At 38.6% G+C, this 144179-nt stretch overlaps 1 long non-coding RNA gene and 4 other non-coding genes across 5 annotated transcripts; 1 reads left to right on the top strand and 4 right to left on the bottom strand.

Annotated features, from left to right (window-relative positions):
- Nucleotides 1–49564: 49564 nt before the first annotated feature.
- Nucleotides 49565–49636, bottom strand: Trnam-cau (transfer RNA methionine (anticodon CAU)). Its single transcript has one exon. It is a non-coding gene; the product is annotated as a tRNA-Met (tRNA).
- Nucleotides 49637–50312: 676 nt separating this feature from the next.
- Trnaa-ugc (transfer RNA alanine (anticodon UGC)) lies at nt 50313–50384 on the bottom strand. Its single transcript has one exon. It is a non-coding gene; the product is annotated as a tRNA-Ala (tRNA).
- A 5042-nt stretch (nt 50385–55426) lies between these two features.
- On the top strand, nt 55427–55648 carry LOC131998230 (small nucleolar RNA U3). The gene has a single exon (XR_009398669.1). It is a non-coding gene; the product is annotated as a small nucleolar RNA U3 (small nucleolar RNA).
- Nucleotides 55649–64817: 9169 nt separating this feature from the next.
- On the bottom strand, nt 64818–64890 carry Trnak-uuu (transfer RNA lysine (anticodon UUU)). Its single transcript has one exon. It is a non-coding gene; the product is annotated as a tRNA-Lys (tRNA).
- A 5128-nt stretch (nt 64891–70018) lies between these two features.
- LOC131998110 (uncharacterized) lies at nt 70019–126162 on the bottom strand. The gene is made up of 2 exons (XR_009398566.1): nt 125871–126162; nt 70019–70250 (listed from the first exon to the last, which is right to left on the bottom strand). It is a non-coding gene; the product is annotated as an uncharacterized LOC131998110 (long non-coding RNA).
- Between the last annotated feature and the right edge of the window lie 18017 nt (nt 126163–144179).

Below are 144179 nucleotides of genomic sequence, written 5' to 3'. Positions count from 1 at the left end.
TCGCATAGCTTTTCGCTTAGTCCTCTAGCTTTGATTCATCTGGTTAGCATGATCGTCCAGATGGAAAATACCAGAGTTCCGTCAATATAAGACTGTGCCTCTGGCAAACAGTGCCTCGAACTCGACCTCAAGTGAGGTCTCAGGTATCCTCTTCCATTCCTTCCAAGTTTCTTATCGTTGCCCCGATTATACCGCGATGGTATGACCTGTTCCTATCAGCATTGAGACCCCATAGGTCTAGCCCAGTCGCATGTCATCTCCAAGATTCGGATCTTTATCCCTTAGATGTATAATAAAATAGTCTGCGTAGAAGACGGGTTCAAATCCCAATTCCTTCAGCATCCGTAATAGGTTATTTATGGCAATTCCTTTAGCATCCGTAATAGGTTATTTATGGCAGGTACCCAAAGAGTGGCGTTAAATGTCCCCCTGTGGCGTGCTCGGTGCCACTATATCTCTTATATTTATGGCATGGGACGCACAATGTATCTATATGTTCCTTAGCATATGGTTTATCCAGTCATAAAGGACCCGGTACAACCGGTACTGGCCTATGGCAAGTTTTTTCCTTCTCCTGTAAAGTAACAAACAAGTAAGTTCAGCCGGGCCGAATTTTGGGAACCCACCGCCATGGATTCTGCTAAAATTGGATAAAAATTGGGGCTTGTAAGGGCTCAAGAAGTCAAATCGGGAGATCGGTTTATATTGGAGCTATATCGAGACCGTTGTTGGAAGCCGTAAAAGAACACCGCATGCAAAATTTTAGCCAAATCGGATAATAATTGCGTCCTCTAGTGGTTCAAAAAGTCAAGATCAAGGTCGGTTTATATATCATGCTATAGACCGATTTGAACCGTAATTGGCACAGTTGTTGGAAGTCAAAAGAAAACACTATGTGCAAAAGTTATGCCAAAGCGGACAAGCATTTTGGTTCCAGGAGCTCAAAAAGTAAAATCGGGAGATAGGTTTATTTGGGAGCTATATCCAAATCTGAAACAGTGTGGCCCATTTGCAATCCCCAACGAAGTACATCAATAGTAAGTATCTGTGCAAAATTTCAAGCGGCTAGCTTTACGCGTTCGACCGTTATCACGATTTCGACAGACGGACGGATGGACATGGCTAGATCGACTCAGAATGTCCAGACGGACCAGAATATATATACTTTATGGGGTCTTAGATGAATATTTGAAGGAATTACAAACGGAATGTCTAGATTAGTACACCCCCATCCTATGGTGGTGGCTGTTTCTTGTTGAGATGTGCTCGGGGAAAATTTTAGTACGAACAGAGGCAAACTTCTCACATATCAATGAGTGCAGTCCGATTCAAGTTTAAGCTCAATGATAAGGTACCTCCTTTTTATAGCCGAGTTCGAACGGCGTGCCGCAGTGCGAAACCTCTTTGGAGAGAAGTTTTACATTGCATAGTACCTCACAAATGTTGCCAGCATTCAACTTCATAGGAGGAAATGCTAACCTCTGCGCTACGGTGGCCGTTATAAAGCTGGAGCTGTTACAAACAAAATATCGAAAAAAGTATACCTATGCCGGGGCATACAAAAAATGAGGACTGTAAAAGGGGAGTTGAAGTGGGTTTGTTTGCAAGTGTGTGTGTGCAGTATTTTGTGCGTAGATGCCACAGATAATGCTGAAGGAGTCCTTGTTCTTTTTTTCTCTGCCATGCTTAAGTTAGCCTTTGGAGCTTAGTACTCATTGCTATATTTGCATTGGATGTAAGAATTCTTATTTCTGCATTTTATTGTCATCCCTGTTCTACGAAGTATGATCTTTAAGTATTTTCTTTGGCGGACTGGACTATTCCCTACTTGAAATAGTTTGAGACATTAGTAGATTCTAATCTTATTTTGAAAGAAACCTAAGATAAAAATTTTATTTTCTACCCCCCGAAAAACTTTTCTTATTTTACCATCATTTAAGCACAAAGGCCTTGCCGGATGTCCTTTCGTTAGCAGTGAGAGTGAGACTAGCAAAACGAATTGGTCAAGGGTTTGTTTTCTTCCTTGTGGTAAAGTGGGTGTGTATTAAGGCGCCAGCTTGTCTGGTTAGCATGCAACTATTGCAGTGAAAACTCATTAGTGGCTGTTAAGCTGGCAGAATGCATTATATTTCAAGTGTTTGGTTTCTGGGTAGGACATGAGTGGTTTGAGAAAAGCCAAGTATTTGTTTTAAACATGACCATTTGGCCAGTTAGTATCTTTTTAAGTTATTCATGAGTATAATTTCTGTAATTATGCATAGTTCATCATAGGCTCACTCCATTTGAAAGGGCTCGAATGAATTCCAGAGCCTTCACAGTTTGGGAGAGCAAAGTATGAAAAACATTTTAAATTGTATAAAAATGTTAGAAAAATAAAATTTCCAAGGATAAGCAAAAAGATATATTGTCTAGTTAAAAAAATATAATTTATTTTTTTATAAGTTTTCAATGAATGATGAATGGCTTCCCCCAGCCCATACATAGCTCAACCTGGATAACTTGAATGTTTCAATGTGATTCCATCAACTAACACCGATTATAACATTAAAGCAACACTTGTCCATCAGAAATATTTATGAAAATAACGCACCCCTGTTATCAATAATCGCCACCATGGCATGACGTCAATAAACCCATGGCGAAGTAAATGACTGAGTGAATCGCTTAATGTGTGAAATGTGTATGGCTGAATGGTTCGATGGATGGCTGATATTGTAATAATTTGAGCAATATTGTCTATATGTCCACAATACAATATGGCATGAATTAAACAATGGCCACTCGGAGAGTAAGAGAGATTTTCGTGGCATCCATCGAATTCAATCTCATGAACAAAGGATTTCATCATTACACTGCATCCATCCACTCACTACCCCAGCACATATGTTGTACGTATGAAGGGCGCCTAGGCTTGTATCGCATGGATAAAATGATTCAACGAACGAACGAATGAGCGAATACAGGAATGGATGGATGGTTGGATGAACAGAATTCCGTTACTTTTGTAGGTGTATGAGATTATCACTGCAACTGTAATTTCCATATGAATGAATATGAATGGACGGCTAGTGGAAAAGACAAAGATGATATGCCACAGTGATGTTTCATAAAAATAATAGAAAACGAAAACTTTCGTAAGGTTGAATTTTGGCTGAGATAAATATTAGGCAATGGATACAGAAATCACTTCCAGCAAGGCCTATGTTTTTAAATGAGTGATTTTGATTCTTCCGTCGATGACTGGGTCGGTTTTATAAAACTTTAAATTTCACACCCCCAAATTATTTGTTGTATTGGGTTATAGAATATTTACTTGTGAAGGTTAAATGTTCCCATCATTGGACCAAAGTTTCCATTTCATATAATTGATCTGTTCACCCTTGTCTTCTATCGATGCATGGTCATATGTTTCGACGATCAGATCTTACTTACATAGTTGGCTATTTTAGAACATTTGTTCCTATAGCCGAACGTAGAGAAGATTTCCAAGCGCCTTGGTCTTCTGCGTTCTTTCTGCAATCTGGGACACCTACTTGGAGATGTTTTTCTCCATTTGGTCGCTCCATCGAAGTTTTGGTCGTTCCTTTTTGCGTATTCTATTATGGTTTCCTTTAAAAGATTTCTTAGCTAGATTCTTTATTCATTCTGACAACATGACCTAGCTAACGCAACCCTTGTATTTTGATACCTTTATCTAAGCTATGGTCGCATAGTGGGATAGAATCGAAAAACTAGTAAAAAGTATGCCATTTGAGAACAGATAGAGATACTTACTTTACTTTAATTGGCTATGACAGAACACTTGTTCCACTAGCCGAACGTAGAATACCATTCCAAGCGCCTTGATCTTCTGCGCTCATTCTAAAATCTTTGACACCAAGTTTCAAGATGTTTGTCACCACTTGATCTTTCCATCGGGCATTTGGTCGTCCCGGTATGTGTGTACCATCGTGTTTGCCTTCAAAAGACTTCTTTGCTGCAGCTGACCTAGCCAACGCAGCCATTGTATTTTGATACGCTTAATTATGCTATCGTCGTCATACAGCTCGTGGTTCATATGACGCCTACATTCTCTATTAACGCAAACTGGTCCACTGGTCCAAGATTACACTATACAAGACACTAATACTGCCTGTGTTGTCATATGATTCTGAGGCATGGATACTTGTGAAAGCAGATGAGACAGTGCTTGGAGTATTTGAGAGAAAGATTCTTTGTAAATTAGAAGAATCTTTCTCTCAAATACTCCAAGCACTGCACGAGTTATTCTCTTATAAGTCTCGACATTATTGGTGAATTTCATAGAAATCCGTTCGGATTTAGATATAGCTCCCATATATATATATTCCTCCGATTTGGACTAAAATTGCAATTATATCGTCATTTGTAACCCGATTCTCACGAAATTTTGCCCGAGTGGTTTCCTTATAAGATTCGACATTATTGGTGATTTAGATATAGCTCCCATCCATATGTTCCTCTGATTTGCTCTAAAATTCCAATTACATCGTCATTTGTAAACCGATTCTCGCGAAATTTTGCACTAAGGATTTTCTTATAAGTCTCGACATAATTGGTGCATTTCGAAGAAATCGGTTTAAATTTTTGATGCTAAAAGTAAGCATTTTCATAATTAGTCCAGAAACTTATATAGCAGACCTCGTATGTAATATGGAACAATATGTCTTGATTCTTCTCTTATGAAATTTAGACTTTGGGATCATAAAATTATACTTCCAAGTCAGAGTATCGACCTTAGAATAGAAAATTCAAGGTTTTACAATAACCTTAAACATAGACTAACCCCAAATCCATATTTCTTTTGCCTTTATTGAATAAAGTAATCGCCAAAGAGCTTTCAGACCTGCTTTGTGGGAGAGTATGCATTAAATCCTATTACGAGTACATCCTCTTAGCACAAGATCACTGTGTACTTTCAATTCACACCTTAGATTATTTTACTTTCACCCACTCACACACCCACACTCACATAGGAGTTTCCCCTCAAAGGATAATATGGTCTAACAGTATTAATGCTAACAGGGATGTGGGTAAATATGCCATAAGATGTGATAAAGTGTGTGCAGAAATTGCTCATTCCCAAAACGCCCCTCCAGTCTTAAATTGTGGCCTCAATCCCCAGCAGATTGTTTTGTGTGTGTGTGTGTGTGTGAGAGAGAGAGAGAGTGGGGAAAACGCTAATGCGAAAGGATGTTCATTCATTTGTTGCGGAGCGATACACATGAAATTCATTTGTGGCCATTTGTCAGTAAACGGCTCTAGCAGCACTGTGCGCTCTCTGCAAAATTTATGAATTAAACAGCGACCATGGTAGAAGAAGAGGAGGAATAAAAAGAAGCGTGTCCTTCCTCTGTGGCAAAAACATTGAAGTGAATTGAAATGAATTCATCATCAGACAACGTCAAACAGTTGTCACAAAATCAGCACCAAGCAATACCATCAGCAATGTCATTCTTTGTGAAGCGACTGCGGCAGCGGTAGCTTTGTCATCATCAGAAAAATTCGCTGACCATCCTCATGCCGAGTATTTTGTGGGTGGCCACATTGGCCAAACGGAAGCTGAGACAAGGCTGTTGCTTGGCTGGTGGTACAGACGAAAGAACGCGGATATGGTACAGGCAATTCATTGTTATCTTCCACTTCTTCTTCTTGTTCTCTTTCTCCTACTTATGATTGTTATACGTTGTTGCTTTCATGGCAGTAATGGTTATGGTCTATTAACATCAACAATGACAAAAAAAAAGAAATCACAAAATGATGCAGGAATACCAAAGGGAAAGTGAAGTTATATATTTTTCCACTTTGAGTTACTGGCCATGGTAGAACATTCGTCATATTTCTGCTTTACCGGGCAGCAAGTAATCATTATCCCCATGGCTCTTCCCTGTTCGTATTATTATTGTCATCTTTGCATTATGGCTAGTGCTGGTGCTACGTACTACTTCTGCTGCCAACAGAAAACCAATTTAAAATCGGCTAAATGTTGGCACTGAAGTACTTAAATACTGCCGTACTTCAGTCAGACAGAGCATAATGGAAATATTTCATTGTTGGACCTTTTTTTTGGGGAATGAGATAACGGACCGTATTACAGCTATACAATATGACCATTTAGACATACATACATGCATGGTACTAGGTGCGGCAAAATAAAAGTGAATGCGCTGGTGGTGCTACAAGTTGTGGTATGGTAATATCCACATGTCCTTAGGCTATTGATTAGGGAAAATGTGGCACGAGTGTTAGAATGCGTTTGGGGCAATGTCATGCAGTTGTATGCTGTCTCTTAGCATTTCAGTTTGCTTGGGCCTAATTGAAATTTTGCTTCAAATCTCTAATTTGGCCTTATGCAAGGAGTTAGGCAAACTCTTGAGGGATGTTCCACATCAGTGTACATCCATTCAAAACGAAACTTGAAGTATGAATACAGCACTTTCAAATGCTTCCATTGGTTGGTATTCCTCTTAAGGAGTTCTAGACGTGAGGGCATTATTAGCAATAGTAGGAGTTTTTTTTATAAGCAGATAAGGTTGAAGAAGAGGCAACAATATCTAACCCGACGCAAGTTCTTGAGAACAAATGCCGAAACCAGTGATACAAGACGAATTTTAAAATTCAGCGAAATCTGGCAATAAAGCCGTATTTTATGGGATTAAGATCATAAATAGGATGATCGGTCTATATAGCAACTATGTGCGACCTCGAAATCGAACTTACAGTTCCAAATTTTAGCGATCGGTTAAGAAATGAGGCTTCTATGGGCTCCAAAAATGGTCTAACTTAAACCGTATTTGGCAAAGAAGTCGAAAGACTTAGAACAACTCACTGTTTAAAATTTCTACGTGAACACGTTTTTATTTCCCAGTGAACTAGACCCTCAGAATTCGGTCAGAAGTCTGTAAGAAAGTTGGAACATTCATCCGAATTCGGATCTGAAATCTGTCCAAATTCTTAACTAAATATATATGGAGTGGTTGACACGACTTCGGAACAAAATGTCGAAAGGAAATCTGATGTTTCTGACAGAAAGCCTACGGAATTCTAAACCAAATTTATGGGAAATACGTAGAAGAATTAAATGTTGTCGTTAAGATTTCTGACCAAATTCTGATGTTGAATTTACATGAATACGGATATGTTACTCACTTGTCTTACCGATTTCTGACCGAATTTGGGAATAAAATATTTTAGGATTCGAATGTACATTCCGATTGTCTTATCGAAATTCAACCGATTTCTTATAGAACTCAAATGTGTTTTCCGACGATTCAAATGCCAATTTTGCTTTTAAACATTTCATTAAGGGTCAAATTCTTTCTATTAGACTGTCGGAAAAAAAATTGTCTCAGAAAGCCGAACAGAATTCGGAATGAACTCGGTAAGATCTTGTTAGAAGACTTAAGAATTTGTTCAGATTTGTCTGACATCAGACATTTGATTCTCTGGGTTGTTCTTTATTCCTTTATTCTCTTTCAGGCAATTTGGGATTGCAGATTTTTATTGTAACTGCAGAGACCTTTCATTGGAATCTCTCCCGTTCGGTCTGCATGACCTTTTAGTGGGTTTTTGGGGGGTAGGTTACGTTAGGTAAGAGTGGCAGTCCTTAATAGACTCACTTAGTCAATTTTAGGTCCATTGTGATACCGCAGTAGCGACAGACCAAGGTTTCTTGCGAGAATCGAATCCACGGCATTGGTTGTTGTTGTTGTTGTAGCAGTTTATTGTGTACTATCTTTCGTCTGCTTGATTCTGTTGAGTGTCAAGACCCAGGAACTCCGCGACTAAGATGGGGTGCGTCCACAGGGATCTGGGTCTGAGTCGAGTGGGTCTGGCCGGGCAGTTAAACAGGTGACGTGTATCGTGCGGTCCCTGGTTACAGTCGGGACATACATCTTGCACGTCGGCATCAATCCTAGCTCTGTGGGAATTGAGGCGGCTGCATCTGCCGGAACGTAATTGAGCCAGAATCACTCTGGTTTGCCGGGGGAGGTCGATTTCTTCGGGTGCAATGGGTGGCGGTCGTACTCCATGGACTACATTCACCCGGTAGCCAGTTAACGCGTCTGCTACCGTGTCTGCATGAATGTTGTTCAGACCCGCTTGATATGCCGCTTGATCTAGAGGTTCTCTCTTATAGCGCTGGACCTCACGCTCTAGATCATGTAGATCTACCTTAAGGCTTCTGGGCGGTGGGTATCTATCCACAAGATGATGATTTGGATGATTTCTGCGATAACAGCCCAAAAGGTATTGCTTAGACAGCATGTAGTTATGTCTTCGCACTGGTAGGATCTTTGTCTCCTGGTGGAGGTGGTCCACATGAGAACTAAGGAGGCAGCCCGTCGCAGTTCGGAGGGCGGCATTCTGACAGATCTGAATATTATTCCACTGCGTGTCACAAAGCTGACGTGACCACACTGGCGCTGCATAACTTACCACAGACCGGCCAATTGCTTTGTACGTGGTCAACAAGGTTTCTTTGTCTGCACCCCAAGTGCTGCCAGCGAGTGACTTGAGGACCTTGTTTCTACTTTTGACTTTATTGCAGATTGCTGTGGCATGTGGGGAGAAAGTGTAGGAGCTGTCAAATGTGACGCCAAGTATTTTGGGACACTTGATGGTCGGAATCAATTCTCCATCGACCATCACAGTCAGCTCAGAATTCACCTCACGCGTATTTGTAGTGAACAGTGTGGCTGAAGATTTGGTGGCGGATATCTTCAGATTTCTTGCAGCGAAATATGAGGCAAGCTCGTTGAGGTAGACGTTCAACCTATCGCAGATGTCATCAATGGGTGGGGGGCCTGATGCCAGGATCGTACAGTCGTCCGCATATGATACGATCTCTATGCCGTCTGGAGGAGGTGGGATGGAGGAAAGGTAGAGGTTAAACAGAGCCGGAGATATCACCCCGCCTTGGGGAACTCCCTGTTTCACTCTACGGTGTTTTGACTTCTTATCCCTAAATTCCACAAATGACTGGCGGCCACACAGATAATTCGCGACCCAACGTTTAAGGCCTGGCTGGAGGGACGTGTTGGCGATGTCCTCAAATAATTTGGCATGGCTGACCGTGTCGAATGCCTTCGATAGGTCCAATGCCACGAGGACCGTCCTATCACATGGCCTGGGTTGATTGAAGCCACGGCAAATGTGTGTGGTGATGGCATGCAAAGCTGTTGTTGTGCTGTGCAGTCTCCGAAATCCGTGTTGATGCTCGGCGAATGGAAATTCTCCTATGAGGCTCGGGAGGAGTAATGCCTCAAGCGTCTTAGCCACTGGTGAGAGAAGGGAGATCGGTCTGTACGACTCCCCCAAACTCGGGTCTTTACCAGGCTTCAGTAGCGGGATCACTCTGCCCATTTTCCAGACATCGGGAACTATAAGAGTGTTCAATGACAGGTTAAGGACAGTGGTAAGGTACTCAACTCCAGGTAAATCCAGATTCTTCAGCATCAATGTAGAGATTCCGTCGGGGCCCAACGCCTTGGAAGATTTGGCGCCACGGATGACATTCGTAACTTCGCCCACGGTAAATTGTGATGGCTGTTCATCGGCTCGGAGACCACGAATACGGCGAATGGCTCTCCTCCTTGCCCTGTCTCTCTCGGGATGCACGATAAATTGACGGTTGAACAACCTGGCGCATCTCTTCGGATCAGTCACGGTTAACTCGCCAAAAGTGACTGAGGTCCTGTCGTCCCGTCTACCGGGGTTCGAGAGAGACTTAACAGTGGCCCACAATTTGCCTGCACCGGTGCCTAAGTTACATTGCTCCAAGTGTTCCAGCCACAAATTCCGCTTATGTTCGTTGACTACCCTGTTTATTTCCAGATTCAGCTCGCTGATTCTGGGGTTAGCGGGGTCCATAGCACGAATCCCATCACGCTCGTCTGCGAGTACCACTGCTTGCGCCGGGAAATTGGGTCGCACTTGCGGTATTCGACCGGCTGGTATAAAGCGAGCGGCTGCTGCGTTGATGATGTCTCGGAATTTCCTCTCGGCCACAAGCACATCAGAGGGGGGTGGCAGTTCATTGAAGCGGCGATTGGTATACTCTCTGAAGCCAGTCCAATTGGCCTTCTTATAGTTGATGAACGTTCGGCGCTCAGAGGTTATGAAGTCGGGTGGTCGGTCGATGGTGAGGATTATGGGGAGGTGGTCTGACCCCAAAGAGATGACGGCTTGCCAGGATACGTCACTCAGGAGATCAGGGGATGCGATTGAGATGTCTGGCGAGCTGCTGCACCTCCTCGTAATCCGGCATTGGTAATCCTAGCACGCTACCAACTTGGCTACCGAGAATTTCGTCTTTGGGGGTTGTTGTTTCAAAAATGCTTGACCGAAATATTAATGCCAGATTCGCAGTCTACTTGATAGGTTAGGTTGAAAAGAGGGTACGGATATTAATCAGCCCCATGCCTCTATGGACATACACCTGAGCCAGTAATCGGCTTGTTGAGCACTCTAAATACTTAAATGTAACCTTGAAAAAGAAAATCTGAGTCAGGAATTAAGTGTTACAAAATTCCTAATTGTTTTCCATACCACGCTCCTAAGTTGGTTCATGTCTGGTATTGTGTCCCCACATAAGTGCCGGAGTCTCTTTGCCGCGAAAGCCGGGCAAATGACATTTAATGTTCCAAGATCTCATTATCTTCCACACATACCATACAGGTCCTATCGATCGTTTCGCGGTTCCACAGTGTTTCATGGGCATTCGTGTTTTTTGGCCGCAGTCCTCTGGTCTTCAATGCCAAATCGTCAGCTCTTTTATTCCCCCTTACTGCGCTCTGGCTCAGCAACCAAACGATGCGGATCATGCCATCCTCAGAGAAGGAAAATCTGGTCTATGATGGGTTTACCAGGTTTAAGGCCTGCATTGATAGGGTCCAATTATTTCAGTAACTCTAGGTTTTAATCTTGCACACAGTACGCTCGAGAGTATATTGTATGAGATGGGAAGGAGACTAATTCCTTAGTTGGCACATTCCGTTTTGTCTCCTTCCTGGTGTACGGGACATAGTATGCAGAGGTTCCAATCATCGGGTGTGCGTTCTTCTAGTCAGATCGCGCAGACAGACTGAAGCATACGTCTTATCAGCATGTTGCCGCCGGTCTTAAATAATTCAGCGACCCGTCAGCTCCTGCTGCCATGTTGTTCTTCAGTCGGGTTACAGCTACTTGAATCTCATTCTGACAACGAGGTAAACATACTATACCATCATCAGGGATTGGTTCAGCGGTCTCCTCTTCGCTGCATTCGTCTGACACTAGCAGCTGGGAAAAGTGTTATTTTCATATGCTTAGCACACTATCTGTATCACTGACCAGATTTCCTTCTTTGTGCCTGCAGGAGGAAGTGCCTGTATCAGAGCCATCGGTTTGGTGTTTGATTCTTTGATAGATTTTCCGTACCTCATTCTGACTCCTGTACATCTCAATTCACTAACACTCACGTATTTCCATTTCCTTCTTCTGTCTGCGGAATAGACGTATCTCTTCTCTCCTTTTCTCCCGATACTCCTCCTTCATCTGGCGCGTTGTTACTCATTGCAGTGCTGCTCTGTATGCTGCATTCGAGGCTTCAGTACCATCTCAAAACTCTTGGTCGTACCATGGATTCTTGGGGGAGGCTTCCAGTACCCATGTACGGATTTCGCGGCATTTTCCAAGGAGTCTTCAATGGTTTGCCGCTGCGCCGTTATATCATCGAGACAAGGAGTGCTTTCATCAAGCAGCCGGGCCAGTGCAGTGTCAGATCGTACTTTTCTCGCCATACTCAAACGGATGCGAACCTTTGCTGCAACAAGTTAATGATCCGAATTTATATTTGCTCCACGGATCGATCGTATATCGAACACACTGGATGAATGCTGCCATCTTTCACAACGTGATCAATTTGGTTTCTCGTATTTTGATTGGGTGACAGCCATGTGGCTCCGTGAATTTTTTTATGTTAAAATCTGGTGTTACTAACTACCATGTTTTTTGCCACTGCGAAATCTATTAGTCTCATCCCATTATCAGACGTTATATCGTAGAGGCCAAACTTTCCGACTGTTGGACCAAAGATGTTTTCCTTCGCTATCTTCGCATAAAAATCTCCCAGAACGATTTCAATATCCGCCCATGAATTGAATTCTCTCTCTAGGAGCTTGTAGAAGATATCCTTGGTATGCTCATCCTTAAGGCTGACGATGAAGAATTTGGCTTTAATGCGGATTGTGGGTAGTCTCCCATCCAACGGAGTAAAGCTGGACACAAGGTGTTTCAGTTTTCGAATAACCACAAATCAACAGCCAAAATTCATGAATTGTGTCACCGTTGGTGTTGTTGTACTGTATTTCTCAATTACATCCGTCCAGCACCTTCTCTATAAAGAGTGCCGACATTCCAGGTACAAATCCGCAAATCATGGTCCTTTTTTCGTTTGCTTGGTTTGTTAACATTAGGGAATGCCCAAATTTGGATTTTAAATTCGTATTCCACTCCCAAATACCGTTCATTTGAGACCCATATTGTCCTGATCGGTCTAAATGTATATTTTGGGATGGGGCGTTCCGCCCAGGTCACTTGAACTCCGATTTTGACAACGGATTTGTGTTGATGGGTTACTATTAATAAAAACTTGGCTTAATTCGCGTTTTAAGGAAATAGTGTAAGGAAATAGTTCGCCTACCCCTTCAGATATCGTACATAATCGGTGAAAATTTCAAAAAAACGGTTCAGTCGTTTTTGAGTCTTCAGAAAATATGAACAAACGCTATCTGCTTTTATATATAAATAGAAGATATAACCCGTTTTGAGTCCCTATATGCCCTATAATGTTCCTCGGATTTGCCACTCTTTCTAATTTTTTTCTTGCAATGACCTAATTCTTTTTCTCCTATAGTAGGGTATCGCACGCCAATTTTACTTTATTCCATTAAATAGTTGATCGTCCTGAGGCTGTTGCTTGGTGGCTATTACAGTTGGTAACGTTGTAGCTTTAATTCAATTAAATACCACAATAACAACAAACATTGAAAGAAAAAACTTGGTAGTGGCAGTCCTTTTGTGTCTGCTCATCCTTTAGGGTATATTAGATTGTAACGAGAAATATAGTTTCTGTGAAATACAAGTACTATGTAAATTTAAAAAATAGAAAAGCATATTAAGTTCGGCCGGGTCGAATCTTGGTTACCCACCACCATAGATTCTGCTAAAAATGTACCCTTGCTAACTCAGTTTGTATTTGAATTATTTTAAAACAATTAAATCGGGTATTGATTGAGGCTTCTATGTTTTGTTCGGTTTTAAAGGGGCCTGCATCTATTTATGAACCTACCGGGTTGGATTAGTTGCGAGTATTGGAGGAAAAAAAGGGTTATTCCTGTACCAATTTTTAGCCAAATAGAACAAAAACTGAGGATTCTGGGAGTCAAATCTGGATATCGCTTTATTTTACAATTTATGAACCTATCTGCTTTGGCGTGAATGTTGGAGGGCATAAGTGTACCATGATTTGTACCAAATTTCAGTCAAATCGGATGAAAACTAAGGCTTCCAGAAACCAAATCCGGGGATCAATTTATATGGAGCGGCTATATCAGTTTACATATCCATTCGGATAATGATTAGTTTAGGTTAGGTTAAAGTGGCAGTCTGCTAACAGACTCCGTTAGATGTTTTCGTCCATTTTGATACCACTGGAACAGGAGAAGGAAGATGTCTTCTAGTTCCTACCGCTGAACCATCCAGATCGCTTTAAACAACTTGCGAATGTTCACATCCGCTAAATCAGTCAAGTTCTCAAAGAATTTACAACCTTAAGAGAAACTCCTTCTGACTGCTAGTGCGGGACACACACACAGCAGATGTTCTATAGGCACTTCTTCCTCGACGTCATCACAGCTTCGGCAAAATTAGTTATTTGCAAACTTCAGTCTATCAGCATGTTTTCCCATTCAGACAGTGACCTGTCATGACGGACACAATGACTGAGACGTCTGTTCCAGCCAGTGACAGCAAATCTGTAATGCAAATTTTGCCCATGAACATTCCATTAAGGAACAGGGGCAAACTTCTCACATATCAATGAATGCAGTCCGATTGAAGTTTTAAGCTCAATGATAAGGGGCCTCCTTTTTATAGCCGAGTCCGAAGGGCGTGGCGTAGTGCGACTCCTCTTTGGAGAGAAGTTTTACATGGCATTGTAAAACTTCTCCCCTTTGTGACCATCTATCATTCGTTGCCCTTTGGACCTGTTACTGAAGACTTAGCTAGGGGCATACCCACAGATTCCAGTTCTCCTAAAATGTATAAGGTAGTTTCTAGTCTCGCAAGCTCGTCCGCTAAACAATTTTCTGGGATATCTTTATGAACCGGCACCCAGAACAAATGAATATTGAACTGTTTTCAGCCATCTCTTTAAGAGATCTTCGACAGTCGAGGTGGGTTTTTGAATTCCGAAATACGTTCTCCAGGGATTTAATAGCTGCACGGCTTTCTGAGAAACGATTTATACCAGTTGTCGTTATGTCGATGGAAAGGCTAAGATATAATGTTATCTTAGCCTTTCCATCACTTCTTTAATGGCAAGAATCTCCGCTTGATATACACTGCAGTGGTCGGGTAACCTTCTCAGTATGACCAGTTTTTGGGCTGTACACCCAAAACCCCTCCCGCCATCTAGTTTGGAACTATCCGCGTAGAAGACTATGTAACTTCATGTATCCATCGTATTGAGATATCGTAGATCCAATCGGTTCTATCATGAATAGTTGTACAGTACTTTTTATCAAAAAGGGGCTCAGACTAGGTGTAATTCACACTGCCTGGAACAGCGGACAATGTATCATGGATAATTCGTAGTCGCCACATGACCAAAGAAAAAGCTCCCTTAACCTCACAGCAGTGGTCGCAGCAATTTGTCTTTCCACAATGTCCAGAGGCATAAGTTGTAGCATTAAGTTCAGTGCATCAGATGGTGTCGTCCTTAGTGCGGCTGTGATGCACAAACAAGCCATCCTATGGATCCGGTTAAGAATTGAGCAGTAGGTGGAGTTTTGAAGCGCCGTCCACCAGATCACAACACCATATAGCTTTATAGGTCTGACAACTGCAGTATATACCTAGTGCATGACACGCGGTCTAAATCCCCCGATAGCTCTCTTGCAGGTGAATAGGGTAAGAGTTTCCTTTCCTGCACTTTCCAAATTATTGGATTTTAAGTTCAATTTTCTATCCAGCAAAACACCCAGGTATTTTGCGTTTCTAATAAATGGAATATTTTTTCCTCCCAAGGAGACAGGTGCCACTGTAGGTAACTGGTATCTCCTGCTGAAAAGAACAACATCTGTATTGAAACTTTCCCCTAACCGCATTTGGCACGTCATCAGCATATGGTCTTCCAGAGATCATAATATATTGTTAATGCCTATATTCCAAAGTAGAGGGGACAGTACACCTTCTAGAGGTGTTCCTCTGCTTACCAATCTTTTTGGATCTACAGATCCCAAGCCTACCATAATGCATCTTTTAGTAAGTAAGCTACTAATAAACTTTCTTACGGTGCTGTTGAGGCCTTGAAACTGCAGCTCCTTCATGATTGACGTCGGTTTTACATTATTGAAAGCTTCTTCAATGTCAAGAACTGCTACCATTGTGTACTCCTTGACAGCGAGGGAACCTCTATGTAGGCGACTAGGTCGTTAAGGGCTGTTTCAGTGGACTTGCCCTTACTATATGCATGCTGTTGCCGAGACAGGTGATCTCCAAGAACCTTTGCCCTGTAGTCAACAATAACTACAGTCGAACCCGCTTAATTGAAAACAGCAAAATACAAGAAATTTGCCCCAATTATCCAATACAACCGAAGTTTGTAGAATTAAGACTGTTTGCCATAAGAAGAACTTCAGCACGTTAAAGGCTCTGTAATTAAGAAATCTGGAATTATAAAAATTATGAGGAATAAATGCTGTTAAGATAGTAAGAAACTAGCAAAATAAGTTAAAGCTAAAGCTTTTTTAAAAATTCACTTTTGGATAAAGCTGAAACAGTTGTTGTTGTTATATTCGTTTCACTTCATGTCCTCTATGGCAAACCGTCGGTTCCTGCAGCTTTGTTATTCACTCAAATTTCATAAATATAAAATTTTTTGGCTTATATCTGTAGTTTTTATGTTCGTTACAGCCTACATTTAAATGGTTGGGATTGTACGATGTATAAGTAATATTGGTATGTATTTCTCGCGCCACCTCTATCGTCCGAGTGATGATGAGCCAATGATGGTGCTGTTTTTGATGTTTGACAATAATGACCAAATGATGTTCGTTCATTTCTTTTTTTTTTTTTTTGTGCCAGCTCTATAGTTGGTATTCTTGAAATGGAATCATTTCTCTATGCTCTTACCACTACTGCTGGTTTTTGCTGTTGGTAATTTCGCCAGATTGAAGGGAATCTCCTGCTACCACTCCACCAAGTGAGCAGTGTATAGGAGAGGAGAGTCAAAGCCCACGCTGTAATGGATATTTGTGATGTGATTATATGTGTTGTTGTTTATTTTTTTTTATTTTTATCGCATACAAAAGAGTGAATGAAGCGGCGATTTTTTTTCTCTCTATCAGCTTCGCTGACGATAAAGAATGTCCTTTTTACACAATTGTAGTATTGTTGTCCATTTTGTTGGATACGCTCGAATATTTGATATGCTCGAATATTGGCCAACATTTAATTTCCGCAATTTTGTGTATATTTTTTCAGAACTCAGTATCAAACAGAATGTGAATGTGCAAAAAAAAAAAAAATAAATGGCAACTTCAAAGAACAAATTTAAAATTGAAGAAAGAAAAAAAAAACTAAATCTTTGGCATTGAGTAAATGTTAATAATATTTTTTATGTGGAGGTTTAATTGATCCATTCCGATTAAAAAAACAGACTGCTACGGTTCTTCCTATGAAGACGGAAGAACTGCAGAAGCTTCTAAAATTAAGCGAAAAGAAGCACTTGATTTGGTTAGAAAGGAAGATATCTCTTCTCTATCTATGATACACTCAAGAATATCTTTTAATTACCGATTTGAAATTTGGATGAGTCTGACGGAAACCGGAGACATGTAGAATTTGTACTAACCTCCGGGTGCCCCAATAAGTCTAATAGAGTTATTGGTATACTGAACCCAGGAGACGACTTAATAGTTGTTGCTGGAGACTTGTCAGAGGAACTATCGTTAAAGTCTGTCGGATTGCTGAAAACGGGAAATCTCCTACATGGACCAAAATCGGAGGGAAGGCTCCGAAATAGGACTCGCCAAGTTCAGTGTGAAATGGTCATTCGGTTGGGTTAGACTCAAGGTGTGTGCTATCTGCAAAGGAGGAAATTCAGAAGCCAATTCCAAAGCAGCAGCCGGTGAAGCATTTAGGAAGGAATTGCTCATACCACAAATGTACTGCTGTACCCTGAGGAAGAGTGGTGTAATTGCTGCGCCTGGATGCGTAGGTTAGATTAGATTGGGTTTAAAAGCGGGTGTGGATATTAATCCGCCCCATACTACTATGGACATACACCTAAGCCAGTAATCGGCTTGTTGTGCGCTCTTAACACTGAAAAGCTAACTCGAAAAATAAATCTAAGTCAAGTCCTTCATTCTCTTCCATTCTTTGCCGCCAAACATCTGGCAAATTGGGATTGCTGATATGTATTGTGACCCCAGAGACCTATCATTTGAATCCTATTTTGTCACATTTGGTCCCAAAAACGTTTGTCCGAAATATTAATGCCAGATTCGCAGTCTACTTGCTAGGTCAGGATAGTAGTGTGCGGATATTAATGCGCCCCATGCTATATATGGACATTAGGGTGGTTTTTATCTCGAAGGCAAAAATTCAATGTCGATAACTTTTTTGAGGCAACCCCATAAAATGTGTCATTCCATTCCGATTAAAAAACAGACTGCTAGGATTCTTCCTATGAAGAGGGAAGAACTGCAGAAGCTTCTAAAATTAGGCGAAAAGGAGCACTTGATTTGGTCAGAAAGGAAGATATCTCTTCTCTACCTATAATACACTCAAGGATATCTTTTAATTACCGATTTGAAATTTGGTAGATTGGATGAGTCTGACGGAAACCGGAGACATGTAGAATTTGTACTAACCTCCGGGTGCCCCAATAAGTCTAATAGAGTTATTGGTATACTGAACCCAGGAGACGACTTAATAGTTGTTGCTGGAGACTTGTCAGAGTAACTATCGTTAAAGTCTGTCGGATTGCTGAAAACGGGAAATCTCCTACATGGACCAAAATCGGAGGGAAGGCTCCGAAATAGGACTCGCCAAGTTCAGTGTGAAATGGTCATTCGGTTGGGTTAGACTCAAGGTGTGTGCTATCTGCAAAGGAGGAAATTCAGAAGCCAATTCCAAAGCAGCAGCCGGTGAAGCATTTAGGAAGGAATTGCTCATACCACAAATGTACTGCTGTACCCTGAGGAAGAGTGGTGTAATTGCTGCGCCTGGATGCGTAGGTTAGATTAGATTGGGTTTAAAAGCGGGTGTGGATATTAATCCGCCCCATACTACTATGGACATACACCTAAGCCAGTAATCGGCTTGTTGTGCGCTCTTAACACTGAAAAGCTAACTCGAAAAATAAATCTAAGTCAAGTCCTTCATTCTCTTCCATTCTTTGCCGCCAAACATCTGGCAAATTGGGATTGCTGATATGTATTGTGACCCCAGAGACCTATCATTTGAATCCTATTTTGTCACATTTGGTCCCAAAAACGTTTGTCCGAAATATTAATGCCAGATTCGCAGTCTACTTGCTAGGTCAGGATAGTAGTGTGCGGATATTAATGCGCCCCATGCTATATATGGACATTAGGGTGGTTTTTATCTCGAAGGCAAAAATTCAATGTCGATAACTTTTTTGAGGCAACCCCATAAAATGTGTCATTTTATTAGATTTTAAAATTCTTAAAATTTGAGCACAATTTGAAGATGTAAACACGTCTTGCTGGGGCCTCAAAGTTTCTCAACTTTTTGGTTATTGGGCAACTTAAGGAACTTTGGCGACCCATATCTCTGAAACGGCTAAAGCTAATTGCCCGTGTCATACATCAAATTAAAATCAAATTCGAACGAAGGCAACGCGATTGATTGGACAAAAGCATGGATACATACATTTGTGTGATCAGTTCATCTTTTGAAAATGATAGCGGGATGCTTTCAAATGACTCAGTGTGTAGCGAGTTATATCTCTCATCTCACTTTAGCTGCGATGAATTCGAGATAAAAGTACCAACAAGCGCTGAATGGGGATTGTTTTTCAAAATTATCTACTTAGCAGAAACTTGTGCGTTTTACCCTGTCATCAGTGTTTCATCCTTCTGTGATTGGAAATACAACATCAAGAGTTTAGCAAAAACAGTCACTAATGAATCGTCTTGTGCAGGCCTTTGCAGGTGCAATTGCCTTTTTTATACCCTCCACCATAAGATGGGCGGTATACTAATTTCGTCATTCTGTTTGTAACTACTCGAAATATTTGTCTGAGACCCCTAAAGTATATATATTCTTGATCGTCGCGACATTTTATGTCGATCTAGCCATGTCCGTCTGTCTGTCCGTCCGCCTGTCTGTCGAAAGCACGCTAACTTCCGAAGGAGTTAAGCTAGCCGCTTGAAATTTTGCACAAATACTTTCTATTAGTGTAGGTCGGTTGGCATTGCAAATGGGCCATATCGGTCCATGTTTTGATATAGCTGCCATATAAACCGATCTTGGGTCTTGACTTCTTGAGCCTTTATAGGGCGCAATTCTCATCCGATTTGAATGAAATTTTGCTCGACGTGTTTTGTTATAAAATCCAACAACTGTGTCAAGTATGGTTCAAATCGGTCCATAACCTGATATAGCTGCCATATAAACCGATCTTGGGTCTTGACTTCTTGAGTCTCTAGAGGGCGCAATTCTCATCCGATTTGACTGAAATTTTGCACATAGTGTTTAAGTATTACTTCTAACTACTGTGTCAAATGTGGTTCAAATTGGTCCATAACCTGGTATAGCTGCCATATAAACCAATCTTGGGTCTTGACTTCTTGATCCTCTAGAGAGCGCAATTCTTACCCGATTGGAATGAAATTTTGCACGACGTGTTTTGTTATGGTATCCAACAACTATGCTAAGTATGATTCAATTCGGTTCATAACCTGATATAGCTGCCATATAAACCGATCTGGGATTTTGACTTCTTGAGCCTCTGGAGGTCGCAATTATTATCCGATTTGCATGAAATTACATGAACATTAATGAACTGCGACCTTGGGCCCTTAAACTTCTGCATAATCTAATGACATCTTTTAGCGATTAAACTGCGATACAATTTCAGGGTCATGGTCAGGCGGGTGGAAAGTTCCAAGTTAGGGTGATTGTCAACAGAGCAAACTCCGCAATTGGTTTAGAATTCTCTGTCCAGACATCTTTTAGGGGCCTTTTTTAACCTCGACTGAAGGTGAAGCGCCTCCGATTTAAAAAATCGGTCAAAGCCAACAATACAAATCGGATATTTAAAGTTAGGGCTAAACTCCCCACTTCAAAACCCCCCAAAACGGGTACATCGACTGATCGAAGGGTCTTCAATGAAAGTATTTAGGAGTTGAGTACGAATCAGACACACATAACAAAATCAAAAACTCCCGGAAACCTTTCATGTTAGTCCTATATTTTACTTATCGCCCTTTATTACCGTTTAAAGGAGTTTTGGGTGTGTGGTGGGTTCACCAAGGACTTTGTTCTGAGGACTTTATATTGAATTGCGGTTTAGTTTTTCAAAATTTTCCACCCCCAGGTTGGCTGTTGTACAGTGTTAGTCAATCGTTATAGTTTCGCTTCCCTGTGTATGTCGGCCAATCTCAGCTTGGAGTAAGAATGTTTCCAGAATGTGAGCTTGCTTTCGTCCTTTTTTACTGGTCTGATATCTCTGGGACTGAAAGAGAAGTAAATGTGCTGGTAATCACTTGAAGTGTATGTCTCCAGTATGGCTGCATCTAATCCAGCTGCCATCTACGATGTTCTTTTACCTTTCGAGTAGGTCCACCGCAATTCCCCACTCTACTGTAATAGCTAAAGGATCATGGCAAAGGTTTAATACATTATTGTTTATTCACTTGTCTGGTAAAATGTACCTCAACTGTTGTCGCTTTATTATTGCCCGAAAAACTATTCTCCTCCAGGATCTAAGGTATCTGATTTTCTACCGTAATGAAAATGGTATTGGTGGCGTCTGACTTTTGTAGACATTTCACATTTTAATATGTGCCGAGTGCACTTGCTAGTCCATATAATTACAATATTACCAAGGACTAACATATCCAAATGGCATCTTGGACAGCATCTCGCAGTAGTTGGAAGCAGTTACACAGAAGCTATGTGTACATTTTAATTAAATTTCATACAAATATGCATTTCGTTCATTACCTTCTTGGCCAAAGAGACTACCTTTACCATCATCACCACCACCACCACCATGATGCTATTGGTTCGCTTTTTTAGATTGCCAACAACGGGTATAGAGGAGAGAGAGAGAATTCAGATTGCTGGTTTAAGTTCTATTCATTTGAGTTCAACTGTCTACCCTAGATTTCACAGGGGCTTTGGGGTGGGCGAGAGGGTGAGTTTTAAAGGCATGGCATTTTATATGGCCAGCTCAGCTCTTTTTATTTAGCTCGCTTTTGCCTTATATTAATCGGCTAAAAGCTGTAATTTATTAGCATCTTTCTTGCCTGGTTTTTATCTATGTAAGCCTTTTTCTTATTTTCATCTTCATTTCGCCATAAGCAGCAGTAGCATGAAGAGCATCACTAGCAACAGCAGCAGCATCAGCATGCGAAAGCGGTAGAAACATCAGCACTAGCCGCATCATCAGCAAATAACAACAACAGTAACACCAATGCCAACAAAAAAAAAGCTAAGATGTGAAACGAAAACTTTCTTCTGCTCCATTTGGAATTTTTGCAATTTAGCCAAAAGGAAATCGGCATAGCAAGCGAAGGGTATTTTGGACTGTACATGCCGGTGGTGCTTGGCTGAGCTGAGCGGTAGTCGGTTGGAATGCACAAACATTTCACTTTGCAAACGCGGTAAAGTAGTTTCCTGCATTTGCTTCAAACGTGTTGTTGCTGCTGTTGGAAAGTGTTACCATTACCCGCTGTCTCTTACCTGTATCTAATTTGAAGCCAAAAACTTTTCTATTTCTTCTTTTCGTTATCATCATCATCATCATCATTGAGATGGAGAGGAAACAAGAAGCAAACGAAGTGAACAAATACTACCAACGAAAAACTTACCTAAAGGTTTTAGCCCTCTTGCTTCAAATGTGCAAGCAGCTACTGAATGTCTGCAATATTTTCTTAAATTTGCAACTGCCTGAAAGTATGCAATCAGCTATGACTATGCACACCTGTGTTTGCCATTTCGCTTTTTTGGTGAGTGTAGTGCTTATTGAAGACGGCATACCGAAATCGGGTTTTATGGAGTGTTTAGGAAAAAAACTTTTGAGGTTATAAAAATGATTAGGTTCGAATCCTAATCCTAGGGGGATAACCACGCTCAATAATTTTTTTTATACCCACCACCATAGTATGGGGGTATACTAATTTCGTCATTCCGTTTGCAAGACCTCAAAATACTCGTCTAAGACTCCATCAAGTATATATATATACTTGATCGTCATTATATTTTAAGTCGATCTAGTCATGTCCGTCCGTCTGTCCGTCTGTCTCTCGAAAGCACGCTAACTTTAGAAGGAGTAAAGCAGGGCTTTTGAAATTTTCCACAAATACTTCATATTACTGTAGGTCGGTTGAGATTATAAATGGGCCATATGAGTTCATGTTTTGATACAGCTGCCATATAAACCGATGCTGGATCTTGAATTCTTAAGCCTCGCATTTCTTATCCGATTTGGCTGAAATTTCGCATAAAGTGTTTTGTTTTAACTTCGAACATATGTGCTAAGTAAGACCTAAATCGGTTGATTACCTGAAATAGCTCCCATATAAACCGATCTCGGATCTTGATTTCTTGGCCCGCTAGAGGGCGCAATTATTACCCGATTTGGCTAAAATTTTGTATGAAGTGGTTTGTTTCGATTTCCAACAACAAGTATCGTCTAAATCGGTATATAACCCCTGATACAGCTCCCATAAAAACCGATCTCCCGATTATACTTAAGCCTCTAGAGGGCGCAATTCTTAACCGATTTCACTGAAACTTTGCACAAGGACTTCTTCTATGACCTGAAAAATGCAACTTGTCGGTCCACAATTTGATGTGGCTCCCATACAAACAGATCACCCGATTTTATTTCTTGAGCCACTATAGGGCGCAATTCTTATCCGATTGGGCTGACATTTTGTATAATGCCACTGGTCTCCAACAGCCAAATCAAGTATGTGCATAACTTAGTATAGCTCTAATAGCATAGCAATTCTTATCTATTATCCTTTGTTTGCCTATAAAAAGCTTTCGGACAAAAAACTTGAAAAATGCAATCCATGGTGGAGGGTATATCAGATTCGGCCCGAACTTGGCACGCTTTTATTTGTCTTTTACTAGTATAAATTTGGAGACCGTTGGGTGTTAGTACGACATTGGATATATATTTTACTGTTTGTATTTATTTCCAGTGCTGATGACAGTTCTCATTCATGGTGTGTTCGTTAGTGGTCTTAAGATTTTGTCTTTACTACCATCGGTGTGAACTCTCTGGTTCTCTAGAAAAAGACCGGCCTAAGTAGATATGAGGCAGTGTTCGCAATCGAAACTTAGTCGATATATTGTAGTTTCAAGTATTTGCCTAGTGATTCGTTCGCATTCGCACTTAGCTCGCAACCGCGATCCGCTCACACCCTTAAATAGCGTAGCCGGCCGTAGATGGATTGTTGTCCCATACCCCCTCCCCTAGCTAGAGATGTTTTCATCACGCATCTTCTATGTAAATTATGGGTATAGAGCGCAACTGCCTTTCCCTACCAGTCCCGATTCCTGAACCGAAGATGTCGATCCGGAGTTCAGTCAGGCCAGCGCTCAATTTACACAAGGAGCATCCGGCAACAAGGCACATGCTATTGATCCCAAACTCATTCACTGCCCGCCCCGACAATTAACGCCTTCCGCCAACCGAGCCCGCATTACCGCCCATAAACTCACCCACCCGCTAAAAAACGCTTCTACAGTCGAACCACAATGTTGCAAAATCGAAAAATTTTGAAAATAGTTCTGGAACTTATTAAAGGACAGAGAACTTAACATAGTCAAAGTTTTTAAATATCTTGTAGGCTGACCTCGAATTCTACGATTAGCAAAGAAATGCGTAAACCGACTATTAACCTCTATACAGATTCAGATTGCCTACAAGATTTACAACAATTTTGCTGTATCACGTTTTGAAATCCGATTCTTCAGCCAAAAGTAATGCAGTTTAGAAATAGCGACGATACCTTGACTAAAATCTTCAAAAAATTTTGTTGTATAACTCATAAACCGTTACAAATATACTAGATATTTCAGCATGTAGAGATTTGGGAGCTCTATCTTTTAAAAGAAGAACCAAGCCGATCGGCCTATAAATGACTGTTTGGCAAGCAATTCAAATTTTGACATGCTGGAGGTGACTTACTTTCAAGCCCCATGGAACAGCATCTGTACCTACTAGGGCCCCCAAATTTTGCATAGTTGTTGGAAAACACCCCAATATTGACTACTTTTAGTTTCGTGTCATATCTTCATGCGTTCTAAAGTTCCAGAATTAATTCCAAGATTTTTCGATTTGGCAATGCTGTGCGAACGCTCGTAAGACGGAAATCAACTCACCCCTCGCCACATTGCCATACTTATACATAACACATAGAATTATTGGGTTGCCCAAAAAGTAATTGCGGATTTTTTAAAAGAAAGTAAATGCATTTTTAATAAAACTTAGAATGAACTTTAATCAAATATACTTTTTTTACACTTTTTTTCTAAAGCAAACTAAAAGTAACAGCTGATAACTGACAGAAGAAAGAAAGCAATTACAGAGTCACAAGCTGTGAAAAAATTTGTTAACGCCGACTATATGAAAAATCCGCAATTACTTTTTGGGCAACCCAATATACCAATAATGTCACCTTATTCTCATCCCTCGATTATAATCAACTGGTGTTTTTACTTAAGGTTTGTGGGTTGACTCTGGAGGCGACTGAACTTACTTCGGCCTTAGGCCAAAACCACGTTGCCGGCGACATTTGTGAGTTATCCTGAATTAAACGTTAAACCGGTTACCAGTGAATTTTTATAAACTCTAACATTTTATACTTCCCTAAAAAGCTGAATGTGAGTACTGGGGTGTATTTGATGTCCTCTTTTTTTGGCTTTATCTTCCTCATCTGAATCTTGCATTCCTGCCTTTTTTGGTATTTTCTACCCCTACTTTTTTTTGGGGAAGGATGTTAGGGGGGGACTGGTGAATGCATATTTGTATGCATTTAATTTGTGTTTTATTTTCAAATTTTCAACTGGCATTCGTATTCCTATTTTCTACATAAATATGCATATATTTCCAATGCACCTCCTTGGCTTTTGCTTGCCGTTTGCCTTGTGTCTGGCCTTCTTAAGATGGACGTTTGGCTGGCGTTGAAAGAACGACCGAACGAACATCTTACTTAAGAACACATCTAAAATGATTAAAATGCTGCTTGAAAACTTTGCACTTTTTCATTACCAAAATGGCCACAACTTTTTTTTTTGGCCTTTTGCAAATTTGAATAAATATTTATACGAAATTGAATTTCTTTAAATGCATGAAAAATTGCATTCATTCATGAGTGACTATTGAAAAATTTGATTTGTTTGGAGGAAATCAAAAGAAAAAAAGTGGAGTATAAGGGCAAATGGATTGCTAACTGCAGTGTATATAGATGGCATAGTTTTTTTTTTTGAGACATTTGTTCTGCTGTAATGGTTTGGAAATGTTTTGATCGAAATAAGAGACTTTGAATAGGCTTTTTTCTTGAATATAGCAAAAATGGAGAAATAATGAATATTGACTGATTTTTTTAAAGAAATATTTTTGAAAGGGATTTTTTTTAAAGAAATTTCATTATTTATATGAGTTGGTAGAATTATGTCAAAATTTTATTTAAACTTTTTTTTATCGAACAAATTTCGATCTTTACAACAAAACTGCCGTTTTTGACAGCAAAAAGGTTCAACCAAATATCTACTAATGGGCGAATGCTATGGTGCGGGATTATCAACGATGGTATACTGCCGCCACGCACCACGCTATAAAGTGTTAATGCCTTTACTGCATCTATTCGTAAGACCAGTGTTGAAAGATAGTGCATTGGTACCATGCAAGTCTGTGAATAGGAAAACTTGTATCAGATAGTTAGAGAAGATCCAAAAAGTGGCGAGCCACACAGCAGCCCATGTAGTTTGGAAGCGTTAAATTAAAGGCCGAAAATAAAGGTTTTTGTCCGTAATTGTGCCCCCAGGGTTGCGCGTAGGCTGAAGAAACTGGGAATGCTGGGAAATGTATGGCCCATTCCGTTCTATTGGGTTGCCCAAAAAGTAATTGCGGATTTTATAAAAGAAAGTAAATGCAGTTTTAATACTTAGAAGATAAGAAGATCCTTGCGTTAGACCGATATGAGATAGAATACGCTTTCATGATACACTTTTCCAACAGGGTAGACAGCGGCGGATTCTGTGCTTGAGGATGCCCCAAGTCCCCAATTTTCTCCGATGATCTCGAAAAACGAACGGGATTTGGAATCTCCCTCTATGGATTTGATAACGGTATTTGTCTTAGAATGTCGGCAGAGACTTTCATTCAGATATCTGTGCTATTAAAACAGCCGGAATCAAAATCCTGGATCATTCACCCTCCAATCTCAGGGATTTACGTGGACAGTATAGTGTCGCTCAATTTCACGTATTCGAATTCGGTGAGATCGAAATGCGTGACGGGATGTTTATATAGAAAACGCACACTCATAGAAAAATGTCTGGTGATAATTGCACTCCGTTTGGACTCACCTTTAAATGGGAACCTCTTATCATTGAACTTAAACTTGAATCCGACAGCACTCATTGATATGTGAGAAGATTGCCCTGTTCTTTAATGGAATGATTGGCGATTGAGTCGTGATTCGCGTTCACGCATAAAGAATTTCAATTCAATGAGGCTCACGCACGATCACGTGATAAGATTTGAATCTCACTCACGAATCACGCGACTCACGCGTTCAGGTCAGAGGCGTCCCTAATATAACTTGAGATGAAAATTTACTTCGGGTGGCCGTTCATAGGCTCAAATTTCGTACGTGCGCTTGTTTATGTCACCATGCCACTACGGACATATACCTAAGGCAGTAATAGGATTGTTGTGCGCTTTAAATACTAAAAAGTAACTTCGAAAAAGAAAATCAAGTCAGGAAGAATGTGCTACTTGCAAAATTCCTAATTGTCTTCCATACCACGCCTCTAAGTTGGTTCATGTCTGGTATTGTGTCCCCAGCCTAGCCGGTGTTGATTAGTCGAAAAAGCTGTGCAATGACATGGGAAATGCTCCAAAGCCTCATCATCTTCCCCACATGCCCTAAACATGCTATCACTTGCCTCACATGGTGTTGTTGTTGTTTTTGTAGCCAAATTTTCATGTGGAGGTGGCGATCCTCTTCAAGCTCCTGTAGGTGAGCTAGCTCGTTCCGGTCCTAAGGACCGATCGCCGTTGGAACAGGATAGCCATTGGTTATTTAAAAACGCCAATAACTTGCCTTGTCATCTCGAGCATCATAGCCACTCAGTATTTGTGTAAGAGCCGATACCGCCCAGCCTCTCACTGAGACTCTCCGCTCAATACCGCTGATTTTCCGTGACTGCCATAGCAGCTACTCCGTATGGAGCATTCCACTATCCGCAACCTGTGGACGCGCCCGGTAGCCCGCAGCTAAGCTTCTTGTGACAGCAATAAACCCCACACAGATTGGATCTCATTGTTCCAGCCTGTGTGGTGCTCACAGCAATCCCATGCCGGGACTTGCCGAACGTGTTTTTCATAAGTGTCCTTAATGATATTCAAAGATATACTGATCACCTTCTTACTATCTTTCAGTAATAGCCCCGCTGTTCGCTGTTCCACAGTGCCAATCGCTGTTTGGACTGCGCCTACCCGAAAGGCTTCGGATGAACCAAGTTTACTGACGGCAGTCCTCAGGCCTTTACTGCCAAATAGTCTGCTTTCTTATTCCCCCTTACTCCGCTATGGCCCGGCAACCAAACAATGCGGTTCTTGCCATCCTCAAAGAAGGCGTACATTTCATTCTTACACTCCTAGACTGTTCGTGACTTTTCGTCCTGGTTGTTATTGCCCTGATGGCCAGTTAAGATATTCACAATCGACACCACATCAACTCACGCATTCCGTGATCGCCCGGATCTCCGCTTGCAAGACCGTATTATGGTAAGGCAGTCGAAACCAGATCTCAGTTCCTGAGTTCTCAAAGTAGAACCCAGGCCCACTCTCCCCTCTAGCTTTGATCCATCCGTGTAGCATGAACTTCTAGATGGCAATACCAGAGTTTCCCCAATCCTAGACTGTTCTGCTGCCAGCAGTGCCTCGTACTCGATCTCAAGTGTCGCCTCAGGTATCCGATCGGAAACCTCTTCCACTCCTTCCGGGTTTCCTATAGTCGCCTGGTTTATGTCGTTATGGCATGACCTGTTCCTATCCTCTATCCATTCTTCCATCATCTTAAGTTTCTTAGCCAAAGTGACTGCCTGATAATTAATCTGTATGTCCATGGGTCAGATATCTAGAATAGTAGGCAGTGTTCTAGTGGGCGTGGTCCTCATTGCTCCACCTATGCCAAGAAAACATGTTCTCTGAACCTGTTGTATTATCCTTACGTTGTAATTTTTCTTCATAGCAGTTATCACGCTCCTGTAGAGCAAGTACACTATTTTCGGATTCAGGCCCCATTTCGAACCTATGACCCATCTACCTAGTATCCAACTTATGCGACCCTTTCGGTTCGCTCCTGAATGTGACACTTTCTTTTCAGATATCGAAATTGTTTTGTGGTAGTGCATCAAATTGACCCACCTTTGTCGTTCTCGTGGCCAGGCAGATTTCAGTCTTCTCTGGGTTTACATTGAGACGCCCCAGTCGTACACGTAAAAGGATGTACAACTTCTCACCAAAGTGGTGTCGCAATGCGGCACGCCGTTCGGACTCGACTATAAAAAGGAGGCCCCTTATCTTTGAGCTTAAACTTGAATCGGACTGCCCTCATTGATATGTGCGAAGTTTATCCTGTTCCTTAGTGGAATGTTCATGGGCAAAAATTGCATTTTTCAGTTCTTTTACCACCACCAAGGCATCAGACGCACACATTATGTTCACTTTGAGGTGTTTGAGTTTCAACAATAGCCGGTTGTTATTTTCCGGCCAAATATAACGCAAGCGGACTATAACGCTTGAAATTCATCACGAATAAACGCTTTTTAAATAAAATCACAAACAATTGCTTTTGATGGCTTGTAAAGAATATAATGAGCTGTCCATAGAACAAATATCAAGTAGCTGTCATTTCTATTGGGTTGCCCAAAAAGTAATTGCGGATTTTTTATCAGAAAGTAAATGCATTTTTAATAAAGCTTAGAATGAACTTTAATCAAATATACTTTTTTACACTTTTTTTCTAAAGCAAGCTAAAAGTAACAGCTGATAACTGACAGAAGAGAGAATGCAATTACAGAGTCATAAGCTGTGAAAAAATTTGTCAACGCCGACTATATGAAAAATCCGCAATTACTTTTTGGGCAACCATAGATTGACGTCTGTCTATATTATGAATATGACAAAATTCTAATTCCATTTGAGTGCCTGACCACATTGAAAAAATTAAAATTAAGAGGGCAACAGCCTGGCAACAAAGGCAAATGAATTATCAAGAAAAAAAATAGGATGTGATTCCAGTTAAAGAAAATAGTAATGTGATTCCAGTTAAAGACTTGGAGGAAGAGCCCACATATCAAACTTTTTTCTTAGATTTCTATAATTTTTATATTTTTTTTATCCGTCTATGTAGCTAAATTGTTTGTTTTTCTACTACTTGTAATTTCTATTCTCCATCTAATATCTCTTATATACCCTTGCGATATTCATCCACCATGTTGTCCCATATATATCTTTTTCTAATGGCAATTTTTACTTAAAAATAAACTGCTTGCACTGCATTTCCATTACCAATTTACTGGAAAATGCAGACAAATGATGGGATAATGAAGAAAATATATATAATGGCAGCCATTGAATCGTTTGCGAAGCAGCAAACAAGAATTCATTGAAAGTTGCCAATATCTTGGTGGCTCTCCTTTGGGATTCGTATAATTTCTTTTGAAATCCTTAAGGATATTTTAACCCATTTAACGTTAACGCTATCTTTTTTTCTATTTACGTCAGGACTTTTGCTGCTACTGGTTTTAAAGTTTGTTTTTCTTCTTCCTTGCAATTCCAAGAAGATCCTAAGGGACATTTCCGCCATCTACACAATTATCCTTTAAAGCAGGGTGGTACACACAGCAGGAGCAACAGCAAATTCTTTGGAAGACACTGTTTTGGTTTCCCAGGCCATTTTGCTCCTTGCTGTCTCACATTTTGGTATGTTTTTTATATTTTATTTAAACGTCGGCGAAAACTTTATAATCTGTTAATTATTTGTCTTATGCCAAGTTAGCGAAATTTTATTGCTTTCCTTGGAGTCTTGGATGCTGCTATGCTGTTATGAGGCGGTACATCAATGAAATTGGTATATATAGTTGAAGTCAATTTTTAGAATCCTTGTAGGGGGGCTTTTGGAAAGTTAAATGTTGAACTAAATGTTGAATGGGAGGCCACCGTGGCGCAGAGGTTAGCTAGTCCGCCTATGAGGCCGAGCGCCTGGATTGAAATCCCGGCGTGAACCTCAGTAATATTTACAGCGCTACATTTGTGAGGTATCCAACTATGTTAAAATTTCTCTACCAAGTGGTGTCGCTATGCGGCTCGCCGTTCGGGCTCGGTTATAAAAAGAAGGAGGCCCCTTATCATTGAGCTTAAACTTTGATCGAACTGCACTCACTGATATAAGAGAAGTATCCCCTGTTCCTTAGTGCAATGTTCATGGGAAATTTAGTAGAAGTAAATGTTGAAATTCAGTTCAGGTTAGGATCTTCCAGCACTTGGCCGCGAACGTACAATGATGTTGTGCTGAGCAATTTCGTTCATTACAACGAATGTTAACTTCAGCTCTCTGAATTAATTATTTGAATTGATTTGCTAATTCGTTCAGTTAGTTCACTAGTTCTTTCTGTTAGTTCTCAAGTCGTGGAGCAGCAACGCAACTTTCAACTGAATGATCAGATGTGAACACTTGTCGCGGCAAAGTCGTTGTAAATTTGCCAAAAATCCAAATCATGCATAAAAATGAAAATCGATTCACAAATGCCTTCGTAAATTACAAAATACGAAGCAGATCTCTATCAAAACTGCACAAAAGAAATTAAAGTCGAATATCTCTAAAACCAGTTGAGATATTGCACACCTCAACCGGACTTTTTGTAGGGATTTTGGAGCACTATCCTGTAAAAAAAAATTTTTAATTAGACCGTAAACTTGGTAGCCCAAACAATTTTTCGAAATACCAAGGTGACCAACTTTAGGGTCCTGCCAAAAGGCACCCGGACAAGTAGAAATTGTGAAAGCCCTCAATTGTCAAACTCACAAAATTTTGTTCGCTCTCGCGCACTCTCCCGATCTCTTCTGCTGGCAAATAAAGAACGAGGACGACTTTCAGTTTCTGCAAATTCCCACAAATTTTTGAGAACACACATATTGTTAGGAGTGAATCTATAATCCCATCCCTGACACAAATTTTTGAGTAAGCGAACACATATTGTTATCGAGTGCATAGGAATAGATCCCTAATAGCATCCCTGACACCTTATTTGAGCCTTCAGTGAAGATTAAGGTCTCTTCACTTATAAATACAGCATGCCTTTGGGGAAAACGCATCCTGAAGATCCTATCCCGAATCGATTTCGGTGTCAAATGGTAAATAAAGTACGCGAACGACTTCCAGTAACAATTTGTGCAAATTTCCAATAAATTTTTGAGTTTGAGTTATCGAGTGAATAAGAGCAGGTCCCTAATTCCATCCCTGACCCCATCTTTGAGCCTTCATAAAAGTTTAGGTCTCTTCATATATAAACACAGCTTACATTTGGGGAAAACGTATCCTGAAGATTTCATCTTGAATCGGTTTCAGTGTCATATGGTAAATAAAGTACGCGCACGTCTTCCACAAATTATTTGTGCAAATCTCCACAAATTTTTGAGTACACATATTGTTATCGAGTGCATAGGAGTAGATCCCTATTCCCATCCGTGACACGATGTTTGAGTCTTCAGTGAGAGCCGAGGTCTCTTCATCTCTAAAAACAGCATGCCTTTTAGTAAAACGCATCTTGTGGATCTTATCTCGAATTGGTTTTGGTGCCAAATGGTCAGAGAACTTCCTGATCTGAAACTGTGGCTGCACTTGTACTTTTTCAGAATGTCGAGTTCTTTCACTTCGATGATGAGTTGCGAGGAAGTTTTAACAGTTTCTTGCAGAATTAAAAGGCGCACGAGTCTTTGAGCTTCTTTCCTCCGTATTCCTTATGCAGAACAATTCCTGGTCCAGATATTCCCATTAATTTTTCCCATATTTTTTCCGAAGAATTTTTATCTTGAATACTCCAAGTAGTACCTGATAATATTTAACACTAAAGTTTCGGTCCTTTACTTTAACCAACAATCCGGATCGTGATTCTCACGATCCTGTACTTTTGGGTAACTAACTACCCGGATCATGATTCCCATCACACCGACAATCTCAACTACATATTTTAGAAATAATTTTTTCTCGAACACTCCAGGTACTATTTCGTATGAGTTTCAGAAATTATCATCCGATTTCTATTCCTATTATTAGCTTGATTATCTTCTCCTATTTGTAATACTAGTGGTGTTTTCGCCGAAAATCTTAGTTATATACTTTACGAAGAATTTCTCTCTCTTAAACACTCCAAGTACTGTTTCATATATTTTTTTTAAATAATTATTATTAGATACTAATTGATCTTTGAGCAACAATTTACATCATTCTTACGCATCATACATAATGTAGTGAGTTCCTTATTTCTCCACTACTACGCACACAACAATGAAATGAGGAACTTTGAAAAGTTGCTCATATTGCCGTATGCCATTTGGTGTCTTCACACAGCCAGCCCATGGATGGATTATGGTGACGATGTTGTCGTAGGCGGTGCTATATAAACGCCAGTGTCCTTTTACATAAAAAAAACGAAGACTTTTAACTGCCAACAGTCTTAGTTTTCCGCCATATATCTTCTTTCATTGCTTTACGTTTTGTTTTTCTATGCTACTACCATCTTAGTCAACTTAGTGCCTGTGTATGGTGGTAACAAATGTGAAGTACAAAGAAGAAGATGGAGTTATGGATTTGTTGCAGCACAAAGATTTTTTTTTTTTTTTGGATATCGTACCTTTTGCACTAATATCCAAGAATTTTGGTAAAAAAGATAGTGCGTTAAAGGTATTTTGGTATTTAAGAATATCCTGCATAAGTTTACTGGTTGGGTGAGGGGTCCCTATAAGCATATAAATTCTGTCTGTGTTCAAGTTACCCAGTCTTAGCTGCTTCCTTAAGCACATAAAAGGCAATAAAATAAAATTGTCAAGGCTAGTATCTGTTGGCGCTAAAAGACATTACTTTTCATTTCACCACCAGCAGAGTGGGAAGAAAGTGGCGTAAATTTAATTGGACATTTTTATGTTCGTTGGTGATAATTTCAATTAACATTCATAAAAAGGTAGTTTTAAACCAGAAATATGGTTCGTTAGTTTTAATGTCTGTAAGGAATTTATTCATAGAGTTCTGAAGAGTTTCTTTTGCAGTTTTTCAACAAGCCATTTTGAAGGCTTTACAACATTGTTATTGTTGGTAATAAGGTTCTCTGTTTTTCAATATTTGTTTAAAATCAATTTGAAATCTTAAAAATCATATGGCAACTCTGTTTGAATATAATTCAAATCGATACCACTCCCACATACATATGTATATTACAAACGATCATACATTGTGCATTTAACACTTGTGATCGATCATTCATACGAAGCGACGTTTGTCGAATGCTGTTTGCCTAGTGCTTGTGTTGTGCAATGTATCGATTTAATTTTATTCATTGACAACGGACCCACAACCAAACGACCAACGAGTGAGTGTGTCAATTAGTCAACCATTGTTGTTGGTATCCAAGTAAAATAAAATAAAAACAAGTAAAGTCGGCCGGGCCGAATCTTATGTACCCTCCATCATGGATAGCATTTGTCAAGTTCTTTGAATGACTTTTTCAAATAGAAAAACACCAGTCATAGAAAAACACCACCTCCAAAATTTCAGTCAAATCGAATAATAATTGCTGGGAGATCGGTTTATATGGCAGCTATATCAGGTAATAAACCGATTTAGACCATACTTGAATCAGTCGGTGGAAGTCATACCAAAACGACATATGCAAAATTTCAACCATTTGAAGGATAAGAATTGCGCTCTCTAGAAGCCCAAGAAGTCTAATCGGCAGATTGGTTTATATGACGGCTATGGTCAGGATGTGGACTGATTTAGACCATACTTGACACAGTTGTTGAAATAAAACACTTCATGAAAAATTTCGGTCAAATCGGATGAGAATTGCGCCTTTTAGAAGCTCAAGAAGTCAAGACCCAAGATCGGTTTATATGGCAGCTATATCAGGTTATAGACCGATTTGAACCAATCTTAGTACAGCTGTTGGAAATCATATCAAAGTTTCATCCAAAACGGATAGGAGTTGCACCCTCTAAAAGCTCAAGAAGTCAAATCGGGAGATCGGTTTATATGGCGGCTATATCAGGTTATGGACTGATTTAGACCATACTTAGCAAATTTATTGGGAATCATACCATAACACTTCAAGCAAAATTCTAGCCAAATTGAATAAGAATTGCGCCATCTAGTAGCTTAAGAAATCAAGACCCAAGGTCGGTTTATATAGCAGCTATATCAGGATATCAACCGATTTAGACCATACTTAGCACAGTTGTTGGAAGTGATAACAAAACACCACGTGCCAAATCGGATAACAATTGCGCTTTCTAGAAGCTCAAGAAGTCAAGACCCAAGATCGGTTTATATGGCAGCTATATCTAAACATTGACCGATTTGGCCCATTTACAATCCCATCCGACCTACACGAATAAGAAGAAGCAAAATTTCATACGCCTGGCTTTACTCCTTCGAAAGTTAACGCGCTTTCGACAGACGGACCGATATGGCTAGATCGATTTAAAATGTCATGCCGATCAAAAATATATATACTTTATGGGGTCTTTGGCGCATATTTAGAGGTGTTACAAACGGTTCGTCGTTCAGTTTATACCCCCCATCCTATGGTTGAGGGTATAACAAGTAAAAAAAATGTTAAGTTCGGCAAGGCTGAATCTTGGATACCCAACACTAGGGAATATGCTAAAAATTTTGAGAACCGAATTTATAAAAATAAATTACGGAAATGATTGTGGCTTCTAGGGGCCCAATAAGTCATATCGAAGAGTAGGTTTATATGTAGGGATTTACCTATTTCTGATCTACCTGGGTGATATCTGGTGTGGCTGTTACAGGGAATCCTTCATTTACCATACTTGAACTACATCGGCTATACGTCGAGGCTTTTGGAGCTAAGGAAATAAAATCCGGGGATCTGTTTATGAGTACATCTTTGGCATTGAGTAAAAGTGTTTGGGGGCATAAGTATACTTTATCGTGCCAAACTTCAGCCAAATGGTTTTGAAATTGAATTGCGTAATTGGTTTACGTGGGGGCTACACCTATTTATTGACTTATAAAGGTGATATTAAGTATGGGTTTCAGAAAGCATAAGCGTACTTCACAAACCAAATTTCAGCCTTATTAAGGATACAAAATGAGGTTCCTAGGGCCTTAAAAAGTTAAGTTCAGTTGAGGGACCACTCTATATGGGTGCTACACATCCGAATTTGCACGGTATGGGCCATTTGCAATAGCCAACAATCTATATCAATAAGACATACTATGCATTTGATTTCTATGCAGGCAGACGGGCGCGGCTAGATCGACTCAAAATGTGATGGCGATCAAGAAAATAAAAAATCATTGTGGGGGGCCAATATTTCGAGGTGATACAAACAGAATAACGATATTAGAACACCCCCTCATATTGCGGAGGGTATCAAAAAATAATACGACATGAAAAATGGTTATAAAAAGATATTGGCGAAATCCGCTGCACAATAGAATGGACCGAACATTGAGAGGATAAACAAAAATATTTTTTTGAAATTTCATAGATTGTGTAGGTTAGTCTGAAAGGAAACATATGTTATATAATTTGTTGATATTGGAAGGGGGCGGACCCCCTTACCCCAAAAGTCCCACCCAAAAATAAAAGTGCACCGATCGGGACAATATGGGACTCAAATGAAAGGTATTCAGGAGTAGAATACGAATTTCATATTAAAAATGTAGTCCAAATAACTGGGAAGCCGCCCAACCCCAAAAATCCCTAAAATAGGTGGACGATCATGACAATATGGGACTCAATGAAATTTATTCGGGAGTAGATTGCAAACATGGGCAGGAGGGAGGAACAGGCTTTATAATTTTTTGATATCGAAAGGAGCGGACTATTCCCCGTTACCCCAAAAACACCACCCAAAATCAAAAGTGGAACGAAAATGACAATATGGGTATCAAATAAAAGGTATTGAAGAGTAGAATGCGAATATGGTATTAAAAATGGGTCCAAGTACCTCTAACATCAAAACTCCCCCAAGCAGACAAATTGAACGTTCATATCAATATGGGGCTTAAATAAAAGGTATTCTGGAGTAGATTACGAATTTGGCATGCAAAGCTAGATTAAAGTATAGGGGGTCATACCAACCCCCCGTAAAACCCCAAAAAACCCAAATGGGCACATGAACCAATTATAAGACTGGTTTTGTTTGTTTGTACCATAGAATCAAAAACGGCTGAACCGATTTTCTTAAAATTTTCACAGATTGTGTAGGTTGGTCTGGAAGGAAATATAGGCATAATAATTTTTTGATATCGGATGGGGGTGGACCCTCCCCCATACCCCCCCAAAAAAAACAACCAAAAGCAAAAGTGGGCCGATAGGGACAATATGGGTATCAAATGAAAGTTGTTAGAGACTAGAAAACGAATATCGTATTAAAATTTTGGATCCAAGTACGAAGCGGGCTGCCTTAACCCCAAAACTAAGATACAATATATTCAAAGTTCACGTCAATATGGGACTCAAATAAAATGTATTTGGCTGTAGATTACAAATATGTCATATCAAATTAGGTCTAAATAGAAGAAGATCGCCCCAGATACCAACAAAATTGGGCGCATTTGCAGACCATGGCTATATGGGACTCAAATGAAAGGTATTTTGGAGTTGATTACGAATATGACTTCAAAATTTAAGTTAATGTCTAGGTGGCATTTTTCTCCTGAAAATACGTAAAATAGGTTCACTAACCCATTACAGATATTTGAGAGTATAATACAAATCTTATATCCAATTTTGGAGCCAAGTGTTTTAGAGAACCCCCTAAACTGAACTTCATTCCCGACTATGGAGCTCAAATTAACGCTATTTAGGAATAAAGAACGAATTTGGTATCTATTTTCAGGGCGCCGGTGCCAGTGGGCGCCCCATCCCAAAATGCCCTCCAAACGGTTCACATTTACCGACCATGGCAATATGGTGCTCAAATTAAAGGGATTTGGGAGTTTAGCAAGAATTAAATATCGATATTTGAGCCGAAATGTCTGAGATGCCATCCCTCGCTTAAAAAGCATTTCGCATTTCCCTAATTTTCAAAAAAACCTGATCTCGATTTCTATTGTTGGGGTCGGATGACTCGGGGGCCTCCCAAAACCCGGCAAATGGTTATATAGACCAATCAGGACAATATAGAAGTCAAACGAAAGGTGTTTGAGAGAAAAAAACAAATTTCATATCCAATTGAATATAGCTTATAAAAAAGCTATTGGGGAATAGAGTTCGAAATTGATACCCATTTTTGGGACAAAGGCCGTGGGTTCCACTCCACCCTCAAACAGAACTTATTATTATTTACCAATCATGCCAATATCGGGCTCATATATAATGTATTTGAAAGTGGAGCACGAAACTTATATTTACTTTGAGGGCCAAGTGTCTGGGTGGCCATCCCAACCCCGAAATATCCCGTACACAGGAAATATTTACCAAAGTGACAATATATTGGGTTGCCCAAAAAGTAATTGCGGATTTTTTTAAAGAAAGTAAATGCATTTTTAAAAAACTTAGAATAAACTTTAATCAAATATACTTTTTTTACACTTTTCTTCTAAAGCAAGCTAAAAGTAACAGCTGATAACTGACAGAAAAAAGAATGCAATTACAGAGTCACAAGCTGTGAAAAAATTTGTCAACGCCGACTATATGAAAAATCCGCAATTACTTTTTGGGCAATCCAATAGGACTCAAAAGAAAGAGTAGAGTAAAATTTTGCCCATGAACCGAGAAGGGACAAACTTCTCACACATCAATGAGTGCTTTCAGATTCAAGTTCAACTTAATGGTAGCCCAGTCCGAACGCAAACGCAAATTTCGCCTGCATTATGAGAGGATAACCACCGCTTTAAATTGTTTCGATGTTCTCGCCAGAATTCGAACGCAGGCGTTCAGCGGACAAGGGCTACACTGGCAAGAAATCGATATCCACATTCAGGGCGAAGTGTACCCACTCTAGAAATACATTAGAGAGTAAAAGAAGGCTCAGCGGAGCGGGCCCGGTTTGGTTAGTATTTTTATAAAAAAAAACATGTAAAACCGTGTTAAGTTCGGCCGTACCGAACTATCACCAACCTCTTTTTTAACAACTCCACTACGGGCAACAAATCCGCTTTTTATGGCATTAAGACCCCAAATTGGAAGACCGCTCTATATGGCAGCCATATCTTAATATAGTCTGATTTGGACCACATTGAGGTGTGATGACGGAAGGCTTGAAAGAACTCACTGAAGACAGAAGGCTTAAACAGCTCACTCTTTCAAATTTTAGCAAAATTGGATAATAGTTGAGGCTTTTATAGGCTTAAGACCCTAAACCAATATACCGGTCGGCCGGGCCGATCTTTGGGTACACACAATGTCTTTTAACTTGTTTACCCCCATAGGATATACCCCCTATCCATTTAAGTATCGGGTATATATGTTAACCACCTTTCGTCATAATCCAGGGAAAATTACATTATTTATGAACCCAAAGCAGATATATCGAAATATGGTCCAAACTCGGTATGAACGTCGAGTGATCCTCTGGCCTTCAAGGAAAAATCATCTGTCCTTTCGTTCCTCCTTACTCTGTTATGGCTCGGCACACAAATGACGCGGGCTGTGCCATCTTTAGGCAATAATCTGCCTTTTACGCTCCAAAACTGTTCGTAATAGCCCAATGGCCAGTTTACTGTCTGAAAAGATGTTCATACCCGACGTCCTCGAGTTAACACCATACCACCTCACGCATTCCGTGGCAGCAGTGCATCGCATTCGACCCCAAGTTACGTCTCAGGTATCCGATCCGAAATTCTCTTACATTTCACTCAGATTTCTTAACGTGGCCTCGATTATACCGCCATGGTATGCCCTGGTTCTATCGTCTATATGTTTTCCTATCGACTTAAGTCATATAGCCTTATAATTAATCTGAATGCCTATGCGCCGCATTTTTAGCCCTAGGTGTGGACTTCACCGCCCCCCTACGGCAAGACCCGCCGAACCTGTTATATTGTCCTTATATTGGACTTTTTCCCTATCACAGTACACCAAACTACTGAGGCGTAGGTAAGCATTGGCTTAATCAGGCCCAATTTCACGTCTACGGCCAATTTGCAACTGTGAGTCTTCCCAGTACGTTCCTGAATGTAACACTTCAAGGTCCAGATTCCTACGTTTTTGAATTTGTCGGATATCGTTCTTTATGTGCCTTACTTTAAAGGGACCCAACATTTATCTACCTGTTCGTTAACATCTGGTTTATCCGGTCTCTAAACACCTCATTCATAAGGTACTGATTTGAGGATAGGATCAGTGAGTCGGTTCCCACAGATTTAGAAGCCCCTTGACGCCAATGCATTCTCCACGATATTTGACCCCAAATTTTTATATCAGATTCATATTTTTAGATTCCTGTTATGAGGCAATTGCGGCCATCGAAGCGCAGAGGCTAACTTGTCCGCATATGACGCTTAACGCCTGGGTTCGAATCCTGGCGAGAACTTCTGAAAATATTTTCAGCGGTGGTTATTTCCTCTAAATGCTGGCGACATTTGTGAGAAACTATGCCATTTGAAAAAAAATGGGATGGCAGTCGTGTAAAAAACTTCTCCACAAAGAGGTGTCGCACTGTGGCACCCCGTTAGGACTTGAGTTTAAACCTGAATAAGACAATACTCATTGATATGTGAGAAGTTTGCCCCTGTTCCTTAATGGAATGTTAATGGGCAAATTTGCATTTGCATTATGCGGCAACTGGAACATCGTTTCAGTCGCCCTCCCTACTGGGAGATCTGGCATCAATATAATTTATAGACAATTTTGATTATTTGAATATCATATGAAACAAAGTTTTAAGAAAAATTTCTATATTTTTCCTTCCACTCTAATATACTAAAATGTTACCATTTGCCTTCAGCAATATTTTTGCGATTTACTTAAAAATCGCTGATCTCCCGTTAGGCGAGTGTTTGAAATTATCGATTTAAATCGTCATGATTGTTGTTAGTTAATTTTTATTCACTTATTTCGTTTTTGCACACAATTTCACAACAAAATGCTTGTCCCTTACTGTGTTGTGTGTGCAATGGCAATGAATCACAAATTTTGCGCATTCGATATGACCAATTCCCAATGTCGTTTGTGATCTGTTAATGGCTGTCAATTTTTCTGCTCCCCTGATATTTGTGTTTTGCAATTTTTCAACAAAACTTTGTTTTATAGTGCTGGCTGGCTAACAACAAATCAGCCAAAAAACTTACTCAGTAAACAACAAACAACACGCGTTTTGGTTAAAAATGAAAACAAAAGTATATATGTAAGAGTACATCTGTACCCAACGTAGCGGAAGGTTTACTTCTATGAATTTTGTGTACATACAAAGAGTCAAGCGTGTATGAATATACACGGATAGATGATGGCACAATACCAGCAGAAACACTTGCTTACCCAATTGGCTAAAAATTCAAACATTTTTTTATTGGCACAAACAAAAAATTCCCTATTTCAATAAAGAAATCATTTAAGACAAAATTTCAGTAAAATTTTCTCCAAAGAAAAAATTGCAGTGTAGTTTTCTCTAAGACAACATTTCAATGAAATTTTTCTATAAAGAAAAAAATTTGATTAAAAATTTCTTTCACTTAAAAATGTCAGTCAAATATTTGCAAAGGAAAAAATTTCAGTAAAATTTCTTCTAAGGTAAAAATTTCAGTCAAATTTTTGCAAAGGAAAAAATTTCAGTAAAATTTCTTCTAAGGAAAAAATTTCTGTGAAATTTGCTGTAAAGAAACATTTTAAGTGAAATTTTCTCCAAAGAAAAAATTTGAGTGAAGTTTTCTCCAAAGAAAAAAAAAATTAAGTTAAAGTTTCTCTAAAGCAACAAATTCAGCGAAATTTTCTCTAAAAAAGATCTGCATAGAAATTTTCTTTCAAGTGGAATTTTCTCTTCAAAAAAACAGAAAATATTTGAGTGAAATTTTCTCTAAAGACAAAATTTTGGTAAAATAAAAGACAAAATTTTCTCTACAGAAAAATTTTTAAAGAAATTTTCTCTAAAGAGAAATTTTAGTAAAAATTTCTCTAAAGAATATTTTTCAGTGAAATTTTCTCCAAAGAATATTTTTCAGTGAAATTTTCTCTGAAGAAAAATTTTCTGAAATTTTGAAATTTTTTCTAAGGAATAAATTTCTGTGAATTTTTTTTTAAAGAATAAATTTCTGTGAATTTTTTTTTAAAGAATAAATTTCTGTGAATTTTTTTCTAAAAAAAAAATTTTAGAAAAATTTTCTCCGAAGGCAAAATTTAATGAAAATTTCACTAAAAGAGGAAATTTTAGTGAAATTTTCTATAAAGAAAAATTTAAGTGAATTTTTCTGTAAGGAAACATTTTCAGTGAAAATTTCTCTAACGAAAAAATGTTAGTGAAATTTTATCCAAATAAAACTTTTGAGTGCAATTTTCTCTAAAGGTTAAAAAAAAATATTTGAGTGATATTTTCTGTAAAGAAAATTAAATTTTTAAATTTTTTATGAAAAACAATATTTGTGAAATATTCTCTAAAGAAGAAATTTAATAAAATTTTCAGTGAAATTTTCTCTAACGAAAAAATTTTAGTGTAATTATCTCCAAAGAAAAAATGTTCACTTTTCTCTAAAGAAAGAATTTGACCAAATTTTCTCTACAGGGCAAATTTCAGAAAAATGATATCTAAATAAACAATTTCAGTAAAATTTTCTCTAAAGACAAAAATTTCAGTGAAATTTTGGTATGATTTTTTGTTTCGACGGTATGGCCAAGTGGGTTAGTATAATTTGTGCCTGCATGTATGGCTATGTGGAGTTTTATTATTATTATCACATACGGTGGGTAATGCCAGATTTTTCATATGTAAATTCTGTGTTTAGAGAAAATATCCTCGAAATTTTGTATTTGGAAAAAAATTTTGTGAAATTTTTGAAATTTTCTTCAGTGAAATAAATTTTTATTGAAATTTTGAGTTAAGAGAAAACGTTTTCAAAATATTGGATATGGAGAAAATTTTTTAAAGATTTTGTCTTTAGAGAAAATTTCATTAAAATTTTAGATTTAGAGAAAATTTCACTAAACTGCATAAATCCGGAGTTTGAAAATATTCGATTTATTGATCACCCTCAGAAACATAAGAAGCGAGATTTTAATTTTCAAAAATTTAATCCCAGTTTTTTTGCAAAAATTCTTTTTCCGGCAACTCCGACAGCTTGTTTGCCTTTTTGATTATTTGTTTTTGTTTGGATCTTTTTGCAGATTTCTGTTCTCTTATTAACTTTGTGTTGCAATATATCGATATTATTTTTCTGAGCACTGTTGTTGTATTATTTTCCTTTGTTAATTTGTCATCGGGCATGTTGTAGATGTTTTTGGGATTATTATCGATTAATATTGTCATCCAAATCTCAAACAAGAAAATGAAAATCTTCAAAAGGTTTTGTTACTGATATTTGGCTGGTTGAAAGAAATAAACATTTGGACAAAGAATTTGTAGGCAAAAATCTTCAATTAGTTTCTACAGTGGCTTAGGAAATAAATAGATAAAGGCCGAGGAAGTTGGGTTTATTAGAAAGTTGTATATAAACATGCACAGATTTGGAAGGCTTGTAAGGTTTGTAAATTTTAGTCAAATAAAATGCACCCAGATACCTTTAAGCGTTTCATGAACTAATATGAAACCAGTAAGGAATGGCAAAAGTCGGGCGGTGCCGACTGTATAATACCCTTCACCTACGCTTAAAGAACAAAATGGGAACTATATCTAATTCTGAACCAATTTGTATGGCCCTCGCCGGATGTTTTCAGATGGGTTATTAAACAACAGTTGAAAAATGACAACATTATTGCAAATAACCCAAAATGTGACGAACATCTGTACTATGGGAGCTATATTTAATTCTGAACCGATTTCTACAACTCCTTAGATATTGTGATAGTCGTCGAGGAAAGGACTGTACAAAATGTTGGTAAGATTGATCATTAAATGCGCTTGCAGCGGCACTAGAAGAGAAAATCGGTCGACAAACATACACACAGCCCATAAAGTCTGCGTTCACCTGACAAACTTTTATGGTTGGTTAAAGAACACAAAATAAAATTATAAATCAAATCAGCTCTTTTACATATATTTTTTCTTCATATTCCTAACATTAAAAAACAAAATTCTAAGTTTGGTTAAGCACTTTCACTCTAGAGCGATATAAATATGATGACAATTAAATATAAGCACCACAAAGTCTGCGTTCAGTAATTAAAAATTAACAAAAGTGTTATTTAAACACAAAAAAAAAAAAAAATATTAACACATTCCTAATATTTGGTAGGATAGCCACGTTGATTTAAGGCTGCACTTAGTCTATTTAGCATGGAGTCGACCAACTTCTCTGTTTCCCCAGATGTTATTTTCGCCCATTCTGCCTGCATGACACTTCGTAACATCTCCTTGCTGGTTATAACGTGCTGACGACGCCCAGGCCGAGGCTTTGAAGTTATAATGCTGGTTTCTTTGTAATTATTAATTACGCGCTGGATAGAAGAATACGTTCTTTCAACTGTTCCACCAATATTTCTAAAGCTTTGTCCTTCTTTCCACAATTTAATAATTATTTTTCTTTCATATATGCATATTTCCTTTCCTTTAGTTTCCAAATTTATTAATTTTTTAAAAAAACACGTGTAACTATCACTTGTTATGATAATTAACTGAAATTGATCAAAAATAAGAACAAGCATATAAAAAGTAACGGTACTTTCAAAGTAAACAAAGTGAACGCAGACTTTTTGGTTGTCATAATTTCTTCTTATGAGACAAAAATACCGTTAGAACAAAGAAGCAAAAGCAAACTTGCATTTTTTTTGTTTTTCTATATGAAGTTTTCAAATATGAAGACAATCGGACCTTCCTCCATGTCCTTACATTTGTTTTGTTTGGAATGTTTCTATTTTATTTGTTCACATCTAAATTTTTTTCTGCTTTGCACAATTTCAGCATAACACTTTTTAAAATATATTGTTGATGGTGGGTATCATAGAATGGGGGTATTCTAATCTAGTCATTCCGTTTGTAACACCTCGAAATATTGATCTATGTATATAGTATATGTATATATATTCTTGTTCGTCTCGAAATTCTGATTCGAGCTAGCCATGTCCGTCTGTCTGTCGGAATCAGGATAGCGGTCGAAATTTTGTACAAATACTTTATATTGATGAAGTTCGTTGGGGATCTCAAATGGGCCATACCGGTTCTGATTTGGACATAGCTCCCATATAAACCGACCTTCCAATTTGACTTCTTGAGCGTATACAAAGCGCAATTTTTGACCGATTCGGTTGAAATTTTGCATGTGGACTTCCAACAACTGTTTTAAGTACGGTCCGAATCGGTATGTAACCTAATATAGCTCCCATGTAAACCGATCTTCCGATTTACCTTCTTGAGCCCCTGGAAGCGGCAATTTTTGTTCGAAATTTAGCATATAGTGTTCTGTTATGACTTCCAACAACTGTGCCGAGCACGGTCCGAATCGCTCTATAACCTGATATATGTAGCTCTCATATAAACCAATCTCACGAATTGACTTCCTGAGCCCCTGGAAGCCGCAATTTTTGTCCCATTTGGCTGAAATTTTGCACATAGTTTTCTATTTTGACTTCTACTGTGCCAAGTACGGTTTAAATCTGTGTATAACCTGATATAGATCCCATATAAACCGATCTCCCGACTTGACTTCTTGGGCCCCTGGAAGCCGCAATTTTCATCCGATTTGGCTGAAAGTTTGTACATGGTGTTCTGTTATGACTCCCAACAACAAGTACGATTTAAATCTTTCAAGAACATGATATAGCTACCATATAAACCGATCGCCCCATTTGACTTCTTGAGCCAATACAAGCCGCGATTTTATTCGATTTGGCTAAAATTTTGCATATACTGTTCTATTATGAGAGTCATAATAACAACTGCACCAAGTACGGTCCAATTTGATCTATAACTAGATGTAGCTCCCATATTTTAGTAGAAGCCATGGTGGTGGGTTCCCAAGATTCGGCCCGGCCGAATTTAGCACGCTTAATAATTTATTTTATTTATTGAGAGGTTAATTTATTTCAAGGCAAGCGATTGTTAAAATCACTTGCCATGATACAAAATTTCAATGTCAAAAATAATTAAAACATTTAACACTTTGTTTGAAAGTTTTTTATAAGTCAATACCATGTTTAATCGTTCAAATTTAGGTCTATATTTTTTCTGTGCAATAAATTGTCAATTTTGTTTTTTTAGTTTTAATATTCATATTATTATTATTTTATTTCAGATAACTACCATTGTTTTTGTATTACTTGAAATATTGCATACCTATCAATGTATAGCCCGGGAAGCCGAATTTTGAATAATAAATTGAATTGAATTTTGTAAAGGTAAGGATTGAATATAATTTAAAATGCATAAAGAATTGAATTGAAATATTCTGAAATTCAAATAGAATTTCCGAATTAAAAATGCAATATAGTTTTTACTTACATATGTATGCTTACATTTGCATTATTCTCTTAATTTACTGAAAAATTGGACATCACAACACATTTATAATAAATAAAAATAAAATGTAAAATATTGCAGCGAAAAATTAAAAACTAATATCACAAAACTATGTTTACACTCTAAACTATTGCAACGGAATACTGTAGCTTTGTATTATCTTTGTCCTCTTTCGTGTTCATCGACATCCCTATCCTCTGTTGCATACATAAACTTTCAAGAGTATGCCTCTAATTTTCATTCCTCTCTCTGTCAAGAATTCTGACAGCTTTAAAGTCAATTTTATGTCCTGTCTCTTTAATGTATTGTTATAAAGCTGTGCTTTCTTTCCTTTCGTGAAGTCTGCTTCGTGTTCTGCCATTCGTATCTTCACATTACACATATTGCATTGTTCTCCATTGCACGTCAATTCGTAAACTACATTGTCTAGTTGGAGTTTGTCTGCTTTGGTAGTTTTTGTTGTTTGTAGAGTCTGGTTTGATTTGTATGTGATTGATTGTGTTTGGTGCCCAAGGATTGTTCTCTGTTAATTTGGGAATATATGGTACACTGTGCAAATAAGTATTTCCCGATGATTTTTCATATTTGTATTGTTTGGGGTGAATTACATTCTGAATTAGAGTCTTTATAAGTTAAGGTGGAAAATTGTTTAATTTTAATATGGTTTGTTTTTTTCCTATATTGCGTGTAATGTATTGCTCGTCACTAAGGTCTATAACTTTTTTGATAAAGTTAGTTGCCATATTTGTCTTCATCCTTTTAGGTTGTGTTGAGCTGTAGTTCATCACTCATCCAGATGCCGTTGCATTCGTGTACCAGTCTGTAACTATTTTGTTCTCCTGTCTTATAATCTTCATATCCAAGAATGGCATATCGCCATCTACTTCTCTTTCCAATGTAAATTAAACTTTTGTGTGATATGTAGCCTTAGTATTTCCTGCTCGTCCTGTTTTCTGATTATTCCCAAGAGGTCGTCCACGTATTTCGTTAAAAACTTGATTACTATATTTCGGCTTCTTAGTTCCCCCAACACTTCGTCCAAAAGTGTGCCTAACATTGGCATACCATATTGGCATACTATATATTTGATGGCAAATTTTCTCCTCGTATTTAAAATAGTTGTTTTGTATGACACAGAATTGCAAGATTTTGAGGAACCTCTTTTACGTCATCTTAGTGTGTTCCTTGAGATTTTCCCACTTATTCATGATGTTTTTTATAGCCAAATGTGTTGTATTATCTGTAAATAATGATACCACGTCAAATGATATAAGTATATCATCATTTTCCAATATCACCTTCCTTATTCTTTCTTTTACCTCCATCGAATTTTTGACGTTGTATAGTGAAGATGTTAGTGTTTTTAGTATATAACCGATGAATTTCGATTAATTGTAGCACGGCACTTTCGTTGAAAAAGAAATAGATCTTAGAAGTACATTGTACTTATGTATTTTCGGCAAACCATAAAGTTATGGAGTCAAGGCTGAATTGCAAACTAAATTCGATCTTTCCCATTTTGTTATATTATTATTCTTATTCTTGTACGATGTTATTGTTCGTTCTTTCTAATTTCATTGTAGGATCCTCCATTACAGTCTTGTACATGGTCTTGTCCTCTAACAGTTTTCTCATGTTGTTGTTGTAAGCTTCTTTGTACAATAATACTGTTATCGGCCGTCGTTATCCGGATAATGTCCTTGTGCGTTTTGATATATTTTCTGGCATCTTCGTAAATTCCAAGTATGAACTTTTGTTTTTCTGTGTTTTTGAATTATTTCTCAAGTCCGAAAACCTATTTGCCCATTTTGCCCTAGCTATGTCCTTCTCGGTGTCCTCTTTTATCAACTGTATCAATATTCCCAATTTGAAATGGAATATGTGAATTTAAATTGAAATATTCTATTGAAATAGAATGAAATATAAATTGGTATTCGTTGCCCTTCGGGCCTGATCCTAAAGACTTAGCTTACACAGACTCCAGTTCACCTGGAGTGTGTAAGCTCTGTGACCCGGCACAGGTGAATTTGGAACTATTCAGCCATCTCGTTGAGAACTCTGCGAAAGACGAGGGCGGTTCTTAAATTCAGAAATACGGTGCCCAAGATTTAATGGTTATCTGAGAAGATATTTACGCCAATCGTCCTTAGCCATTCCCCAACTTCTTTAAATGCAAGGATCTCCGCTTGATACACACTACAGTGGTCGGGTACCCTTTTCAAATGGCGAAACTAAGTTCTTTAGTGTACATCCCAAAGCCCACCTGGCCGTCTAGTTTGAAAACATCGCTATAGAAGTATATGTTGCTTCTATTACTAGGGATATTGTAGTTCCAATCCGGTCGTTCAGGAATAATGGTACAATACTTTTTAACAAAAAGTGGTTTAGGAAATTTGTAATCCACACTGCCTGGTATTTTCTGAATTATTCTTGAGAATTGCGTACTTTGCCAAGCTTCTTTATCCGTTTGCGGTTGCGATGCCCGTTTTTCTCACTTTTAACCAGAACACAGTAACACTTAAAGATCTCTGATACGGAATTTTGTCTATAATTATGGCATAATTTTTTTGCTAATCAGAGATATAATGCTTGAAGGCAGTGCTACTACATTTTTACGCATATATTCTTGCTTTGGAAAGTTAAATACAATACATTATTATAGCTAATTCTGGGCAATGAAATGAGTTCGTTGGAATGGGTACATATGTATATAGTTTTATCATCACTATCTCTGTTTATTTGGTTATTCCCCTTTAAAGACAAACCTTTCATAACAATCATACTTATGCAACGTACGACTCGAAAATAATTTTTAGGCAAGCATCTTCAACAGTTCTACATCAACTTTCACGTATTAATTTTATCCCTACTGTTTTTAAATTATTATGATAAAATTTTTATAACATTCCGAACAAAATATAAACTTATACATGTATTAAAACAAACAAAAAATGATTGCAAATTCAACCGCATACACTTGTTTAGCAGAGCAAGGTTTCGATCCTCGGACCTCTGGGTTATGGGCCCAGCACGCTTCCACTGCGCCACTCTGCTTGTTGATGTCGCAATGGCAAATGATACACACGAATCGGAGTCTAAAAATAGCATTGTGTTTCGTTCGCCTTAACTGTATGGAGGAATAACGTCAAGCATGAGTTTAGCTTATGGCAACGTTTTCATGAGTGTATTATATGGGGTGGAATGAACGAAATGAACCATAGTGAGTACAGTCAGGTACTGTTGTTGGAACAACAAACAAGAAACATTTTGTAATGGTGAAGATTTATGTATGTTCAGTAAAATTACATCATTTGAACTCTCTGGTTTGGACGAAAATTAACATACATGTATTAATTCTAGTTGATTTATTTAATGGAAAATTAAAGACCTTTTTTACTATTTTTTCCCATAGGGAAAAAGAGTCGAGCTAAAAGTCGATCAAGGGAATGAACATCACAAGAAATAAAGGATTTTACAGTTGAATACTTGGGCATTAAAGACATTATTATTATTAAAGAAGTATTATTATTTTTTTTATATTTTTCTATACATATTTTAGTATAACATTCTAGAATCTGCCATTATCAACGAATATGTTTACATACATATTGCATTACATTATTTTTTTATTTTTTATTTTATTAATTTATTATTTTTTATTTTATTAATTTATTATTTTTTATTTTTATTTATTTAATAATTTTATTATTTCAAAACAAAAAAGTTCCCTTGGAGATGCCGGGGATCGAACCCGGGGCCTTTCACATGCAAAGCGAACGCTCTACCACTGAGCTACATCCCCTACAAGAAATGTGGTGACTAATGCTGTATATAGTGACAATCACTAACAGTTTATAGATTAAAAGATTTGTAATCAACATGGTGGTGGGTGCAAATCAGCTTGAGTGTTCAGTGTTGCCATGGCGCATGACAAAATAAATGCAGTGGTGGGAAAATACTTTGAAAGCGGTGTGTGCTGGGCATATATTTGTATTGCTATCATAAGAAAGGTTAATAAGCAACACTGAGTTTGGTGAATATGTAGTGGAAATATATTTTGTCACACATAAAATGTACCAACTACGAGCATGAACGTGGTGTGACATATTGCTTCAAAAAGGTTATTGGGTACCACAATAACTAGGATGCGCAAGAACTTGATTTGTATGTTTAATGCTTTCATAAGGATATTATAAACTTTTATACCAATTTGTTTTTTGCTTCAATTAAAAAAAAGACAAGGCAAATTTTTTTTTTTAAGCTAGGCAAAAAGTGTTGTTTGTAAGCTATAGCCATCGGGAATTAGACTGAGCAAACCTTTTTGACTTCTTGAGCACATAGACAACGCAATTATTATAAAACCAGCAAGGAAAGCAAAAGTCGGGCGTGCCGACTGTATAATACCCTACTTCTTTCATCTAAGTACAATTCTGAACCAATTTTGATGGACCTCGGTGCTTGTTTTCAGAAGGGTTTTTAAACAATCCCTATCAAATTTCGAGTAAATATGTTCAAACTGTAATACCTGACAAATTCCAACATTATTGCAAATTACCCAAAAACTGACGACCATATATAAGGGAGCTAAGTCTAAATCTGAATCAATTTCGAGCAAACTTCCCAGACATTGGAGTAGTCGCCAAATAAAGCGTTGTGCAAAATTTTGGCAAGATTGGTCAATAAATGCGCTTGCAGCGGTTATAGAAGTGAAAATCGAACGATATGCATATATGTATGGCAGTTATATCTAAATCTGAACCAATTTCTATGAAATTCACCAGTAATGTCGAGAGTCATTAGAAAGTCCCTCCTGCTAAATTACAAGAGAATCGGTTAACAAATGACCACTTAATTGCAATATTTCTCAAAATCAGATGATTGTATATATGAGAGCTATATCGTAATCTGAACAGATTTCCATGATTCACCAGTTCACCACTATTATCGAGAGTTAAGAGAAAATTCTTCCTGCCAAATTTCGAGAGAATCGGTTGACAAATGACCATTTTTTGCATAATTACTGCAAATCGGACGAACATATATATGGGAGCTATATCGAAATCTGAACCGATTTTTTCCAATTTCAATAGGCTTCGTCTCTAGGACGAAAAACATGCCAAATCTGATATTCAAATTTGGGGCAATGTCTAGGGGCCACCCACCAAACAGGAAAACCCCCAAACGGACATGAAGGCCCATCAGAACATAATAGAATTCAGATAAAAGGTATTTGGGAGTAGAAGAAAGATTTTAAACCCCAATTTTATTAAATTTGAAGGAAGGACAAAGTAATTGTTGGCCGCCCCATAAATCAAAAAAACCCTACAGGGTATGTAGCGCGATTCGGACATTATGAGACTCAAAAAAAAGGTTCTTGGGGGTAGAGCACGAAATTGGTATCTAATACCAAGAGTCCCTCGGCCATTTCCTTGCCAAAATGACCCCAAACAGATATGTAGGCAGACCGGATCAATACAGTACTCAAATGCAAGGTGTATAGGAGTAGAGCACGAATCTGATATTCAGATTCAGAAACACATGATTTTTCATGACATGATTTTAAAAATAAATTTCAAATAAGCTTAAAGAAAATGAGAACCCGAGCTCCAGATTCAAAATTCTTTAAGAACAATCTACGTTTAACAAATAAAAAAAGAATTGATAAACAACACCTCGGATACACATATTAACCTCATTGCGTCACGTCCGGAGAAAAATTCACCATTAATGAAACCTTAGAAGCTATATCGAAATATGGTCCGATCTGGACCAAGCTCGTCGGGAACGTCGAGGGGTTTAAAACAATTCACTTTCCTCTGGACCATTAAATGGGAGATAAGTCTATAGGGCTACTAAATCCAAATATAGTCATATCTACTATAGGATGTGAAGCGATCTAATACAACATTGTACCAAATTTCAGTTTTTTATGGTGGCTAGAATTTTTATATATCTATATCCAAATATAGACCTATTTAGACCATGTGGACTCGGATGTCGAAGAGGTTAGTACTGCTCACTGTGCCAAATTTCAGCGAAATCTGTTTATTCATTGATCCAAGAAATTAAATAGGGAGATCGGTATATATTGCAGCTATATCCAAATATAGCCCGATCTGGACCATATTCGGTATGAACGCCATGGGGCCTAACACAACTTATATTCGATATTGAACTGGAATGTTTAGGAGCCTAATACAGCACCCTGTGCCTCCCTCCTCCAAATTTCAGCGGAATCGGTTCTTTTATGGGTCCAAGAACATAAATTGGGAGATCGTTGTATATGGGGGTTAACTTAACCAGCGTATAGACTAAAAAAGAATCTATGCAAAGTTTCAGATCAATATCTCTATTTTTAAAGACTGTAGCGTGATGCAACAGACAGGCGGATGGACATGACTTGATCGTCTTAGATTTTTACAACGATCGAGAATAGAGGAGGTACACTTTGGAAAAAAAGCCACTTAAAAAAATTTCTCATATTTTTTTTGGCAAGAAAGAGCAGTTTGGTCTACAATTTAAACATGAATCGTCTTACAAACGAACAACGCTTGCAAATTATTTAATTTTATTATCAAAATGCGAGCTCGGTTAAGAAAGTTCTTCGCACGCTTCTTCCATTGAGCGACGAAGCTAATTTTTGGTTCAATGGGTACGTACATAAATTAGCAGAATTGTCGATTTTGGAGTGAAGATCAGTCAGAAGCATTGCAAAAGTTACCAATGAAACCAGAAAAAGGCAGAGTTTGGAGCGGTTTATGGACTGGTGTCATCATAGGACCGTACTTCTTCAAAGATGATGCGAATCGCAACATGACTTTGAATAGTGAGCGCTACCGTTAGATAATATCCAACCTTTTTTGCCCAAAATGCATGAGTTTGACTTGCATGACATATGGTTTCAACAAGACGGTGCCCTATGCCACACAACACTCGTAACAATGGACTTATTGTGAGGCGAGTTCGGTGAACATTTTAATTCACGTTTGGGACCGTGAAATTGGCCGCCTAGATCTTGGGATTTAACGCATTTATTGGGTTGACCAAAAAGTAATTGCGGATTTTTCATATAGTCGGCGTTGACAATTTTTTTCACAGCTTGTGACTCTGTAATTGCATTCTTTCTTCTGTCAGTTATCAGCTGTTACTTTTAGCTTGCTTTAGAAAAAAAGTGTAAAAATGTATATTTGGTTAAAGTTCATTCTAAGTTTTATTAAAAATGCATTTACTTTCTTTTTAAAAATCCGCAATTACTTTTTGGGCAACCCAATAGTCTTTTTTTTTGTGGGGCTATGTTAAAACTCATGTCTATGCAGACAAGCCCGCTTTAATTGAAGTATTGGAAGACAACATTAAATCATTTATTCCGGAGATACTGGCTGAAATGTTGAAGGTGCAGTCACAGTCAACATTTACATGAAACAATTTTCAAACATTAAATTATATGGATCGTATTATCGATTCAAAAACAATTTCATGCATTTTTGTAAATGTTATGGTTTTTTTTTTAACTTTCTTATAGCTCTTAAAAAATCACCCTTTGCATATATTCAGAATTGTCTTGACATTCTTAGTCCATTTAGTACGTCTGCTGAATTTAAGACAACCAAATTGGTCTGTAACCTAATATAGCTCCCATATAAATCGCATGAGTACGTAGTCTTCTGTTATGTCTATCAACATCCCAGATAAGTATGGTCCAAATCGGTCTATAACTTGCTATAGCCTCTATATATACATACAGACCCCCCCCCCCCATTAATCTTCTATTGCTCCAAGAAGCTTAAAATTTTGACAGAAATTTTGTATGTAAAGTACACATTTGCCTTTCAACTAAGTTCGTTTGTGCACATGTTCAGTTCAATGTATGGTGGTGGGTTCCCAAGATTCGGGCCGGTCGAACTAAGCTCACATTACTTTTTTTTATATTTCGTTTTATTTTATTTTTTTTTTATTTTATTTTGTTTTTTTTTTTTTTTATTTTTTTTTTTTATTTTATTTTATTTAATTTAATTTTTATTTTATTTATTTTATTTTATTTTCTTTTATTTAACTTTATTAATTTTATTTAAGTTTATTTCATGGATTCCCAAGACTCGGTCGAACTAAGCTCACATTACTTTTTTTAAATTTTGTTTTTTTTTTTTTTTTTTTTTTTTGTTTTTTTTTATATTTATTTTATATTTTATTTCATTTAATTTAATTTTATTTCATTTTGTTTTATATTTTTTTATTTTATTTTATATTATTTTATTTTGTTTTATTTTATTTTATTTTATTTTATTTTTGTTTTATTTAATTTTATTTTTCATTTTTTTATTTTTTTTTATTTTATTAAAATGCTATTGGTAACACTTCTTTGAAGTGTTTTGTTTTATATTTTTTTATTTTATATTATTTTATTTTGTTTTATTTTATTTTATTTTTGTTTTATTTAATTTTATTTTTCTTTTTTTATTTTATTTTATTTTATTAAAATGCTATTGGTAACACTTCTTTGAACAGGCATTCGTCTCAATTTGTTTTTTATGTATTGAAGCTGATAACAACACACAATACATGTTTTAATGTGGATGAAGACTCGTCGGTATAGTAAACAACAATGTGCCAGCCACATTTATTTGTAGCTATGTAGCTACCTAGCTCGCGTTTCTTTTTTGTCATCAGCTACCAATCCGTCTTTCTTCAAATTTTTTTTCTTGATCATGAATTAAGGCAATATAGGGGGTTTGTTTCTGTTCAATGTTCAAATTGTAGCCTATTTTTGTTTTGGTTTTCACAAATATTCCTATTTAGCTTGTTTTTGAATTAGCTGATATACATGAGATTGGTGATGGAAAATTTAAGACTATACTTCACAGGATCATTTCTGTAGTCAGTCTTCAATTACTTTCATTGCAAAATGAAAAATCACACACCTGCGATGAGGAGGTACATCGTTTTATCTGTAGCGTGAGGTTTTGAACTTTGTCTTTTATTTTATGCCATTCTTTGGAATTGGCATAGTTGGGACAATGTTTCTTCGATGATCGCTCGATTAAACAGATAAAACGACTTCTGAGTGGTGTCAAACTTTTTAAATTAATAAATTTTGATGATGGTGATAGGGGGAAATTTCGATAAGGAATTTTCTGGGAAGACAGAATTTTTTAAGGAGATTCTTTCACTATAACATAATCTCTCTTAACGATCAAAGTTAATGAATTTTTTTTTTTTTGAAAGACAGAACTAGAAGACTTTAAAATACAAAATTTCCATGAATATTTTTAAAAATGGGCAACAAATAAATTTTAGTGAGTTTTTTCTTTTCTATCAGAAAGATATTGTTGCTGATGGCAATATTTTCTCTAAAGACAATATTGAATGACATTTGTTCTAAAAGCAAAATTTTAGTGAAATTGTTTCTAAAGTCAAAATGATAAGTTTTTGAATTCCTCTTCTGTTGATACCATCTACTTTGAAAATACCATATGTTGATATTGTGGGGAACCAAGAATATCCCTCTCATATTTATATATCATAAGACAATATGGTGCGTATGTTATTGGATATTAGTTTATTGGAAAACTATTGCAATCGAATTGATTTTATTTGATATTCATTGCATCTAAGTCACTTAATTTGCATATTCTCAATTGCAGTTTAGAACATTTTTTTTCTTGGTTGAAAACATTGGCAATAGAGAAAGAGAGAATAGACCAACCCACAATGCAACCAACCAAAATGCAAAATAGTACCAGCTAAATGAATCCAAAAGTAGAAAATTTGCATTACAAATTTTCTTGCGAATAACCTCAAAGGACCAAGTAAATCGAATGCAAGTCATAGAGATTGTGGCACACGGTGTGATTGAACATAGGGACAGACCATTGTCTGCTACATATATAAAAAACTACTGTAGAATTTTCGAATTTAATTTTCTTTAATTTATAACGTACTGTATGTGTGTGTGTAGAAATCCTTTCTTGACATTTCTGTATGTGTGTGTGCAGAAATCCTTTCTTGACATTTCCTTTGAACTATGACACTGGTCTTCTCTTCACATGGAGTTTTTGCCTTTGGCCCATTGGTCCTATGGACTATGCTGGAAAAGTCTTTAGCAGCATTGATATGGAAATTAATTAAGAAGTGTCAAAATAGCTTGGAAATATATTTCCAAATCAATTTAAGCAACATTGAATAAATACACACTTATTATTCATCTATTGCAAGGAGTGCAATAAAATAATATTGAAAATGTCAAATGAAAATGACATGACCTGGCATACGAAGGCTAACTACTATGCATATCCTGCCAACCTGAACGTCAGTAGCTTAAATCCAAGAAATCCATTCATAAGGCCAATTTCAGTGCTGGCAATGAAACTTTTTCAAAGGTTTGAAAAGGATTTGAAGAGGCCTACAAACTGTTGACTGACTTGGTTTCAGGTGGGATGATATGACATTTATATACATATGCATGTATATGTTTTTGGTGCATCTGTGCATTTGTGCAAGTTGTATGTATGAGTATGTCTTTTAGTTCTACATCCTTTGAGTCCCTGTGTGCATACTAACATAAACAAAATACAACAAACATTTTCAAAACATTAATTTAATAACTGACAATTATGAGAACGTGTGTGCATTTGCTTTTAGATGTCAAGTTAGAAAAAATATATAAAATTGCCTTAATAAAATAGTAAAATGGTATGTGTTAGCCAATGTAAATGGTAGGCTTGTTTTCCTGGAACTTGCATGTGATAAATTTAATTTTGAACTAACTAGATGGCTTGTGGAAGATCGAATAAGTTGTCTTCACAAATTTGGTGAAAGTTCCTCTATCAGTGCTAAGAAACATACAAACAAATGATGTTCTATAAATTTCAGAAGTTTCAGATTGCTTATGTATTTATTTTCTTAGGTGCCACAGACCGTTTGATCACGAGCCAAACGCATAATGGACTTTCAAGTCAAAAATACCAAACAAAATTTGTAGGCAAGTTCCGCCGGGCCGAACTTTGGATACCCACCGGTTATTTATATTAAAAATCTTTCCTCATAATACAGTGAAAAATGCAGCATTAATGAATCCATAGCCGCTATATCTAAATATAGTCCGACCTTGTCCATCAAATACAGCCCGATTTTGACCATACTCGGTACGAATGTTGACGCAACTCATTTCAGCAAAGGGTTTAAAAGCTTAAATCAGGAGATCGGTATATACACCCAGAGAAAAGTTAATACTAAATGTGTTCATTTCAGTACCATATGGTATTGATAATAAAGCAACACAGTATGGTACAAAAACAATACCGGATGGTATGGATGAAAATGATTAGTACCGTTTGGTACTAGCCTTATTATTGAACTGGTATTGGTTTTAATATCAATCTGTTATTGGTTTAACACCAGACCGTTATTGGTTTTAGTAACCAAACCGTTATTGATTATTCTGCCCCCTAATGAACCAAAAAAAATCCCTTGAAAATAATTTTAATCTAATTTTATTTCGATTATTTCTGTTAATAATTACAAAAAGAAATGTTACACCGTGACCAAGCTCAACTCTTTGTATTCAGCAATTGATTCCATATCCATTGATTCCCAGAAATGCTTTTCATATGAATACATCAAAACAGCATCGTTTTCCACACAAGAGACTATCATGTTTTTGATATAGAATGTCCTTAGAATTTGTACAAATTACATTTTCACCGCTTTCGAGTATTTGAGCAGGTCTTTACGCACTCATATGGCACGATGACAAGAATACCAATGTGACGCCGTCAATTCTTAATAGCCTCCTCTGTCTGGTATTAAATTGATAACAAATTTGATTTAAGATCTTTGCCGATGGCGCGAACAAAATAATACCAGACGGTATTGCCAAAGTACCATAACTTTGCGATCAGCGTATGGCAGCTATATTTAAATCTGGACCGATCCGTGCCGTATTGAACAAGAATGTCGAGAGGCATAATGCCATGTTTGCACTGACTCGTTTGGGTTTGGGTTTCATGATGCATTATTGTTAAGGTTTATGGTCTCTTGCTTTTGATGCAAAATGTTGTTAACAATGTTTAACAATTTTTTAGGAAGAAATTTAATTTTTTATTTTGTGACATTCAGGGCTGTGTTTATTTGACACAATTTAGGCGTTTATTTGGGCTCACATGTTTTGATTGACTTGTTTTTGTGGCAAACGGGTCGTTTTCAGAGCATGTTAAAGGGGAAAACAAGGAATAGTGTGCTAAGTTCGGCCTGGCCGAATCTTATACATCCTCCACTATGGCTAGCATTTGTCGAGTTCTTTGAGAGGTACCTCTTTTAAGGCAACGAAGGATAATGGATAAGAATTGTTATGCCGATTCGGACCATAAGTGAATTGAACGTTGAAGACCATAGTAGAAATCATTGGGTAATATTTCAGTCCATTCGGATAAGTATTGCGTCTTGTAGGAGGGGCTCAAGAAGCTTAGTCGGGAGATCGCTTTATATGGGAGCTACAATATATCAGGCTATAGATCGATTAAGACCATATTGGACATGTATGAAGGTCATGGGAAAAGCCGTTGCACGAAATTTCAGCAAAATCAGATAAGAATTGCGGCCTCTAGTGTCTTAAGAAGTCAAAATCCCCTATCGTTTTATATGGCAGCTGTATCAGGTTATACACCGATTTGAACCATACTTAGCACAGTTTTTTGAAGTCATAGCACAACATTTCATGCACAATGAGAATTGCGACATCTAGTGGCTCAAGAAGTCAAGATCTATGGTCGGTTTATATGGCAGCTATATCAGGTTATGGACCGATTTGAACCATATTTAGCGCAGTTGTTGGAAGTGATTCCAAAACATCAGGTGCAAATTTTCAGCCATATATGATAAGAATTGCGTCCTCTAGATGTTCAAGAAGTCAAAACCCAAGATCGGTTTATATGGCAGCTATATCAAGTTATGCACCGATTTGAACCATACTTATCGCAGTTGTTGGAAGTGATATCAAAACACCACGTTCAAATTTTCACCCAAATCAGATAAGAATTGCCTTCTCTAGATTCTCAAGAAGTCAAGACCGAAGATCGATTTAGCTATATCAAAACATGCACCGACTTGACCTGTCATGACGGACACAATGAAGTCTAGATTAGGCCACATAGTTTTCGAATGCTCACAGCCCCCTCTTTGTGACCCTCTATTATTCGTTGTCCTTCGGGTCTGGTCCTGAAGACTTAGCTTACATGTCGCCAGAGGCATACCCACAGATGCCAAGCTCGTCCGCTTTACAATTCCAATACAGAACAGGTGAATTTTGAACTATTCAGTCATCTCCTTGAGAGATCTGTGACAGTCGAGGACCGGTTTTGTGTTCAGAAATACGTTCTTCAGCGATTTAATGGTTGCCTGGCTGTCTGAGAAGATATTTATGTCAATTGTCGTTATGACATTATATCGTAGCCATTCCACCACTTCCCTAATTGCAAGGATCTCCGCTTGATACACACTGCAGTAGTCGGGTAACCTCTTCGACATGACCAGTTTTAGGTCTTTAGAGTACACCCCAAAGTCCGCCTGGTCGTCTAGTTTGGAACCATCCTATGTAAATTATGTTACCAGCGATATCGTAGTTCCAATCGGTCCTATCAGGAATAGTGGTACAGTATTTTTTATCAAAAAAGCGGCTCAGGTAGGATGTAATCCACACTGCCTGGAACATCAAATATTGTATCAAGGATAACACAGTGTCCGTAGCTGCCACATGACTAATGAGAAAGCTCCCTTAACCTCATGGCAGTGGTCGCTGCAATTTGGGTAGCCACAGTGTCCAGAGGCATAAGATGTAGCATTAAATTCAGTGCATCGGATGGTATCGTCCTTAGTGCGACTATGATGCACAAACACACCATCCTTTGGATCCGGTTAAGTATTGAGCAGTAGGTGGACTTTTGAAGCGCCGTCCACCAGACCGCAACACCATATAGCATTATAGGTGTGACAACTGCAGTATATACCCAATGCATGACACGTGGTCTAAACCCCTAACTTTGGCCAATGGCTCTCTTGCAGGTGTTTAGGGCAAGAGTTGCCTTTCTTGTCCTTTGCAAAATGTTGGATTTGAAGTTCAATTTGTAAAGATCGGACCAAAATTATGGCTTTTTCGGATGAAAGATTTACATGGGAGGTATATCAGAATCTGAATCGATTTTGATGAAATGTGTATAAGGACGTTAAATAAAACACCACATGATTAATTTTGTAAAGCTTGGACCATAAATGTGGCTACTACCACTAGGTGGTGTAGGGTATACAACTATAGTAATACATATGGTATTTTATTGGTAATTGAAGTTCATAAGGCAAGCCTTATGAGTACAGAAAGTGACAGCACATATTTTACGCACATATCGTGTGATATCCGCTGATTTTCTGAATTCTGAAAATTTGAGACGAGATTACTACAGACAAATGGATGAAAATTGCTGGAACATTTTCGTTTTTAAGCTAAAATTAATTTTTCTTTATATTTTTTTTTTGTAAATAATAATAGATGTCCTCATTTTAGCAAAAGCATACTTCTCCCGGTCGTTTCATAATCCATAAATTGCATTAAAAGCTCAATAGGATTGACAATTCTGCCTCATATCCAAGTGTCAAAGTGAAAGTATATGTCCTGAAAATCCTTTCAATATGCGAAGTGATACACATATGATATGTTAATATATATGTGAGCGTGTGTATCGAGTCCAGTTTCAATAATTTATGAAACAGTAGCACTTACACTTACACCCTCACAGACCATTTAAATGCTCATGTGTGCAAACAGGAGTAAATATAATAAATTGATAAATATATTGAACACAGACGACAAATGTACGTTGCATACATTCCAGGCTTTCACATGCAGTGTCCTGGTATCCCCAACAAGCAGCACTCATTTTGTTGAATCTGACATACAAGAAAGCAAAATACAGATGGATGGACAAATGGACCGTTGACCATTGCATGGACTTGTCGAAAATATGAAAATGACTGAATGGGGTTCGATGAACACTCTCAGCCACTGGCTGGCTACTGGGCTGGGACATTAAAATTCAATTGGATGCAAGTGCAAATTTAATTCCCAAAACTCCCAAAAGCATAAAGTAAATTATTTCAATTAAAAATTTTCTCTGCATTCATAGCAAAAATGTCCTCGTTTAAGGCGTAAGTGTGTGTGTATTCAAGTAACAATGTATACGTACGTGTATGTTGTGTTTATACTGCTGACCACATCCTTTTGTAGCTCTGCGCCTTACTCTGTCTCCCTCAGACATTTGTTTGTGTAATTACAACTCTATCATAGAAATATGTTTAAACAAATGTCCTGTAATAAGTACAACAAATATTGCAATCCACTCACTCCGCACACACACACACACACATTCACTCTGCTATGCTTGGACTGCATCATGGATGCAGCCTACCAAGGATATTCAGTCTCCTGTCAGACATGCATTCATTCATTCATTTTTCTCTCCCATACTTCTGAGGATTTTTGGATTTTCGTTGTTGTCCCTTATGCAGAGCATTTCATTTCATTCGTATGAAGTTTGTGCTTAAATTTTGTAGTCTTTGTCCCTTGGTCCATTTGTTTATTTGTTGAAAAATAAAAGTAACACTGCAAAATATTTCAATCTGTTCGTATGTCAGTTTTTGTGTAGGTACGATGAAATGTTACGCAACATTTTTTAAATCCGGCTGTAGGCTATTTTAGAGAGAGAGAGAAGTAAAGAGAGAGAGTGTGTAACATTTTGTCTAAAGGAGGCTAGATTAAATGTCTTAAATTGCGGAATATATATATAATATAAAGTTTGTTTGCAATTTAAGGCAAAGCAGATTAAAACGCTTTAACCCGTTCACAACCGACATAAAAGCAGCAATGTGTAAACAATTTTCTCTATGCAACTAGAACATTTGTGTGCTAAGAAGCACAAAAATTCCCAGTCATAAATCGAGCAAATTTTCCAAAATTACAAAAAATGGTATAAAAATTGAAAATTTTTCCTTTCTTTGCCAAAATGAACTTCGAGTTGCTGTAACTCAAACTGATACTCAAACATTTTGTAACCTTTTTTCGGCAATAAGTGGCAAGCCGACGATTTTCAACTTTTTTCATAGGGTACCCCCTTATGAAATTTTCAAAATTTTTACATCGAGATTTTTTGTCGAATTTCAACCTGAAATGGATTTTTATGCATTCGTTATGCGTTCTTAATCCAAAATAATTTGGTCTTCCCAGCCAAAATTCGAAAATCGAGCAAGTTTTCACAAATTACTAAAAATGGTATCAAAATTTAAAATTTTTCCCTTCCTAGCCCAAATGAAATTCAAATTGCTGTAACTTCCCCAATTTTTCGAATTTCTCAAAATAGATTACATCAATGGATTTGTAAAAAAAATCGCCTTTCACATTGGTGTCGCTCGTTTTGATACTCAAACATTTTGTAGCCTTTTTTCGGCAATAAGTGGCAAGCCGATGATTTTCAACTTTTTTCATAGGGTACCCCCTTATGAAATTTTCAGAATTTTTACATCGAGATTTTTTGTCGCATTCCAACCTGAAATGGATTTTTATGCATTCGTTATGCGTTCTTAATCCAAAATAAATTGGTCTTCCCAGCCAAAAATCGAAAATCGAGCAAATTTTCACAAATTACTAAAATTGGTATCAAAATTTCAAATTTTTCCCTTCCTAGCCCAAATGAAATTCAAATTGCTGTTACTTCCTCAATTTTTCGAATTTCTCAAAATAGATTACATCAATGGATTTGTAAAAAAAATCGCCTTTCACATTGGTGTCGCTCGTTTTGATACTCAAACATTTTGTAGCCTTTTTTCGGCAATAAGTGGCAAGCCGATGATTTTCAACTTTTTTAATAGGGTACCCCCTTATGAAATTTTAAAATTTTTACATCGAGATTTTTTGTCGAATTTCAACCTGAAATGGATTTTTATGCATTCGTTATACGTTCTTAATCCAAAATAAATTGGTCTTTCCAGCCAAAAATCGAAAATAGAGCAAATTTTCACAAATTACTAAAAATGGTATCAAAATTTCAAATTTTTCCCTTCCTAGCCCAAATGAAATTCAAATTGCTGTAACTTCCTCAATTTTTCGAATTTCTCAAAATGGATCACATCATTGGATTTGTGAAGAAAATCGCCTTTCATATTGGTGTCACTCGTTTAGATACTCAAACATTTTGTAGGCTTTTTTCGGCAATAAGTGCCAAGCCGATGATTTTCAACTTTTTTCTTATGAAATTTTCAAAATTTTTTCATCGAGATTTTTTGTCGAATTTCAACCTGAAATGGATTTTTATGCATTCGTTATGCGTTCCTAATCCAAAATACATTGGTCTTCCCAGCCAAAAATCGAAAATCGAGCAAATTTTTCACAAATTATTAAAAATGGTATCAAAATTTCAAAATTTTCCCTTCCTAGCCCAAATGAATTCAAATTGCTGTAACTTCCCCAATTTTTCGGATTTCTCAAAATGGATTACATCATTGGATTTGTAAAGAAAATCGCCTTTCATATTGGTTTCACTCATTTTGATACTCAAACATTTTGTAACCTTTTTCGCCAATACCGATGATTTTCAACTTTTTTCATAGGGTACCCCCTTATGGAATTTTCAAAATTTTTGCATCGTGATTTTTTGTCGAATTTCAACTTGAAATGGATTTTAATGCATTCGTTATGCGTTCTTAATCCAAAATAATTTGGTCTTCCCAGCCAAAAATCGAGCAAATTTTCACAAATTACTAAAAATGGTATCAAAATTTCAAATTTTTCCCTTCCTAGCCCAAATGAAATTCAAATTGCTGTAACTTCCCCAATTTTTCGAATTTCCCTCAAATGGATTTTTATGCATTCGTTATGCGTTCTTAATCCAAAATAAAATGGTCTTCCCAGCCAAAAATCGAAAATCGAGCAAATTTTCACAAATTACTAAAAATGGTATCAAAATCTCAAATTCTTCCCTTAGTAGCCCAAATGAAATTCAAGTTGCTGTAACTTCTTCAATTTTTCGAATTTCTCAAAATGGATTACATCAATGGATTTGTGAAGAAAATCGCTTTTCATAGTGATGTCACTCGTTTCAATACTCAAAAATTTCAACATATATAGTGGTTTTTAGTTAAATATTTCTTCTCCATTTATTTTTAAATTAATTTGCAATTACAAAAATAAAATTAGTATCGCCCGAGCAGGGACTTGAACCCTGGACCCTTGGATTAAAAGTCCAATGCTCTACCGACTGAGCTACCCGGGCACTTGCTAAGTGGCGAGCAGATAGAAACGCGATTCTGATGCTTTGTTGGTTGGAGCTTCTCAGACTTTGTTGTGACGCCACTTTTATTTTACTCTGTTGCTTTTGTATAGTGGCGTTCGTTCTATTTAAAGAAGAATATAAAATGTTTCAATTTTTTTTGCTCTTTCTGCATGAATCACGTTTGGCAACTATGTTTGTCCGTCGGGCGGTGGGGCTACGTAGCTACATTGAGTATGGTTGGTTGGTTGTGTGGTTATTTGTTCGTTTGCTAGAGTACACAACACAATTCCCCATGAATGGCATAATTCTGATCGAAAACGACTGATAATAAAAATTCAATTAGTCGCCAACAATAAGGCGGCGAATGGCAGATAAGGAGAGCGTGTTTTTATGAAGACAACATGGGACTAGGCCACATATGTGGAACCCTCTGGCAAAAAAAAAAAAAAAAATAGAGAACAGAGACCATGATGAACTGGAATTATGTTTTAATTTAATGTAAATTAAATTGCAATGTGATGAAAAAACTATTGTTAAACATTTTTAAAACATTTTTTCCTTTTTCCTAGAGGTTAGGCGAATTCCCTTTAAAATCTTTCGAATTCTAGACTTTTTACATATTGGATGACTTGGGGATGTTGAAAAGCAAACAACGGTTCTAATTGGGTTTAACTTTGCAAAATTCAGGGCATTCTTTTGGAGGACTTTGTAAGCACTTTCAAACAGCTATTAAATTTAAAACCGGAGCCCGAACAAATTTTGTAGGAGTTCACTTAAAGGTCTCCGGGCATCTTAAGTAAGTACTGTAATGCAGTGGCCCCCTCAATCAACTGCCCTTAATCCTATTGGAACCCTTGGAAAATTGGACAAATCAACCTAGAAAATTGCAAACCAATGTAGATTTTTTAAAGGCCAGAAAAATTGTTTGGGAGTCAATAGCATCGAAATAATTAAAAATTTAGTTCCTCTATTCTTGAGAGATGTGCGTGTGTTATACAGAATAAAGAATTCGCAACGAAATATTGATTTCAACAGTTCTTTTTTATACCTTAAATTGGAGGAGCTTTAGTTTAGACGGCCTGTATTGGCTACTAAAATTTCTTTTGAACCTTCACTTTTTATACCCTCCACCTTAGCATGGGGGTATACTAATTTCGTCATCCTGTTTGTAACACCTCGAAATAAGCGTCTAAGAACCCATAAAGTATATATATTCTTGATCGTCGTGACATTTGAAGTCGAACTAGCCATGTCCATCCGTCTGTCCGTCCATCAGTCCGCCCGTCCGTCCGCCCGTCCGTCCGCCCGTCCACCCGTCCGTCTGTCTGTCGAAAGCACGCTAACTTTTGAAGGAGTAGAGCTAGCCGCTTGAAAATTTTCACAAATACTTGCTATTAGTGTAGGTCAGTTGGGATTGTAAATGGGCAAAATCGGTCCATATTTTGATATAGCTGCCATATAAACCGATCTTGGGTCTTGACTTCTTGAGCCTCTAGAGGGCGCAATTCTCGTCCGATTTGACTGAAATTTGCACATAGTGTTTTGATACTACTTCCAACAACTGTGCGAAGTATGGTTCAAATCGGCCCATAACCTGATATAGCTGCTTTATAAACCGATCTTGGGTCTTGACTTCTTGAGCTTTTAGAAGACACATTTCCTATCCGATTTGGCTGTAATTTTGCACGTGGTGTTTTGGTATCACTTCCAACATTTATGCGAAGTATGGTTCAAATCGGTTCATACCCTGATATAGCTGCTATATGAACCGATCTGGGATCTTGAGTTCTTGAGCCTCTAGAGAGTGCAATTCTCATCCGATTGGATGGCACAAATTTTGTACAACTGCTTTTCCCATGGCCTTCAACTTACGTGTGCAATATGGTCTGAATCGATCTATCGCTTGACACAGCTTCCATATAAACCGATCTCCCAGTTTTGCTTCTTGCATAAGGTGTTCTGTTATCACTTCCAACAACTGAGCTTTGTATGATTGAAATCGGTCAATAACCTGATATAGCTGCCATATAAACCGATTTTGGATCTTGACTTCTTGAACCACAAGAGGGCGTAATTCTCATCGGATTTGGGTGATATTTGAACAACTGCTTCTCCCATGACCTACAGCTCCCATATAAACCGATCTCCCGATTATGATTCTTGAGCCCCTACAAGGCTCAATTCTTATCTGAATGGGCTGAAAAATTACCCAATGACTTATACTACGGTCTTCAACATTCAATTCATTTATAGTCTGAATTGGACTATTCTATAATATAAAATTGAATTTGTTGCGCTTTGTTTGCTTATTTGTTTGTTTGTTAGTTTGTTTATATGTTCCGTATAGACTCAAAAACGGCTGAACCGATTTTCATGAAAATAGGGCTCTACATTTTTTGAGATCCGAAGGTGGGGGCGGACCCCAATTTTCAAAACGATTTAAGCGAAATTTTGTATGCCACCTCATGTTACCCCAAAAACACGAAATTGGTATTACATTTTGGGGTCAACTAACCTAGGGGAACGCCCCATTTCAAAACCCACCCGAACGGACATATTTACGGACTGGGACAATATGGGTATCAAATGAAAGGTATTTAAATGAAGAGTACGAAACTGGCATAAAAATTTCACCCTTAGCGTCGGGTGGTCCCCCACCCCCAAAAAACACCACCCAACAGAACACTTTTACCGCTTTGGGCAATATTGGTATAAGACGAGAGGTATTTAAGAGTATAGTACATACTTCGCACAAAAATTTAACATTAAGTGCCGGGGGATTCCACACCCAAAAATCGCTTTGGGCAATATGAGTTTTAAATGGAAAGGTATTAAAAAGTAGAGTACAAATCCGACATAAAAATTTATTCCTTGGTGCCTGAGAGGTCTCCCCACCCCCCAAAACTCCCAGCAGGATATAATTTCCGATTGGGACAATATGAATATCAAATGAAAGGTATTTATTCCTTGGTGTCTGAGGCGCCCCCCTCCACCCAAACCCCCCCCCCCCCAAAAGTACATATTTACCGATTAGGACAATAAAAAGTTGTAAGAATTTGGTCTAAAGTGTCTACGGAGCCCCTCCAAACCCAAAATCCGCCAAAACGGGCATGAATATCCAACGTCACAAAGTGAATGTAAAATTAAAGTTCTTTGAGATTTGACTACGCATCTGGTATACACATTTAGCAGAGTCTGGGACCGCCCAACCCACTAAATATCCTTCAATAGGACGTGTAGTTCGATCGGGATAATATGGAATTTACCGAAAGGTCTATGACAGAAGATTTAGAATCTTATGTTGATATAAGGATTCAAGTTTCTGGATCCTGTCGGACATATAGATCTCGACATTAAAGGACTCAAAAAAATTATTTTTTGGTTCTTACCATCGGGGGGACCGACCCTCTGCTCCCAATAAAAACAACCCCAAACTGTCATGTAGGACGACCGAGAATATATTGTATTGTGTCAGAGGGCAACCGCTTTCTCGCATCCTTCCCAAAAAAAAGGGAATTAAAAAAAACAAGTAAAAGCGTGCTAGGTTCGGCCGGGCCGAATCTTATATACCCTCCACCATGGAACGCATTTGTCGAGTTCTTTTCCCGGCATCTCTTCTTAGGCAAAAAAGGATATAAGAGAAGATTTGCTCTGCTATTAGAGCGATATCAAGATATGGTCCGGTTTGGACCACAATTGAATTATATGTTGGAGACCTGTGTAAAATGTCAGCCAATTCGAATAAGAATTGCGCCCTTTGGGGGCTCAAGAAGTAAAATAGAGAGATCGATTGATTTATATGGGAGATGTATCGGCAAATCGGATAATAATTGCGACCTCTACAGGCTCAAGAAGTCAAGACCCAAGATCGGTTTATATGACAGCTATATCAGGTAATAGACCGATTTGAACCATTCTTGGCACAGTTGTTGGATATCATGACAAAACATGTCGTGCGATATTTCATTCTAATCGGATAAGAATTGCGCACTTTAGAGGCTCTAGAAGTCAAGACCCAAGATCGGTTTATATGGCATCTATATCAGGTTATGGACCGATTCGAACCATACTTGGCACAGTTGTTGGATATTATAACAAAACACCTCGTGCAAAATTTCATTCCAATCGGACAAGAATTGCACACTCTAGAGGCTTAAGAAGTCAAGACCCAAGATCGGTTTATATGGCAGCTATATCAGGTTATGAACTGATTTGAACCATACTTGGCACAGTTGTTGGATATTATAACAAAACACGTCGTGCCAAAATTCATTCAAATCGGATAAGAATTGCGCCCTCTAGAGGCTCAAGAAGTTACGACCCAAGAACGGTTTATATGACAGCTATATCAAAACGTGGACCGAAATGGCCCATTTACTATACCAACCGACCTACACTAATAAGAAGTATTTTTGCAAAATTTCAAGCGGCTAGCTTTACTCCTTCGGAAGTTAGCGTGCTTTCGACAGACAGACGGACGGACGGACATGGCTAGATCGACATAAAGTGTCACGACGATCAAGAATATATATACTTTATGGGGTCTCAGACGAATATTACGAGTAGCTACAAACAGAATGACGAAATTAGTATACCCCCCATCTTATGGTGGAGGGTACATATTTGTGCATTATGGAAAAATGGGGTTCAAATCGATTCTTGGCTAAGCAGTATGCTCATAGTAGCATGAACCAGTATGAAATTCACATTCTCTTGTCAACCTAATCTATTCAAGATTAGTTTCCATAGAAATATCATCTGAAATTTTTTATGACTAGGGTGTTAAGTAAAATATTTGTAATTTCTTAGAAAATTTTCTCAAAATGTGAATATTGTAGACAAATATGCATGTCGAAGTGCCAATTTTTTAAACAGTTGATTGTTTTCGCCCAAAAATACCTCAGTGTTACTTTACTTACTCATTGTATCATCCCCTTTTGTTGTGTTGTATCTATCAACTACAGGTGAACTCAATTTTAAATTCTATGTAATCTGGCACTTTTGACTTTCGTCCTTCTTAAGCTTCACCAAAAATGGCTGCATTGAAGATCATTTTGCACTTGGCTTTTGGAAATCACTCTTCCATATTTAATGGGCTGCAGCACACTTACATCAAACGAAGAGTACATAAATTATGAGGCAAAGATTTATTTCCATCAAATATACATAATACCAAAATATTTACATAAGCGACTCTACCTCTCGCATGTGTGCATGCATGTGAGGACATACCCTCATACCCATATACCCTGCTGTGGGTTTTCGTTTTGCCATTGCGTATTTACATACTTAAGGTCGATAGAACATCATTATAATAATCTTCAAGGAGAAAGTCTTCTTATCGCACTTATTGCTGCACCCTGCAAAAAAGAGAAGCAAAAAAGTATGGAATTACAAAGTACTTGACTTTTGAACCATTTTCTAGAAAAGACGGAAAAGAAAAGCCGCACATTCGAGCCTGAAGCCCCAAACTAAGGGGGAAAAGTTTGTGGCAGAACCATATGGCGTTTACCGACTACTTTTTGCTTATATTAAATGCTGCCAAAAAATGGCAAACGCTGTGAACTGTGCTTCAGTTTTGGTCGCCTCATACATATTGAACTATAATGCATCATTGACTATGGGGAAAAAACAGCAAAAAATAGCAAGAGATCTCTGTTTGAGAGTTGGTTTGGCCATATACCGATATGGGTTAAATGAAATGCTTCAAAAACCAATCATCATATAATTTGGTGTTCTCTTCGGGTCACACTTTCTTGCCTTACACTCCACTGCAAACATCTTGATAAGAGAAGCTTGTAGCTGTAGCTAGTCAACATCCTCATCCATCCATTCATTCATTCATTTTATTGCAATTTTCCGAAGCCATTGTCTTTGGAAAATTTGTACAAACCATTTTGTGAAATGTCTCATTGGTAGGGGGGGGGGGGACGGAATACGACACAAACACCAAAGCCACTGCTTTAAGAACAAAGAAGACGTAGTAGAAGAACGAGTAGCTTTCAAGGAAGACCGAAAGGAAAAAGTAAATCAACATAAATAATTCATTATTGCCGCCTGGTTGAACATAAATCAAAAAGCCACATACGCCACATATGACTCGCGTTAAAACGTTGTTACCTTCTGAACTATGCACAAATTTATTCCTTTCTTGCAAATGAACATTTGTCGGTACGTCGGTAAGAACGGGTATAGTTTGGAGGACACATACTGGGGGTACATATGTGCTTGCAACCAACATGTCTGTGTACATGTTCTGCATGCAAGACATAACGAGGGGTTTGCGAAAGATTCAAGGCAAAATATTAGAAGTGGTGGGTTCAGTAAGTGAACTACCTAGAATCAATGAAGGGAAAAACAGACCTCCCCCCCAATGTTGAGGACTCCATCGAATATTTAACAAGTAAGAGTGTGTTAAGTTCGGCCGGGCCGAATCTTATATAGCCTCCACCATGGATCGCATTTGTAGGGTTCTATGCGCAGTAACTCTTTTTAGGCAAACAAAGAATATTTAATAAGAACTGTTTTGCTATTGGAGCTATATCAAGTTATAGTCCGATTCGGACCATAAATGAATGCTGAACATTGTAGAAGTCATTGTGTAATATTTCAGTTCATTCGGATAAGAATTGCTCCTTGTAGGGGCTCAAGAAGCAAAATCGGGAGATAGGTTTATATGGGAGCTGTATCAAGCTACTGATCTACTGAGCTACTGTACTGGTCATGAGAGAAGCCGTTGCACAAAATTTCAGCCAAATCGGATAAGAAATGTGCCCTCTAGAGGCTCAAGAAGTCAAGATCCCAGATCGGTTTATATGGCAGCTATATCAGGTTCTATACCGATTTACGCCATACATATCACAGTTATTGGAAGTCATATCAAAACACCTCATGCAAAATTTCAGCTAAATCGGATGAGAAATGCGCGCTCTATTGGCTCAAGAAGTCAAGATCCAAGATCGGTTTATATGACAGCTATACCAGATTATGAACCGATTTAAATCATACTTAGAACAGTTGTTGAATATCATAACAAAACACGTCGTGCAAAATTTCAGTCAAATCGGACGAGAATTGCGCCCTCTAGAAGCTCAAGAAGTCAAGATCCTCTATCGCATAATTTCATTCCAATCCAATAAGAATTGCGCCCTCTAGAAGCTCAAGAAGTCAAGACCCAAGATCGGTTTATATGGCAGCTATGTCAGGTTATGGACTGATTTGAATCATACTTGGCACAGTTGTTGAATATCATAACAAAACACGTGCAAAATTTCATTCAAATCGGACGAGAATTGCGCCCTCTAGAGGCTCAAGAAGTCAAGATCCTCGATCGGTTTATATGGCAGCTATATCAAAACATGGACCAATTTGGCCCAATTACAATTCCAAACGACCTACACTAATAAAGAGTATTTATGCAAAATTTCAAGCGCCTATATTCACTCCTTCGAAAGTAAGCTTGCTTTCGTCAGACAGACGGAAGGATGGACGGACAGACAGACGGACGGACATGGGTAGATCGACATAAAATGTCACGACGATCACGAATATATATACTTTATGAGGTCTCAGATGAATATTTCGAGTAGTTACAAACAGAATGACGAAATTAGTATACCCCCATACTATGGTGGAGGGTATAAAAATCATCTGCATCTTGAATATTCGATCCATTTACAGAGAATCTTCAGAGTGCACACCAGCGGTTGTACTAAAGAGAGGCTGTGGACTTATTGTTGGTTGGCGACTAATACACCTTGTTTCCAGATTTATTCTGGTAGATGAAAGGCTAGCTAAAACTCACCTGACCACCAATTCAAGGCAAAGGTGTTAGAAATACCAGATTTCAACAACGCGATATTTGCAAGGCTACATAGGTGTACACCTATCAAAAAGCAAGATTCCAAATTGATCACGTTGGTCATACAGCTAGTTAGACATACAACCGCAACAAAGGTTGAAATTGCACCCTGTAAAGGCTCAAGAAATCAATATCGACAATCGGTTTATATGGCAGCCAGGGACGTAGCCAGGATTTTATTGGGGGCAGTCTAACCCAACATTTTTCGATAAACAGCCAAAAATTCGTCTGTTACTGTGCATTTGCTAAAGATACCTCAAATTCCCTTTTCGAAATTGTGGTCGCTACTGGGAGCATGAACGGACCCATCGATCACTCTGGTCATAAAGCTAGTTAGACATACGACCGCAGCAAAGGTTGAAATTGCACCCTGTAAAGGCTTAAGAAATCAATATCCACAATCGGTTTATATGGCAGCTAGGGACGTAGCCAGGATTTTATTGGGGGGAGTCAAACCCAAAATTTTTCGATAAACAGCCAAAATTTCTTCTGTTACTGTGCATTTGCTAAAGATATCTCAAATTCCCTTTTCGACATGGTGGTCGCTACAGGGAGGATGAACGGACCCATCGGCGTTGACATTTGATTACACACTATTTATGGGCCTATCCTAGTCTTTCAAGTCTTTGCGAATATCTTAGTTTTAAAGTGATAGTTTCAGCGAATCGGCTTCGGTATTTTGACCACATTTTTGCTTTTGCGCTCATTTTAATTTGCTCAAACTAAATTTATTATTTCAACAGGTTATTGTTTGTGTCGGTCAATTGGTTTTAAATGACTTTTATTTCCATTGAGTGGTCTAATAAGTACAAGTCATTCTTCAAATTTGTGGTACAAAATATTGGTCTTTTTGGTAAATATAGACCGGAGGCTTAAAACAACTTACTTTCGTGGGCTTCAGACCCTTTTTTTAAATATAGTCCGATCTGAACCATATTTGGGTCGGATTTTGGGAAGCTTATAATAACCCACTGTTTTAAATTTCAGCGAAATCGGATAATAAGTGCAGCTTTTATGGGCCTTAGACTCTTAAACGGCAAGTCGGCCTATATGGCAGCTATATCTAAATATAGTCCAATTTGAACCATACTCAAGTCGGATGTCGGAAGGCCTAAAACTACTCACTGTTTCAAATTTCAGCTAAATCGCATAAAAAATGAAGCTTTTATGGGCTTCAGATCCTTTATCGGCAGCTCGGTCTATATGACAGCTATATCTAAATAAAGTTCGATCTAACCCATATTTGGGTCGGATGTCGGAGGCTTAAAACAACTCACGGTTTCAAATTTCAGTAAAATCGGGTAATAAATGCAACTTTAATGAGTCTTAAACCCTTAACCGGCAGATCGTTCTATATGGCAGCAATATCTAAATAAAGTCCGATCTAAACCATATTTGGGTCAGAGGCCTAAAACTTCTCACCGTTTAAATTTTCAGCGAAAACGGATAAAAAATAAACCTTTTATGGGCTTCAGACCTTTTATCGGCAAATCGGTCTATATAGTAGCTAAATCCCACTTAACCTTAGTGCAGCAAAAAGTCGTATCTTTGCCAAATTTCAGCTCAATATTTAAATTTCTGAAGAGTGTAGAGTGATTACAACAGACGGAGGGACACACGGTCTTCGTTCAATCGCCTTAGAATTTTTCGACGATCCGAAATATATACTTTGTACCAAATTCTTGTTGTGTTTTTTTTTTTGTACCTGGCAGCCATTTGTGTGTTTGTCTAATTATTTTTGTAATTGGACATACCAGCATTTTTGTACCTTAGGCGAAACTTTAAAAATTGTCACTTTCCGAGATTATTAAGCTACCCAATATAATGACTGCTATTTGCGAAACAAAAAAAGGACAAAATATGGTGTGTGAGAAAGTGTGTGTATATAATTATTTGGAAACCCATGAGCCTGCTTGGTATTATTTTCCTCTATACGTACACAGTAATGTGCAATAGTGTGAGTATTCTAGCCCACCACTGGTCTATACGCTCAAATACTCATTGTTTGTGGCTATCGACCCACTTTGCAATTAAAGAGTTTTTGGTATTACAACAAACGAAAGGTTCTTGTACCGCAGGCGAAGCTGTTAAAGGGCGAAGCTGCAATAAACAAAGTTAGTTATGTTCTATAATCCTACGTTTATGGCTAACGTTTGATAAGTTGAAGCGAAACGTTACTCGGTTACAATAAAAGAAAAACTTCGATATAAAAATATTTCATTGAAATTTGTTCCCTAACAAAAGACGGAATGTTGAAAATTTTGTGCGTAGAATGAATATATAGGGTTGCTTAAAAAGTAATTGCGGATTTTTAAAAGAAAGTCAATGCATTTTTAATAAAACTTAGAATGAACTTTAATCAAATATATAATTGCCATTTTGTTCGATAACCTTTTGTATTCCACGCTCATAGAACTTCTGGCCTTTATCTGAAAAAAACTGAACCAAGTGCGATTTTATAGCCTCATCATTGCCGAAAGTTTTACCATTTAAGGAGTTCTGCAAAGATCGAAATAAATGGTAGTCTGACGGTGCAAGGTCAGGGCTATATGGTGGATGCATCAAAAGTTCCCAGCCAAGCTCACTCAGTTTTTGGTGAGTGACCAAAGATGTGTGCGGTCTAGCGTTGTCCTGGTGGAATATGACACCTTTACGATTGACCAATTCTGGACGCTTCTCCTTGATGGCTGTATTCAATTTGTCCAATTGTTGACAGTAAACATCCGAATTAATCGTTTGGTTCCTTGGAAGCAGCTCAAAATACACCACACCCTTCCAATCCCACCAAACAGACAGCATAACCTTCTTTTGGTGGATATCAGCCTTTGAAGTGGTTTGAGCTGGTTCACCATGCTTGGACCATGATCGTTTTCGACTAACGTTGTTGTAAACAATCCATTTTTCATCTCCAGTTATGATTCGTTTTAAAAACGGATCGAATTCATTGCGTTTAAGGTGCATATCATAAGCGTTGATTCGGTGTGTTAAATGAATTTCTTTCAATACAAGTGGTACCCAAATATCAAGCTTTTTCACCAGTCCAAGACTTTTTATGTGATAATGAACGGTTGATTTTGGTATATTTAACTTCTCTCCTATCTCACGCTCAGTTACATGACGATCCAATTCGATTAATGCTTTGATTTGGTCATCATCAACTTCATTTGGCCGACCTGAACGTGGCTCATCTTTAAGTGAAAAATCTCCAGAACGGAATTTGGGAAACCAATTTTGACACTGTCTTCCTTTTAAGGCTTTATCACCATACACATCTCGTAACTTTTTAGCAACCTGCTCCGCGTTTTTTCCTTTACGGAAATAATAAAGTAAAATATGACGAAAATGCTCCTTTGTGGGCTCCATATTAAAATTGACGCCAAACAAACAAATGTAAACAAAATTTCGCGAACTTTTTTTCTAAAGCAAGCTAAAAGTAACAGCTGATAACTGACAGAAGAAAGAATGCAATTACAGACTCACAAGCCGTTGAAAAAATTTGTCAACGCCTACTATATGAAAAATCCGCAATTACATTTTGGGCAACCAATAATTCATATTTTTTTCTTCTGACAAAATAAGTTTCTGTGGGTGGGTCTACGTCCCTGATGGCAGCTATATCAAAACATCGACCAATATGGTCCACAGACAATCCCAACAGACCTAAACTAATAGGAAGAATCTGTGGCAAATTTCAAGCGCTTAGCCTTTCTCCTTCAAAAGTTAACGTGCCTACGGACGGAGGGACAGACGGATGGACATAATTTTATCGACTTAAAATGTCATAATGATCATGAAAATATATATGAGGTATTGGAAAAATATTTCTAGGTGTTACAAAAGGAATGACGAAATTAGTATACCCCATCCTATGGTGGAGGGTTCAAAAAATAACTACACTATCCACCAGACCACAATATCACATATTATTATAAGGCTGACAAGGCACTGAACAACATTTAATATAAACCGCAAAGTTTTTCTTTTGTTGATAGTGTTGATTTCAATGTTTCCTATCCAGCATAAAACCCAGTATTTTTGCGCTTCTCCTCTAATACATTTTGTTGAGGGACTAGTCTAGCTTGATTTCCACTTCCTTATTTATATCGTCTAGCTTATTAGTCCCTACAACTCATTATTGGTGTGAACCTCGTAAGAAAATATTGCAAACACCCAACCAATCCAAAAGAATGTATGGCAATTTCATAGCCTGTAGCTTAAATTGTATGTTGGCGGTGAAGTATATCAATGACACGTATACCACATACACACAACGAAAAACATGATCGCACATACACATGACAGTCTGCGTGTGAGTGTATAAGGTCTTTGTGCATATACTTTCAAACAACCGCAATTGCAAGTTGTGAAACGGAGACGTTCATAAAACCGATATGTTTCTCAACATCATCAAACAATAAACGCATTAAATTGTAAAGTTAGTATGCATATATAGTACATCTATATGCATATGTGTGGGTGAGTACGTGTATGAAGTCTTGCTATGAAACGTATGCATGTGAGGTTTTTAGAGGTGAATGAATGTGTTTGTGTGCATTAGTGCGCGATAGTGAATGATGCTAACTAAAAGGCATTCATGCATGCCTATAGGATCTATAAAACAGGCTTTCAACTGTGCAGATTTATTGGTAGGTAAATGTGTGTATTTATATGTATGGGTATGTTGCTGTATAGGGGCAGTTGAATAGATGCCTGTGAGTAACTGCATGTAGACTCCACAAGTAAATGTATTCCTTAAGTTAGTCAGTCACTTGGTCTTTCTTCGTTCTCTCTCTCTCTCTCTATCACCTCTACTTCTAATGCCAGTCAGTCACTAACCATTCGTTCTGCCACCCAACCACCCATCCATCTATCCATCGTGTCAAAGAACAACAAGCAATCCAGTCGTCCTTTTGGTGCATCAAACACATGTACACACATTTATTCATCCATCCATCGAGTCCTTATCGTTGCCATAGCCAACGTCATCACACATTCATGACATGCTAGCGCAAGCAACCAAACCAAATCATTCGTTTGTTCCTTGACTATGGTAGTTCGTTTCTTCATATGTTCAGCTATTCATTCATTCATTGCTTCATCTTTGTTTCTTTAGTTTTAAAACTTTTGATTTTTCCTTTAAATTCTGCTCAATTGCATCTTATTACCATCACCAGCATCAACACCACAATGTACAAGACTTGGGATTTTTCCCCAGTTCTAATTTACCAAGGTACAGATGAACTGAGACCTGAATTGTAAAACATATTTGAACAGTGGTTAGTTGATTGGTTTTAGTAAAGCCTTAAAACTGATTTTAATCGAATACCGATCAGTAAGTCCACCCATATAGTCAATGTCAAGACTTTAAATGGTGTATGTGTAATCTCTAAAGTTTTGGATCTTATCGAGAAAATCTAAGCGGTTTCGAAAAGTATCAGAACAAACTTTCAATGAAATTTTCTCTAAAGGCAGAATTTCAATGAAATTTTCCCTAAAGACAAAATGTCAATGAAATTTTCTCTAAACATTGGTCCCTACTCGGGCGCCACTCTAATGATTTGCCTCATTAGACAATATTTTTGCATAATTTAACGTGGATTGCCATATAACTTCAAAAACTATCACGTTCGACTGACAGAGTTAGACTGTCTAAATTAAAATTGAAGTTTTTCTAAAGGCAGAATTTCAATGAAATTTTCTTTAAAGAAAAAATGTCAATGAAATTTTCTCTAAAACATTGGTCCCTGCTCGGGCGCCACTCTAGTGATCTGTGTCACTAGACAATATAAAGCGGATTGCTATATAACTTCAAAAATTATCAGAGTTAGACTGTCTAAATTAAAATTGAAGTTTTTCTAAAGACAGAATTTCAATGAAATTTTCTTTCAAGAAAAAATGTCAATGAAATTTTCTCTAAAACATTGGTCCCTGCTCGGCCGCCACTCTAATGATCTGCGTCATTAGACAATATAAAGCGGATTGCCATATAACTTCAAAAACTATCAGAGTTAGACTGTCTAAATTAAAATTGAAGTTTTTCTAAAGGCAGAATTTCAATGAAATTTTCTTTCAAGAAAAAATGTCAAAGAAATTGGTCCCTGCTCGGGCGCCACTCTAGTGATCTGCGTCATTAGACAATATAAAGCGGATTGCCACTTCACTTCAAAAACTATCATGTTCGATTGACTGAGTTAGACTGTACAAAATTGATTATAAAGATCATGGGATCAACAACGAATATGCTTCATAGGGACATAGGTCAATTTATCTAGATATTACAAACGAAATGACGTAGTAAGTATACCCCTTCAACTAACTAGTTTAAGGTAGAAAAGATCCGGAGGCCCCAATAGCTCTAAAGTTAGTTTGGCCGCCTATTACGCTGAACGCCTGGATTCGAATACTGGCAAGAACATCTAAAAAAATTTCAGCGGTAGTTGTTCCCTCCTAATTTTGGCGACATATGTGAGGTACTATGCCATGTAAAAAATTCTCCCGAAAGAGGTGTCGCATTGCGGAACACCGTTGCAAATCGTCTATAAAAAGGAGGCCCCTTAATTGGTCAGAGATCGACCGTTGGCGAATATTATAAAAATTCAATTCATGTTAGTATAAGTATAGTGTTGTTGAACTGGTTTCAACATGCCGGCCTACTTGCACTAGTGCAATTCAGTACTGACAGCCACCGAAATTTGTCCACCCAAATATGGTGCTTTGGGCTTGCCCATCGCCCAAAGCACCATATTTGGTTAGACAAGGATTGTTGGTTAGAAGAGGATGTAAGGATCATGCCGACTTTCAAAATTTTAGGGAGCTGGTCATAAGAGATTACGACCTCAATATTTTTGGTGCGAAAAAATGTGGATCCGCCAAGTCGGTGATCTGATCGTATGTTTTCTTCAATCGCTCATCTAGAACAGTTGTCGGAAGAGTCATATTTAGCTGCAGCTTCACTTCACCAGACACTTGCATTTTGGCAATGGGGTCTTGGTAAGACTGAAGATTAAGCGTTCAGTACTCCTAACCGTCCTTTTTTGTGCTGTTGAAGTGTAGTTTGTACACCACCGGAGTTCAAGAGCAGCCTTGTTTTAAGGCGACGTGCCAGGATAGTAGGTAGAAAAACATGCGTTTTTGACCGACGGCTTTGAAGCTCTGCAACATACGACTTCTTCCGTTGCATGTATGAAGACGGACGTCTTTGGTTTTCAGATTTGGATGTTGAGGTCTGCTGTCGTTGTTTCGAAGTGTTCTATTCTGTTCGCTGCCATATCAACGTGTATTAGTGTGTGATGGTGATTTTAGCACATTATACAAGTTTTCCTCGACGAGCACCAGTGTCTCGTGTGCGCTATGCATAAGCAGTTGGAAAAGAAGCCTTTCTTTTAGCAACGGTCATCTCCAGAAAAGTTGGACACGACTTCAAAAAATTAATTTCAAGGAACCGAACAACGATGATCGAGATACCGGTTTACATGGGATCTATATGAGGACTTATAGACAGATTTGGGCCGTATTTGGCACAAGTTTTGGAAGCCGTAGCAGAATACAGCGTCCAAAATTTCAACCAAATCGGACTAAAATTGCGGCTTGTAAGGACTTAAGAAGTCAAATCGGGAGATCGGTTTATATGGGAGCTATATCTACATCTGAACCGATATGGCCCATTTGCAATCCCCAACGACCTACATCGATATTAAGTATCTGTGCAAAATTTCAAGCGGCTGGCATTATGCGTTCGACCTCTATCGTGATTTCGACAGACGGACGGACATGGATAGATCGACTCGGAACGTTGAGACAATCACGAATATTTATACTTTATTGGGTATTAGACGAATATTTCGAGGGGTTACAAATGGAATGACTAGATTAGTATATCCCCGTCTGATGGTGGTGGATATAAAAATAGACCAATCCCATAAAATTCGAATATTCATAACATTCCGATTTGGGTCTTTGTACCATTTCTACACCCTCCACCATAGGATCAGGGTATACTAATTTGGTCATTCTGTTTGTAACTACTTGAAATATTCATCTAAGACCCAGTTGATCGTCATGACATTTTTAGTCGGTTTAGCCATGTCCGTTTATCTGTCCGTCCGTCCGTCTGTAGAAAGCACGCTTACTTTCGAAGGAGTAAAGCTGGGCGTTTGAATTTTTGCACAAATACTTCTTATCAGTGTAGGTCGATTGCGACTGTAAATGGGCCATATCGGTCCATCTTTCGATATGGCTGCCATATAAACCGATTTTGGATCTTGCCTTCTTGAGCCACTAGAGGGCGCAAATCTTATCCGATTTGGCTGAAATTTTGCATGAGCTGTTTTGATATGATTTTCAATAACTTTGCTACGTATGGTCCAAATCGGCCCATAACCTGATATAGCAATAATATACCCCGAACTGGGGTCTTGATTTCTTGAGCGTCTAGAGAGCGCAATTCCTATTCGATTTGGCTGAAATTTTGCATGAGGTGATTTGTTATGGCTTCCAAAAACTTAACTAAGAATGTTTGAAATTGGTCAATACCTGATATAGCTATCATATAAACCGAGCTGGTGACTCTTGAGCTTGATTCTTGAGCAATTCCTAGAGGGTGCAATTCCTATCCCATGACGTGTTTCGTTTTGTCTTCTTCGTGCTAAGTATGGTTAAAATCTGTCCATAACCTTATATAGCTGCCATATAAACCGATCCTGAATCTTGATTTGTTGAGCCACTGGAGAGCGATATTCTTATCTGATTTGGCTGAAATTGGGGTGTTTTGTTATGACTTTCGACAACCAAATATGGTTCAAATCGGTTCATAACCTGATATAGCTGTCATATAAACCGATCTGGGATCTTGAGCCTCTAGAGTCCCTAAATATTATCCGATTTGGCTGAAATTTTGTACAACTGCTTCTCCCATGATCTTCAACATGCTTGTCAAATATGTTATGAAGCGGTCTTTGGCCTGATAAAACTCCCATATAAACCGATCCCCCTCTTTTACTTCTTGAGCCCCTTAAGAGTGCAATTCTTATTAGAATTGGCTGAATTTTACCCAAAGACTTCTACTACGGTCTCCAACATTGAAATATGATCCAAATCGGACAAAAACTTGATATATTGGGTTGCCCAAAAAGTAATTGCGGATTTTTTAAAAGAAAGTAAATGCATTTTTAATAAAACTTAGAATGAACTTTAATCAAATATACTTTTTTTACACTTTTTTCTAAAGCATGCAATTACAGAGTCACAAGCTGTGAAAAAATTTGTCAACGCAGACTATATGAAAAATCCGCAATTACTTTTTGGGCAACCCAATATATCCAATAGCATAGCAATTCCTTCCTTTTATCCTTTATTTGCCTAAAAGGAGATATCGAGAAAAGAAATCGAAAAATGCGATCCATGGTGCAGGGTATATAAGATTTGGCCCGGCCGAACATGGCACGCTTTTACCTGTTTCACAATACTTTTTCCAAAGAACCAGTGTTCTTTTGGCCTTTGTTTATTTGTGGCATGACTGCTGCTCGTTATTTTCCTTCTCTTTTGTCTTTCAAAAATCGAAATTTGTCCCGTATAGTTGAGAAAATTTCTACTCTATTTGTCGTTTACTCCATTTGTGGTTTTCCATATCTTGGTATATCAGTTTGCTTGTGTGTGCGAGTGAATGTGTTCGTACATATCTATGTAGCAAACACAAATGTCTTATATATACAAATGCCAGTCATCTATTACTTGGCTGTGTGCGGTTGTATGCACCAGCAGCCCCACATATCCTTGCTGCTGATCCCTGGCAACATACAGGCACAAATAATGTATCCCCTTATGAGTGTAATACATATTTTAGAGAAATCTTCAACTAGCACATGAATTTATCGTGGGTTCTACTAAAAAATAGGGAAATGTTTACAATCAGAATTATATGATGTTGGATATTCAGAGTTTGTAATTTGTTTGGGGATAGATCAAGTAATGTTGAAGGTCCTTTCAAAAAAGAGGAGCTTAATATTAGTGCAGATTATTATTTTTTTATAATTTTGTATGCAATATCTGGAAAAAACGATTCGTGCAGCTTTGCCCATTTGTCTCTCCTTAGTCTTTTCCGAGATTAGGTGTAGTATGAATACTGTCCATGTTGAATTTCCTAGGTATGCTATTGAAAGCCGAGTTATGATTCCATAGTTGTCATGTATCTTACTGTCTTGTATCCTTTATTGGATTACTGGACCCTCAGTATACTGAGGGTTTGTGTTCTTTAGTCTTTTCCGGGATTAGGTGTAGTATGAATATGTGGTCCTTGTTGAATTTATCTGGTATGCTGTTAAAAGTCGAGTTCTACCTTCATAGCTGTGATGTATGTTACTGTCTTGTATCCTTTATTGTGTACCAGATATAGTATGCTGAGGTTCCAATCATCGGGTTTGTGTTCTTTTAGAGCAAATTGCGCAAACAGGCTGATGCATATGCCTAATAAGGATGTCGCTTCTGTTTTTTTAATAGTTTTGATGATAAGCAATAGGCTCCTGCTGCCTTGTTATTTTCTAGCCGAATTCCTGATGCGACAACTTCATTCTGACTAGACGGAATACATGTATACAATATTGTCATTAGGGATTTCTTCTATGGTGGTTTTGTTGCCATCAACCAAACATGTTCTTCCAACATATCATTAAAAAATATTTTTATGAAAAAAATACTACTTTGAATTCGATAAAGCTGTGACTCATTCGTAACCTTAATCCTAGACCATATCCAATTTTTTTTTAACTATGCCGCTTAACGCAGTCCCTGATTGTTGACACATCTTAAAGATTTGAGTTCTAAAGCCCTCAAGAGAATTAAGCTTCATTTTATTTCTAAAAATCTAAAGGCAAGTGTCTGGAAAGGAAAGGTAGTTGACTCCGACAAGGCGAGAGATCCCCTTACTGAATGTTGCTACTAATTTTTGTGTTTATTGAATCTCTTACGTGATTCCCCACCAAATTTCTATTCCTTAAAGCTCAAAAGTTACGGCAATATAAAAATTCCCAGCATTTGGCTATGTGTTGCAAGCCTCGGTGCATAAGTGCGTTTTCCCTTTGAACAAGTTTTTGGTGAGATATCTTATTACTCAGAGAGAGAGTAACAAATGGTAATGGCGCAATGTTTGTGCTTCAGTTCTATGCAGAAGAAAGAATTTCTGATTGTTTCATTTTAACATTTGCTCCTAACCCAAATGACCCCATCAACATGTGGTAGTGCAAGATGGCTGTTGGTCTATTCTTATAGATCGTCTTCGTACTTTTGATGGTAATTGACATGACATTACAATTTCAGAAACATTTACTAACCATTGCTTGCATGATAATAATAATATCAGATATTTGAGTCCATGCTGCACCATAATGTGGCAAGAGTTTGTCTGGTCTTTTCCCAGGTGGTTGTACTTAGAAAGGTGTAGTAGTAAATTGGTATCTTTGATATTTGAGGTCAAATAGCAATAAAGGTGAAAAGCAATGTTTGTTTTAATAAAAATTATAATAAAATTTTACCTTTGGAAAAAATTTATTTAAATTTTGTCTTTAGTGAAAAGTTAGTAGAAAAGTTTTCGAGACGAGCTCAATGATCGTAGATGCAAATGGAAAAGGAAAGCCAAAGATAGCAACTCACACCAACCACTATGGGACGCGTTTCGTCTTTGGTTAGAAGACTTTTTAACCATATTAAGTGTGATGGCTTCAAGGGCCGTGTATTATTATCGAAAACGCATCTATGATACAATTACCACATTAACCACGCTCGACAACCCTGTCTACTGGCTTTACCTTTCCCAATGCATGTATTTTTGTGTAATGAGGGACATTCTTTCTTTGTGACAAATTACACTTCTTCCGTACTACCCATGATTTTGTTCATCTGTTGGAAGTTCTCGCTCTTGCTCCGTGTGCGGATACAACATACTATCGCAGGGCCCTTGACGCCATCACACCTAGTATGGTTGAAAAGTCTTCGAACCCAAGACGAAACGCGTCCCAAAGTGGTTGGTGTGTGTTGCTATCTTTGGTTTTCCTTTTCCATTTGCATCTCCGATCATTCAGCTCGTCTCGAAAAGGAAACAAACAAAAATTGTGAAATTTTGTTTAGAGAAAATTAGAGACATTTTTTTTAGAGTAAATTTGAAAGAAATTTTGTCTTAAGAGAAGATTGCATAGAAATATTGTCTTAAGAGAAAATTTGATAGAAATTTTGTCTTAAGAGAAAATTGCATTGAAAAATTGTCTTTAGAAAAAATTTCATTTCTTTAGAGAAAATTTGTTTAAAACATTTTATGATGTGGAGCATCAGATTTTAAGCCCGTGAGTTAACTTCGAATGAACTCTTAAGGCTCAACAACTGTTGTAGTGACAATTTATGTAGTATGCAACTGAAACCTACACCTGTAGGTTAGCTTCTGACGAATACTTTGTTTGGGTCTTAAGCAAAATACCAATCTAATCTTGACTTCACATGCCTAGTATTTGCCTCGGCTATCGCATATTCTGGCGGATTCAGATACCTTCCGTGAGAGGGAGAATAATAAAAGGCGCCTAGCTTTCAAGTTTTTGAACACTTTGGAGCGACTGTTTCCAAGACCCTTACCAATAAGCAGAGAAACTCCTAAATATCTGACCAGGCTACCTAGGACGGTCCATGTCTTAATTCTGCAATGTAACATGGGTTAAGTTGGGTTGAAAAGAGAGTGCGGATATTAGAGTTGAGCAAGTGATTTGCCAAGTCAAGTAAAGTAAGATCCAAATCTTCGTGCATGATTGAGTGAAATCATGCTCACGACATTAATTACTACTCACGTGAAAATGACGACTCACGAGACACTTACGACTCACGAAACTCTCACGACTCACGAAACAATCACTACTCACGAGAAAATCACGACTAAAGGTTTTCGCAAGATTTTAAATAATAAGACAAAATATGTTGAACGTTTGAAAAAACGTGCTAAGTTTAGCCGGGCCGAAACTTGGGAACCCACTACAATGGATTCTGCTTAAAGTTTATGCAAACTAAATTTAGATGAAGGGCATAAATTTTTTCTACATACTAAACATCGGTCAAACCAGCAAAAATTAAAGCTTCGGGGAACCGAATAAGGATAATCGAGAGACCGGTTGATATAGGAGCTATACCAAGTCATAGACTGATTTGGACCGCACTTGGCTTATAAGGACTCATGGGACTATACCAGATTAAAGACCGATTTAGACTTTACTTAGTAAAGTTGTTGAAAGTTATAACACCACATACTATTTCAGCCAATTCGGACAAAAATTGTGGCTTCCAAATCCAAATCTGATCTGACATGACCCATTTGTAATCCCCAACGACCCCCTAATTACATCAAAAATAAGTTTCTGTTTCGATCGGTTTACTTATCAATGAGTCTATCTCTTTTTTTCCTTTTGGGTGTTAGAAACAAATGCACTGAGTTATGATACCCTGTGCTAGTTGTAGTGATGTAGGGTATAATTAACCACGTTTATGTCTGGTGTTGTGACCCCAGCTAAGTGCCGGTGTCTGTTAGCCCCGAAAGCTTGGTAATGACTTAGAAAAAAATCCAATGTCTCATCATTTTCCACACATGTCCTACACATATTATCACTTGCCGCACCTATTCCGCAAAAATAAGCTCATAGTTCTATGTGTCCCGTTATGATACCGAAAAATTTACTGAATTCCTTTCTATTGGCTTGCCCAAAAAGTAATTGCGGATTTTTCATATAGTCGGCGTTGACAAATTTTTTCACAGCTTGTGACTCTGTAATTGCATTCTTTCTTCTGTCAGTTATCAGCTGTTACTTTTAGCTTGCTTTAGAAAAAGAAGTGTAAAAAAGTATATTTGATTAAAGTTCATTCTAAGTTTTATTAAAAATGCATTTACTTTCTTTTAAAAAATCCGCAATTACTTTTTGGGCAACCCAATACTTCCGTTCATTAATAGTCTCGTCTTCTCACGGACGGTTTATGAGGCATCCAAAATACTGCAATCATCAAAAAACTGTCATTTGAGAATGGTTAGAGCGGAAGTGTTAACGAGATGAAGTGAAGTGAAAATTTCAACGCTCCTATGGTGCGGGCGCTTTTTGGCAGGGCCCTAAATTTGGTCGCCTCGGCATTTAGAAAATTTGTTCGGCTTGCCAATTTTGATTTCTGAAAACGAAGATTCAATTGCAAATGTTGCTAAGGCCTGCTTGGTGATGACGGTGAATCCACACTTGGGAGATGAAGGGACTGAAATCCCAATCCTATAACCACCCTCCTCCATAGGGTAGGCATATAATGTTATACTTTTTGAGACTCTGAGGGCTTAATTGTTATGGTTGACGTTTTCATGATGACTTCTGTTATGACCTCCAACAGCTTCATCAAGTGTGAATCGGTCGACAACCTGATACAGCGCCCATATAAAACCATTCCTGATTTTACTTCTATGGTCTCTGGAGAACGCAATTCTCAGCCAACTTGGCAAAATTTTGCCTCCGCATACAACCAGAATCAGTCCATAACCTGATATATTGGGTTGCCCAAAAAGTAATTGCGGATTTTTTAAAAGAAAGTAAATGCATTTTTAATAAAACTTAGAATGAACTTGATTCAAATATACTTTTTTTATACTTTTTTTCTAAAGCAAGCTAAAAGTAACAGCTGATAACTGACAGAAGAAAGAATGCAATTACCGAGTCACAGCTGTGAAAAAATTTGTCAACGCCGACTATATGAAAAATCCGCAATTACTTTTTGGGCAACCCAAAAGCTCCTATATAAACCGAGCTCACGATATTACTTGATGAGCTATATGACATGGGGATCTCTTGCTATGACCTCCCATTATTCTTTTTTAGTTTTGCCTATAATGAGAAGCCTTGCATTCGATCCATTGTGGAAGATATGAAAGATTCGGTGTAACCATGCTGTTGTGTCAGTATATATATAAGTGCCCATTTGATAGCCCTTTGCCGTAGTTTAAGGCCTTTTACCTTAATTTGTCTACAAAAACTGTTCTCTACTTCGTTTTTATTGGTGCAGAAAACAACTCAGCTTTTCTCTCGATATCTACACATTGCATTGAATATCTTAAAGCATTTTTTCTACTGTCTATTATTTAAAAAATTCGTAAAAATAAACTTTTTCTTAATTTCATTATTTCGTTTGGAACACCTTCGACTCAAATTTTTTGTTTTTTTTTGGTATAAATCTTAAACATATGCCGAAAGCTAAAAAGTCCTTGTTTAATTAAATTTGAAATTTAAATAACCAAAATATTGTAAAATTGTCAACACCATATGTGTTGGCAATAGAGAAACACGACGAATGAACAAACATGCAGATGATGGCTTGAATGAAGCAATTCAATGTTATATCTGTGAACTCAGACCGCTGCCAAATTAAAAATGTAGGCATTGAATTGCAGTTGTATGCGATACCGTTCGTCTCTGTCCTCAAAGGAAATGTGAGAAAGTTAATCGATTCAAATGTAAAACTACTTCTGATGATGTTGATGATGTTTCGTTAGATGTTGCAAAATATCGAGAATGGAATTCAAATCGAGAGCCTTAGCAACAGCAACAACCTACAGATTGTGGTATTTAGCCTATAAGCAATAGGCAACAACAACTATTTTAATAGGCCATATTAAAATGGCTATGGAAAAATATTTGCATGCACACACATTTCGGTGTGTGTGTGTATGTGTGAATGTGTGATATGAATATATCCTTGATTGCAAGTAAACCACACAATATCACTTTGCAGAGAGAGAGAGAGAGACACTTTTAAATTGGCATTTAAATTATATTGACAAAATAGGATTGCTAGCCAAGTATGTGACTAAGTTTATTAGAGTATTTATATGGGATATTCATAGGCATAATGAACAGTCATAAATTATATAGCTTTTGTTTACCTACCATCTTAGGATGAGGCTATACAAATAATCAGATGCACATGCGTGGATAGGTTAGGTAAGGTTTAAGTGGCAGCCCGTCTTTAGACTCATTTAAACGTTTTCCTCCATTGGGATACCACTGGAACAGAAGAAGGAAGATGTCTTCTATTGGGTTGCCCAAAAAGTAATTGCGGATTTTTTAAAAGAAAGTAAATGCATTTTTAATAAAACTTAGAATGAACTTTAATCAAATATACTTTTTTTCTAAAGCAAGCTAAAAGTAACAGCTGATAACTGAGAGAAGAAAGAATGCAATTACAGAGTCACAAGCTGTGAAAAAATTTGTCAAAACGGACTATATGAAAAATCCGCAATTACTTTTTGGGCAACCCATAGTTCCTACCGTTGAACCATCTAAATCACTTTAAAAAGCCCAACAACTTGCGAACATACCAATCCGCTAAATCAGACAGGTTTTCAAAGAAATGAGAACCTAAAGTGGAACTCTTTCTGACTGCCAGTGCGGGACACACAAACATAAGGTGTTCTAAAGTCTCTTCTTCTTCGATATCCCGACAGCTTCTGCAAAAGTGTTTACTGGCTACCTTCAGTTTGTCAGCATGTTTTCCGATTAGACAGTGACCTGCCATGACGGATACATTAGCAAGACGTCCGTTCTAGCCAGTGACAGCAAAGCAGTAGACCTCTTCAAGTCTATATTCGGCAACATAGTTTTGGAATGCTCACAGTCCCCTATTTGTGACCATCTATCATTTGTTGTCCTTCGGTCCTGATCGGAAAACATGCTGACAGACTGAAGATTGCGAGCAACGAATATTGCAGAAGCTTGAGAACATCGAAGAAAAAGAGACTTAGAACACCTTCTGTGTTTGTGTCCCGCACTAGCAGTCAGAAGGTGTTCCACCTTAGTTTCTCATTTCTTTGAGAACCTGCCTGATTCAGCAGATGTAAACTTTCGCAAATTATTGGACTTTTTAAAGCGATTTGGATGGTTCAACGGTAGGAACTAGAAGGCAATGACCTCTCATGGCGGACACATGACTAAGATGTCTGTTCTAGCCAGTGACAGCAAAGCAGTAGACTTCTTCAATTCATTTGTTGTCCTTCGGTCCTGATCCTGAAAATTTAGTTTACATGTCGCTAGAGGCATGCTCCCAGATTCCAGTTTCCCTGGAATGTGAAAGGTAGTTCCTAGTCTCGCAAGCTCGTCCGCCTAACAATTCCCCGGGATATCTCTATGGCCCGAAACCCAGAACAGGTGAATTTTGAACTGTTCAGTTATCTCGTTGAAAGATCGGTGATTCAAGGTCGGTTTTTTGTGTTCCGAAATATATTCTTCAGGGATTTAATGGCTACCTGGCTGTCTGAGAAGGTATTTATGTCAATTATAGTAATGACATTATATCATAGCCATTCCACCTTTGCCTTCATTGCTAGGATCTCCGCTTGATACACACTGCAGTGGTCGGGTAACCTTTTCGATATTACCAGTTCTGGATCTTTAGAGTACACTCCAAAGCCCACCTGGTCATCTACAATAGTTTGGAACCATTCGTATAGAAGTCTATATTACTTCTATTACCAGGGATAACGTAGTTTCCATCGGTTCTATCTGGAATAGTGGTACAGTACCTTTTTTCAATAGGCGGCTCAGGTAGGGTGTAATCCACACTGCCTGGAACATCAGACATTGTATCAAGAATAACACAGTGTCCGTAGCCGCCACATGATTAAAGAGAAAGCTCTCTTAGCCTCACGGCAGTGATCGCAGCAATTTGTAATTTGTCTAGCCACAATGTCCAGAGGCATTAGATGTAGCCTTGAATTCAGTGGATCAGATGGTGTCATCCTCAGTGCGTCTGTGATGTACGAACAAGCCATCCTTTGGATCCGGTTGAGTATTAAACAGTAGCTGGACTTTTAAAGCGGCGCCCACCAGACCACAACACCATATAGCATTATAGGTCTGACAACTGTAGTATATACCCAATGCATGACGCGCAATCTAAGCCCCAACTTTTTCCAATGTCTCTCTTGCAGATGTATAGGGCAAGAGTTGCCTTTCTTGCACTTTTCAAAATGTTTGATTTGAAGTTAAATTTCCAGCAAAACACCCAGCTATTTTGCGTTTTCAGTAAATGGAACATTCTCTCCTCCCAAGGGGATAGGTGCCACTGTAGGAAACTTGTATCTCCTATAGAAAGTAACTACTTTTGACTTGCACGGATTTACGCCTTGGACACTTTCGGTACCCCACTTCGCTGTTGCATGAAGAGCTTCCTGAAGTATATTTCTAAGAGTGCTGGAAAACTTTCTCCTTACCGCAGTAACTACGTCATCAGCACACGCGACCACTTTTGCAATAATATATTGTTATTGACTATATTCCAAAGTAGAGGAGACAGTACACCTCCCTGAGGTGTTCCTCTGCTGACCCATCTTTTTAGATCCACAGAAACCAAGCCTTCCGCAATGCACCTTTTAGTAGGTAAGTTATTAATAAGCTTTCTTATGGTAGAGTTGATGCCCAGAAACACCAACTCCTTCATTATTGACGTCGGTTTTTTGCATTATTGAAAGCACCTTCAATGTCAAGAAATGCTACCATTGTATATTCCTTGACAGCGAGGGAACCTAGTTTAAATTCCCAACAGCTGCCAATAGCTCTCTTTCACATTTACATACTCAGCACATTAAATGACACTCTAAATAGAAACTTGTGATCAACTCAACAAATAGTCCATTCCCTTGTATCTCATGGACTATCAGTTATGTTATCCCAATTGCTACACTGCTAGTGATGCAAATGCAATTATCTCCTTCCAAATGGTATTTCTTGAGAAAATGTTTACCTTAGTCTGAAAAAATGGAATTTCAATCTGTCACATTTTCACAGGTGCAATCAAAAGTTTTTGTCAAAAATTTTACAACAGCCTTGTTGTCATATGAGACAAACCAATAATCCTTAACACTTGCAATGCATGAGCCTATGTGTGCTTAATGTCTAGCTGCATTCAAAGGATATCAACCAACAATTCATCTTCCGAAACTTCGATTTTCTATCATTGCTATTCATCCATCCCAATGTTGGAGACCTTATCAAAATTAGTAGAATCTTTGGAAACATTTGAGATATTCTTGAACTACAGCATTTGATTTTGTCTTTTGTTCTTGCCTGATGTACTTTCCCATTATTGTGTGCCATGTTGTCTTTGTTGCTGCAGCCTTATCGATTGAGTTGGGGAAATGTACTGCATTTGATGATGTTGACTCCTAGTAGTGTAGCAAGGTTTACGGTCTAAAGATTAACATTTTAAATAGCAACTAAATGATTTCTCTTGTTATCCTTATTTGTGGTTGGTCTATGTTTGATGGGCTCCAATATGGACAACATGATTTCATGTGTGTGCCTAAGTATGTTAGATTGAGTGCATGTGTAGGTCTTCTCTAAATACTTGCCATCATTCCATACCATGGCAGTGTGGTATGTGGAAAATGTTTATCATAGACATTTTGTCATTGCTATATGGTTGAGATTGTTTGCTTGATAGATGCCATTTTAGAATCTTAGAGAATTATCATTCAGTACGAATTGCATTAACACTATCAAGGAGTTCATTAGATAAGTATATTTAGAGATTGATGTTATGAGACAACAATCTCATATTCAGGAAATTCTCCAAATCTCACAATTAGAAAAATATTATCAGGGATTAAGAAATCGAAAATGAAAGTGAAATGTTATTATGACTGTCTTTTAACAGATAATATCATAACAATACAGTAAATATACTACGCTTGGTTGACAAGATTGTATGCAACCTTTAAGGAATATGTACCGTATTGTGTGTACTTCAGAGATATTGATAGCTAAAGTCGGGGAAATAGTCATGCGCAAGTATAAGCAGAAGAACACCTCCAGGAGGTGTACTGTCTCCTCTACTTTGGAATATAGCCATTAACAATATATTGGGTTGCCCAAAAAGTAGTTGCGGATTTTTCATATAGTTGGCGTTGATAAATTTTTTCACAGCTTGTGACTCTGTAATTGCATTCTTTCTTCTGTCAGTTATCAGCTGTTACTTTTAGCTTGCTTTAGAAAAAAAGTGTAAAAAAAGTATATTTGATTAAAGTTCATTCTAAGTTTTATTAAAAATGCATTTACTTTCTTTGAAAAATTTAATTGTCTCTGGAAGAAAAAGGCGTAAAAGTGGTCCCGTATGCTGATGACGTGGCAGTTGCGGTTAAGGGAAAGTAAGAGATATACTTCAGGAAGCTCTACGTGCAACAGCAAAGTGGGCTAACGAAAGTGTTCTAGGTATAAATCCGTGCAAAACTGCAGAAGTTATTTTCAGCAGGAGATTCAAGTTGTCAACAGTGGAACCTGTCTCCTTGGGTGGAGATAATGTTCCATTTACAGAAAGCACAAAATACGTGGGTCTTTTGATGGACAGAAAATTAAACTTCAAATCCAACATTTTGGAAAGGGTAAGAAAGGTCACTCTTGCCCTATACACCTGCAAGATAGCCATTGGCAAAAGTTGGGGGCTTAGATCGCATGTCATTCATTGGGTATATACTGCAGTTGTCAGACCTATAATGCTATATGGTGTTGTAGTCTGGTGGACGGTGCTTCAAAAGTCCACCTACTGCTCAATACTTAACCGGATCCCAAGGATGGCTTGTTAGTGCATCACAGCCGCACTGAATTTAACGCTAAATGTCATACCTCTGCACATTTTGGCTATCCAAATTACAGCGACCACTGCCGTGAGGTTAAGGGAGCTTTCTCATTGGTCATGTGGCGGCTACGGACACTGTGTTATCTTTGATACAATCTTCGATTTTCCAGACAGTATGGTTTACACCCCACCTGAGCCGCCTATTGATATAGAGTACTGTACCACTATTCCTGATAGAATCGATTGGAACTACGATATCCTTGGTGACAGAAATTACATAGACCTCTACACGGGTGATTCCAAACTAAACGACCAGGTGGGTTTTGGGGTGTACTCTAAAGATCTAAAACTTGTCATATCGAAAAGGTTACCCGACCACTGCAGTGTGTATCAAGCAGAGATCCTTGCAATTAAGACAAAGGTGGAATGGTTAAGATATAATGTCATTACGATGATTGGCATAAATATCGTCTCAGGCAGCCATTAAATCCCTGGAGAATATATTTTTGGACACAAAAACCGCCCACGACTGTCGCAGATATCTCAACGAGATGGCTGAATAGTTCAAAATTCAACCTGTTCTGGGTGCCGAGTCACAGAGATATCCCAGGGAATTGTAAAGCAGACGAGCTTGCGGAACTACCTTATACACTTCAGGGACACTGGAATCTGTGGGTATGCCTCTATCGACATGTAAGCTAAGTTTTCAAGGACAACAAATGATAGATGGTCACAAAGAGGGAGCTGTGAGCATTCCAAAACTATGTGGCCTATTCCAGACTTGAAGAGGTCTACTGCTTTGCTGTCATTGGCTAGAAGAGACGTCTCATTCATTGTGTCCGTCATGACATGTCACTGTCTAATCGGAAAACATGCTGACAGACTGAAGGTAGCCAGTAACGACTATTGAGAAGCTGTGAGGACATCGAAGAAAAAGAGACTTAGAACACCTTCTGTGTTTGTGTCCCGCACTAGCAGTCAAAAGGAGTTCCACTTTAGGTCCTCATTTCTTTGAGAACCTGTATGATTTAGCGGATTGGTAAGTTCGATAGTTGTTTGGGCTTTTTGAGCGATTTGGATTGTTCGACGGTAGGAACTAGAAGGCATTTTCCTTCTTCTGTTCCTGTAGTATCACAATGGACGAAAACGTCTAAGTGAGTCTGATGGCAGACTGCCGTTTCAACCTAACCTAAGTATTAGTTTAGGTTAGGTTGAAAAGAGGGTGCGGATATTAATCCGCCCCATGTCATTATGGACATACACCTATGCCAGTAATCGGCTAAAAAGTAACCTCGAAAAAGAAATTATTAAGTTAGGAATGCTTCAACGTCTCATCATCTTCCCCACATGCCCTACGCATGCTATCACTTGCCGCACCCATTTTGCATAAGTAAGCTCGTATCCCAAGTGTCCCGTTATGATACCAAAAGCTACACTGATCTTTATCATACTTCCTTTCAGTAATAGCTTCGTCCTCTCACGATCCGGATCATCCTATAGGATTCTTGCCGTCCTACCGACCGTTTTGCTGTTCCACAGTGTTACATGCGTTCTTCGTCGTCGCCCACGTCCTTAACTCGGACTGCGTTGACCCGAAAGGCTTCGGGTTAACCAGGTTCATTGACGGCAGTTCTCTGGTCAAATCGCCTTTCCCCTTACTCCTTTATGGCCCAGCACCCAAACGATGCTGATTGCGCCATCCTCAGAAAAGGCGTTAATTTCCTTCTTACTCTGCAAGACTGCTCGAGACGTTTCCGTACTGGTTGTTATTGCCCTTATGGCCATTTTACTGTCCGTAAAGATGTTCACATTTAACGTCTTCGAGTCAGCACCACACCACCTCACGCATGATCACCCGAATCTACGCCTGCAGTACCTTATTATGGTCAGGCAATCTAAAACAGTGCTCAGTATCCTGGGTTCTGAATGCAGACCCCCAGGCTCACTCCGTTCTCCATCAATGATCCATCCGTGTACAATGATCTTCCAGATGGCAAAATTAGAGTACCTTCAGTCTAAGACTGTGCCGCTGGCAGCAGTGCCTCGCACTCGACCTCAAATGTCGTTTCAGGTATCCGATCGGAAACCTCTTCCCTTCCTTCCAGGTTTTCTATAGTCGCCTCGTTTATGCCGCGATGGTATGAGCTGCTCCCAACCTCAATCCATTCTCCCATCGCCTTAAGTCTCATACTATATGTCAATGGGTCGGATATCTAGAATAGTCTCCAGTGCCCTTGTGGGCGTGATCCTCATCGCTCCGTCTATGCCAAGACAACATGTTCTCTGAACCTGTTGCATGGTCCTTATGTTGCACTTTTTCTCCATAGCAGTCCACCAAACTACTGAGGGGTAACTATGAATTGGTCTAATCAAGCTCCTGTAAAGCCAGTGGACTATTATCCTAATTCAGGTCCCATTTCGAGCATCCTGTCCATCTACATAGTAAGTTTCAATAAGTTTCTATCCAAGATCACTCTTAAGCATTTCACCTTGTCAGATATCGAAATCGTTTCATTGAGGAAACGTGGTGCGTCAAATTGGCCCACCTTCGTCTTCCTAGTGAACAGGCAGATTTCAGTCTTCTCTAGGTTACCATTGAGACCCCTGGGTCTAGCCCAGTCCTATGCCATATTCAAAACCCTTTCTGCCCTTCAGCATAGCTGGTTCAAATCCTTACCCCTTAGAAGTATTATAACGCCTTTTTCAAATCCCTCGAAGGGAGTGGCGATAAAAGGGCCCCATGTGGAGTGCCCTGTGTCACTTCAAACACAACAACAACAAATTTTGCCCATGAATATTCCACAAAGTAACACGAGCAAACTTCTCACATATCAATGAGTGCAGTCCGATTCAAGTCAATGATAAGGGGCCTCCTTCTTTTTATAGCCGAATCCGAACGACGTGCCGCAGTGCAACACCTCTTTGGAGAGAAGTTTTTACATGGCATAGTACCTCACAAATGTTGCCAGCATTAGGAGGTGAAATCCACCGCTGAACATTTTTTCTAAAGGTCTCGCCATCTAGCCTCCCAGGCATGCAGCGTCATAGGCGGACATACTACAATAACCTCTGCACTACGGTGGCCCTGTGCCACTTTCTCCCTTATATTTATGTCATGGGATCCACAATTTATCCATCTGTTTCTTAGCATACGGTTTATCCAGTCTAAGGATTGAATCAATGTGGTAAACGCCCCCTCGATGTCAATGCTAACCGCCACTGTGTATGTCTTGGCATCGAACGATTCTTCTATTTTATGCACCTACATGGAGGGCAGTCTACACCGAATTTGAGCAGTTCGCTGGATGTGCTCCTCTTTATCATGGTATCCACAATATCGGGTTGCCCAAAAAGTAATTGCGGATTTTTCATATAGTCGGCGTTGACAAATTTTTCCACAGCTTGTGACTCTGTAATTGCATTCTTTCTTCTGTCAGTTATCAGCTATTACTTTTAGCTTGCTTTAGAAAAAAAGTGTAAAAAAAGTATATTTGATTAAAGTTCATTCTAAGTTTTATTAAAAATGCATTTACTTTCTTTTAAAAAATCCGCAATTACTTTTTGGACAACCCAATACGTTCCATGGTTTTGAATAGAAAGGACGTAAGGCTTATAGGTTTGTAAGCCTTTCGAGTTGCATAACTTGCCTTGCCGGACTTGCCGGTATAAATACCATCCTTTCCTCCTGCCAGGCATTCGGAGTATATGCAAGTCCTAGGCATGCTGTGAAAGTAGTGGCCAGAAGAGGAGAAAGATAGTCGGTCTTCTTTTATAGTAACGCCGGGGTGACTTAAATGGTCTGAAGCTCCTCAAGGCTTCCTTGACCATAAATTCGGTTATGGTAAGCCTTTGATCAACCTCAGTATTCCAAGATTCTGGTGTCTCCGTGAGTCCCGCCGTATCCAGTGGAAAATTGGTTTTCATCAAAAGCCTCATTATATCCTCGTTTGTCTTTGCTCTCACTTCCATGTCTTCTACTAAAGTTTCAGTTTGGACATGGGTTTTTGAGACAAACTTTTTCAACTTGGCATCGTCATTAAAGTTATCGACCTATTCGCGGAAAAGCTTCCAGGAGGCACGTTCTGCCGCTCTGATAATTTTATTGTGTTGCTTGAGCCGTGTGTAGTGAACATCCCGTTAAACTTCCAACTTTTTACGACGTGCTCTGTTGTAAAGTCTGCGGTCCTCTTTCCCAATGTTACGAATTTCCCCGATCATCCAGGGTTTTTCTTGTGGTGATGTCCTTTATCGAAGAGGACAATTATCTTCGAAGGACCCCACTATTGCAGTCGTTATCCTGCTAACATTGTCGTCAATGTCTTCTATGCTTGATCTAATTTCCTTGCCCAAACCTTCTTTTGATCGGTCTTCCAAATTTTGGCCAGTTGGTTTTCAACGTCTTACGGAAGCTTATCGTATTCGGCGCTGGCCGTGGTATTCTAAATCTGATATCTGACCTTCAGAGAAGAAGTGCTCCTTGCGCAAGTATTAAGACTTGATAAGAGGTCACCATTGTTGTCAACCTTAAAGAGTTCTAACAACTGTTAGTAGTCCTATCTTTTAGTGTCTTTACTGTTAGTTGAAACTATGGGTTGCCCAAAAAGTAATTGCGGATTTTTCATATAGTCGACGTTGACAAATTTTTTCACAGCTTGTGACTCTGTAATTGCATTCTTTCTTCTGGCAGTTATCTGCTGTTACTTTTAGCTTGCTTTAGAAAAAAAGTGTAAAAAAATTATATTTGATTAAAGTTCATTCTAAGTTTTATTAAAAATGCATTTACTTTCTTTTAAAAAATCCGCAATTACTTTTTGGGCAACCCAATATTTAACGTCTAACTATTTGGATGGCGTCCATTTAAAGCCTCTCCTTCTTCTTACGAAGCACTGTAGCAAAAAACTAACTAAACTAAAGTGGCCAAATGTCACACGCATAACCATTCTCAGCAAAATCAAAATGTGCACAAGAACATTAAGGCTCTGCCAGGATGTCATGTTAAAAACTCAACAGCAGCAACCAAAATAAACAGGTCACAACAAGTTGGACATTTAAGCAAACAATTAAGGAGGTACAATAACGTAATACCAACAACAAACAAGCTAAGAGGAAGTCCAAGCCTATGAGGATGTAAACGACGACACATGACGATAATGATGAAAAATCCTGTAAAGGCCAAAAAAGAGAATTTGAAGCGAAAAAAAATCGTTCTTTTTGGTATGAAGAAATGAATTCACTCAAAGAAATTTGAAACATGGCTTTACGTACGATTTGTGATATCCTTTTGGGGGAGTATGAAATGCAACAACAAAATTGTTTTTTATTCTTAAACTCTAAGTTGTTTCTTTGTGCTGGCGCACAGATACATAACGACTCAATTTTTTAAGGAATTCATTACATTTTATCTATTTGCAAGGATTTTGAGTAAAGTGTGTCTGTATTTGTAAGGACCATAGATGCCTGTCATACTAATGCTCTGATGTTGTTGCCTCTTTCCAAGTATTGCTCTGTAAGTTGCTGTTGCTCTATACCTCCTTCGCCGTTTCGTTGTCTTTCCTTTTTGATGCTACAATATGTTTCAAAGTTTTATGAGGTTAACATTCTCTCACATATGACCACCACTTGAAATGTTTGTCTCCTTACTGACCAATGTTGTTCTGAGAGAAAAGTGGTCAAACCAAGAAACTTTAGGGAGAAAGGACATGTATAGTGGTACACTGAAAGAAATGGCAGCCTGAGATGTAAATAGCAATGTATTGGGTTGCCCAAAAAGTAATTGCGGATTTTTTAAAAGAAAGTAAATGCATTTTTAGTAAAACTTAGAATGAACTTTAATCAAATATTCTTTTTTATACTTTTTTTCTAAAGCAAGCTAAAAGTATCAGCTGATAACTGACAGAAGCAAGAATGCAATTACAGAGTCACAAGCTGTGAAGAAATTTGTCAACGCCGACTATATGAAAAATCCGCAATTACTTTTTGGGCAACCCAATATTATAACTTCAAAACAATTTGGCTCCGGGGCCACATTTTTATACTCTCCCCTAAAGAATGGAGATACTCTAACATAGTCATGCCGTTTATAACGTTCCGAAATATTAGTCTAAGATCCCATGCACATTCCACTAAGGAACAGGAAATACTTCTCTCCAATCAATGAGTACAGTCCCTTTAAAGTCTATACCGAGTCCGAACGGCGTACCGTATAACGACACCACATGGTAGAGATAGTAACACGACTGCCAAACCCATGGCAGCCGGTTTTACTCACCGAATTGACTCGATGGAATCCTTCATCGGCAAGTGCTGACGCCTCAGTGTACATGTTCGACCTTTTTTCGTCATGGGAGAGGCACATCTTGGAGTGCCGCATGCTTCTGGTCCGTGGTGGAATTGAAAAGAACCCTAGACCAAGGTTCCGTTCGGTTTGTCAGAACCGCCTCCATTATCGGTCGCTGTCGGTGAGGTGTAACAGATGCTCGGTATGGATACATTACCGATGTTGCTCTGGCCTTACGTCACTACGGGAGTATAGTCATACTGAATCTGTTACAAGGTGCTGTGCGAACATAGAGAGCAGTGGGTCACAAGCATTGCCTTCTGCATCCTCGTCGTCGGACTATGTGACCATGCCCCCCCCCCCCCCACGACCTCTCCGGTGCGGCAATATAGGCAACAGCAGTATCCCAGCCCCAAAACTGCCAGGCCAGTGCCAGCGCATATTTTTGCTTTTAAATTGCAATGGTCTGAGAGACGAGAAAAATGCCAAACATTTATTTTTTTTTTTAAATTTTTTTAATTCTAGCTCCCATAACTTTTGACTGAAGAATCGGACCTTAGCATACATATATCGCGATAAAAAATAGTAGATTTTCCAAATCCGTAAAAAAATTTTAAATCGGTTCAAAAATGCTTTCACAAGCAACATCATAAGAGACCAGCCTCTGCGAAAATTTTTGAAAAAAAAAAAATAGTTAGTCAATTTTTTTGGAGTCTTTTTAAAATCGGACCATAAATCCGCTTTTGACAGCCCGATCGAAATTTTATAGGACCGAGGTGACCAACTTTTAAGGAGCACCAATGTGCCCCTGGGACTTCTGAAATTTTACATATAAACTGGAAAACATCTCAGCTATGACCAAGTAAAATGTGGCTAGACAAACTGCTGCGACCGCTCCTGTGAGGCAAAGGAAGCTTTCTCTTTGGCCATGCGGCAGCTAGGGACACTATGTTATAGTGTGCATAATACCTGAGCCGCTTTTTGATAAAAAGTACTGTACCACTATTCCTGATTGACCCCATTGGAACTACAATATCCCCGGTTATAAAAGTTAAAAAGATTTCTTTGTGAATGATTTCAAACTAGACGGCCAGGTGGGCTTAAGCGTGTACTCTGAGGAACAAGCACTGATCATATCGAGAAGGTGACCCGACCACTGTAATGTGTATCAAGCGGTGACCGTTGCGATTAAAGAATTGGAGGAATGGCTTAGATACAATCTCGTAACGACGAATGGCAGCCATTAAATTCTTGGGGAACGTTTTCCTGAATTCAAAAACCCTCCTTGGCTGTCGCAGATCTCTTAACGAGATGGCTGAAAACTTCAAAGTTCACCAGTTCTGGGTGGCAGGTCACAGGGAATTGTAAAGCAGATTAGCTTGCGTGACTAGGAACTACCTTAGCCATTCCAGAGGAACTGAAATCTGTGGGTACACCTCTAGCAACATGTAAGCTAGGTTTTCGGGATCAGGCCCAAGGGGCAACAAATTGTAGATGGTCAGAAAGAGGGGGCTGTGAGCATTCTAAAGATATGTGGCCTAATCTAGACTTAAAGAGTTCAACCGCTTTGCTGTCACTGGCTAGAACAGACGTCTCATTCATTGTGTCCGTCATGATAGGTCACTGTCTGATCGGAAAGCATGCTGACAGACTAAAAGTTACCAGTAACGACTTTTGTCGTAGCTGTAAGGACTTCGAGAAAGAAGAGACTATAGAACATCTGCCGTGTGTGTGTGTATTGTACTGGCAGTCAGAAAGAGTTCCACTTTAGGTTCTCATTTCTTTGAGAACTAGTCTGATTTAGCGAATATGAACATTAATACAAAATTTTCTCGGAAACTGTTGTATTATCCTAATGTTACACTTTCCTCCATCGCAGTCCACCAAACTACTGAGGGTTAAAAATCATTGTAGAGCCAGTGGACTATCCCCGTATTCAAGCCCCTTTGGAGTCTGCGGCCCGTCTACATAGTGCTCATTACCTGAGAGCCTTCTCAGTACGCTCCTGAGTGGGACACTTTCAATTCAGTTGCTATCCAAAATCACTCCTAAGTATTTGACCTTGTCAGATATCGAAATTATTCTCTGAAGGAAGCTTGTTGCGTCAAATTGGCTCACCTTCGTCTTCCTAGTGAACAGTCTGCCTGTTTCAGTCTTCTCTCGATAAGCATTGAAACCCCTAGGTCTAGACCAGTCGTATGCCATCTGCAAGACCCTTCTACATCAGACCCTTCGGATTTTTATACCTTAAAAGTATTATAACGTCGTCTGCGTAGCAGACCGGTTCAAATCTTTCCTCAGTCAGTATCCGTAACATGTTATTTATGGTGGTCACCCAAAGGAGTGGCGGTAAAATGTCCTCTGTGGTGTGCCCTTTTCTACTTTCCCACTTTTATTTATGTCATGGGACTCATAATTTATCCACCTCTTCGTTAGCATAAAGTTTATCCAGTCTCTAAGGACCCGGTCCACCCGGTACTGATCTAAGGAATAGATCAGTGTTGTTAGTCTTATTTTCAAAAGTTCTATTAGTCTATTTTCAAAATTATACTTTTCCAAAACTTTTTAAAAATTCGCATTTCTGTTGCCATTCACTTTTAGAACCTTTTTTCTATGTGTACAAAAATATTTGTATGAAAAAAGTCTGAAATGACATTATGGTCGTTAGTCTATTGTCATTTAACAATTGACCACAATTCTGACACTGTGACCAATGAAGAAGGTAAGATATACAAATAAATTGTTGGTAGTTTAGTGTGTGTGTGTATGTGTGTGTGGTCTAGTATGTTGCCCTATAAGACACAGCAAGGTTGTTTGTATACGTAGATATATACATCTTTAGAAAGCAATTTTTTCTTTATGGGGGAATTAAACAGGTCCTTGATTAATAAAGAGGGAGCTCATAGTTTGATAGCATAGTCTGAAGTCTAAAGAATAATGGTAGCAAACTATAATCTATAATAAAATAAAGAAAAAACCAGTGAGGAAAGATAAAAGTCGGGCGGTGCCGACTTTATAATAACCTACACCTAGACTATAGGTACATAGTGGGAGCTAGATCTAATTCTAATTTTTATATGGGTTTTTAAACAATCCGTATCTAATTTCGAGCAAATATATTAAGCTGCAATAAACACGGTTGACAAATGACAACATTATTGCAAATTAGCTTAAATCTGTCAAACATATATATATGGGAGCTGCATCTAAATCTGAACCGATTTTGACCAAACTTCTTAGATATTGTGGTAGGCATCGAGTATAGTGCACAATTTTTGCAACATTGGTCAGTAAACGTGCTTGCAGTAACCCTAAAAGTTAAAATCGGGCGAAATACATATATGGCAGCTATATTTTAATCTGAACGGATTTCTATGAAATTCACCAGTAATATTAAAAGTCATGAAAAAATCCCTTCAGACAAATTTTGAGAGAATCGGTTAACAAATGAGCATTTTATTGTAATATTAGTCCAAATCTGACGAACATATATATGGGAGCTATATCTAAATCTGAACCGATTTCGAGCAAACATTTTAGATATTGTGGTTGCGGTCGAGTAAAGCGCTGTACAAAATGTTGGCAAAATTGGTCAATATATGGGCTTGGAGGGGCCATAGGAATGAAAATCGGGTGATTTATATAAATGGCAGCTGTATCTAAATCTGAAGCGATTTCTATGAAATTCACCAGTAATGCCGAGAGTCATAAGAAATTCTTTCCTGCCGAATTTCGAGTGTATTGTTAACCTATTCACTCAATGAGCACTTTATTGCAATGTTTCTCAAAATTGGACGAACATATGAGTATATGGGAGCTATATCTAAATCTGAGCCGATTTCGAACAAACTTTATAGATATTGAGAAAGTCGTTGAACTGCCTTTGAGCTACCCTCTCTATCTCCGAACTACATTTGAACTGTCCTTGAACTACCTTATAATTACCATTGCCCTATATTTGAAATACTTTTGAACTACTTTGGAACTATCATTGAACTACCTTTGAGATACCCTTGTACTACTTTTGAACTACCTTTGAACTTCCTCCGAACTACCTTTGATCTACCTTTAAACTACCTTTAAACTACCCTTGCACTATCCTTGTTCTACTTTTAAACTACCTTTGATCTACCTTTGAACTAAATCTGAACTACCTATGAATTACCTTTGACTAACCTTCGAACAATCTTTGAATTACCTTTGAACTACCTTTGAACTATCTTTGAACTAACTTGGAACTACCTCTAAACTTCCATTGAACTACCTCTGAACTATCTTTGAATTACCTTTGCACTATCCTTGTACTATCCTTAAACTATCTTTAAACTACCTTTGATCTAGCTATAAACTACCTTTGATTTACCTTTGAACTACCTATGAATTACCTTTGAAGTATCTCTGAACTACCTTTGAACTACATTTAAACTACCTTTGAATAACCTTTGAACAATCTTTGAATTACCTTTGAACTACCTTTGAACTATCTTTGAGCTACCTTGGAACTAACTTTGAACTTCCATTGAACTACCTCTGAACTATCTCTGAACTACCTTTGAACTGTTTTTGAACTAACTTTGAACTACCATTCAACTATCTTTGAACTAATTTTAAACTGCCATTGAACTACCTTTAAGTTACCCTTACACTGTTTTCGAACTACCATTGAACAACCTCAGAATTACTTCTGAGCTGCCTTTGAACTACCTTTGAACAACCTTTGAACAACCATTGAACTACCTTTGAACTTCCTTTGAACTTCCTCTGAACTACCTTTCAACTACCTTTGATCAACCGTTGAACTACCTTTGAACTGCATTTGAATTACCTTTGAACTAACTTTGAACTATCTTTGAACTACCTTTGAATTACCCTTGTACTATCCTTGAAATACCAATAAACGACCTTTGACCTACCTTTGAACTACCTTTGAACTATCTTTGAACTAACTTGGAACTACCTTTAAACTTCCAATGAACTACCTCTGAACTATATTTGAATTACCTTTGAACTACCTCTAAACAACCTTTGAATAACCTTTGAACAATCTTTGAATTACCTTTGAACTATCTTTGAGCTACCTTGGAACTACCTTTGAACTTCCATTGAACTACCTCTGAACTATCTCTGAACTACCTTTGAACTATTTTTGAACTACCTTTGTATTACCATTCAACTATCTTTGAACTAATTTTGAACTGCCATTGAACTACCTTTAAGATACCCTTACACTGTTTTCGAACTACCATTGAACAACCTCAGAATTACTTCTGAGCTACCTTTGAACTACCTTTGAACAACCTTTGATCAACCATTGAACTACCTTTGAACTACTTTTCAACTACCTTTGAACAACCTTTGAACTACCTTCGAACTGCCTTTGAACTGCCTTTGAACTAACTTTAAACTATCTTTGAACTACCTTTGATTTACCCTTGTACTATCCTTGAAATACCAATAAACGACCTTTGATCTACCTTTGAACTATTTATGAAATACCTTTGTACTAACCTTGTTCTACATTTTAACTACCTTTTAACTTTGAATTACCTTTGAACTATCTTTGAACTACCTTTAAGCTAGCTTTGAACTGCTTTTAACTACCTTTAAGCTTCCCTTGCACTACCTTCGAACTCTCTCTGAACTACTTTTGAACTAACTTTGAGCTACCCTTGCACTACCTTTGAACTTTTTCTGAACTATCATTGAACTAGCTTTGACCTATATTTGTACTACATTTGAACATAAAGTACTATCGAAAACAGTCGATAGTACTTTACAGTACTATAGTACCTGCAGTCGATGAAAAGATGGTATATGTCGATCTCTCTCACTTAGGTCTTTTGTTTGGAGTAGTGTGAATATCTGGTGTATGGTGAATTGGACAGTTTTCACACGCACCATAGGATGAAAGGTATATAAATCTAAGGTATATAAACGATAGGACTGTTTCCCACACCTCGATTTATTGATCTAAGTAGAAACATTCGGAACGTCTTGACATACCAAATCGCTCCAGCCATGTCCGTTCGTCTGTTAAAATCACCAGAACGATCGAAGGAATAAAGATAACCAATTTAAGTTTGGCCCATTTACTTCTTATTAATATACGTAAGTTGTCATGGATTACAATTTGATCATATCATATGATGGTGTATCTATCACGTATGTTATCAAGTGATCCTTCTATTTGACTTCTTAAGCCACTAGAAGCCCTCAATTTTATTCCGATTTGGCTTGAATTTGTTATGCCTAGTACATTTATATCTTCCAATACCCACACCAAATCCCTCACAGAGATTTTAAACTACATAGATGAAGGCCTTAAATAAAGGGTTAATTTTAAAGAGCTATAGGAAAGTTGCCCCTGTTCCTTAGTGGAATGTTCATGGGCACAATTTGCAATTTTTATAGGAAAGTTGTTAAAAAAATAAATAAAATAAATTTCAGAAAAATGCATGAAATTTTAATTTGATTCGATAGCACTCACAATATAATTTAATGTTTGAAGATTATTTAATGCAAATGTTGACCGTGACTGCGCCTCAAATGTTTCATCCGCTAAGTCCAATTTTGGCATACCATTTCCAATATTTCTGCCGATATCTCATGAAAAAATGCCTCAATGTTGTCATCCAATGCTTCAATTGAAGCGGGCTTTTCTGTATAGACATGAGCTTTAACATAGCTCTACATAAAATAGTCTAAAGGCATTAAATTGCACTATCTAGGCGGCTAATTGACCGATCCCGATCGTAAAATAAAATGTTCATCGAACTCGCCTATCAATAAGTCCATTGTTGCGCATGCTGTGGGGCACCTTCTGGTTGAAACCACAAGTCAAAGATGTATACCATTTCACGGTAACACTCACCATTCACAGTTACGTTACGATTCGCATCATCTTTGAAGAAGTACAGTCCAATGATGCCACCAGCCCATAAACCACACCAAACTGTGACTTTTTCTGGATGCATTGGTAGCTCTTGCAATGCTTCTGGCTGATCTTCACTCAAAAATCGACAATTCTGCTTATTTACGTAACCATGGAGCCAAAAATGAGCTTCGTCTCTGAACACTTTCTTTGAACTTTCTTAACAGACCACGCACTTTGATAATAACATTCAATAATATGCAAGCTTTGTTCGTTTGTAAGACGATTCATGGTTAAATTATACACCAAACTGAAGATGTTTGATAGTGAAACAAAAAACAAAACTTGAGTGAGCTTTTTAAACCAATATTGGCAAAAAGATTATAGCTAAAAAATCACCCTTTGTACACTGAATCCTCATTTCACTTCCTGATCCCCTTAAGACCTAATTTTTGTCCAATTTGGCTGAAATTTAGTATGTGAAGTACGTTTATAATGTGATATACGTATAAATATGATATATATCCCTTCTTCCGATATAGCTTTCTAGTAAACCCATCTTCCAATTTAACTTTTTAAGTCCACAGAAGATTACTTTTTCATCCAATTACCTTATTACTATTTTTGGCATACTTTATACTCGTACCAAGTTTACTTTCCTCTTACTTATATATAATTTTTCCCACACAATGGGGAATCATTTTCACCCTGGTTTCCCTAATTGCCATTTTCTCTTTGGCTAAAAATAATTATTTTATACTGTGGCATTGATCGTACTCGATTTATTTCTTCCAAAAACCACAAACTTTGGCCAAATCTATGTTTCACCCAGATGCATACACCTCAGTAACCAAAAGAAGGTGCAAATATTTCACTCACACTTCAAATGAAAAAAAAAATAATCCCAAACTCAAATGATAGCTTGGAACTCCATGACCTTCATTAGATTCCTATGTAGCTGTGGAAGAAAATTAACTGAATGCAAACTCATGTGTCATTACCTTCTCCTTAATGCCACCAAGTAAGGATGTGAGCTGAACCAAAGCCCAATATCTCACCTACACTGCGGATGTGTGCCTGTGGGAGAATGGTAAAAGAATCAAGTTCGTGGTTTGGGATAGCTGCAACATTTGTACAATTAAGTTCTCATCTATCGTTACGTATTGTGGTCAATGAATGGACATGGGAAAAAGTGCATGGGTATGCACAAACATTTTTTGTTCTATGGTTTTTTTTTGTTTGTCTGTATGCCCGAAATGCCAAACAGCTATTGGTCATGTTACACACATTTGTTTCGATGTTTTTCAATGGCGTAGGATTATTTTAAAGAAATAAAATTTAAAACAAAAATGTCATTGAAATAATGTCTTTGGAGAAAATTTCATGGAATTTTTGTCTTTAAAGAAAATCTTATTGAAATTTTGACTTTAGAGAAAATTTCATGGAATTTTTGTATTTGGAGAAAATTTCAAGGGAATTTGGTCTTTGGAAAAAATTTCATGAAAATTTTGTCCTTAGAAAAAATTTTATTAAAATTTTTCACTCAGAGAAAATTTCGTAGAAATTTAGTTCTCAGAGAAAATTTCATGGAAATTTTGTCTTAAGAAATTTCGTCTGTGGAGAAAATTTCATGAAAATTTTTTTTTAGAGAAAATTTCATGGAAATTTTGTCTGTAGAGAGAATTTTATGAAAATTTTGTCTGTGGAGAAAATTTCATGAAAATTTTGTCTTTAGAGAAAATTTCATGAAAATTTTGTCTTTAAGAAAATTTCATGGAAATTTTGTCAGTAGAGAGAATTTTATGGAAATTTCGTCTTTGGAGAAAATTTCATGGAAATTTTGTCAGTAGAGAGAATTTTATGAAAATTTTGTCTTTGGAGAAAATTTTATGAAAAATTTGTCTTAAGAGAAAATTTTATGGAAATTTCGTCTGTGGAGAAAATTTCATGAAAATTTTGTTTTAGAGAAAATTTCATGGAAATTTTGTCAGTAGAGAGAATTTTATGAAAATTTTGTCTGTGGAGAAAATTTCATGAAAATTTTGTCTTTAGAGAAAATTTCATGAAAATCTTGCCCGTAGAGAAAATTTCGGGAAATTTTGTCTGTAGAGAAAATTTCATGGAAATTCGTCTTTGGAGAAAATTTCATGGAAATTTTGTCAGTAGAGAGAATTTAATAAAAATTTTGTCTTTGGAGAAATTTTTATGAAAATTTTGTTTTTGGAGAAATTTTTATAAAAATTTTGTCTTTAGAGAAAATTTCATGGAAATTTCGTCTGTAGAGAACTTTCTTTAAGTATTGTCTTTACAGAATATGGCATTGAAATTTCTACGCCAATGTTTTCCTGGTGCAAATCGGTGTGCATGTATTGCTGATTGTGATGACAAATCTTGTTGGCTGCAATGGTGGACCACAGGTATTCAGTTGCGTTCGATTGTATGGCAATACAATAGCATTGTTAGTATTTGGGTGATTTTTTTTTTTTTTGCCATTTGTTCAGCTAAAGTTATTTTGGTCAAAGAATTTTAGACTAAGGACATTCCCATATACAAGGGGGTAAAAAAGCATGGTCATAACCACTGGTTATACAACATACATAAGTGTTGAAATTTTGCAAAACATAACTGCGGACATTGGGGATAAATACCTATGGTCTTCACTTAAAGCAACTGTGTAAATTTTATTGTGTCAATTTTAGAATAATTTTAGAAATCCCTTAAAGAGTGAGTAGTACCCTAACCTTCTGTAGGCGTTTCAGGACTTGAAGAACAAAAGAGGAAATACTATTGAAGTTATAAAAGGCCACACAATGAAAGAGGTATTGATAAATGGAATGCAAGACCAGAAGCCTCAGCCAGTGGTGTTCCATCATTAACCGGACTATTAAGGAATTGTAATAAAGGACAACTTTCCGAAAAATACATATTTTTTAGTAATAACCTCCACCATAGGATAAGGGGTATAGAAATTTGGTCATTCCGTTTGTTATATTAAACTGAGACCCAACAAACTATATACATTCTTGAAGGTCTTGGCATTCTAAGTAGAATTAGCCATATCCATCCGTCTATCTGCCAGTCTCTCGAAAGCACGCTAAATTTCAAAGAAGCTTAAAAATTTGCACTTCTACTTCCTATTAGTGTAGGTCGTTTAAGATTTTTAATGAATCCCATCGGTCCATGTTTTGATATAGCCGCCATTTAAACGATCTCGCTTCTTGGCTTCTTGATCCCCTAGAGGGCGCTATGGTTATCCGATTTGGCAGACATTTTGGGGGAGGTGTTTTGTGTTGACTTATAACAACTGTGCTAAGAAAGGTCTAAATCGGTTCATAGCCTGACTTAGCTGCCATATAAGATTTGATTTCTTGTGCTTCTGACCGTTCAACTATCAAAATCATGCCAAATTTCGAAGGAGTAATGCTAGGTGTTAGAAATTTCGCACAAATACTTCTTATTAGTGCAGGTCATGTAAAAATTTGCAAATTTTGCCCATTAACATCCACATTTATCCACTAAGGAACAGGGGCAAACTTCTCACATATCAATGAGTGCAGTCCGATTCAAGTTTTAAACTCAATGATAAGGGGACTTCTTTTTATAGCCGAGTCCGAACGGCGTGCCGCAGTGCGACACCTCTTTGGAGGGAAGTTTTACATGGCATTGTACCTCACAAATGTTGCCAGCATTAGGAGGGGAAAACCACCGCTGAAAATTTTTTCTGATGGTCTCGCCAGGATACGAACCCAGGCTTTCAGCGTCATAGGCGGACATGCTAACCTCTGCGCTACGATGGCCTTCTTATGCAGGTCATGTATTGGTATGTTAATGGGCCAAATCGGTCTATGTTTTGATTTAGGTGCCATGCAAATCGATCTTCCGTTTTGATTTCTGGAGCCTCTAGAGGGAGTAATTAATATCCGATTTGGTTGAACTTTTACAAGTGGTGAATTGTTTGAACTTTCAACGACTGTGACAAATATGGTTTAAATCGGTCTATAACCTGATACAGCTCCCATATAAACCGATCTCCCGATTGTACCTCTTATGTACCTTCTTGAACCTCTAGTGGGTGTAATTATTATCAGAATTGCAAGTGACGGTTTTTTGCGGCTTTCATTGACTGATTTGGTCCAAATTGTTTAATAACCCGATATAGCTGTTATAGCCAAGTATGGTCTCAATCGGTCTAAAATCTGACATAGCTGCCATATAAACCGCAGCTCTTGTCTGACTTGGCTGAAATTTTGCACAAAGACTTCTTCTATGACCTCCATTAAACGTTCCAAGTATGGCTCAAATCGGTCTACAACCTGATATAGCTCCCATATGCACCTATGAGCTCCAATATACGTGGCAAGTATGGCCTGAATTGTTTCAAAGGCCGATATAGCTCCCACATAAACCAATATCGCGATTTTACTCTTTAAGCCCCTATAGGACGCAATCCTATTCCGATTTGGCTGAAATTTTGAGCAAAGTGTGAGAGCAGTGCAGAGACCAAGTGGAGAGTTAGTTTAACGCTCACACTGGCTTATTCAAATTGCAGACTGGCTGCTGGCCGATGATCCGAACCAGCAGCAGAAGAAGAAGGGAGAATTCACTTAAGGCAGGCGACAAGAACAGGTTCTCATAGAGAATAGTCGGAAGGTGAAATTAGCTCACTTGTTATCTTCTGCCAGTTCCGATCATCGGCCAGCGGCCTGTCTGCAATTCGAATAAGCCGGTCTGAGCGTGAAACTAACTCTCTACTCGGTATTTGCACTGCTCTCACACTTCGAATTGCAAAGCATGTGCAGACCAAAATATAGAGTGGAAGCAATGATACAATTGGTGGGGATGTGCGGTGTGCCATTAATTTATCTCTGGACGGTGTATGCCTATTCACAAGATGGTGATAGTCTCTGCAATAGCAGCCCAGTAGATTTGTACTTGGACCATATATGTCTTCTGATGGAGGTGGTCCACATGAGAACTGAAGAGACAGGCCGTCGCAGTTCTGAGGGCGGCATTCTGACAGATCTGAATATTATTCCACTGCGTATCACAAAGCTGAGAAGACCACACTGGAGCTGCATAAAATCGGGCGATCGGTTTCTATGGGAACTATATCAGGCTTTAGACCGATTCAAACCACACTTTTTACATCCATTAAATGTCATAGGAGACACCATAGCACAAAATTTCAGTCAAATCCTAAAAGAATTGCGCGCTCTAGAGGCTCATGAAGTCAAATCGGGGGATCGGTTTATATGGGTGCTATATCAGGTTATGGACCGATGTAGTAATTGCTTAGCAAAAATGTTGAAAGTGATACCAAAATACGTGCAAAATTTCAGCATAAGAATTGCGCCCTCTAGATGCTCAAGAAGTCAAGACCTAAAATCGATTTTTATGGCAGCTATATCAAAACATGGACCGCTTTGACTCATTTACAATCCCAAACGACCTTCACTAATAAGAAGTATTTGTGCAAAATTTCAAGCGCCTAGCTTTACACCTTCGAAAGTTAGCGTGCTTTCGACAGACAGACGGACATGGCTAGATCGACTTAAAATGATATGACGATCAAGAATATATGTATTTTATGGGGTCTTAGACAAATATTTCGAGGTGTTACAAACGGAACAACGAAATTAGTATGTCCCCATCCTATGGTGGAGGGTATAAAGGCAACAACTTTTGACGAAAAAACGACGACAAAATTTGTTAATTTTCCTGCAACAATTTTTTTTGAATATCAACGACCCAAAGTACAAATTTGTTGTTGACCGGCACTCTTTGCAAGCCAACATTTAACAATAACAACAATATTATCCATAACAAAAAACCATTATACCAACCACATTATGTGCTTTGTTGCTGCACTGCTTCGTCGTTGATGGTTTTATTAATCCGCCTTGAGCGCATTCTTGTTCTCGTTCGTTTACTTCTTTTGCTAGCTTGCTCTCTGTCACTCTGTGCTATCTATTTTACTAAAAACAATTTTACTAATTTTGACGCCGTGGAGGATTGAGCTCATGATCTCATGTGTGGTAGTTTTTCACGCATCCTCTAGCCTACCGTAGTCATTTTTTCAGCCGATTTTTTGTAAAATAAGTTTAAAGAAAAAATAACAAAAAATATTGTCTTGCCCGGCAGGGGGATTCAAACCTGGGTTTGCAAATCATGAATATCATGGGCATCTGGTATGCTACATGGTAGTATGCGTATTTACCACTAACTCAACAAAAGATTTTGTTCAAAATCCACAGAATTTCCATTATTTTGTCTATCAACTCTCTACAAACATACTTCAACAGTTAATGTCTTCAATTCAATGCTAAAATTCGTTAAGATTTTAACTAATTCACCTAAAATTTCGGTAGTTGGTTTTTTCTTAGAGTTATTTCTTCTGTGTACACCTTATTCATCTTCGCTGACGCTGGAGGGAACAGTGTGGTTGAAGATTTTCAAATTTTGCTTCTAAGGCCTCTGTGCACAATAATGAATATCGGAACAGCAAGTGCAGGTGGTGGGTTTTAGATGCATCAGTTTTAATGGACGGAACAACGGAAGTGCAGGTGGGCTTCAGTTTCATGTGGACTATAATCGAACTGCATCAGTTTTAATGAACGACCACATCCCTTAATTCTAATTGATAAGTCCAACTTGTAAGTTTTAAAATCCAATCGCTCCATTAGTCAGTATTTTACAAAAAATTGATTTAATCTCAGTTTAAAGAAACATTTTTAGAAGTTGTTTCTCATACCTTGTTGAAATCTCCTATGACCAACCTAATAGGTTAGGCAAATTCCCTTTCTGTTGTTCTCATCAAGCCATCTATTACTCTTCTACACACATCTCCAAACTAACAAAAAAAAATCCCTTCCATAATGGGCGCATCATCGTAAATGGTGCATTGTCATATATTAACGTAATTAGTTTAGCATCATGAGAGTGGCAAAAGACAGGCACCATAGAGAGTGGTGCTGACTGTATCTCAATGAATTTGTGAATTTTGAGTGAGGTCTGAAAATGCTTTGTTGTTACTTGCAAACCCTTGTTCCGCATGCAGGACACTTAGATGTATCCCTTGGAAGTGCAATCCCAATGTAATGGGATGAATAATTTTTAGATGCATTTTGATGCAGAGGGAACGGCAGTGGCATCAGCAACGGTAACAGTAACAGTAACATGGTCATTATCATCAGCCTTAGAAATGCAGCACAACGTATGCATTTGCGGTGCACCTAAGCAAAGGTCCACTTCATATACACACACACACACACTCAATCACACGTTTAGATTTTTTCCAATGCACTAGCACCTGCACTAACTACATCCTATACACACACAACCACAGAGTAATTCCCTAAAGAAGCCATGTGTGTTAGCCCCTGGCTATGCTGGAGACCAACACTTTGGACTATTATGACCCTTGTCTACCTTTCTCTGGTTTACTGGTCTAGGTTTTGGTTTTTTTTTTTTTTTGGATCGGTTGAGGTAAATGACAAGAGTCCATGGTTGGAGAAGAACTCAATTGTCCTTTCTGGAGTTGGTGTGACATGTTTTGCTGCTGGGAGAGAATGAGTGAGTTAATGTCCTTTGTAGCCATATGCTGGGACACACTCCATCAGATGTGGTGCTAGGGCTAGTGGCAATACAATAATTTTGTCTATGGTAACGGGTTTAAGGAAGAGATCTGGAGTGTGTAGGGTTGCCGTTTGTTTAACATTAAAAAAGTTTCCAAAAGCCATATCCAGGGTTTTTTCAGGGACGCTACAAAAGTATAACGATAGGGACAGCAAACGACGCCATTTTCTTGCCGTTCTTTTGCAATTTCTCTTCATTAGGCATTTCATGATTAAAAGATAAACGAGCCAACAATGAATCGAAATTTTTAAAATTTACTACAGCAATTCGGAGTCAGTGAACGACTTCGTCAATATGTAAAATAAGTAAATATGCGTTTTTGGTAACTCCATACTCCATGAGTCACCATTGCAACCCGCAAAAATTACGGTTCGATGGGGTTTATGGGCCGTCGGCGTAATTGAGCCGTACTTCTTCCGTGATGATCAAGACCGGCACGTTACTGTGAATGAGAATCGCTACCATTCAATGATAACAGAATATTTTTGACCCCAACAGGATGACGTGGACTTAGAATACATGTGGTTCCAACATAACGGCGCCACAAGCCACACAGCGAATGTCACAATCAATTTGTTGCAAACCAAGTTTGGAGAACGTGTTATCCCCAGGAAAGGAACGTGTTATCCCAGGAGGCCACCGTAGCGCAGAGATTAGCACGTCCGCCTATGACGCTGAACGCCTGGGTTCGAATCTTGGAGAGACCATCAGAAAAAATTTTCAGCGGTGGTTTTCCCCTCCTAGTGCTGACAACATTTGTGAGCTACTATACCATGTAAAACTTCTCTCCAAAGAGGTGTCGCACTGCGGCACGCCATTCGGACTCGGCTTTAAAAAGGAGACCCCTTACCATTGAGCTTAAACTTGAATTGGACTGCACTCATTGATATGTAAGAAGTTTGTCCCTGTTCCTTAGTGGAATGTTCATGGGCAAAAATTTCCAAATTTGCAAATTATAGCACAAAATGGTCCAGTCGATTGGCCGCCTTGGTCGTGCGATTTGACTCCGTTAGACTATTTCCTGTGGGGCTACGTCGAGTCTTTGGCCTACGCCAATAAGCCAGCGGCGATTGATGAACTTCGTACGAAAATCGAACGCGAAATTGCAGCAGTATTGGCGGATTTATGCTTGAAAACCGTCGAAAATTGCGTTCCGGGTTTGAACTTCTGCAAGCGTGCTCGTCGTGGCCATGCAAAAGAAATCGAGTCCCATACATAGTGCCGTCGAACGTACTTTCACATGAAAAAAGAATTTTATTGATATTCACAACCGTTTTTGCTTTAGTTAAAAAAGCTTTTCTAGCGCTCTTATTGAAAAACCCGATATATAGCTCCAATAGTAAACCAAATCTTATAAAGGGTGATTTTTTAGCTATTATCTTTTTGGCAACACTGGTTTAAACAGGTCACGGACGTTTCGTTTCAGTGTCAAACATCTGAAGTTTGGTCTTTAATTTAACCATGAATCGTCTTACAAACGGAAAACGCTTGAAAATGTTTGCTCTGTTAAAAAATTTCATCGCGCGATTCTTCCGTTTTACGACGAAGCTTATTTTTGGCCCAATGGGTACATAAATGAGCAGAATTGTCAATTTTAGAGTGAAGATCAGCCAGAAGCATTGCAAGAGCTACCATTGCATTCAGAAAAAGTCACTGTTTGATGCGGTTTATGGGCTGGTGGCATCATTGGACCGTACTTCTTCAAAGCTGATGCGAATCGTAACGTAACTGTGAATGGTGAGCGCTACCGTGAGATGATATCCAACTTTTTTTTGTCCAAAATGCAAGAGTTTGACCATGACATGTTGTTTCAACGAGACGGTGCCACATGCCACACAGCACGAAATAATAATGGACTTATTGAGAGGCGAGTTCGGTGAACATTTTATTTCACATTCGAGACCGGTCAATTGGCCGCCTAGATCGTGTGATTTAAAGCCTTTAGACTATTTTTTGTGGTACCATGTTAAAGCTCAGGTCTATATAGACAAGCCCGCACTGGGAGACAACATTGAAGCATATATTTGTGAGATACCCGCCAAAATGTTGGAAAGAGTATGGCAAAATTGGACTAAACGGATGGACCATTTGAGGCCCAATCACGGTCAACATTTGCATGAAATAATCTTCAAGCATTAAATTATATGGACCGTACTATGAATTCAAATAAAGATTTCATGAATTTTTCTGCATTTGAAGTGTTTTTTTTTTTTTTTGAAAAACTTTCCTTAGCTCTTAAAAAGTCACCCTAGATTCGGCCCGGACGAACGTAGCACGCTTTTACTTGTTACTTGTTTAACTCTTTAAATATGAGATTAGGCCCAGTGGAACTTTAGCCATATTGTGGTAACTCTGAGCCGGTATGTGTTGTGCAAATCAAACTATACCAGTCACCATTTTAAGCGTCCACTTCACCAACGGGAAACGAAATACAAACAAAAATCGTAAAAGGCCGCTGGTCAATGGTAACTGTGGCAGGGAACATTGGGCACTACTGTTTTAGTTCAAAGTAAGCCTGAGAAGGGAATGCATATTTTGTTCAGAAAATTTAATAACAGTGGTGCTGTTTGTTGAGCTCTTTGATTGGTTTTCAAAGATCTAAGTTGGATGCTTAAAAATCAAAAAGTAAAAGCTTTATAAGTTCAGACGTGCCGAATCTCGGATTCGATGGATTCCACAATGGATTCTGCTAAAAATTCATACACACCAAACATCTGTCAAACTAGCAAAAATTAAAGCTTCTAGGAACGGAACAAGGTTAATCGAGAGACGAGAGTTTATGTGGGAGCTATACCATTTTGTAGACCGATTTGGACAGTACAGTTGTTGGAAGTCATAACACAACACTATGTGCAAAATTTCAGCCAAATCGGACAAAAATTGCGGCTTGTTAGGGCTCAAGAAGTCAAATCCGGAGATCGGTTTGCATGGGAGTTATATCAGGTTATAGACCCTTTTGGACCGTACTTGGCGCAGTTGTTGGAAGTCGTAACACAACCCTATGTGCAAAATTTCAGCCAAATCGGACAAAAAATTAGGCTTGTAAGGACTCCAGAAGTCAATTCGGGAGATCGGTTTATATGGGAGCTACATCAGGTCCGATGTTGGCGGCGAAAATGATATCGCATAACCAATCAATGATGATGGTATAGAATGTTTACCTCCTAGTCAGAATGAGGTCCAAGTAGCAGTGACCCGACAAAAGACAACAAGGAAGCAGGAGCCGACGGGTTACCCGCTGAACTATATAAGACCGGAGGCGATACGCTGATAAGGCGTATGCATCAGCTTATCTGCGCAATTTGACTAGAAAAACGCATTGGAACCTCAGCATACTATGTCCCGTACACAAGAAAGGAGACATGACGACATGTGCCAACTACAGAGGAATAAGTCTCCTCCCCATCGCATACAAGATAATCTCTTTCGTATTGTGTGAAAGATTAAAACCTAAAGTCAATGAGATAATTGGACCCTATTAATGCGGCTTTAGACCTGGTAAATCCACCCTAGACCAGATATTCACACTGCGCCGAATCGTGGAATAGACGCGAGAAGGACAAATCAACATCTACCATCTCTTTGCTGACTACAAAGCGGAAGTAGTAACTGCAGCCTTTGAAAGAATCGAAAGAGAGTGAGTGAAAATGAGTCTGGCAGTAAATGGAGCGCAGAAATTCGAGGCGCTTGGAACGCTATTCTACGTTCGGCTTGTGGATCAAATGTTCTGTCATAGCCAATTAAAGTAAGTAAATAACATCAGGTTATAGACCAATTTGGACCGTATGGTTGATGAAAATAGCATAACAAAAACACTACATGCAAAATTTCATCCAAATCGGACAAAAACTGTGGCTTCCAGGGGCTCAAGCAGTCAAATCGGTCTCTACGGGGGTTATATCCAAATCTGAACCGATATGACCCATTTGGAATCCCCAACGACCTACATGTATAAGAAGTATCTGTGCAAAATTTCAAGCAGCTAGCTATACGCGTTCGACCGCGTAACATTGAATAGCATAGCAAAGAACCTATAAAAGTTGAGCAAATGTATGTTGTTATACAAAACACTTTGACTGGCTAGTGTATCATGATTTCTGTTACCCCATGTAACGTCATCAGTACTTTTGACAAATTGATTAAGGTGTTCTACATACCCAAAGACTATTGAGTACGGTGTTGAGCATGCTTTTATTCTGAAGGGTCTCTAATAGGCTTTGGGTATGTTGGGCACCTTAATCAGTATGTCAAAAGTACTGATGACGTTACATGGCGCAACAGAAATCATGATACACTAGCCAGTCAAAGTGTTTTGAATAACAACACACATTTGCTTTTATAGGTTCTTTGCTATGCTATTCTTTGAACAGAAACCATTGAATTTGATTTCGAGCTTGAAGATGTTCGAAAAATCACGAAAAAACATTATTTCTTCGAGACGCTCTTTAAGTTAAACTCAAGAACATATAATTCTAGCCCTTTCCGTTCGCGTTGGGCAAATATGTACCATTTCGTACTTTTGGTACTTTTTATTACGTACGAATATCACCAAACCCGGTCTTATCTCGCTCCTCCGACCCAAGACCAACATTCGTGCAAAATTTAATAATTCTAGCTTTAGACGTGGAACATGAACATGATCTAGAGCAGGAAGATGTTCGAAAAATCACAAAAAGATTTTAAAGATAAAATAAATAAAAATAAATAAAAGAAATAAAGTTTGGTAAAAAAATCTGACTGGATTTCGATGTTGGTTCTATGTATTAAAAGAAGTACAGACTCGGTGGTGTCGGTTATTTTAAAATCGGTTCCGTTCGACTTTTGCTTTTCCTTACTGGTTAACTTCATTTATTTTTCACACAGTTTCACACAGTATAGCCCACTGTGCCACATAACCGTTGTCTGCCCATTATGTTGGTATGCCTGTAAGTTCATATCGCAGAACCTATATGACATTATGATGATGTTCAGCGTTTTGGCAACACATCGATAACTACGTTCGGTAAATATTACACCCTTTGTTGGTGTTTCATAGGGTGACATTTCCGAACACTTTCTCTCTCTATTAATGCGTCACAACGAAGATGCATAATCCCCGCCAAAGTTGAACGTTGATGTTGTCCTATTGTTTTTCTCCGAGGGCATTTCATTTGGTTCATGGAGGGCTAGTGCAGTTCAATAATGTTGAGGAATGGTAAAAAAATTTTAGAAAATTGGAAATCAAATATTCTAATTTTAGGTAACAGAAACAGAAGATATTGCCGTGATTAGGACAACTTGTTTCTTGCTTTTATTTCGAAAAAAAAGAAAATCAAAAAACTTTATAAAAAGAAGGCAAATTATGTTGCCTTCCTTTTATAATGGCTAGCAGTTTGCTATCGACAATTTCATCTGGCTAGTCTTTAGGCAACTTTGGCAAATGAATTAGGTTTTTGAATTTGAAACGTGACACTTTATGTTAGAATAGGAAGGAAATAAAACCTATTTCCAAAATCTCAACTCAAAACATAATCACTGGTATTCACAAAACGAACTGCCTGTTTCACAAAATTTTTGTCACTGAAAATGAGTGACTACCGTTCGATCTTGCGTCAAGACCCGCTGATTTCATAAGGAAAAACAGATGTTGGAGTGAGTGACTCGACTCACTTGAGTAAAAATTTGAAATAGGTGTATTAGACAGATTTCCCTTCTAGAAGTTTTGTGAATAAGGCCGTATTACTTTTACAATTTCCAACATTTCAACTAAAATTTTTAATGTTTTTGAGATAAGACGCACTATTGAATTAAGGGCATAGCCACTGCTGATTTTTTTTAGTTTTCTTATTGGTGTTTCTGGCGTTTTCTTTTCGGGAATGATATGTCTGACTATGCGTCACCATCATCCCAAATGTTCATACCTACCCCCTTATATTCAATTTTGTTTTTCCCAGTGTTGGAGAAGAACTCGGATGTAATTTGGAATTTCATAATTTTTGACATCATGTTAGTTATCATACCTTAATGCACGACGAAATTGTGTTTTATACCCACCACCATAGGATGAGGGTATACTAATCTAGTCATTCCCTTTGTAACACCTCGAAATATTCGTCTAAGACCCTATAAAGTATATATATATTCTTGATCGTCTCGATGTTCTGAGTCGATCAAGCCATGTCGGTCCGTCCGTCAGACTGTCGAAATCACGATAGCGCTCGAACGCGTAAAGCTGGCTACTTGAAGTTTTGCACAGATACTTAATATTGATGAAGGTCGTTGGGATTGCAAATTGGCCATATCGGACCGATCTCCCGATTTAAATTCTTGGGTCACTGGAAGTCTCAATTTTTGTCCGATTTGGTTGAAATTTTGCTTCTAACAACTGTGCCGAGTACGGTTCGAATCGGTTTATAACCTGATATGGCTCCCATATAAACCGCATGCCGCAATTTTTGTTCGATTTGGTTGAAATTTTGCACATTGTGTTCTGTTGCAACTTCCAACAACTGTGTCAAATACGATCATATTCAGTCTATAACTTGCTATGGCTCCCATATAAGGCGGTCTCTGATCATTGTTGTTCGGTTCCTAGAAGCTTTGATTTTTGCTGATTTGACAGAAGTTTGGTATGTAGAATAAATGTATGCCCTTCAACTAAGTTTATTTTGTATAAATTTTTACCAAAATCCATGGTGGTGGGTTCTCAAGATTCGACCCGGCCAAACTTAACATGCTCCTACTTGTTTTTCATAAATATGGAATAGGGGGATTGGCAAAGTGCCCTTGGTCAATGTAAGCAAATGAGATTTTTGTAATTTTCAATTGTCATCACAAAAATTTGTATGTCAACCATCCTCCTCGCTTAGTTTGGTAGGTGATGGGGAAGCAGCCATCATTCGATTGTTGGCCATATGATGAAACGCAACTGATTGGTAATGAGCATCCACTGCTGGTATGTATGCAGTGCATTTGTTTTGAAGGGAGCATCCCTTGAACTGTTAAAGAAGATGAAGATCATAAAACGTCCAGAAAAGCCTTCTATAGAAAGTAAGTGATGAAGAGCCTAGACCAGGTATTTGTCTAAAGAGAAAATTTCATAAAACATTTTAAAGAAATTTAGTTTTTGGAGAAAATTTCATAGAAATTTCACATTTGGAAAAATTTTATAGAAATTTTGCCTTTGCGGAAAATTTCATTGAAATTTTGTCTTAAGAGAAAATATCGTAAAATGTAGAAAATTCATTGACATTCTTTTTAGAAGAAATCTCACTTAAAATTTGTCTTTATAGAAATTTTCATTAAAATTTTATTTTCAGGAAATATTTCATAAGCTAGGATTGGGTCAGGTTGGTAGATAATGCTACCAAAACATCGACTTGATTTTTGTAGAGGTTCTCGTATGGCCCAAATGATTGTTGAAACCTGTAATGATATCTATAGTGCCGCTCAGATGCACCTTCTCCATATAGATCGTTCATCCAATAGTCCAATTGTTTATTCTCCGCCTACCGCATCATACAACATATAGACATAATGGTCAGTTTTGCTCCCGGCCTCGCAAACATGCCTGCCTTCTCGCTTCCTGGTATGTCCCTATGGCTTCTTTGCTGGAGCTTCTTCATCCATTCTGACAACATGACTTAGCCAACGCAGCTTTTGTATTTTGGTACATGTAACTATGCTATTGTCGCCATACAGCTCGTGGTTCATACAAATCCTATATTCTCTATTAATCCAAACTGGTCCATATATTTTACGAAGAATCTTTCTCCCAAACACTCCAAGCACTGCCTCGTGTGTTTTCACAAGTACCCATGCCTCAAAACCATATAACAACATATAGTAGCAGTCAGTATTATTCTTCGCTTTATCTCAAAGCTGATGTCATTCGTTTTGGTTACGGCAGTGCCGAGGTAGATAAAGTTGCTGACTATCTCAAAGTTGTGGTTCACAACTTTCTCAACCCTCTACCATTACGGTGCCGAGGTAGATAAGGTTGCTGACTATCTCAAAGTTGTGGTTCCCAACTTTCTCGAATTTCTTTATCTGCTCGGTGATACAAGGCGTTTTGGGAAGTTGAAACCATCCATTTCGTCTTTTCTCCATTCACTGCCAGACCCATTTTTACTCACTCTCTTTCGATTCTTTCAAAGGCTGCAGTTACTACTTCCTGTGACCGACCTATGATGTCGATGTCGTCAGCATAGGCGAGTACCATGTGTTCTCTTGTGATTAATGTGCCACATCTATTTACAACTGCATCTCGTATAATCTTCTCCAGCATGATATTAAAGAGATCCCCGTCTGAAAACTCTTTTGGTATTAAATGATTCGGAGGGATTCTTTCCTATTCTTACTGAGGAACGTGTGTCAGCAAGTGTCATCCTGCAGAGTCTCATTAATTTTGCAGGGATACCAAACTCAGACATGGCTTGAAATATCTTTCAATGTATTCATTAAAAAGATGGTAGGTGTTGATTTGTCCTTCTCGGGTCTTTTCCAGGGTTTGGCGCACTGTTAATATCTGGTCCAGGATGGATTTACCAGGTCTAAAGCCGCATTGATAAGCCGCCCAATTATCTCATTGACTTTAGGTTTTAATCTTCCGCACAGTACGCTCGAGAGTATCTTGTATGCAATGGAGAGGAGACTTATTCCTCTGTAATTGGCACATTCCGTCTTGTCTTCTTTCTTGTGTACGGGACATAGTATGCTGAGGTTCCAATCGTCGGGTATGCGTTCTTCTAGCCATATTGTGCAGATAAGCTGATGCATACGCCTTATCAGCGTGTCGCCTCCGGTCTTAAATAGCTCAGCGGGTAACCCGTCGGCTCCTGATGCTTTGTTGTTCTTTAGTCGGGTCACTGCCACTTGGTCCTCATTCTGATTAGGAGTTAAACATTCTATACCATCATCATTGATTGGTTCTGCGCTATCCTCTTCGCCGCCAATGTCGGACACAAGCAGTTGGGTAGAATGTTTTTTCCATATCCTCAGCATGCTAACTGTTTCAGTTACCAGATTCCCTTCTTTGTCTCTGCATGAGGATGTGTCTGTCCCATCGGTTTTATGTTAAATTCGTTTGTAGAATTTTCGGACTTCATTCTGTCTCCCGTACATCTCAATTCGTTCACACTCACGTCTTTCCACTTTCTTTTTCTTTCTGCGGAATAGACGTTTCTCCTCTCTCCTTGTCTCCCGATAGAATTTCCGGACTTCATTCTGTCTCCCGTACATCTCAATTCGTTCACACTCACGTCTTTCCACTTTCTTTTTCTTTCTGCGGAATAGACGTTTCTCCTCTCTCCTTTTCTCCCGATACATCTGCTTCATCTGGCGCGTTGCCACTGATTGCAAGGTTGCTCTACAAGCCACGTTATTGGCTTTAGTAGCATCTCGATACTCTTGAGGGAGGCTTCCGATACCCAAGTACGGATTTCGCGACATTTTCCATGGAGTGGACTGCGCCATTGCAGTTGGATCAGTCAAGTAAAGTATGCCGCTGCCATCTGTTGTGTTTGCAGCTTTTTAATGTCGAGCTTTCCGTACAGTCAGATCAGATCGTACTTTCCTCGCCACCTCCAAACGGTTGCGAACCTTTGCTGCAATTGCTTATGATTCGAATCTATATTCGCTCCACGGATTGATCGTACATCTAGCACGATGGATGAATCTATCACAACGTGATCAATTTGGTTTCTCGTGTTTTGATGGGGTGACAGTGAATATTTTTATGTTGATGTTGTTTTTTGCCGCGGTTAAGTCAACCCATTACCGGTAGTTATCTCGTGGAGGCTAAACTTTCCGACTGTTCTTCCCCATCTTCGCATTAAATTCTCCTAGAACGATTTTATTATCATGGGCGGGGCAGCGGCCAAATTCTCTCTCTAAGCGCTCGTAGAAAATATCCTTGGTCTGCTCGTCCTTGTCTTCCGTCGGGACATGGGCACAAATAAGATTGATGTTGAAGAATTTGGCTTTTATGCAAATTGTGATTAGCCTCTTATCCACCGGAGTCACCGACTTATCACAAATTCATGCCTCGTGTTATGGTATAGTTCGTCACCGTTTGGTGTTGTATTGGGTTGCCCAAAAAGTAATTGCGGATTTTTTAAAAGAAAGTAAATGCATTTTTAATAAAACTTAGAATGAACTTTAGTCAAATATACTTTTTTTACACTTTTTTTCTAAAGCAAGCTAAAAATTACAGCTGATAACTGACAGAAGAAAGAATGAAATTACAGAGTCACAAGCTGTGAAAAAATTTGTCAACGCCGACTATATGAAAAAACCGCAATTACTTTTTGGGCAACCCAATAGTTTCTTCAGGACAAGCCTATTTGCATAAGCTTCTAGAATCCGAACAGAATGCTATGAATGATCATCATTCAACAATAATCTTCATTAAAATCTTCATTGCCTTGAGAGAGTAAATTTACTTAAATTTTGTCTTTAAGAAAAATATACTTAAAATTTTGCCTCTAAAGAAAATTTAATTAAAATGTTGTCTTTAGAGGCAATCCATATCTCTTTCATTTAAATCCTTTGCTAAGCTTTAATTTAAACAAATCCATCTTCCGGTTTCTATTTTTTTTTCTCTCCAGTTTGTCCTTCAGAACACCTGACATTGCGCCTAGATTTGCCCAACCTACTTGAAAATGTTGAAACGAAAACATTACTAACTACCCTGTTGGCATGTTTGTAACTTGGAACAAGCAGTTAGCTACTCCACCATAACTTTTAGTCTTTCATTTGCTGTGAGAGCTAGCCTCGCTATGAACAAAGCGAGAGCAACCCCTTTGGCAACACCTTCTCATGGACGCCACCTACGCGATTAAATAAACTTAACCTCAACAATAACAACAAGGAAACAAATACTCGTAAACGCCAGCTTAAACAAAAGGACACAAGGCATAAGAACAAAGTAATAACATGGCACAAAAATGAATAAAAATAATAACAAAAATGCTAGCAGGGATGGTAGGGCCGAATTTGTTGGGGTCTCAACGCTATGAATGTAACCCTACACTAGAAAAAAAGATTTGCTTAACGGAGGAGGAAATTCGGAAAGAACCATTCATTCAGTTCAGTTACAGCCTACAGTAGGGATAAGGATGAAAATCTAGTAACAGCTATAGAAAATGATATCATGTAGCACATGTAGGGTATAACAAGTGATATGCAATGCACCCACTCTCATTTATATCAACATGTATGGCATGTATTTACATGCATGTGTCAGATTTTCTTTGCCTCTGTTTTTTTGTGCATTTTCTACCATTCTTTTTTTTGTTGTTGTTGTTAGAATGCTAAACTTTACATATTTGTTTGCCAACTAGAATTATAATAAAATAAAAGTATGGCTCATATTTCCGTTTCCCATTTTTTCTAGCGTGTGTGGGTGTGTGTGTGTGTGTGTTGTCACTGCAATGCAAACAAGGCAAAAGAATACAGAGTACAAATGTTGTCGGTCCTTTTTTTTTAAGCGAGAAAATAGAGGCGGCAAGGTTGTTTTGTCTTGTGGCATTGTCACCGTAGTTCCTGTAAAGCTGGCGTTTTTTTTTTTTTTTTTTGGAGACCAACATTTGCTTTTGCTAAGCCAAGATAACTGCAAGCGGTACATCGCTGAATGGTGTGGGTGTGGGTGTGGGCCCCCATGAATTCTCTAGTTTTTTGCGAATGTATGGATGGATGAGGTTGGCTGGGAATAGCATATGATAGAAACTTAAATTGCATACCTTCTAGTTAGTTTTCCTTTTTTTTTTGTGACTTGTTTGCTGTCGTGTTGCCTTTTTCTGCTGTTTTAGTCCTTGCTTCCTTGTTTGTTAGCATTGGCGGTTATATGCCCGCCCTTATGTTCTTATATTTCGTTTTCAATTCATGACATCTAGGCAGGCACACATTTACATATAGCAGCACAGTTTGTTACTGTTGCTCTCTGCAGCTCTGTGGGAACTTATATTTCGCTGTGACTGGTACTGCCAGCACTTCTTTGCCGGGTAGTTGGAATTTCATTCTGCACATACTTGGTGGCCGCTGTTGTAAGTAGATATTGAGACAAAAGGTACTTGAATGCCATACATACAGTGGGTAGAAATACATACAGCGAAGAAGACATTTTCTTTAAAGACAAAATTTCGAGGAAATTTTTTCTGAAGACAAAAATTTTTGTGACATTTTGGGTAGATTGAGTAGATTTTGTCCTAAATGTATTATATAAAAATTAAATCGTTGCGCTTTGTTTGTTTGTTAGTTTGTTTGTCTGTTCCGTATAGAAACAAAACCGATTTTCATGAAATTTGAACAGATGGTAGAGTTTGGACCCCCGTGAAATAGGGTACTAAATTTGTTGATATCCGAAGGGTGGTGGACCCTCCTTTATACCCCAATTTTCAAAACCGTCAGATCTCGGAGATGCGTGCATCGATTTAAGCGGGGCCAAATAATGGGGGGACGCCCCATCCCAAAACCCCCCCCGAGCGGAAATGTGCACTAATTGGAACAATATGGATATCAAATAAAAGGTATTTAAGAGTAGAATACGAATTTGAAGAAATTTTCCTTGAAGACAAAATTTCAAGGAAATTTTTTCTGAAGACAAAAATTTTGTGACATTTTGGGTAGATTGAGTAGATTTTGTCGTAAATCTATTATATAAAAATGAAATTGTTGCGCGTTGTTTGTTTGTTAGTTTATTTGTCTTTTCCGATTCCAAAACCGATTTTCATGAAATTTGCACAGATGGTAGAGTTTGGACCCCCGTGAAATAGGGTACTAAATTTGTTGATATCCGAAGGGTGGTGGACCCTCCTTCATACCCCAATTTTCATAATCGCCAGATCTCGGAGATGCGTGCATCGATTTAAGCAGGGCCAAATAATGGGGGGGGGGGACGCCCCATCCCAAAACCCCCCCGAGCGGAAATGTGCACTAATTGGAACAATATGGGTATCAAATAAAAGGTATTTAAGAGTAGAATACGAATTTGGTATACAAATTTCACTCTTCGGGGAGGCCCCCACTCCCAAAAAAGCCTAATGGGGACACTTTCACCGCTTTAGGCAATATGGGTATCAAATAAAAGGTATTTAAGAGCAGAGTACGAACTTGGCATTAAAATGTTACCCAAACGTAGAGGGGCCCCTCACCACCAAAAACACCACCCAACAGGAAACTTTACCCGCTTTGAGTTATATGGGTATCAAATAAAAGGTATTTAAAAGTAGAATACAAATCTGAGACAAAAAATTATTTTTTGGTGTCTGAGGGCCCTCCCCACCATCCAAAACCCCCCAGCAGGACAAATTTACCGATTGGGAAAATATGTGTATCAAATGAAAGCTAATTAAAGGTAGAGTCCAATGCTGATATAAAAATTTGAAATGCTGATATAAAAATTTGAAAAATTTGAAAATCAAAAAAAAAAACCCAAAACAGGCATAAATGTCCAACGTCACAAAATGGGTACCGAATGAAAGGACTTTGGGACTTGACTACGAATCTGACATGCACAATTAAGACAGAGTCTGGGACCGGCCCACCCACTAAATACCCTTCAATAGGACGTGAAGTTCGATCGGGATAATATGTCAATTAAAAGAAAGGTCTATGACAGCATATTTGGAATCTAATGTTGGTATAAGGATTCAAGTATCTGGGTCACGTTCTACCGTTCTGCAGGACAGTAGATTGTGACAATCCAAATCGAAATCTAAAATTTGCCCATGAACATTCCACTACGGAATAGGGGCAAACTTCTCACATAAGCTCAATGATAAGGGGTCTCCTTTTTATAGCCGAGTCCGAACGGCGTGCCGCAGTGCGAAACCTCTTTGGAAAGAAGTTTAACTTGGCAAAGTACCTCACAAATGTTGCCAGCATTAGGAGGGGAAAACCACCGCTGAAAATTTTTCTGATGGTCTCGCTAGGATTCGAATCCAGGCGTTCAGCGTCATAGGCGGACATCCTAACCTCTACGCTACGATAGCCTCCAATTGTGACAATAAAAGACTCAAATAAATTTACGTTTGGTTCTTAGCGTTGGGGGAGGCCGACCCTCTCCTCCCAATGAATGCAACGTCAAACTGTCATGTAGGATGACCGAGAATATATTGTGCTCAAATGAAAGGATGTGTCAAAGGGAAATCCCCCTACGCCCCAAAAAAAAAAGAATTAAGAATAATTAATGAATACCATGAAATAATATATGAAGGGCGATCAGGATAGAATAGGACAGAAATAAGAGGTCTTTGGTAGTAGAATACACTTTTTACCCTCAAATTGGGATGGGATTAAGATGCCACACCGTTCGGACTCGGCTATAAAAAGAGGCCCCTTATCATTGAGCTTAAACTTGAATCCGACTGCACTCATTGATATGTGAGAAGTTGGCCCCTTTTCCTTAGTGGAAAAGAGCACCAATATAATATCCACATTGGCGCGAAATATCTGAATGACCGTACCAGCACCCCCAAAAAGGATTGTGTTTCCTGACGTGACCGTATGGGGCTCAGATAAAATTAGAGAGTGAAAGAAAGCGCAGCGGAGCGAGGCCTGTCCAGCTAGTCTTATATATAAAAATCAATTTGTGTTTATTTGTATGTTTGTCGGTTTGTTTATTTATTCTGTATTGATTCAAAACCGGCTGAACCGATTACCTTGAAATTTTCACAAATTGTGTAGGTTGGTATGGAAGAAAACATTGGCTATATAATTTTTTGATATCAGAGGGGGGGAGGCGAACCCTCCCCTTTATCCCAAAAGTCCCTCCCAAAAATAAAAGTGTACCGATCCGGACAATATTGGAATCACATGAAAGATATTCAGGAGTACAGCACAAATTTTATATTAAAAACGCGGTCCAAAAAACTGGGGTGCCGCCCCAACCCCAAAACCACCTAAAATAAGTTTATTGGACGATCATGACAATATGGGACTCAAATGAAAAGTATTCGGGAGTAGACTGCTGATATGAACAGAAGGGAGAAACAATTTGTTGACATCGGAAGGGGGCGGATTCTCCCCCGTTACCCCTAAAACACCACCCAAGATCAAAATTGGACCGATAATGACAATATGGGTATCAAATAAAGAGTAGAATGCGTATTCGGTATTAAAAATTGGGTCCAAGTGCCCAGGAAGTCGCCATAACCCCAAAACTCCTCCAAGCAGACAAAATTTCGAAAACGGCTGAATCCATTACCTTGAAATTTTTACAAATTGTGTCGGTTGGTATGGAAGGAAACAAAGGCTATATAATTTTTTGATAAAGGAGGGGGGCGGACGCTTCTCTTCACCTCAAAAGTACCGCCCAAAAATAAAAGTGTACCGATCAGGACAATATTGGGCTCACATGAAAGATATTCAGGAGTAGAGTACGAATTTCATATTAAAAATTGGGTCTAAAAAAACTGAGGTGCCGCCCCAACCCCCCAAAATAGGTTTATTGGACGATCATGACAATATGGAACTCAAATGAAAAGTATTCGGGAGTAGATTGCGGATATGAACAGGAGGCAGGAATAGGCTTTATAATTTGTTGATATCAGAAGAGGGCGGATCCTCCCCCGTTACTTCAAAAACACTACCCAAGATTAAAATTGGACCAATAATGACAATATGGGTATCAAATGAAGAACAGAATACATATATGGTATTTAACCCCAAAACTCCTCCAAGCTGACAAAATTTCGAAAACGGCTGAACCGATTACCTTGAAATTTTCACAAATTGTGAAGGTTGGTATGGAAGGAAACATGGGCTATATAATTTTTGAATATCAGAGGGGAGGGACCCTCCCCTTTACCCCAAAAGTACCGCCCCAAAAATATAAGTGTACCGATCAGGACAATATTGGGATCACTTGAAAGATATTCAGTAGTACGAATTTCATGTTAAAAATTGGGTCCAAAAAACTTAGGGTGCCGCCCGAACCCTAAAACCCCCTAAAATAGGTTTATTCGTGGAGGCGGATTCTGGAGTAGATTGCGGATATAAACAGGAGGGAGGAATAGGCTTTATAATTTGTTGATATTAGAAGAGGGCGGATCCTCCCAATATTAATATGGGGCTCAAATGAAAGGTTTTCGAGATAGATTATGAAAGACAAAATTTCTACAAAATTTTTTTTTTAAGACAAAATTTCACAAATAGCCTCACTCCGATTGCACAGTGCAGTGTTAAGTGCAATTCTATCCTAGTCTGACGCTAAGCGTACTTGCCTCTTTTTCACTCCTCAACAGTTTTATTTTTTATGCCATCCCATTGTATTTAAAAGGCATACTTCCGTTTGCTCTTCTTATTTTTAGTTGTAGATGTGCAGGGCTGTGTTAAAGTGTGTAACTCGTTGTCTGTGCCTTCTTTAGATCATAGAATGCTTTAGCCGCATGGCTCTTGTTAGACAGTTTTCTTGCACCTCCAGGCTTATGCAGGAGGTCCTTTGGCACATATGCGACATTTATAAATTTATAACCATTGAAGATGTAGTGGTGGCAACACCAACACCTACCATGCCCTGTTACAAAACGCACTTGTACTCCTTCCTGCCTGCTGTCAGAAACCAAAGAAGCTACGCTATAGAAACTACTGTTTGGTTTTGTGTTTCTTTGGCTTGGGATCATGCTTCTCTATACACCCTCGCTTGCTCTTTTAAGCGAACAAATTTCAAATGAACTTTATGTCGAGTAAAGAAGCAGTCCTTGTTTGTTAAAAGTTTTCACATAGTGAAGATGAAATTTCCCTTAGTAGGTGGATGTGCAAATTAAAGATTTCCAAGGAAAGTGACAGGGATCAAGATGTAAATTGCTGGTAATGGCTGAATAGAGTTTTGAAGCTTTAAGAGATTAAAAAAAAATATTGATAACAAATTAAAATTTAAGTGAAAGGGAATTAAAAGAAAATTTTAGTGAAAAATTCATTAGGATTATCCTATATACAAAGTCCAAGTGTTGAGGTTTGTCTCCAAGTTAGTTTCGAACTTAATTATTGGGTCCTCTCAAAGCTAAAGAAATCATAATCGGGCGATCAGTTTATATGGACGCTATATCAAGTTTTGAACTGATTTAGATCATACTTCGCGTGTATTTCGGAAGTCGAAACAAAACTGGCATAATTCAATCAAATAATAATTGCGCCCTCTATAGGCTTACGAAGTCTTATTTGATGATTGGTGTATATGGCGACAATATCGGGTAATAGCCGATTGGACCGATTTGAACCATACGTAACACAAGTCATAGCAAAGCATTACGGGCAAAATTTCAGTCAAATCGGATACGAATTACGCTCTCTGGAGGCTTAAGAAGTCAAGATTCGAGATCGGTTTATATGAGAGCTATATCAGGTTACAAACCGATTTAGACCACACTTGGCATAGTGTCTGGAATTCAAATCAAAAGACTTCATTCAAAATTTCAGCCAAATTGGAAGCAATATCGCCTAATATGGGAGCCATATCAGGTTAAGGACCGATTGGACGGTATTAAGGACGTATGTTTATGGTAATAGAGGAAGTCGCTGTACAAAATTTCAGATAAATTGGATAAGAATTGCGCCCTCTAGAGGCTCAAGAAGACAAGATCCAGGGTCGGTTTGTATTGCAACTTTATCAAAACAAGGACCGATATAGCCCATTTATTGTATAATCCCAACTGACCTACACCTATGGGTCAAAAATTTCAAATTTCAAGTGCCTAGCTTTCTTCCATTTGGACGGACATGGCTAAAGCGACTTAGAATGTCAGAAATGACTGGCGACCATACAGATAATTTGCGACCCAGTGTTTCAGGCCTGGCTGGAGAGACGTATTGGCGATGTCCCCAAATAGTTTGGCATGGCTATCCACATGGCCTGGACTGATTGAAGCCACTGCAAATATGTGCGTTGATAGAATGCAAAGCGGTCGTTGTGCTATGCAGTCTTTAAAATCCATTGTGAAGCCGGCGAATAGAAATTCTGCAACCAGGCTTTAGAGGAGTAGTGCCTCAAGCGTCTTGGCTGCTGGTGAGAGAAGGGAAATCAGTCTGTACGAGTTCCCCTTACTCGCATCCTTTCCAGGCTCCAGAAGCGGGTTCACTCTGCCTATCTTCCAGACACCCCCTTACTCGGATACTTTCCAGGCTTTAGAAGCGGGATCCAGATATCGCGAACTATAAGAACGCTCAAAATCAGGTTGAGGACAGTTGTAAGGTACTCAACTACAGATAGATCCAGATTCATCAGCATCAGTGTAGATATTCCATCGGGACCTAACGCCTTGGATGATTTGAAGCCTCGGGTGACATTTGTAACTTCGCCCACGGTAAATTGTGATGGCTGTCCATCGGCTCGGAGACCACGGATACGACGAATGGCTCTCCTCCTAGCCCTGTCACTCTAGGGATGCACAATAAATTGATGCTTGAACAACATGGCATATCTTTTCGGAACATTCACAGTTACATCGCCGAAAGTGACCGAGGTCCTGTTATCCCATCTACCGGGGTTCGAGAGTGACTTAACAGTAGACCACAACAAAACCGGTACCAAAGTAACATTGCTTCAAGTGTTCCAACCACAAATTCCGCTTATGTTTGTTGATTACCCTGGGAATTTCCAGATTTAGCTCGCTGATTCTGGGGTTAGTGGGGTCCGTGCAACGAATCCCATCACGCTCGTCTGCGAGTGCCACTACCTGTGCCGGGAAATTGGGCCTTACGGACCGCCTAGGGTATTCGACCGACTGGTAACGCGGCAACTAGCACATTTGAGGGGGATGTCAGTTCACTGAAGCGGCGATTGATGTACTCTCTGGAGCCGACCGAATCGGCCTTCTCTTGATTGATAAACGCTAGGCGCCGAGAGGTTATGAAGTCGGGTGGTCGGTCGATGGTGAGAGTTATGGGGAGGTGGTCTGATCTCAAAGACTTGACGGCTCGCCACATAACGAGACTTAGGAGATCAGGGGATACATCGTGCAAAACGTGGAGCCTTCAATCTGTCTAAGCTATGCCCCGCTGGTCGTTACCTAGGGGAAAATGCCATGAAATGTGATGCGCATTCAAGTCTTCTTAAACCTGACGATTAGGGCCAGACAGTAGCCCACTTATGTCGGGCTTATAAGCTTGGCCATTAACTGGGTACAAGTTGTATAGCTCTATTTCGGCTGTACCCTCTACATGTTGGAGTCACTACTGCCATACGCAGGTGAGATAGGTCTATACTGCACTGAAAGGTGTATGACGAAGACCAATCCCCCACCTCCATTCCTTAAGCGGGTCTTATGTAGCACATTGTATCCGTGACAACTGTGCAAGCTAGAGGTGTTGTTCAGCTTTGTCTCATGGATCGCCGCAACCAATATGTTCTACCAACTCAAAAAATAGACAACGTCGTCAATCTTGCTTCTCAGACCATTGGAATTCAAACATGCATGGCAATATTGGCGCTGGGAAGATGCTGTTGCATATATTGCCGCACGGAAGAGGTCGGGTGAGTCACATAGTCCGACAACGAGGATGCCGAAGGCGACGATATCTATGCTTCTGACCCACTGCTGTCTAGGTTCGCACACCACGTTGCAACATGATCATTATGACTATATTCCAGTAGTGACGTAAGGCCAGAACAAGACCGAAAATGTACCCACTTCCTGCACCTGTTACACCTCACTGACCTCGACCGATGTCGGAGGCGGTTCTGGCAAACCGACTCTTCTTCAATCCCGGCACGGACCAGAAGCGTGCGGAGAAGGCACTCCGGGATGTGCCTCTCCACACCTATGCTGAGGCGCCATCCCTTGCCGATTAGGATTCTATCGGGTCAATCCGGTGCGTACAACCGGCTACCATGGGATTCAATCCCGTCACGTACCAGAAGCGTGCGGAGAAGGCACTTCGGGATGTGCTCTCTCCACACGAACACGTACGCTGAGGCGGCAGCCCTTGCCGATTGGGATTCTATCGGGTCAATCCGGTGCGTACAACCGGCTGCCATGGGATTACATACCCGACCTAAGAATACGCTGAGGTGGCAGGCCTTGCCGATTGGGATTCTATCGGGTCAATCCGGTGCGTACAACCGGCTGCCATGGGATTACATACCCGGCCTAAGAATACGCTGAGGCGACAGCCCTTGCCGATTGGGATTCTATCGGGTCAATCCGGTGCGTACATCCGGCTGCCATGGGATTACGTACCCGACCTAAGAATACGCATCGTACGTACAAAACTAGACTAAACCCAGCGCAGAGTTTATAACGCAGCTCACTGTTCGAAATTCAGCGAAATCAGGCAATAAATACGCCATTAATGGGTGAAGGACCTAAATCGGTTGATGGATGTATATGGCAGCTATATCCAAATATGATCCGATCACTAATGTATTGGGGAAGGATGTGTGGGGTCTAATACAACTCATAGCACTAAATTTCAGAAAAATCGGATGAATGCGGAATATATGGCTCTTCAATTGGAAGATTATTTTCTATAGGGTCTATATGAAGATATAGTCCGATTTAGACCATATTGGATACCACGTCTAGGCTCATAAAACAACCGACTGTGCCAAAGTTCAGCAAAAACGGTTAATGGGCCTTAGTGTTTATATTGGCAGATCGGTTTATATGAGGGCTATGCCAAGATATAGGCCGATCTGAGCCATATTCGATACGGACGTTCAGAATAAATTCCAGAAATTTAGCTCCAAAAATTGTTGCTTGAATTTTGTTTTATTTTTTTTTTTTAATAATAAAATTCGTGAAGCTTCATTCTTTCATTTAATTCCAATACAAAATTGACTTGTGGTACCTCTTGCCCAACTTGAGCAAACATTTTTCTAAGACATCTCTATTTGTGGGTATTTAAGAACCCATTTGTCTTTAATGGGTTAAAAATGTCTGCGGGCACACACCTTTATTATGTGGTTCCCCCACCTCTATAGCTCAAAGCCTTATTCAGTGTTTTTTTGTGAGCGTCATAATTTCTGTTCACTTAACCTTAGCAAGATAACAAATGAAAAGCAGAGGCTGGATGCTTACTTCAGGGGCCAAAACACTAACAACATGCCAAACAAACGATATCTCTCAGAAGGGAGAACACTTGCATACAGCTAAAAAGTATAAAGGACGACATGTCCTTGTTTCATTCAAAACTTATCATGTGACAACATGTGCAGCATAATTTTTATTTGCCTCACTTGCTGCTACAGATGCTGTTTCTTTTGGTTTTTGTTTTTTGGAATTCAACAGCGCGACAAGACGCACACAAACGACCAGGCGCAGCATCTTCATAAGAAACAGCTCTCATGGAAAACGACAAAACGTTCAAAGAAAATCTACAAAATAAAATTTGTTAGAAAAAATAAACATTCTTAAGGTCTCAGCTGCATGCATGCATGCAAGTGTAGCCAAATAAAAAATAAACTTGGGGGAATTCTATAAGTTGTGTCGTCGTGTCTTCCCTTTATTTTATCAACATGAAATAAAAATTGTTGTCGCCTCAGCATATAAAAATATCAGAAAAATAAGTTGCAAGTTTCAATATAAGTAAAAATGTGTGTTTATGGAAATTTTGTTAACACTTCATAGGGGAAAACTCATAATGTTTGCCGTACACAATAATTCTAAAAAAAGTTTAGTCAAACAAAAAAAAGGGAACTGATTAAAAGATCACCCTATTCGGTTTGGAAATTGAAAGATTCAAATTTTCGACCGATTTCAACCATACTGGCTGAGGATGTTGAAAGTCATAGCAGAACATCACATGCCGAGTTTAAGCTGGTTGCAAAAACAGGGATGTACCTGTCCTTACCGTCTCATGGCCGCGATTTGAGCCCATTGAACAAGATGTTTTGCACAAAGCCATGATAGAGACGTTTAGTGACGGTTAATGACTTGAAACATAAAATTGAGGAGACAAGGTTAGGTTAGGTTGAATGGGTTGCCCACCAAAGGTGAGTTCACTCGCAGGCCAGTTTGACCCATTTTTGTACCCTAGAGAGAGAGAAAGGGAAGAGAATGAAGAAGTGTGTCCTCGGACTAGAGGTTATACACTAATAAAAGAAAGACAGGAGGAATGGAGAACCCGAGCGGGGGGTGAAGAAACGCCCGTCCCCACGCAAGCACGGATGTAACTACGCCGGAGCTTATGGCACCCCCCGTTGGAACCATCCTGTTCCTTCAACAAACCTCAGGAGACATATAAGAGGCACAATCGCAAATTCACCCAGATCACTGAAGAAACGGCTCCCCAGAAAGGAAAGCCTACGTCTCTGCAGACCCAGACAAGTACTCAATAGTCTCTTCCTCATCCTCATCGAGGCAACTCCTACAGAAGTTATTGTGCCGTATACCCATGCGCGCCGCCATGCGGCCTATGGCACAGTGTCCGGTTATGACCCTTGTCAAGATACTCATCGACCTCTTATCGAGCGCCAGCAACAGCTTCGTTCTCCTCTGGTCGATGACTGGCCATAGCGCCTTAGCATGTCCGGCAACCACCTCGCCACCGACGCCGCCCTGGTCATCCCCTCTACTGTGTTCAGTAGCACGACAAATGGCACGTAGGCAAGACCGATGACAGATCCTCCCAGCGCAGACGAATCCATCCTGGCACAATCGTCCGCCCTCTCATTTCCTGGAATTCCCTCATGTCACCCATGTCAGCGTCACATCGTGGGCTCGGAGCCTATCCAAGGACTGCAAACAATCCGCCACGCTTCTCTATTGAGTTGAATAATTTTATTGAAGTAAAAATACAAAGAACAAAAAAAAGTTTATGTACAATAGAAAAACTTAAATGCAAGGCCTACTTATAGAATTACAAATATTAATTGATTAAACACAAATACTTCAACACTTCCCCTTGTTTAAATAATTAATATTGAGAAGATTGATGAAGTGATGCAATCGAAGCTTTGGTAACGGCTTGGTCATCATGTCTGCAATTTGATATTCAGTTGAGATTTGTGATACCGAAACTTCGCCTTCAATTACCTTTTCACGAATGAAGAAGTGCTTTAAAGAAATATGCTTCGTTCTCTTGTGAAACTCAGGATTTTGAGATAATCGGATAGCAGCAGTGTTATCAATGTGTATTACTGGTACTTCATTATAATTAGTTAAGTCATTGAATAGGCTTTTCAACCACATCAATTCCTTAGCGGCCTCACTCGCTGCTATGATTTCAGCTTCGGTTGTTGAGGTAGATACGGTTGGCTGTCTTTGACTTATCCATGATATAGGACTGCCTGCATAACATGCCACTACTCCAGTTGTTGATCGTCCTGTGCTCGTACAGCCTCCATAATCTGCGTCACTGTAGCATTCCAATTTCTTTTCACCGTTCGTTTTGTAAATTATTCCATAGTCAAGGGTGCCAGCAATGTAACGAAGAACTCGCTTAAGTCTTTGTACATCTTCACTTGTAGGGGATTCCAGAGCTCTTGACAGAACACCAACACTAAATGCCAAATCTGGCCTAGTTCCCAACATTAAATACATTATTGCTCCAACTGCTTGACGATATGGAAAATCATTTGTTGATTTTTGAACTTCTACAACGGTAGCTATATTTTCCATCGGAGTTGATACTGCTCTACATTCAGAGAAGTTAAATTTCTCCAAAATTTTCTTAGCATATGACTTTTGACTTATCTTTACAGAATCATCCGACCTTTTAATTTCTAAACCAAGAAAGTAATCGGCATATTTTTGTGTAATTTTGAATTCGGCTTTAAGTTCATCTAGAAATATCTTCAAGTCTTTAAAATCCGACGCAGCAACTAAACCGTCATCTACATACAGAGCAAGAATTACTTTCTTTCCATGTTTTTCTCTTGTGTATAAACAACAATCAGCTGAGCTTGTCTTAAATCCCAGTTTGGTTAAAAAATTTCGCATTCTAGTATTCCAACACCTTGGTGCTTGCTTAAGACCATACAGACTTCTTTTTAGAGAACAAACTCGATTTGTTCCGTCATCAAATCCTTTTGGCTGTTTCATGAAAATAGTTTCGTCCAACTCTCCATAAAGGAAGGCAGTCGAAACATCGAACTGTGCTAAGTGTATATTTTCTGTAACTGCAACACTTAAGAGAGACCGAATTGTGGACATCCTTGCTACCGGACTAAAAGTTTGGTCATAATCAAGTCCTTTTGTTTGATTATACCCTTTAATGACTAGTCTCGCCTTGAAGGTATCCACACTGCCATCCGCTTTGGTTTTTACTTTGTAAACCCATTTTGATGGGAGAGCTTTAGCACCCTTCGGAAGTTCGGTAAGTACCCATGTTTTGTTTTCTATTAACGAGTTCATTTCCTTTTCCATGGCTGCTAACCACTCTGATCTTTGGTCGCCTTTAGTAGCTTCAGAATATGAATTTGGAGTTTCAATGCTATTAACAAACTCTTGGGAAATCATAGCCAATTCGTCATGAGTTGTTTTTGAAATTATTACTTTCCTATTTCTTAATTTCCTGTAATTGCAATTTTCTTCTTCAGATTCTTGTCTATCATTGCTTCCTGATAAAGCATCTTCAAACTCACTGTCAGATTTTGCATTTCTCTCTAAATTACCTTCAGGATTGTTGCTCGTAGGATCATAATTTTGTTCTTCTAAATTTGGTGAATCTTTGGCTAATTGATCATCTTGTGGTTCAATGTTTATATCCGGCTCTTCATTCTGAATTTCACCATCTTGAATTAAATCATTGAAACGTCTAATCTTTGACAAATCAATACGTTGTGCACCAGGATTTACGTTGGATTTTATTGGGCTTTTTTCTTCTAAGCGATTATTATTTGTTTTCTCCACAAATTTAACATCTCTCGAAACACGAACATCTTTCCTTTCTGGTATATAAATACGATATCGCTCGTCTCCATCATATCCTACCAGGTATCCCTTTTCAGCCTTTTTGTCCATTTTCTTTCGCTTTTGACTTGGAATGTGCATATAACATGTTGACGCAATGATTCGCAAATGTCGGATTCTAGGTTTCTTACCATACCATTTTTCGAATGGGCTAATATCCGCTTCAGATGACTTTCCTGTTCTGTTTAAAATATATATTGCTGATTTCACAAATTCACACCATAGTGATTCTGGAAATTCAATATCCTTATTTGCGTACTTGAAAGTCCTTGCCATTTCTACGATCGTTCTATTCTCTCTTTCAGCACACCCATTTTGCTGCGGGGTATATGGTGCAGTCAACTTATAAGTAACTCCATGCTGAGCAAGAATTTTTCTGACGTCATCGTTGTCAAATTCACCACCGTTGTCGCTGATTAACGTTTTTACAGTGTGGCCTTGACATTTTGCGTGAATCAACATTTCTTTAAGCGAATCTTTCACTTCTGATTTTTGTTTTAAGAAATACCCATATCGGTATTTGGTATAATGATCTTTAAATACTACAAGGTACCTGTATCCTCTGAATGAAGGTGGAAAAGGGCCACATACATCTGTTGATACTATTTCCCCAGGTTCACTAGCAGCCTCACGTCTTCCAAAAGGTTTTCTAGAAGACTTTCCAAAAATGCATGGTTCACAATGTTCATTTGTATTCTTCACTGAAATTCCCATATCTTTTTGAAGCTTCATTTTAACATGACGATAGTCCTGATGTCCCCAGCGTTCATGGTATAACTGTAACACCGACTTTTCTTCAAGCAGGGATGTAATCTGTGTGTGTGAATTTGGACGGACATTAAGCTTGTATAGTGATCCATTGATTTCTCGTTGACCATGTACCACAAGTTCTCCATCGATGTACATTTTGCATTCTTTTGTGGTAGATGTAAATTTGCTATTTGGATTTCTATCGTGTGCAGCTAAAATCGAAAAAAGGTTTCGAGATATGGTTGGAACATACCATACATCGTTTAGAGTTACAATTCTTTCCTTATTGTTGACTTTCGATAACATCTCTATTTTTCCCTTCCCAATGGCTTTTAAACACTCTTTTCCTGCAGACTGTATTGAATTGGGTTGTTCAAATTCTTCGTATTCCACAAAATACTTATCTGAATTGGTAACATGTTTTGTTGCACCGTTGTCGAACCACCATTCCAAACTTGAATCTGCGATGTTTACTTCATTTGACATCGCATGTAGTGCCACGTGTGTATGATTCTTAACTTGTTGTGACTTGGAAGGCTTGCCATCTGCAATCCACTTGCGACATTCTTTTATCCAATGGCCTTTCTTCTTACAGTAATGGCAAATACTGTCCTTTTTAGAACTAGCGTTCTTGATTTTGGAGTACTTCTCATTGATGACTAAAGCTTCTTGATCTCCAACATCACCAGGCTTCTTGAAGTTGCGTTCGTATAGGCAAAGCTGCATAATAAGTTCGTCTAAAGACTTATCCTCATCCCGAGTTATCATCATCCAACTCGATTTGAACATTTTGAACGATGATGGTAGCACATGCAGAATCTTGCAAATAAGAAGCAGTTCTGGAAGTTTCTGATTACCTTTTAATTCCAAACCCGCGTTAATTTCTGTCCACAGACTTTTAAGCTTCGAAATGTGCGTTGAAACATCCAAATTTTCAACCCACTCAAATGAGAAAAGTTCTGTGCACATCTTGAACAGCTGGTCCTTGGATGTTGCTTCAAATTGTTGGTGTAATGTTTCCCAAACATCTGCTGCCGATTCTTTGTCCATTACCTTCATATATATCTCATCAGATATGGTACTAGCAATAAGGGTTTTGGCGAGACCGTTCGTTTTCCTGTAAAACGCAGACCGAGTATTGTAATCTTTCACTACAGCTTCAGTTGCTCCCTCTTTTAAAGGTTCTGGCTTTGTAATTTTTCTTGAAACCACATCCAGAGCTCCTTCATAAAAATCTAGGAGATCTTTGACTTTTCTCTTCCAAATTGCCCAATCGCATTCTCCTGTTAACGGCTTGATGGTCTTGCAAAACTCCATGATTCTGACGTTCAAATTCTATTCACAAATTGAAAATTTTCTTTTTTTTTTTTTTTTTTCACAATTTTTCAATTTAATTTCTTATTTTTCTTTTTAAATGTCATGGAGGGCCCATAACCTATTGAGTTGAATAATTTTATTGAAGTAAAAATACAAAGAACAAAAAAAAGTTTATGTACAATAGAAAAACTTAAATGCAAGGCCTACTTATAGAATTACAAATATTAATTGATTAAACACAAATACTTCAACATTCTCGACCTCACCATCCTCGACCCTAAGGCCTTGAGCGCTGCCATACAAATTACAAATTTTGCCCATGAACATTCCACTAAGGAACAGGGACAAACTTCTCACATATCAATGAGTGCAGTCGGATTCAAGTTTAAGATCAATGATAAGGGGTCTCCTTTTTATAGCCGAGTCCGACACCTCTTTGGAGAGAAGTTTTACATGGCATAGTACCTCACAAATGTTGCCAGCATTCGGAGGGAAAAACCACCGCTGAAAATTTTTTCTGAGAGTCTCGCCAGGATTCGAGCCCAGGCGTTCAGCATCATAGTGCGTCATGCTAACCTCTGCGCTAAGGTGGCCTCCGAGCGCCGCCATTGCGGTGGCCGCAAGAGAAATTCTGGTAAGGGACTTACCGCCCTCGATACTCGGAATTTATGTGAGCGGCGCCATACTGTCCACATAAATTCCAGGTATAGAGGGCGGTAAGTCCCTTACCAGATTTTCACTTGCGGCCACCGCAATGGTACAGACCTCTGCCTGAAAGACCATGCACTCGTCCGGCAGTCTCATAGATATCCCTGATTCCATCTTGGAGCCATCTGTGTAGATCGAGGTCCCATTCTCCACAAGTACACTATTCGCCCACTATTCGTCCCTCTCAGGAAATCGAATCGCGAATGCCCTGACTCCAGTCGGCACTGGTGCCATCCATAGCACCCAGAATCGATCTGTGGCTGCAACCCTCCTCCCTCAGAATGCCGAGCTCCCTCAGCCTCAACGCGACCCTTGCGGCGCAGTTCCAAATAAAGGCCCCAATGGGCTGCATATCCAGCATCACCTCCAGGCTTGCCTGCGGTGTGGATCTCAGTGCCCCTGTGATTCCGACGCAGGCCAGTCACTGGACCTTCTCGAACTCCTTCGCTCTCGTCCTCTTCCCTATGGCATTCCACCAAACCAGTGCCCCATAGGCCAGTACTGATCTCACGATGGTCGTATATATCCAATAAACCTTCTTGGGAGTTACCCCCCCACATTCTACCGAACATCCTCCTGCAGCAGTGAAAAGCGCACAGTGCCTTACGTATTCTTTCCTCGGTGTTCCTCTTCCAGGTCAGTTTTGAATCGAGGACTATGCCTAGGTACTTCGCTTCGATAGCCGCAGGGTGACCCCGTCCAAGGACGGGAGTCTGAACTCCGGTATATTATAGCTACGCGTGAAGAGTACCAGCTCCGACTTCCCTGGGTTGGTATTCAACCCATTTCTAGTAGCCCATCGCGACAACCTCTTCAGTGACCCTTCCATGATCTCGCTGATCGTCGACAGAAACCTGCCTCGGACCAGCAGCACGACGTCGTCCGCATATGCGATAATCCTCATGCCGTCCCCTCCGAGATCTATCAGGATTTCATTAATCACCAGGTTCCATAGAATCGGCGAGAACACCCCTCCTTGGGGCGTTCCTCCACACTATTGAAGGCCTCCACAATGTCCAAGAAGGCGGCCAAAGTGTACTCCTTCTGTAGGAGGGACGTCTCGACCTCCTGTACCAACTCGTGAAGGGCCGTCTCCATCGACCTGCCTTTGAGGTATGCGTGTTGTGCCCTACTAAAGCTTTCCGGCGTCAGTCCCCCTCTCACTTTCAGGTCATCAGACATTCCAGTATTTTCAACAAAAACAATGACAGATTAATAGGCCTATAATCCAACGTCTTACTGTGGTTTATTCTTCCCGCCTTGGGGATAAAGACCACCTTGACTTCTCGCCATGCCCTCGGTATGTAGGACCATGCCAGGCTCGCTCGAAAGATCCGGTCTAGCCAGGGCAGGGTGACTCCAAGGGACTTCTGCAACATTGCAGGGATAATTCCGTCAGGTCCGGGCGACTTAAATGGCCGGAAGGTGCGGACCGCCCACGCTATCTTCTCCGCATCAACGATGTCCTTGAGGAAGTCATCCGTTAAGGCCACATGTGTAGGTATTGCAATGTCTTGATCGCCGACTTCTTCCTGGCCACCTGGGAAATGAGCCTCCATCAAAAGTTTCACCATCTCCTGCCTACTTCCAGTGTAAGTCCCGTCCTCCCTCCTCAGGGAGCTAGTGCTCTCCAATTCCCCACAAAATTTCGTCCAGGTGAGGAAACAATAATGTGCAGAATATTTGGGTTGATAGCATGGAGCATTTCAAGATCAACTGCGACAGTCTTATGAATACATAAGTGTTCCATCATTAACTGGAATGTAACGCAGCTCTTTCATGGTCCATGTCATGTTACTTTTTTGAGCAGACCTTCCTCATAACCAATTACAGTGTCTTAGCGTTGCTGATAATGCTGTCAATGTTGTACTCCACCATTCAATGTTCATTGGCGTTATTGCGACTTTCTTGTCTATTGGCTCCCATCAAACGGTCCTGTGCAAAAATATTTTTTAACTATCACAGATATACCACTACAATTTGGTTGTATGGAAAAACAGAAGCAGCTTAAATGCACGCATTTTGTCCTTCATGTATCCTGTGCAAGTGACAAACAAATTTTAACGCATACACTCAAGGCGGTTTTACTTCTACGTCAGTGAAAGGACAACATCGTTTCGATGCCATGTACGTGTGCTCGTATGTAGCCAATGAAGAGACTATGTGTTTGTGTGTGTGTTGCGAATGTTTTTAGGTTGTTTTATCGTTTTTATTGTCCTGGTTGGTTGCATGTTACTTTTAACTCATTGTTGCCTGTCTAAGCTATTTGTTGTTACCGCTACTGTAAGTGGAGTTGCTACATTTTGTGGATAAAGCATCTTCTTTTGAGACCTTATGAAAAAAATAGAGAATTGATAGATTTATTGCACTAACAGGTGCAGTTTTTACTAAAATTCAATGATTGATAAAAAAAGCCAATATTTT

Source organism: Stomoxys calcitrans, chromosome 5 (genome assembly GCF_963082655.1).
Source record: "Stomoxys calcitrans chromosome 5, idStoCalc2.1, whole genome shotgun sequence".
Lineage (NCBI taxonomy): Eukaryota > Metazoa > Arthropoda > Insecta > Diptera > Muscidae > Stomoxys > Stomoxys calcitrans.
This window is presented reverse-complemented; position numbering and strand designations above follow the sequence as displayed.